General features: G+C 41.3%; 1 protein-coding gene across 2 annotated transcripts; it reads right to left on the bottom strand.

Annotated features, from left to right (window-relative positions):
* Positions 1-31118: 31118 nt before the first annotated feature.
* LOC126418034 (nuclear factor NF-kappa-B p110 subunit) lies at positions 31119-130264 on the bottom strand. Of its 2 annotated transcripts, none has more exons than XM_050085163.1 (20): positions 130227-130264; positions 129841-129945; positions 119064-119224; positions 111075-111244; positions 103454-103595; positions 94147-94288; positions 78721-78825; positions 78386-78622; positions 76418-76648; positions 76191-76298; positions 72832-72899; positions 63838-63959; positions 62940-63054; positions 59855-60065; positions 47951-48117; positions 34160-34273; positions 33024-33257; positions 32727-32847; positions 32453-32613; positions 31119-31409 (listed from the first exon to the last, which is right to left on the bottom strand). In XM_050085163.1, exons 2-20 carry the CDS (start codon positions 129929-129931, stop codon positions 31302-31304), a joined length of 2808 nt encoding a protein of 935 aa, XP_049941120.1. In that variant the 5' UTR covers positions 129932-129945; positions 130227-130264; the 3' UTR covers positions 31119-31301. The 2 variants fall into 2 exon arrangements, with proteins under 2 accessions (XP_049941120.1, XP_049941119.1); XM_050085162.1 differs by lacking the exon at positions 130227-130264 and adding an exon at positions 130039-130214.
* Between the last annotated feature and the right edge of the window lie 13915 nt (positions 130265-144179).

Here is a 144179-nt window from a genome sequence, read left to right as displayed (position 1 = left end):
GTTTCAGTTAGTTCCTAATGTCACCAGTGACACGTACGAAGCCCTTCAATGATTTTACTGATGTGCGTATAAGGAAGATAATGTCAAAAAATGTGGTCAATGAAATGTGAAATATACGAACGACCAGTCACATAGGGCACTTGTTCTTATGTTCTATATAATAGCGTGATCTCAGGTAAACCATATTAATTTATAAAAAAAGGTCTCTAACGTAACAATGATGCATCAGCCATGTAATTATAGATGTTGTTGTTGTTGTGGTCTTCAGTCCAGAGACGGGTTTGATGCAGCACTCCATCCTACTGTATCCTGTGCAAGCTTCTTCATCTCCCAGTACCTACTGCAACCTACATCCTTCTGAATCTGTTTAGTGTATTCATCTCTTGGTCTCCCTCTACGATTTTTACCCTCCACGCTGCCCTCCAATACTAAATTGGTGATCCTTTGATGCCTCAGAACATGTCCTACCAAACAATCCTTTCTTCTAGTCAAGCTGTGCCACAAATTTCTCTTCTCCCTAATTCTGTTCAATACCTCCTCATTAATTATATGATCTACCCATCAAATTATCAACATTCTTCTGTAGCACCACATTTCGAAAGCTTCTATTCTCTTCTTGTCTAAACTATTTCTCGTCCACGTTTCACTTCCATACATGGCTACATTCCATACAAATACTTTCAGAAACGACTTCCTGACACTTAAATCTATACCCAATGTTAACAAAGTTCTCTTCTCCAGAAACGCTTTCCTTGTCATTGCTAGTCTACATTTTATATCCTCTACTTCGACCAGAATCTGCTATTTTGCTCCCCAAATAGCAAAACTCATTTATTACTTTAAGCGTCTCATCTCCTAATATAAGTCCGTCGGCATCACCCGATTTAATTCGACTACATTCCATTCTCCTTGTTTTGATTTTGTTGATGTTCATCTTATATCCTCCTTTCAAGACACTGTCTATTCCGTTTAACTGCTCTTCCAGGTCCATTGCTGCCTCCGACAGAATTAATGTCATCGATAAAGCTCAAAGTTTTTATTTCTTCTCCATGGATTTTAATTCCTACTCCGAATTTTTCTTTTGTTTCCTTCACTGCTTGCTCAATATGCAGATTGAATAACATCGGGGACAGGCTACAACCCTGCCTCACTCCCTTCCCAACCACTGCTTCCCTTTCATGCTCCTCGACTCATATAACTGTCATCTGGTTTCTGTACAAATTGTAAATAGTCTTTCGCTCCCTGTATTTTACCCCTGCCATCTACAGAATTTGAAAGAGAGTATTCCAGTCAACATTCTCAAAAGCTTTCTCTAAATCTACAAGTGCTAGAAACGTAGGTTTACCTTTCCGTAATCTATTTTCTAAGATAAGCCGTAGGGTCAGTACTGTCTGACGAGTTCCAACATTTCTATGGAATCCAAACTGCACTTCCCCGAGGTCGGCTTCTACCAGTTTTTCCATTCGTCTGTAAAGAATTCGCGTTAGTATTTTGCAGCCGTGGCTTATAGTTCGGTAATTTTCACATCTGCCAACACCTGCTTTCTTTGGGATTGGAGTTATTATATTCCTCTTGAAGTCTGAGGGTAATTCGCATGTCTCATACATCTTGCTCACCAGATGGTAGAGTTTTGTCAGGGCTGGCTCTTCCAAGGCTATCAATAGTTCTAATGGAATGTTGTCTCCTCCCAGGGCCTTGTTTCGACTTAATGTCTTTCAGTGCTCTGTCAAACTCTTCACGCAATATCATATCTCCAATTTCATCTTCATCTACCTCCTCTTCCGTCGCCCTTGTATGGTCCGTCTATATGCTCCTTCCACGTTTCTGCTTTCCCTTCTTTGCTTAGAACTGGGTTTCCATCTGAGCTCTTGATATTCATGCAAGTGGTTCTCTTTTCTCCAAAGGTCTCTTTAATTTTCCTGTAGGCAGTATCTATCTTACCCCTAGTGATATACGCCTCTATATCCTTACATTTGCCCGCTAGCCATCCGTGCTTAGTCATTTTGCACCTACTGTCGATCTCGTTTTTGAGACGTTTGTATTCCTGTTTGCCTGCTTCATTTACTGCATTTTTGTATTTTCTCGTTTCATCAATTAAATTCAATATCTCTTCTGTTACCCAAGGATTTCTATTGGCCCTCGACTTTTTACCTACTTGATCCTATGCTGCTTTCACTATTTCATCTCTCAAAGCAACCTATTTTTCTTCTCCTGTATTTCTTTCCCCCATTCTTGTCAATCGTTCCCTAATGCTCTCCCTGAAACTCTCTACAGCCTCTGGTTCTTTCAGTTTATCCAGGTCCCATCTCCTTAAATTCCCACCTTTTTGCAGTTTCTTCAGTTTTAATCTACAACTATAACCTATAGATTGTGGTCAGAGTCCACATGTGCCCCTGAAAATGTCTTACAATTTAAAATCTAGTTCCTAAATCTCTGTCTTACCATAACATATTGAAACCTTCCAGTATCTCCAAACTTCCTCCATGTATACAACCTTCTTTGGTGATTCTTGAACCAAGTGTTTAACTATGAGTAAGTTATGCTCTGTGCAAAATTCTACCAGGCGGCTTCCTCTTTCATTCCTTTCCCCCATTCCATATTCACCGACTACGTTTCCTTCTCTTCCTCGAATTCCAGTCACCCATGACTATTAAATTTTCGTCTCCCTTCACTATACCAATAATTTCTTTTATCTCATCATATATTTCCATCAATCTCTTCGTCATCTGCGGAGCTAGTTGGCATATAAACTTGTACTACTGTGGTAGGCGTGCTTTGTATCTATCTTGGCTACAATAATGCGTTCACTATGCTGTTTGTAGTAGCTTACCCACATTCCTATTTTTTTTATTCATTATTAAGCCTACTCCTGCATTACCCCTATCTGATTTTGTATTTATAACCCGGTATTCACCTGACCAAAAGTCTTCTTCCTCCTGCCACCGAACTTCACTGATTCCCAGTATATCCAACTTTAACCTATCCATTTCCCTTTTTAAATTTTCTAGCCTACTTGCCCGATTAAGGGATCTGACATTACACGCTCCGATCCGTAGAACGCCAGTTTTCTTTCTCCTGATAACGGCGTCCTCCTGAGTAGTCCTCGCCCGGAGATCCGAATTGGATACTATTTTACCTCCGGAATATTTTACCCAAGAGGACGCCATCATCATTTACCCATACAGTAAAGCTGCATGCCCTCATCCAGACTGTTCCCCTGCAAATGCTCAAAAGGCTGCTGCCCCTCTTCAGGAACCACACGTTTGTCTGGCCTCCCAACAGATATCCCTCCGTTGTGGTTGCACCTACGGTACGGCTGTCTGTATCGCTGAAGCACGCAAGCCTCCCCACCAACAGCAAGGTCCATGCATGGTTCATGTGGGGGGTGGGGGTAATTATAGATGCCATGAACATAAGCAACGAGAATCATCGGATCTTTTGCATATTTTTAATTTTCAGCAGTAAAAGATAAAACGTCGACTAGGGCATATACTGTGTCGGAATTGTCTGCAACGAAGAATTATAGAGGGGAAAGTGGGAGGAATGAGAGGAAGAGGCAGAAAGAGAATTGGAATGATGGATGACATTAGAGGAGGACTAGCGTACAAATAGATGAAAGAAGATGCTCAGAACAGAACACGATTGAGAACCTCCAGTTGAAACCTATCCTAAGACACATACACATTACGAAATTTATTATACTTTTCCTATTTAATTTCAAGAATTACATAGCTTGTGCGCATTCACTCCGCTCTCACCTGATGCATCCATCAAATGACTTGATGTCTTTCTCACGTCCTCATTAGGATCTTTGAGTGCTTCAGAAACTTTCTGCGTACCATACTTATTTTTTTCAGTATTTGTGCTGTTGATCTCTTGGACCCCCGAAGCGCATATGATATCTAAATTCCATCAGCAACAGTACACTCTCTTCGGACCACTCCGTCGCTGATGCAATTCATGATAACAACAACAAAAGTAGAGAAGAGTGATACCGCCGGTGTGAAGTGGACGCGAATTTCCTTCGATGGTTTGCTACAGGAACGACCACAAGCGTACAAGAGCGAACACAAGCGAATGCGCACTGAACACGACCAAATGCCGTTTTTCTGATGCGCACCTGGAATTTACAGCAGAGAGTGGTTGCTGATACCGTCGCCGACATCCGCATCAGTGCATACGCTTAGCGGATACCTGCATCCTCGCAGACCACCTACAGCTGCACTCGGGGAGGATGGGCTTTAGTTAGACTCAGATGTACGGTGGTGACGCTAACGTCGTTCTCAAGCGGAACATGTTCCTCATCATTAAGCACAACAGACGCGGTCTACGTTCTGGTTGCTACACGCAATTAGAGGTACAGTCTTATAGCCGTTAAATCTGGCCGCCGTCGCAGAGAGCAAGTCTGTGTCGTTTAGTTAAGAAGCCAGTAAAACTGGCTGCCCCAACTCTATACGTCCCGCCATCTGCACAGTATGGCAATGCTGTAGCACGCGGAAATGTCTGGAGGAAATGTTGTTCCACTAGAGGTGTTCCAGTACTGTATGTCTGGAGGAAATGTTGTTCCACTAGAGGTGTTCCAGTACTGTGTTTGCTAATGGTCTATGTGAAGTAGTTAGTTCGTGTTCACTCATCTATTTACTTATTTTTAACGACATTTCAGCTGCCCACTAAAGGATGGAACCTCAAAGATAAATTGATTCACATTCTGAGCCACCAGTAATAGCAAAACTATCAGTGAAAAGAGCTCATGGATGCCTCGTCGGAACAGTTATGCCCAGGAGTTCCACACCGTACAGCGGCCATTGCACACTCGCTACCGGGTGCTTTGACGCCAGCCGCCGAACCACGATGTGATCATGACGCAGCGCGTTTCAAGACGTTTCTCCTCTCAATTGTTCTATGATTTTTCGTGCGAAGTAATTTCGATGAACCGAGTTAACACCATCACTGCATGCTCAAGACAGGAAGCGTATAGGCTCTGCAATTTTAGTGAAAGCTCATTGCATATAAAATTACACTACTGGTCATTAAATTGATACACCAAGAAGAAATGCAGATGATAGGCGGGTATTCATTGGACAAATATATTATGCTAGAACTGACATGTGATTACATTTTCATGCTATTTGGGTGCATAAATCCTGAGAAATCAGTACCTAGAACAACCACCTCTGGCCGTAATAACGGCCTTGATACGCCTAGGCATTGAGTCAAATAGAGCTTGGATGGCGTGTACAGGTACAGCTGCCAATGCAGCTTCAACACGATACCACAGTTTATCAAGAGTAGTGACTGGCGTATTGTGACGAGCCAGTTGCTCGGCCATCATTGACCGGACGTTTTCAGTTGGTGAGAGATCTGGAGAATGCGCTGGCCAGGGCAGCAGTCGAACATTTTCTGTATCCAGAAAGGCCCGTACAGGACCTGCAACATGCGTTCGTGCATTATTCTGTTGAAATGTAGGGTTTCGCAGGGATCGAATGAAGGGTAGAGCCACGGGTCGTAACACATCTGAAATGTAACGTCCACTGTTCAGAGTGCCGTCAATGCGAATAAGACGTGACCGAGACGTGTAACCAATGGCACCCCATACCATCTCGCCGGGTAATACGCCATTATGGCAATGACGGATACACGCTTCCAATGTGCGTTCACCGCGATGTCGCCAAACACGGATACGACCATCACGATGCTGTAAACAGAACGTGGATTCATCCGAAAAAATGACGTTTTGCCATTCGTGTACCCAGGTTCGTCGTTGAGTACACCATCGCAGGCGCTCCTGCCTGTGACGCAGCGTCAAGGGTAACCGCAGCCATGGTCTGCGAGCTGATAGTGCATGCTGCTGCAAACGTCGTCGAACTGTTCGTGCAGGTGGTAGTTGTCTTGCAAACGTCCCCATCTGTTGACTCAGGGATCGAGACGTGGTTGCACGATCCGTTACAGCCAGGCGGATAAGATGCCTGTCATCTCGACTGCTAGTGTTACGAGGCCGTTGGGATCCAGCACGGCGTTCCGTATTACCCTCCTTAACCCACCGATTCCATATTCTGCTAACAGTCATTGGATCTCGACCAAGGCGAGTAGCACTGTCGCGATACGATAAACCGCAATCGCGATAGGCTACAATCTGACCTGTATCAAAGTCGGAAACGTGATGGTACGCATTTCTCCTCCTTACACGAGCCATCACAACAACGTTATACCAGGCAACGCCGGTCAACTGCTGTTCGTGTATGAGAAATCGGTTGGAAACTTTCCTCATGTCAGCACGTTGTAGGTGTCGCCACCGGCGCCAACCTTGTGTGAATGCTCTGAAAAGCTAATCATTTGCATATCACAGCATCTTCTTCCTGTCGGTTAAATTTCGCGTCTGTAGCACGTCATCTTCATGGTGTAGCAATTTTAATGGCCAGTAGTGTAGATGAGGAACAGCAGAGGGCCTGTGACACTACCTTGGGGAACGCCAGAAATCACTTATGTTTTACTCGATGACCTTCTGTCAATTACTACGAACTGTGACCTCTCTGATGGAAGTCACGAATCCAGACACATAACTGAGACGATATTCCATAAGCATGCAATTTCACTACAAGCTGCTTGTGGGCTACAGTCTCAAAAGTCTTTTTGGAAATCTAGAAATACGGTATCAGTTTGGAATCTATTGTCAATAGCACTGAACACTTCATGCAAATAAAGAGCTAGTTGTATTGTTTTCTAAAGCCCATGTTGACCGTGTGTCAACAGACCGTTTTCTTCGAGGTGACTCATAATGTTCGAACACAATATAAGTTCCAAAATCCTGCTGCATGTCTGCGTTAATGATGTGGGCCTGTAATTAAGTGGATTACTCCTACCACCTTTCTTGAATATTGGTGTGACCTGTGCAACTTTCCAGTCTTTGGGTACGGATCTTTCGTCGAACGAACGGTTGTATACGATTGTTAAGTATGGAGCTAATGCATCAGCATACTCTGACAGGAACCTATTTGTTATACAGTCTGGATCAGAAGACTTGCTTTTATTAAGTGACTTAAGTTGCTTCACTACTCCGAGGATATTTACTTCTATGTTACTCATGTTGGCAGCTGTTCTTGATTCGAATTCTGGAATATCTGCTTCTTCTTCTTTTTTGAAGGCATTTCGGAAGGCTGTTTTTAGTAACTCTGCTTTGGCAATACATTCTTCGATAGTATCTCCATTGCTATTGCGCGGAGAAGGCAGTGATTGTTTCTTGCCGCTAACATTTTTCACCTAAGACCATAATCCCTTTGGAATTTCTGCTAGGTTTCAAAACAAAGTTTCGTTGTGGAAACTATTTTAAGCATCTCGCATAGAAGTTGAGCAATCGGTCCTGTCGACTATGCTGCAAATGGTCAGCTCTGCTTTCATCTTGCAAGCAAGACTGGCAGCCTTTACCACTTCTGTTAGCCGCTCGAAACCAGAGAGAATCTCTTCTGATTCAAAGTGACACACATCATTGGTACCGACGTGAGCAACTACCTGTAGTTGGCTGCACCCTGTGCTCTTCATGGCATCCGGGAGGACCCTTTCCACATCTGGAATGACTCCACCTGGTATGCACACGGAATGCCCATTGGTTTTCTCACCCATCTTGTCAGCCAAGTCCCTAAGGGGCCCCATAACGCGCCTAACGTGGAGCTCCCAACTACCAATAATCCCACCCTGTGTGTTTGCCTACATCTTGCAGGCTGAGTGGTTTCCTCTGAAACAGGTCAGGCGACAGTATCTGGCTCAGCGAGTGTCAGCAACAGACAGCTCATAGAACCTGTTTGTCGGACAAACAGGGGAGACATTACGTGCGGCTGCCTGGGAAGTCTTTCGCCGCCTGCTTCGCTCGGGGGCGACCTCCCACTCGACCACAGGTGAGGGGTCAGCCTCAGTGCGAGCAGTAACTGGGTTGACCACCAGCGAGGACCGATCGGAGGAGTCGGACGTGCTGGACGTCCTTTGGATCCCCACGGTCGGCCCACAACAGTGGTGCCCGTCCAGTGCAGCCTCAAGCTGTGTAACCGAAGCCGTCACAGCATGAAGCTGAGAGCGAAGTGTCACCAACTCGGCTCACGCCCGCACACAACAATCGCAGTCCCTGTCCATACTAAAGACCGTAGAAAACTAAACTAGGCAGATAAACGGACTATTGGCATGTACTGCGCAACTCTACTGAAGACCCTGACGAAAGCACAGGAACTGTGTTCAAAAAATGGTTCAAATGACTCTGAGCACTATGGGACTCAATACCTCAGGTCATCAGTCCCCTAGAACTTAGAACTACTTAAACCTAACTAACCTAAGGACATCACACACATCCATGCTCGAGGCAGGATTCGAACCTGCGACCGTAGCAGTCACGCGGTTCCGGACTGAAGTGCCTAGAACCGCACGGCCACTGTGGCCGGCAGGAACTGTGTCTAATAAGTTATATTAATAGGCAGAGATTCAAAAACCTAACTACCGAAGCACTCGGGTGAAACTAAATAATTCGCCCTCATTAGGAACTTGTAATATTGTCACAAAATCGGTTTACTTCCCTGCGCAAACGAAAACGCGAGAACTGTGGCTATTAGATATTAAATAAACACGCAGAAACTCAAGAAACTAAACTATTAAAGCACACAGATGATGATATAAAATTCGCTTCTGGTTAGGAACTCGTAAAAGTCACAAAATCGGTTACTTCCCTGTTGCTGCTTGTGCCTCAGCCGGCTACTGCTGCCTGACTGACTGGATCAAATTCACTGGACTGTTAATGCCCAACAAGTTAATCCACTCAAAGGATCTGTCAGTCCTAGTGATCACTTTAGTTCAGCATGGTCTGTTATAACTTTGAATTTTCTACCATACAGGTAACAGTGGAAATAGGTAATACCATATATAACTCTCAACATATATTTACTAAGATGGTATCTGTTCTTTCAGACATGTCTGAAAGGACAGATACCATCGGTGACCAAGCAGCTCATTAGAATGAAATTACAATGAAATGAACACCCTTAGCTGCTTACAGGCGTTGACATATGTCAACGGGGACAGATGAAAATGTGTGCCCCGACCAGGACTCGAACCCGGGATCTCCTGCTTACATGGCAGACGCTCTATCCATCTGAGCCACCGAGGACACAGAGGATAGCGCGACTGCAGGGATTAATCTCTGGCACGCCTCCCGCGAATCTCACGTTCTCAACGTATTGTCCCGCATTACATTCGTAGTGCCCCTGCCCATTATACTCATTACTCGTGGCGCGTTGCCGATTCCCGTAAGAGTTAGGGCACTGTTTGTGCATTCGCACAGAAGAAGAAGATGGTTAAGTGGCCGGTGAGCCTTTCGGACATGTCTGACATGTCCAAGCAGCTCGTTAGAATGAAATTACAATGAAATGAACACCCTTAGCTGCTTACAGGCGTTGACATAGGTCAACGGGGACAGATGAAAATGTGTGCCCTGACTGGGACTCAAACCCGGCATCTCCTGCTTACATGTAGTGTGGGCCAATATGTTGAGAATGTGGGTTTTGCGGGAGGCGTGCCAGAGATAAATCCCTGCAATCACACTATCCTCTGTGTTCTCGGTGGCTCAGATGGATAGAGCGTCTGCCATGTAAGCAGGAGATCCCGGGTTCAAGTCCCGGTCAGGGCACACATTTTCATCTGTCCCCGTTGACGTATGTCAATGCCTGTAAGCAGCTAGGGGTGTTCATTTCATTGTAATTTCATTCTAACGAGCTGCTTGGTCACCGATGGTATCTGTTCTTTCGGACATGTCCGAAAGAACAGATACCATGTTAGCAAATATATAGTTAAGGCTGCTCACTGGCCACTTGACCATCTTCTTATTCTGTGTGAGTGCACAAACAGTGCCCGAACTCTTACAGGAATCAGCAATGTGCCGCGAGTAATGAGTATAATGGGCGGGGGCCCTACGAATGTAATGCGGGACAATACGTTGAGAATGTGGGTTTCGCAGGAGGCGTGCCAGAGATAAATCACTGCAGTCGCGCTATCCTCTGTGTCCTTGGTGGCTCAGATGGATAGAGCATCTGCCATGTAAGCAGGAGATCCCGGGTTCGAGTCCCGGTTGGGGCACACATTTTCATCTGTCCCCATTGACGTATGTCAACGCCTGTAAGCAGCTAAGGGTGTTCAGTTCATTGTAACTCTCAACATCTCGTTCTTCGTGGGCGAGAAATTCTGGTCATCTTTATTCACCTGTTCATTGCCATCTACGCCCGAACTCAGAATATGCACAATCGCCCAATGTCATGCGTCATGCGATAAGATAAATTCCTTCTTGCAGTGTGGAAATATTAATACTATGCTAGTTGTTAAAGCCTCTTTCAACTTCTCAAATGCAGTCTGACACTCCAGTGACCTGAAAACTGAACACCTTCTTTCAACAAATGAGTTAACAGCCTAGGAGTTTCAGCAAACCCTTTGATAAATTTTCTATAATAACTACACACTTCTAAAAATGATTGAAGTTCTTTTGTTGTTTGTGGGCGTAAGAAATCAAGACAGCACATATCAACCCTGGGTCAGTCTTCATACCATCATGGCTAATCCCATGACCTAAATAGTTCACCTCTGTCGATGCCAAGTGACACTTTTCAATACTTGATATTAAATGTGCAGAGCGCAACCTCTTGGCAATTCCTCCGGTAATTCTGCATCCTCTAGATCTTTAGAAACACAGTCATATTATCTAAATAGACCATACACAGCCATGATTTTGATCCCATTGACACTTCATCCAATAACCTCTGGAATGTAACTGGCGTAACTTAAGCCCAATTGGCATCCGTTGATATTGATAGTGATCCCACAGAATGATAAACTTGGACTTCATCCAGTCTTCTGGAACTATTGCCAATTTGTGGTATCCACTCTTCAAATCCATTGAGGAGAAATATTTACATTCACCTAGGTTGCCCAAACTCTCTTGCGTTTAAGTACTGGTAATCACAAACAAGACCTACATTTCTTCGTTCTATCTTAGGGTTTCTGTGGACCAGTGATGATGGCTGCTCCCCATGGACTATCACTTTCCTCTGTAATGCCACCAGCTAACTGCTGATAGATGAATTCTTCCATTTGCAAGTGCCTGGGTATTCGGTACTGCTCTTTCTGTTTATTCCCCGTTGGGATTCTGTGGTGAGTCACAGGTGTCACTGGTAATAATCAGCTTGGATTGAACAAATCTGTTAATCAGATTAATGAAGTTTCCATACCTGACTTATTTTCCCCTTCTGAATGCTTCACCTTCTAGCAAAATGCAGATGCAGTTGCAGTTTGCGTGTGGCACAGGTCTCCATTCAGCCTGTCCAGATGCTCTCATCTAGGACATCCTAGTTGGCAATCAATAATCTTTTAATCATTTTGCAGATCTACTACATCATAGCCAAAATAATCTACACTCACTGGAACTAAGTAACTTCCTTCTATTTTCTGCACATGTGCAACTCTTCTATGCACGAAACAATGCTTAGTATCCAGTTTGTCAGTGTGTTCCAACGGCACCATAACACACTAAACATCAGTCAGTAGGTCAGTACCCACACTTAGGGTACTGTGTCTTTTTTTTATCATGCAAATTGAGCTTTAATGAATATGTAAGCAGTTTACGCAGTTCCACCTTCACAATTGGGAAACTTTACAACAATGTATCACTTACAGCTGTCATGTCTGCCAGAAACAATGTCCCACTGAGTCGAATAGTGTGCTGCAAAACATCAATTTTTGCATGATGTTCATTCAGAAAATCCAGCTCTAGAATAGTGCAGCACATTCCGCTGACATGGAGCAACACCTCCATATACTCCTGGAAATCCCATACTCCAGTACAGTAACTAGCAATGCTGACACCAGTAACGCCATATCATTGCCCTTGCTCTATCTAGCCCATATCGTGGGACTTTAATCTCCTTGTATCCAGGAGATCCAGACTAGGTACTGGCACATAAGTGCATGTGTCCCCTAAGAAGCTAAGTTCTGTTCCGTTTACCATGTCCACCAAGCAGCACTCCGCTTTTGCCTGCACATTCGCAGCATGCTGTTTTACTGGGAAGGCCATCCAGCAGTTGAGGAATGAACTCTTGTCTTCGTGCTGCTCGCTTTGCTTTCTATCTTGATGGTCTCACTTCCGAAGCCCCACCACCTCGGATTCATAACACTACAGTTGGCAGCACTGTTTCTGAATGTGGCCCGTAAGCCCGCACGTGTAGCATTTTAGCTCTGAAATAAAAATACTCTGCTTGTCCTGCATCCAAACTGCAACAACCTCCTCCTCAAACTGTGTAGCAACCATGATGACATTTGCCAAACCCTTTGGATTTTTCCATCCATACTCTCCTCTACATATTGAGTCCCCTCAAAAATACATCTAACTCTCTGTGTTCTACCTCTTGCAGATAATTTTATTCGCCTCTTTATTCTGTGTCAACTCAGTAATCTGTGACGGTAACAGTGATCCCTTCTTATGTTATTGAAATGCAGATTTGACAATTTCAGGCAAACATAGACACACAATAAATTTCTTAATGAAGAATAAGGATGGTACTTATCTGTCCAACAGCTTTAGCAACAAGCAGTAATACAATGGTAGGAGGCATAGATTGCTTTGATAAACTTAGATAATGTTATGCAGAAGGCTGATGTTCTCACAAGTGGATTTTCTTACTTCCTATTAGGCGTGGCAATTGTAAATGCATTTTTATTGTACAAAATGAATAAAGGACAACAGGGATACCAATATCAGTTGGAGTTTAAATTACAACTCATAAAACAACATCAAAAGGCTGTCCAGAACCATTCTAACCAAGAAGAACTCTGTACAAGATCACTGTTAGTTGGCAAAAGTTGGAGATCGTATGCCTATTTTGGAAAAGAACTTATCGTCAATGCTGAAAGTATTGTGGGAGAACAAAATACATATGCCACTACTGCAGACTGCCCTTGTGTATCAAACCATACTTCCACCACTTTCGTGGAAAATTTAAAAATCTGTGACAATCATTGGAACATTTGTTTGGGAAAGAAGTATTATTTGTTTATAGGCACTAAATTGGTAATGTTGAATGTAAACCACTTGTAAAAGTGAAATGTAAATATTTTTGAAATACAATAAAATGAAAATGCAAAACAATGGTTTTTATTTTTTTACATGCAAGGGCAGCATATAATGGCTCTCAATAAGGAAGTACAAGATCCATTTACCACCATAGTTTAACAGTTCACAAACGTGGCATGGTGGTATATGTACCACTATAGTTTTTAGTCCTAAATCACAAAAATAAAAAACACAATAATAAAAAAAATCACAGTTCTAATAAGACGTCAAAGAAATTAGCTTTGTTGAAACGTGCCTGCGAAAGTATTAAATTGTGACAAGTCCGAAGCTTTCTCTGGTTTCATTAGTTGCACCTTCATATTTCTGAGTACATCCTGTCTATTTACCATGACCTTTAACAAAAGAAAATGAAAAGGCCACTGTTGAACTGCACTCCGTGGCTGTAGGCATCCTGGATGCTGTTACAGAATTCAGTTATTACTACTGTCACCACTTACAGAGGCTGTGGCAGTGCGCCTCTACGGTGGGTGGTGGAAGGGTTAGTTGGAGGTCAGAATGTTGACAGTCCACCACCCTCAGTGGGGTAGCAGCTGGGTGGATACCTGGTAGTCATCTAATGTGTTGTCATAGCAACTACAACTTTCCTTGCGATGATACTCAGAGAAGTCAAACCCCCTCCTAGGATTTAAGCTGTGTACAGCCTGCAAGGAGTCAGCCTCCGAGGAGGTGTCTGGCAGCACAGCTGGCAACTGTTTAAGATAGTAACAGTTCTGGGAAGCCACTTACCGCAGCAGCGTGGCTCGTAATACAGACTGGAGACTGCCCGGAAGTCTATGGGACACAGTGGTCAGAGGCATGCAGAATCACACTGTGGCCCTGAGGCAGACGAGATGGCTCCCAGCGGCAGTGGTGGCTGTCCACATGAGAAGAGGCAGGCATCAGCAAGTTTGTCTGCACAGGCAATGGCAGGCAAACGAGGCTCAAACTGTAGTCCCCTGGGGTAGAAGATCGGCAGCAGCTGAAGTAGGCCCCCAGGTGGCCCGCTTTTGGAGGTCCGTAAATCCACAGCATCCGACTTGGCACTAACAGCAGGGAGGTCACAGTCTGTAGAGGCTGACCAGTCGAGCTATGCAATTGCGTAGACCAACCTAGGTCCCTCCTCGGGTCTACCTGCTGACCGAGCACAATACCTTTCACTAAAAATGACGAGTATTTACAGTCCTAGCCTGTTCTTGTATTGCTACGGCATCCATTCCGATCATGTACGCCACAACTCCATGGCTCGGATCTACAGTACCTGGGCCACTAATCCCACCATATTGCTGAGTTCGTGACATTTCAATCGCAGATCCACGTGAGCAAGCAAACCCTGATGTAATAATACTCAATCAACTCTGCTCTGATGCACTTGTGCTGGCTGTTGCATAAGCTGTGGCAGATGTCTTAATTTTACTCATCACTCTGTTATTTGTAATGCAACACCTTGGAAATGTTGAGATGCATATGCATTCACTGACAGCAGCAATTCCTGTCCTTGTTGAAATAGATTGTTGTTGACATGGCGTGGCACTGTTGAAATAAATTGTTGTTGACATGGCGTGACACCTGTCTGCAGTCATTGTTGGGCACCAACGAGGCCATTGTGTAAGTGAGGGAATCTCGCCGGAGAATCTTGAAAATGTCCAGTGTCGGTGTGCACTTTACATTTCAGGCATTGAATATGCATGCAAGCCCACGTGTGAGTGTCTTTCTCAAATGAAGGCCACACGAAGTAATCAATTAGTAATAGCATAATACCACCACTTACTAAACTGATACATCAGTAATTTTCACACCTGTCAGCAAATGCTTTCTTTGGAATTATTACATTCTTCTTGAAGTCTGAGTATGTTTCACCTGCCTCATACGTCTTGCACACCAGATGAAGAGATTTAGTGCTCTGTCAAATTATTCCTGTAGTATTGTCTCTCTCATGTCATCATCTCCTTCCATATTTCAACTTTCCCTTCTCTGCTTAGGACTGGTTTTCTGTCTGAGCTCTTTATTTTCATACAGGTGCTTCTCTTTCTCCAATGGTCCCTTTAATTTTCCTGTAGGCAGTATCTCTCTTTCCCCTAGTGAAATATGCTCCTAATACTTAAGTTTCTCCTTTAGCCATTCCAGCTTAGCTATTCTGCACTTGCTGTCAATCTCATTTTTCTGACATTTATATTCCCTTTCATCGGCTTCATTTTTAAATTTTCTCCTTGCGTCAATCAAATTTCATTATCCTGTATTATCCGAGGATTTCTATTAGGCCTTCTCTTTTTATCTATTTGATCCTCTACTTCCTTCACTATTTCATGTCTTAAAGCTATCCATTCCTCTTCTACTATATTCCTTTCCCCTGTTCTAGTCAACTGTTGCCTAATGCTCCCTCTGAATCTCTTGACAACCTCTGGTTATTTCAAATTATCCAGGACCCATCTCCTTCAATTTCTACCTTTTTGCAATTTCTTCAGTTTTACTCTATAGTTCTTAACCCACAGATAGCAGTCTGAGTCAACATCTGCACCTGGAAATGTCTTACATTGTAAAATCTAGTTCCGACATCTCTGTCTTACCATCATATAATCAACCTATAACTGTCTGGTGTTTCCATGTCTCTTCCAGGTACACAACCTTCTTTCACGATTCCTAACCCAAATGTTAGCAATGATTAAATCATGTTCTGTGCAAAATTCTACCAGGCAGCTTCCTCTTTCAGTTCTTTCCCTAGTCACAATTGAATTTTCATTTCCCTTAACTTTCTGCATAATTTCCTTTAACTCATCATACATTTCTTCAATCGCATCATCATTTGCAGAGCTCATTGGCATGTAAACTTGTACTATTGTGGTAGGTATGGGGTTCATGGCTATCATGGCTACAATAAAATGCTTGTTACGCTGTTCATATTAGTTTACCCGCATTCCTATTTTCTTATCCATTATTAAACCCACTCTTGCATTACCCCTGTTTGACTTTGTATTTTTAGCCCTCTGTTCACGTGACAAGAAGTCCTGTTCCTCCTGCCACTAAACTTCACTAAAAAATATATATATATATATATATATATATATCCATTTCCCTTTTCAAATTTTCTAATCTACCAGCCAGATTAAGGAATGTAACATTCCGAGTTCCGATATGTAATATGCCAGTTTTGTTTCTCCTGATGAAGCACCCTCCTGAGTAGTCCCCGCCTGAAGATCCAAATGGGGGACTATTTTATCTTCGGAATATTTTACACAAGAGGGCACCATCATCATTTAACCACACAGTAGAGCTGCATATCTTCAGGAAAAATTACAGCTGTAGTTTCGCCCTTGCTTTCATCAGTTACAGTACCAGCGCAGCAAGGCCGTTTTGGTTGATGGTACAAGGCCAGACCAGTCAGTCATCCAGACTGTTGCCGTTGCTACTACTGGAAAGGCTGCTGTCCCTCTTCAAGAACCACAAATCATCTGGCCTCTCAAAAGATACCCCTCTGTTGTGGTTGCACCTACGGTACGGCTATCTGTATCGCTGAGGCATGCAGTCCAGTCCACCAATGGGTAGGACCATGGTTCATGGGGAGGGGGCAGATGTTTCATACATTTAAGAAATGAGGATTGCTGAGCTATCGGCAACCTAGTTTCAACTACGTTACGAAGTCATGCAGCTACCCGCTTTTGGCTACTTTTGCAAGGTCACCATTCGAAAGACATGCAAAAGAAAATTCTTTTAGGATTTCTGATAAGAGTTAATGAATCGAAAACAAATATTCTGGTACAGAATCTTTATTAGGGTATGCATATACATTTATGCACAGAAAAAACTCTTTCTTTAGTTTGTTTGGTGTAGTTTCAATAACTTGGCCCCTATAATTTAAAACTACACCAAGATCATGTAATTCTTTTTAAAACGTGCCAAAATCAGTCAATTTTGCGCAGAAATAATTGATTTTTACCAAAAGCAACCAATTTTATGTCAAAAATCTGTCAATTTTGGGTTGAAATCAGCAAATTTTGTGTCAAAACCATTGACTTTTGCATCAAAGTCTATTCGTATAAAAGATTTTTCAGAATTTTAGAAGCGGTATCAAATAGGTGTTTGAAAGTCCAGGAAAAATAAACCCTAGACTGTAGGGAAAGATGGATAGTAAAGACATATAGAAGAACCTCCGGGAACCACAGATGCGTAAGTCCAAGAGAGGGAAGTGCTCTGATTGAAAAGGGGGCTGGTTTTAAACTCTGCAAATGACACCTAACGACAACAACAACAACAACATCACAGAACGTTTGCATCTAATGGTTGTTGCATCACCGAGTGTTTTGCATTATACACGTCACTGGTTCTTGCAGAAATGTATGTGATTGGGGTTGCCAAATTGAATATTGCATAATCACTCTGTAACCTGTCACAAGACGCCAAAGACCAAGGCTTGACTACACAAAGCAGGTTTAATAGGTTGTAGGTTGTGGCATTTATGCAGAGATGAAGAGAAACTTGTGCAGAATAGTCTAGTGGGGAGAACTGCACTAGTTCAGCTTTAGTGCATTGTCACAATGAGGGTGGCTACTCAGACTTGGAAAAAAAATTCCCTGAGAACTCCAGATGCAAAAAGCTCCTGATAATGGTGAGAAGAGGGGAGGGGCATACCACAATAATGACTTTTGTTTCCTCTAAGGTGAGCTATATTCCAGCCAAAGCAGTAGTTTAACCACAGTTTTTAAACATTGGCACTTTATATGTAATAATATTAATGTAATTAACACACTCTTAATATTAAGTATTTTAAAATTTGTGATTTGTAAAACTCAATAAAATTCAACTTCAAAGCCTGATTAAAAACACAGAATTCCCTCAGATTTGCTGAAATTCCTAAAATTCCTTTATTTTTTTTCCAGGTAAAATATAATCCTCTGAGAATTCCAAGTTTTCCAGTGGAATCGCCACCCTGACACTTAGCTACGTATAATGTATACGTTATAGCCTGTGTTATCGATTTTCATATAGTTTACAAGTGAAGTTTACCACTTTTAACAAACGAAAGATCATTAAATGTCGTTTACTCAGTCAGTTTTGAACTCTGCAATGTCTTTAAAATTTCTGGATGCACAATGTCGTGTTCATATGGTCGCAGCAGACAAATTATAGAACACTGTTAAAACACAGCACCACAACTGTTCTGTTGTTTGCAGCACATAAAAGTGATTGGCACATTGCAAATACTGTCTGTCAGCAATTCACACATCTCCATTTTGTGAAAAATACCAGTAAAAGCTTGCATTATATCCAGTCCTTAAGATAAGTCTTCTACATGGAGCTGCAACAATATTCCAGGTAGTTGGTCTGTCAGATACGGTATAGCTTCCGAGGTAGGAGAAATGATATTTTTGCTGTGACATTATGTCATGCTGAGATGAATAGGAGAATTTACCACAAAGATAACTGTTAAATGCACACGTTCCTTTCTTTAACATTACTGACAGTCCACTTGATCATAGATTTTAACCACCATAATGTTGTTACAAAATGGTTCTGTAATGGCCATAAGCACATTTAAGATATTCTTGCATGAGTGTAGCATTTTCAAGGTAACTTATGTCACCAATGTCAGTAACAAGACTGTCTTAAGTTCACCAACAGTAACCACAAACGAAAGCTTTAGTCAGGTTGCCTCGTTTTCCTCTCTAGAACTTGAGGGATGCTACGCACTTTTGGGCAGCGCATGTTGATACTTGCAACGTCCACAAAGTTATTGTTCAAATGCATTGGCTCCTGTGATGATCTGACTTACTCTTTTGAAGGAAATTACTCACTTGTATCACAGTAACTACAATTTTCATTCTCATATTTTTCTGTTAGCTTTTATTTAAGATGCTGGCCAGTGCAGGTGTGTGGTCTTCTGGTGGGATTCAGTGTAAAAGTATCAAAGCATTATCAGTTTGTCAGTGTTTCCTTCCGATTATTTCATTCTTTTTTTAGTTCAAATTCATTTTTTTAAGGAGTTATGCTAGACAAATACATCCAAAGAGCACTGTAACAAAACTTTTCCCAATACTCGTGTTCCTAGAAGATAAGTAAGAACTTTGTCTTAATGTGCAAGGTATTTCAAATGTAATGAAACTACATAAATCTAATAAGTTATTTAGTGTTTATTAACTGCTTGATTTACTGCTCCTTAGTAGCATGTTCAATAATCCTTTCATTTGTGTTTTGTCTGTTGTATAAATGGAATTTGCATTATATATATTTATATTGTAAGGTAAACATTTGCTTAAGAATCGTAATTGTTAAGCAAGTTTTAAGTTTCAGGTTAAGGTGATTATTTTGGGAGAAAACAAGAAACACAAAGGCATAAGCACATACCGGAACCACGCGTTTGTGCTGCACAACAAACAGTGGTATGAATCCAAACAATTGTTCAATCTTTTTAATTTTCTCCTCTCAGAAATAGCTATAAAAACAGATTCAGGACAAATTGACTACATTTCCACCATGCTAACCCTGTCACTTTTGCAACCTATGTGAAAACAGATTTCACTGTGAAAACTATTAATGAGTCTGCCTTGCTGATATTCTCTCATTTCTTTCCTGTAAGCTTTAGCAAACACCAAAATCTGATAATTTTTGTTGGTAGTAAAACAAATTCATTTTGTGAGAAATACCTGACATTATCAAGAATGGGGTGATCTTAAGTACTTTCAAAACATTAAAAAATTATACAAAAGCATTAATTGGCTAGATTGCAATCAATGTACAACAGTAAATTTTGACAACTAATTTCAGTTGTTCACACAACCATCCTCAGATCCGATATAACAAACTAAAACAGAACATTGCTTTAGATAAAATTACTTAAATGATTTTCAGCAATATACATATTTCAAGGTAAAGTAATGTACAAAAGTAACGACATATCAGTCATGGTAAAAACATTTTGACAATGTATACTGTGAGGTTAGGCAGATTCATCAGTGTATCTTGATAGTATGTAAGAAAGAAAAAGCAGCTGTCAGATGAACGTAAAACAGATTCAATTTTATGCTGTTACAAAAATAGGGACACAATAAACATGAAAGCATCAAAGATATACCATTCTGACATAAGAGGCAACTTCAATAAATGTTTATCTCATTATTTATTATTATGTGCGATTGGACCCATACGGATCACGCAAAGCTTTTCCGATTCAATTTTTTAACTCTCCAAACTTCTCTCATTCTTTCCCCATGAATTCTCTTTCTTTCCTCCGTCCATTTTGTCCCCTGTCTCTTGCAAACTTCATTCTCTGGTTGTACTTTCCAACTATTGATTTTTTGCCTGTATACATTTCTGTTTACAACTTCTGAAGAATTTATTTGTGCATTTGCTAGATCTGTTTTGGTTTCTTGTATCCAGGGTATGGTTTTCAATTTTTCCATGTATTTTAAAATTTTGTGGGAGAGTCTGGGTGTTGGGAGTCTGTGGATATGGCCGTAAAATTTTAGTCTTCTTTTCCGGATATCTGCGGCGAGGTTAGATAATTTTTCTGTAGTTTTCCGAGACTGTAACCTGTATCCATCTTCCGTTCTTTTTGGGCCCAGAATCTTTCTGATAATTTTGCGTTCCTCTTTCAGGATGCCTTCCAGGTCGCCTTTTCTATAGAGTGTGAGTGTTTTGCTGGCATATAGTGCTTCGGGCTTGATTACTGTATTGTAGTGTCGTATTTTTGAGTGAATGGAGAGACACTTTTTATTGTAGATGTTGTGGGTTTTCCAGTATGCTCTTTTCAATTTTTGCAGTCGATCTTTTTGTGCAGTTTTCGCTCCCCCTGTGGGTTCTAGGACCTCGCCTAAGTATTTAAAGAATGGAACTCTCTCAATTTGTCCATATTTTGTGGTCAGTTTTTGAGTTTCAAATTTTGAGCAGATGAATTTGGTTTTTTGGAAGGAAATTTGTAGCCCAACTTTTTCGGCGCATTCTTTGAGAATGTCTATCTGTTTAATTGCTGTGGTCTCGTTTTCTGCTAGAATGGCCACGTCATCTGCAAATGCCAAGCATGAAATTTTAATACCATCTTTAGATCTTCCTAGTTGTATAGGCTTCCAGTAATTTTGATTCTTCAGTTCTTTTTCCCATTCTCGGATGACTTTGTCTAAGACAAGGTTGAAGAGGAGTAGAGACAAGCCGTCACCTTGTCTGACGCCGGTTTTGATCAGGAAGGGCTCTGATATGTCACCCAGGAATTTTATCTTAGAAGTTGTGTTTGTGAGCGTTTCTTTGATAAGGTTTAGGGTTTTCGGATCGAGTCCTAGCTCCTCAAGGATAATAAAGAGAGATTGCCTATCGATTGAATCATAAGCCTTTGCGAAATCAACAAAGGAACAAATGATCGGACTGTTTCTGACTGCTTTGTATTTTAGTGTTGTCTTCAAATTGAAAATTTGTTCTGCACAGGATCGGTGAGGGCGAAAGCCAGCTTGGTATTCACCAATACTGTGTTCGAGTTGTTCTTGTGTTCGTTGAAGAAGACAAGCTGAGAGGATTTTATAAATGACTTGGAGAAGGGAGATTCCTCGATAGTTGTTTATATTTGCCATGTCTCCCTTTTTATGCAGTGGATGAATTAGGGCGCATTTCCAATCTTCTGGTAGTTTTTCTGTCTGCCAAATGTCTGTGATGATTTGAGTGAGTTCTTTGAGGGAATTTGGTCCAAGATTTTTAAGTAGTTCTGCAGTGATATTATCTTCTCCAGATGCCTTGTTGTTTTTCAATCTATGAATATGTCTTTGGATCTCCTCTAGTGTAGGTGGTGGGGATTCTGGATTTGTGTAGATAGCAGTTTCTTGAGGGAATCTTGAAGAAGGTTCAGGGCAATTGAGGAGTCCGGAAAAGTATCTTGCCAGCTCCTCACAATTTTCCCGATTTGTGAGCGCTAGTTTTCCATCTGGTTTTCTGAAACATAGATTTCGTGAGCCGTATCCATTGATTCTCCCAGCAAAGGTCTTATAGAAGTCTCGTACATTATAGTTACGGAAATTTTCTTCAATAGACTCCCACTGTTCCTTGAGGTACTTCCTCTTGACTTGTCTGATTGTTTTTGCCACTTGTCTTCTGGTGTTGTGGAACTGATCTAGATTTTCTGGGGATGTTTTACTGTTATACTTCAGGAAGGCTTTCTTTCTTTCTTGCAGCGCTTTTTCACATCCAGAGTCCCACCAGGGGTGTTTTGTGTTCTTTTTCAATGGGATCAGTTCTTTTGCCTTCTTTGTAATTTTTGTTCGAAATTTTTCCCAAGAGTCAGCTGGTTCCTTTTCCCACTCCTCCTTCAGATTGGTTTCTTTGATTGTTCGTGTGTCAAATTTCATCATGTGTGTTTTCTTCGGATAGAATTTTTTTGGGGTGAATTTCACTTTAGTGCGTGTTAAGTAGTGGTCTGAGTCAATGTTCGCCCCCTCTGCGGACTTGGACATCATGGATCTCTTTCTGTACGAAATAGGAGATGGCAATGTGGTCAATCTGATATTCGCCGATCTCTTGTATGGGGGACCTCCAGGTCTTTTGTTTTCTAGGTTTTTTTCTCAAAGATGTAGACATTATTTTCAGATTATTTTGTTGGCATAGTTCAATAAATCTCAGTCCGTTTCTGTTGGTGAATCTGTGTGCTGGATATTTTCCAACAGTTTTTTGGTGTTCTTTCTCTCTGCCAATTTGTGCATTGAAATCTCCCATTAAGATTTTGATATCATCCCGGGAAATTTTGGCCATGACATCTTCAAGTTTAGTCCAGAATTTTTCAGTTTGTAGTTGGCGTTTTTTTGTTGTCTATGTTTGTGGGTGCATGAACATTTATCAATGTGTATTTCTTGTTGGCGCACTGGATACGCATGGTCATGAGGCGATTATTTATGGAAGAGACCTCTCTAATTGAGCCTAATATATTTCTGTGCACCGCAAATGCCATGCCCAGGAGTGGTGTACCATTGGCAATTCGTTTGTCAGTCTTGCTCTTGAAGATGCGATAGTTTCCATAGTCTATTGTATTTTCATCCGTGAATCTAGTGTCTTGTAACGCTAAGATCTTAATTTTTTGTTGTTCTATCTCTGTTACTAAGTTGTGTAATTTTCCAGGTTGAATTAGGGTCTGAATGTTAAAGGTACCAATGTACATGGGAACCTTGGGACGAAGTTTGCTTGAGAACTCTGATCGTGATGGCCCGGGTTCCCCAGAATCCGAAAACCCAGTTGTCGTCTGTCGACGAGTGGATTGGTTACCACCTGGGGTAATTCTGTCATTACTCTCACGAATCATGATAGCTTGTAAGTTTTGGTCCAGTGTTTCCACTGGGTGTTTAGAACCAGGGATTGTCAGTTCCTGGAGCATATAATACAGCCGCACCTACTAGATGGACAGACGCTGACCTCGCTGCCGCTCGACTCAAGTACAGACGCATTGAGGATTTGGAATGTGAGATTTTTTTTCAAGGTTTTCTCCTATAGATCCGCCGTGTTCTGCGTTAACAGGGTCACCTCGTGTAGGATGTGGCTCTTCACCACGCACGGACAGTCTTGGACGTAGCTTCCTCAGAGGCAAAGGTCTTGCATACCTCCTCAGCTCATCCCTGGGGTGGTGAGGACCAGTACTGAGTCAACCCCAAGCAAAGGTGCTACCTCTACCAACCACCTTATCTCATTTGTATATAGCCAGCACTGTACTGAAGCTGTCACTTATAACAGAATGATGTGACTGCAGGAAGGACAGTATTCTCATGTTGCATGCTGTACGAGATGTGAAGCCTTTACGGAGTTTTTCTTTCTTCCTGGATGATGGTAGAGGACCAAAACCTCACCTGTGAGGGGCATTCTTTTGGATCTTACACTTATACTTCCAAGTCTCCTACAGCTGTCGCCATCTGTACTGGATGGAGAGTCACCTTACATAATAAACCCTTGTGTGGACCCTCTTTTTACCTGGATGGCAGCTACTGACATGTAGCACACACATGACCTGTTTATGTGGCCCTGCAGTTCTCAACCCTACAGCGCATGTCTAGGAAGTTATAGCTAGAGGTCTGCACGGATGCGGATATCCGCGGTATTTGTTACTTGGCGGATAAAATCGCGACCGGCGTGGATATCCGCAGGTCATCTGCGGATAATGAGCAAGGCATCTGCCCAGTGCGTATGTTGCATGTTAGTTGAAAACTTCAAGTCTGTTGACATTCTTGGAATCTTGCAGGGCCCGGGTAGAGCGGGTGTCTGTTGTCCTCAGCCCCTGGCTACGACCGACGTAGCTGTACCCAAGAGAACAGCGCCTAATCCGTTTCCGCGACCGTGTCTTTTGTGTGGCCTGTGAAGTGCTCTCTGGGTGGCAAACCTGACCACTGTCTGCCAGACAGGTGCGCGTTGCAATTTTCCGCTGCCTTCAGTTAGCGCTTTGTAATGACCGAGTGACAACGTGCATCGTAGCAAATATCAGTAAGAGTTCTTTCTTCAAATGAACACCATATCGATGGATACAATTTCGTGTAAGGTGAAAAAAGTTGATTTTACATTAGCAAAGGAAAACAAATTGAAATCGCCAATTTGGAAAAAATTCGGATACATATTTGATGGCAACGAAAAGATAAAAGATATAGTGGCTTGTTTTGCATGTAAAAAAGTATATTCCTACACTGGACACAAAAGTGGAACTTCAAATTTGCTAAAACGTTCGTGTGAGGCTGGACAAAGTAGCATAATTACTTATTTAAATACCAAGAGACACGTGAAATTCCCTGATGTTCCGCCAAATTTGAAGACAGCCGCGACAGAAAAACTTATCAATATTGTCAGCAAAGACATTTTACCATTCGAAGTTGTGTGTGGATCTGGGTTTCTCGAGACGGCATGGCTTCAAAATTTGACACATCCAAGCAGTGAGTACAAAAAAACTGTCAGTAAATGATGCAATGTGCTAGTAACAGTTTAAAACCATTGTCATTTTCAGCTGCCTTGGCACAAGAGCAGCGAAATATAATTGTTTTTATACTTGTATTTTCATCATTTAATACTGTTACATTGAATTTTATTTTTTTAAATAGCGTTTCCAATCTCACGAGATCCGAGCCGTTACTGTGTGTGCTCCAGAGCGCCAATGCTTTCCTGTTTGGAATGGTCTGTTTTAGAGTAGGTATAGAGCATTTCCTGTGATTTAAGAAGTCGAAAGTAGTTAAGTTGTCGCAGAAATGGCACCCTAACAATAACTATGTCATTACATATCATAATTCTAAGTACTACTGTCTATTACTATTAATTGCTCATTCAAAACTTAAATATATGCGGATGCGGATAAGGAACTTGCGGATGCGGATTAATTGCTGTGGATGCAGATTAGTACCTTGCGGATGTGGATTGCACTTTTCTTATCTGTGCAGACCTCTACTTATAGTCTAGCTCATCAAAGAATCAAGTCTCTGGCCCAAGCCTTCCACTTGACTCAGAACCAGGTGGTCACGATCTGTTCTGGGGACAATGCTGCAGATTGTGAGTTTTGTTGAAGCTTTGTGAGCAAGGCTGGTATTCTCAACCTTCTCTAGCAGTTGCTGGAATGATCCAAGCTTGACCTCAGAGTCCATATGACAGACATCACTTGTTCCAACATGCACCACAATCTGCAATTGTTTGCATTGTGTTCCATCAGTGGCTGCTAGAACAGCCTCTTCAACACGCTGTATGAGAGGCCTCTAGGCATACATGCACCTGGTGAACATCCACAGGAGAAATTATAGCTCAAGTGTAAAAGAATAGTTGACCATGCACTGGATAGGTATCTACTCAGTAGAACAATCCATAATTGGAGGTACCTTCCATGATACACTGTCACTGTCAAGAAACTTCTAATGAAACAGACCGTACTCTTTTAACATATATAATAACAAAAACAATCAATTTTTGACAAAGTAATTTAATTGGACAGAGAAAAACCTACTCACCAAGTGGCAGCATAACACACACATAAATTATTACCTTCTGTAACAGATATGAAACCAAATATAAGACCACAGATGGAGAGATGTTAAATGAAACCCATTTGGCTGTCTGTCAAGACAATGTGTGATGCCTTCATGACCATTGTAGCAGAATATTGTTAAGTGATCATTCACCAAACCCATAGCAGTACGTAAAGGCTGTTAGTTGTACCAAAGTTAGTCAACAGTCAGTCACCAACGAGACAAGTAGAGTAGCAAAACAAAAGCTGAAATGCTCAATTCCATTCTGAAAAGTTCCTCTACAAAGGAAAACCCAGGAGAAATGTCCAGATTACTCCTTATACCAACGAAAAGATGAGTGAAGTAAGTGATACTGTAGGTGATGTTGGGAAACCGCTGAAATTATTAAAACTGAACAAACCTCTAGGACATGATGGAATCCCCTCAGAGACTGTACTGAATTTGCAGTTGAGTTAGCCTTTCTTCTAACTATAGTCTATCACAAATCCCTTAAACAAAAAGCTGTGCCCAGTAGTTGGAAGAAAGCACAGGTCACATCCTTTTATAAGAAGCTTAGTAGAACTAATCCATAAAACTACCGCCCAATGTTCTTGACGTCAGTTTGTTGTAGGATCTGTTCACATATTCTGAGCTCAAACACAATCAGGCATCTCAAACACAGTGACCTTCTCCATACTTACCAGCAAAGATTCCAAAAATATCAATTGAAACCCAACTCACATGTTTCTAACATGAAGTACTGAAAGCTTTGGATCAACGCAGTCAGGTAGATGCAGTATTTCCAGATTTCCGAAAAGCATTCAACTCGGTACAACATCTACGATTACTGTCAAAAGTACGATCATATGGAACTTCAGGTGTGCTCCAGGGAAATGTGTTGGAACCCTTGCTGTTCACATTGTATATTAATAGTAACAACAGACTTTTTGCAGATGATGAAGTTCTCAGTCTGAAAGAAGCTACACAGATGTTCAGACAGGTATTGTTAAGGTTTCAAAGTGGTGGAAAGACTGGCAGTTTGCTTTAAATGTTCAGAAATGTAAAACTGTGCACATCACAAAAGGATAAAAAGTAGTGTCTTATGACTATAGTATCAGAGTCACAGTTGGAACCAGCCAACTCCTACAAACACCTGTGTGCAACACTTTGTGCAGATACGAAATGGAATAATTATATGCTGTCCGTCTACAAAGGAGAGGCAAGTGGGTGGGACAAATACCAAATAGGACAAACAGGGGATATTGAGTGCATACAGAGAAAGGCAGCACAAATAGTCAAAGGTTTGTTTGACCCTTGGAAGAGTGTCACAGAGATGCTGAAGAAACTGATCGGGCAGACTCTTGAATATAGATGTAAAGTATCCTGAGAAAGCTTGCTTACAACGTTTCTGGAACCAGCTCATCAATTATGACGACTCTAGGAATATATCAAAAACCCCTATGTATTGCTCACCTAGGGACTGTAAGGATCATTCTTCCCATGCTCCATACATGAATCAAATGGAAAGAAACCCTAACTGGTACAGTGACACGTACCCTCTGCTGTGCGCATCACAGTGGTTTGCAGAGTGTAAATGTAGATGTAATATCACTTGAGGTACTTTGGTATCTCTGGTACATGATACTCAGCAGCCCTCCCTAGCCATTTCACGGCAGTTTGCAGTTCTTGACAGCAATCCGGCGATTTCCACCTGTTTATGAACAGCAACTAAGAGCAGTGTATCCCATGCCTGATAACAGCACGCACAGTAGGGCTACTCTGCAGCCGATGCAGTATTTTACAGAACAATAAAGAGATAATTTTAAATTAAGTTTGCTGTTTCTCTTTTAATTTATGGGTTTGATATTTCACAGATACTACTAGTAGTCATTTAGAACAGAAAACTTGGTAAAAAAAAATTAGTTTCTCTTAAACATTTTTCACATTACGGACACTTCACTAATTTTACAATAGTGTTAATTTACAGTGAATGCACAAAAAGTACACTGCTGTTAAAAGGTAAGACTAATGTGACACTATATGTTAATTATTTACAGTAACTGTAAATTACAAATGCCAGTTCACTATGGAATAGGTTTGTACAACAGCTGTAACTAATGAATATTCTCCGAAATGTACATCTGCCAGTGTCCAAAAACGACACTCGTGACTTCAGAAAATTCCCAAAAATGTACTTTTTTTCACATTGGTATACGGTGAAATTTTGTGTGAACAATTTTTTGAATGAGGATACTACTACTGGAATTGTATAAAGCACTAATGTTGATTACAAAATAAGTTTTTCCATGGAACATTGTAAAAAAATACACAATATATCACAACTCATACACAAGTTTTAAGACAGTCACCTTAGTAGTGACATTTCATGCCATGTTTTTGGACCTGCATTTCTGAGGCACTTTCATCTGATATAAACAAATTCATTAGGTCACCAGCAAATTCCAGTCACTAATATACAGTATCAACACACACTATACTTGCCTCCATAGCTAAGGTCAAAAACACGGGTCCGTGCAGTGCTGGTCGACTCTGAGGTAAGCTGGTTTGAACTGAGTTACACACTTCACTTCATAATAGGTCGGAGAAGCCAACAGCAAACCACCTCCACTAGCACATTGCCAAAGTGGTGGTGCAAGATTCCTACCTCTGCTCCCCCACACTTTCACCGACTACAGGATTGTTCAGTATACATATTATAAATTAATGTCCCATTGTGTTTTTCGTGTCTGTGTGTTAGGCTAATATCAGGAATAATTGTAGGGATTTTGATACGTGTTTCACTAACACATTAATAATTGTAGGGATTTTGATATGGGTTTCACTAACAGATTCTCAAGCAGAATTGTGTATATAATTTATTATCTAAAACATATGTATTGTTATCTGTTCCATATGCAATTAGCATCTGGAGTGACATCTTGTGGCAGTGATGAGAGATACAAACTGCTCAACTGAAGAGGAGGTGGTATCTGGTGCGAAAAGCATTAACAGCAGCCGCAGCTGCAGAGAGCGGCAAAGCTCGGCCAGGACGTGCCACTTTTTGTGGTCGGAATGTGGAGCCCTACTGTCAGGAACGTCTGACGAAATTTTGATACTGTCTCCATTAAAAGACTGATCAGTGAGGAAGGTTTGTGTATCAACAAATAATATATGAACAGGTTGCTAGTACTTATAATGTACATTTGGTTGTCCAGCAATATTGTCACTATTTTTAAACTTAAACTATAATTGTACTGTTACCAAATGTCGCCAAGACATCATTGCTATCCAACCCAAAGATGCCAGTCATTTAACTAACAACATCAATGACTTCCTTCTGCTGCTATTGTGCTGTTTAGTTTTTGGGTGAGGTTTCTGACTACAAGTATACAAGATGAATGGTTGGTACTGACAGTTCACATGGACAGATGGCAATGTTGTCAGAATTGACTTATGGCACATCATTCGCCATCACTGCTACTCCCATTCTCATGTGGCACAAACAGAAACCGCGAGAACATGCAAGTGGTATTTGTATGCGTAATATATGTTGGAAATTGTAGTTTCTTTTGTGTCACAATTCTGAGCAATTCAGCCTTCTTTGAATCTAATCCGAGATCCACATATTACCTTTTCTGCCACAGAAGCCATTGGGCTTCAATCACTCCATCTTTTACATAAATAATGACCGACTTCACCCCTTTCGCTGCTACAGACATGCTCTTTGCATTGCGTGCTGAGGGCAGCTTTAAGTTTGTGCTGAGAGATGGAGTTCTGGCCAAAATGAAATACTTATCATCCGATTTTTCAAAAACTTATTAGATGAAAATATTAAACCAAACAATGGAAAATCCAGAATGGAATCTAATACTATTATGAAAAGGAAAATTGCTACTCTTTACCACTATCCCCTTCCCCAACCTCCCCCTGCCCATTGTCTAACCTCCCAACTTCACATAGCTGCTCTGCCCTCTCTCCAGCTCGTCCCTGCGTACTCCACAGCAGCACTTAACTGTCCCCTACACCTACCCTACTATCCATCCTCCTTACCCTCACCCAGTTGCCACTCCCATCATGCACTGGTGCTGCTGCTCACAGTTTGGCTTCAGTTGCTTGAGAGTGCAGTCATGTGTGTGTGTGTGAGTTGCATTTGCGTTTGTGTAATATCTTCACTCGATAGAGAACAGAGTTTCTTCTTGTTATCCATCATTATTGAACAGCAGCAAATTAAATAAAACACTGTACAAAATTTGAAAGAGTCTGCCGAGATGATAATGCATTGCGTAAATTTTGCCTATGATTGATTTTTGCTCATACATTGTAGTGAATGAAATGTAGGTATCGAAATTTTATTTAAATTGAGAGCAGAATGATATTTTCTTTTCAAATTATTGGGTTTTACAACCAATAAATGGTTGGACGCAATGCGCCCAGTTCCAGCCATGCAGATTGCCGGCTACGATATGGTCGTCTCAGTCATGCAGCTGGATTCGTGATTTCCTGTCAGTGTAGAAGACAAGGGGTTATTTTTAGGAAATATGGGGCGAAATTGTGATTTAGTGTGTTTCAGTGCGCGATGCAGCAGCCTCATGGCAGACAGCGGACTGTGTGTGTGTGTGTGTGTGTGTGTGTGTGTGTGTGTGTGTGTGTGTGTGGGGGGGGGGGGGGGGGGGGGGGGGGGGGGAGAGCACGAGCAATGCTTATCGCTCTTTTCCCTTCACCTCTTTTTCATGTTTACTCCATTTCATCAAAAATAACTGCTGCCGCCCCCCCCCGGTTAAATTTTTCGTTGTGTGGTCAAGTTCTTGTTTATATGCTTAACCATAAGGTGCCTTTGCCAGAAAGCTCTACATGAAACCATAATGATACACATATGGCAACAAATTAAAGCTGGAATAATTTGAGCTTTTAAAGTTACAACTGCAAATTAATACTGAAGAACTTGCCTCGAAGCTCATTAGATAAATTTCACCCATTAAGAGAAAATGTTTAGTACATCTTTTGAATTCACTGAACTTGATATGCAGGAAAAAGGAATGGTCAAACTGCATCTTGTGAAATAAAGACATAACTTACATAAATTCATCAGTTCTATTTTACATATAAAACTGTCATAAAATCAACCACAAACAAAATATATTTACATATGGTAGGTATTGTATTAAAACATACAATAACATTTTTTTGTAAAACTAAGACTAAAAACAATGGCACACTTATGGTGGAATAACAGCTTATACAAAAAAACAGTGATCTCAAGATTCCTGGCTGGCAAGCATGAGATCAACCAGCTCCACTGCCTTGTGTTCATCCAAGACATCCAAAAAATTTCGAATCTCCCTCACTGTCGCATTCCCATCAACCTAGAAAAATAGTTAAACTGGTAAGAATTATTTATAATAAATTACTATTGTACATTGCAGAATAAGTTATCGATCTTGGTAGTTTGCATGTGATCCGAGATTAAGAAGAAGTGAAGCATTTAAGAGGACTGATGTTAACTAATGGAAATTCTTGTTTTTATTCACATGGAATAAGCAAGCCTAAAATGCACTAGAACTTCTATCCTAATATACCTTGTGTACTTGAACATGTATCCAATTTGAGAAATTGTCTCATTTTGAGAACATAGAACTACCAAAAAACTGTCAAACTGATTTAGTCTAATGGTGATTCCTTATATGAGCATACTACAAAATCATTGTAACAACAGAAATATTACACTGTACAATACAAGTGAATAAACAGAAGAGCAAGAAGAAAGTGGTGGAGGTCGGTAGTGAGAGAATGTCTCTCCAGGGCATCTAGAGTATAAATTCATGGTAACAGTTGTACCTATTTCTGAACAGCTGGTCAGTATTTTTAATCCAAAACAGAACAAAACTAGAAAATGAAAGCACAGAACAAATACTCCAAAGACAATTATTTTCAGTTGGCATAATTGATCAAAGCCACTTTAACGGATGGTCAAAAGATAAATTAAAATAATTCTATAGAACAGAAGCAATTTGTAGTTAGTTATTACTTAAAATGTTACACTTGAGAGTGCAATTACAAAAACAATGTGAAGGTAAAGGCATAATATTCCCATCACACATGTAACAGTGTCAATGCCATTGTAAGAATACTTGATCAGTTAGTCATCCCATAGGACATATTTCAGTGTATGTCTCCTGATCTCAATCTTTCTTGCACTGTCAACAGCCATGAAATGTAAGATACTGCCAAAGACAACTTTACCAAGAGCTTCATCTCCAAAGAACATATTATGCTGTATTCATTTCCCTCTTTGTGTCCTCATTTGATTGCCAATTTTTCCCCCCAACTTTCCAAAGACTAAGATGATAAAGAAGATGACAATATAGCTACTGAAACTATATATAATAAATGTAGTTGATTTCCTTACATCAGCGTAGTTGAATAGTAGTCTTGATGGGCTTGTGTTGTCCTTAATACTAGCAATCAGGAATGTATAACCCAAGAGCTCGGCCAGATCTTGCCAACTTCCTGATGAATCCAGGATGTCACATAGCTGAGATAAAGTTTCGGCATTGAAGAGCCCATTTTCTGTAGCAAGAAAAGATTTTTATCTTAAAGTGATTAATTTGAACCAAGCCAGAAATGAATAATTAATTTCTTTAACAGGAAACTGTAGGCAGGAGTCTTAACACCATACATACCATCTGGAATTGTACATTCGGATACTGGGCTCGGAAACATCTCCTCCTTAACTTCAGTAATTTCAGGAGACTGTGTACGTCTTTCTGGTGACTTAGCCACTCCTTGCAGGAGAGACATAATCTGAAAAAAATTAACATGTTTTATTTCTGTATCACATCGGAAATTAACTTCATAAAGTGCTCCCTTGTCTATAAAAAAAGGTGAAGGAGTGTAGCTGGAAAACTGGCATTTTATTTGATAGCATATTCATCCCTAAATTACACACTTCATGTACACATTTATGACATCATACTAACATGTTTATTTTCAACTTCGTCTGGCACAGGGCTTTTCATTTCAGTACTGTTGCTTTCCTTATCTGTGTTGTCGTCGTCGTCGTCCTCTTCCTCCTCATCGTCATCTTCATCATCATCCTCATCAATGTGAAGCTCGTCATCACTATCCTCTGGCTCTTCCTTTACTCTTGATAAATCTAACCCGATGTTACAGTCGCCTTCCATCTGTCCTTCCACACTTTCCAAATTTGCCCACTGTAACATACAATTAAGGCCAGATACGTGGTCAATTGCATTTTCACTTTTCCATGTGCTCTCTCTCTCTCTCTCTCTCTCTCTCTCTCTCACACACACACACACACACACACACACACACACGTATAAATTGTTTTATTTATACAATTAACTAAGGCAGGCAAGGTAGTGTACGGCCCTCTGTATGTGCCAAAAACTCTGCTACCCAAAATTAGGTAGGTATAAGCTTCACAGCTTTATATACATAGGGAATTATTATCAAATTACTTATCATTATAAATAACAGAAATTTTATTAAAGATTCAGAATGAGCGATCAGTGATGGTATATCTTACAATCTACTTTAACGCAAAAACTACTGGCTAATTTGCCAACTGAGACACTTCACAGTGAGATAGTGATAATTTGCAGATGTGTGAAAAATACCAACAAGTGGAAGTTGTACTTTCTCAGGAAAGTGTCGTATGTGACAATTAAAATCGAAAGTTCTGCTATTACCCATTCCTTTACTTAAAGGGATGTTTCACAGCCAACAGTGGGAATAGCATGTTTTGTTACATGAAAAACAATCTAAACTATGCTAGCTTATGGATTTTCATTGTTTGCAAGCACCTATGTGACATTTCAAACTGTAAAACAGTTCCACCAAAAGGATCTTTCTCTTTATGGAAGGAAACTGCAATTGAAGATGCACCTTTTCTTATTTGTCAGTACAAAAATATGGCTGCAATGGAATTGTATGAATCTCTGACATCTGTACAAGTAAACGAAATGATCATTTATCTTCCACATTTACTTTAAAAAAAGACAAATGTAAGGAAGAATCACACACAGAAAACTATTTCATGCCTTAATATCTGTCAAAACTATTTTTAAGGTGGAGAACAATGACTTAACTGTACCTTGGTATGATCCAAAATCTGACACAGTACTTTAGCAGCGCGTCCTCCTCTTGCACGCGCTCGGTCAAATGCTGTGTATCCCACCTTATCCTTTTTATTTACATCAATGTTTGTCTGAAATGAATTAAAAGAACATTTTGTAAGAACAGAAACTACAGTAGTAGCAAATGTAAATGAAAGATTGCAAGGCAAGGATAATAGCAACTAGAATTAGAATTAAGGTTTTGACAGTATACAGGCAGCTGGTAATATCAATACATTCATCTGAGCACTCAAGAGTCAGACAAAGGAAATGAAACATACGAATTCTGATTTACTGATAGCATGAGACCACCCCAATGGCAGATAATTATGACTGGTTAAAACAAATGTAATATGGATTCATGTGTGACAGCAGTTAACTATATAAATAGGTAAGTAATGGTTTTCCCTAGACACAAATTTTCTACAAGAGCTGTCCTAGAGAGAATGCAGGAGCATATGGCACTAACAGAACTTATGTACATAAAGTAAGGGAAACATATGTATTGGATCTGCCTCTGCGGAACTATAAAACTAAGAAATACTGTTTATGTTACTGGCATATTTCATAATAAATGGTTCTTGCAGTCAATAACTCTGAATAAAGTATTTTTAGCCAGATCACCTTCTATCAATAACCTAAATAGACCATTAAATTTTTGGCCTAAGGCTGAGTCAAATTAGGTGCATGTGCTTGGCTCCTCCTGGTTTGGCTAATAAAATATTTTATGATACTATCTTCAATAAACTCTGTCATTAGAAGTAATACATACTACTAATGAGAGAGACTGATCAAGGAAGTAGAATGGACATCAAGCTGTGATTCTTAGTGTTTCAAGTTCACTGAGAATAGACAATTTTATACAGAATGGTGTCTGTCACTTGAGTGTATCCAGCGAGACTTTTGCATTGAGCACAAAGAAATGTATCACGTAACAAGCCATGAAAACTTGATAATTTCAAATGTCTGACTACCAGCAACCATGAATTTCCTGAACTTCCATCTACTCCCACTCACCTTCCCAATTTGAGTATTACTATGTTCTCTAAGGAATTTGCTGGTAGATCCTACACCTCTGAGCATCTTTGTTTCACTTCTTGTATTTCCTTGAATAACCCCATATCAAAGTGTAACATCTTCACAATGAAGAATGGTGTGAGAATTTGTAGACCTATAAGCACATCACTATTTGGCTAGCAGTGTTCTATGTATCTTAATGCATCCTGATTTATAATCATGCATCCTGATTTATAATCATGTTCAGGTGCTGTAAGAAGTTGGGAAAGGTTGTTTCTATTCCCATTAAGTTTATGTAACCTGTTCTTTATGTGTATAAGCCAAGCACAGTGTGTTACCTACAACTAGGGATAATGAACTGAAAATCTTCAGCACCATTTTGAATTATTCTGTCAGCTGACCACAGACCTGCAAATAAGGATGCAGTCCTAAAAATAAAATGGCTATCACTGAAATCTGTCATTACCAAACTGTTAGAATTCAAATTTTTACACAAATTTATGTTTCCTTAGTGTAAGTAAGGGAAGAAAGATGTTTTCATAGCAAAATGTAATAACATTTCTACTGTGCAATTTGCTGTCCGAAGTATTTCAAGCTTGCAAAGTATGAGGAATAAAATGTCTGTGTTACTTTAGAAGTCTAAACCAATTATGATAAATGAAGACCACAATGGTTTACCTATCATTTGAACCATGACCTTGGTTGACATGCAAAACATTTGGCACAATCCTCCTCTAGTAAATGATTGTCTTAAGATCAAAGATTAACAATGCAGCAAAAACAGCAAATGTCTACCAAACTGAAATCACCATTGTCTTTTCCTACACGATGGCATATGGGCAACAATCACCAGTCTTTAGCACTGAGGATGCCTCAGATACACCCCCCCCCCCCCCCCCACACACACACACACACACGCACGCACAAACTTTGTAAGCTGAATGAAGACAAAGAATAACCTAAGGGAATGTGTGTACACTTAAAGCCACAATACAGCAAAAGCAGTAGAGAATAATTTGTTTATATTGGAATAACAACAACAAAACTCTTTTAATGCAATGTTCTCCCAGTAAAAAAGAACAGGATGATAATAGTTGAAAGTTGAGTATATGCCTTAACCTTAGTAATAATTAAGAAACGAAAGTATGAACTTTTACAAGTGCAGGATGTAAAGTAGGATTACCACTGTTTTTCAACTTTTGCATCAATGAAATTCGACTTGTGCACCAAAGAAACAACAAAATAAGTGAAAGAAAATGATGGGAGGTGCTCAGCATACAAGAACCAGTGCTAATGTTCTTGAATGACTTGATGGATTTATGCACACATCACCATTTAATCATAACAAAACAACTTGTTTAATGATGATGAAGGAAGGTTGTATGCATGGATAAAGAATCCTAGACACAGCACAAGCTATTTTTACATTGTGTAACAATAAAGCAGAGATACAGAAACCAGATTTAGAACTGTGAAACACTTTCACAGATTTGGATTGTTAACCATGACTTGTTCATTATAGTTTACCAGTTAAAGCTGAGAAATTGCAGAAAGGTAGGGAACTATGGCGATGTGACCTGATTACACTGTCAAAAAGGACCATTAGTTAAAAACTGACTGAAACAGTCAAATAGATACCTTTACAATATGTAATACTGAAGTCAACAGAGGATAAAATTTGAAAAAAGACAAATGTACAAGTAAGAATCCTTGGATAACACATTTACATCTCCATTCTGCAAGTCACCGTGAAGTGCATGCCAGAGGGTACATTCCATAGTCCCAGTTACAAGTGTTTCTCGACATTTCATTCACATATCAAGTGCGGGAAGAATGATTGTTTGAATGCCTCTGTGTCTGTGTGCTATAATTATTCTTATCTATCCTCATGATCCCTATGTGAACAATACATATGGGGGTTTTAGTATATTCCTTGAGTAACCATTTAAAGCTGGTTCTTGAAACTTTCTCAGGATAGTTTACTACCTTCAAGGGTCTGCAAGTTCAGTTCTTTCAGCATCTCAGTGACATGTTTTCACAGGTCAAACAAAATCTGTGACCATTTGTGCTGCCCTTCTCTGTATACGTTCCAATATCCCCCGTTAGTCCTATTTGGTACAGGTCCCACAGGCTTGAGCAATATTCTAGAACTGGCTGAATGAGTGACTCGTAAGCAATCTCCTTTGTAGACTGATTGCACTTCCCTAGTATTCTACCAATAAACCGAAGTCTACCACCACAACAGAGGCTAAGTGATCAGGGAAAGCTGCTGCTCACCATATAGCCGATGTGCTGAGTTGCAGGTAGGCAAAACAAAATGAGTCACAAATAAGCTTTTGGGCAGGGCGGCCTTCTTCAAAAATAGACACCCTCCCCCCACCTCTGCAGTGTCTGGCAACTGAGATACACAAAACAAAAAGACAGTCGCAAATAAGCTTTCGGCCAGGGCAGACTTCTTCAAAAATAGACACCCCACCACACACGACTGCAGTGTCTGGCAACTGAAGCCACACTGCACAAAGCAGCACCAGTGCATGATGGGAGTGGTGACTGGATGGGGATAAGGAAGAGGCTGGGGCAGGGAGGGGGAGGGATAGTAGGGTAGGGGTGGCAGAGAGTGAAATGCTGCTGGGGAGCAATCGAGAAGTTAAGACAGAGGGGAGTGTAGGGAGGGGGGGGGGGGGGGATGGTTTGTGGAAAAAGAGAAGACTGGGTGTGATGGTGGAATGAGAGCTGTGTAGTGCTGCAGCTGGAACAGAGAAGGAGCTGGATGGGTGAGGATGACGACTAATGAAGGTTGAGGCCAAGAGGTTTACAGGAAGATTGGATATAATGCAGGGAAAGTTCCTACCTGCGCAATTCAGGAAAGCTGGTCAGTGGCAAGGCTCCATATAGCACAGGCTATAGTAGGTAGTCATTGAAAAGAAGGATGTCAAGTTTGGCAGCGTGCTCAGCAACAGGGTGATCCACTTGTTTCTTGCCCACAGTTTGTCAGTGGCCATTCATACGGACAGGCAGTTTGTTGGTTGTCATGCCCACATAGAATGCAGCACAGTGGTTGCAGGTTAATATTGTATATTGTAAATCACATGACAGGTTTCACAGGCAGCCTTGCCTTCGATGGGATGGCCGATGTTTGTGACTGGACTGGAACAGGTGGTGGTGGTGGTGGTGGGAGGATGTATGGGACAGGTCTTAATATATTATGTTTATTACCAGGATTTGAGTCATGAGGTAAAGGGTTGGAAGCAAGGGCTGTGTAAGGATATATATTATTTAGATTCGGTGGACAGCGAAATACCACTGTGGGAGGGGTGGGAAGGTTAGTGAGCTCATTTCAGCACACGACGAGAGGTAGTCTAAACTCTGGCGGAGAATGCAATTCAGATGCTCCCTTCCTAGGTGCTACTGACAAGGGAACCTCCCCATCGCACCCCCCTCAGATTTAGTTATAAGTTGACACGGTGGATAGGCCTTGAAAAACTGAACACACAAAACAGGAAGAAGTCGTGTGTGCGTGTGTGTGTGTGTGTGTGTGTGTGTGTGTGTGTGTGTGGGGGGGGGGGGATTAGACAAACTGAGTAGTCCATATCCAAGATAGGCAACATCAAGGATGATATGCACTCAGGAGTGCCGTGGTTAGCATGAGCAGCTACGGAACGAGAGGTCCTTGGTTCAAGTCTTCCCCCCGAGTGTAAATTTTATTTTCACAAAGATATGACCTGTCGTTCGTTCATTGACGTCTCTGTTCACTGTAATAAGTTTAGTGTCTGTGTTTTGCGACCGTACCGCAAAACCGTGCGATTAGTAAACGAAAGGACGTGCCTCTCCAATGGGAACCAAAAACATTTGATTGCAAGGTCATAGGTCAAACGATTCCTCCACAGGAAAACATGTCTGATATATTCTATATGACACTGGTGACGGCACGTGCGTCACATGACAGGAATATGTTGTCGACCCACCTAACTTGTACACTTGGCGAATGGGTAAAAAGATTCTTCTACGGACTTAGGAAGCATGTAGAAGGTAGGAGTGTAGGGAGTGGTATGGGCGAGGAGAGAGGTGGACTCTTGGAGAGGTTTTGGGATGGGCCTAAGGGTATGAGGAGAGGAGGTCCTGCTAGATTTCTGGAATGGGGTCACTGTGGCAAGGTTTGTAGGTGGATGTGTCACACAGTTGGTGAAGTCCTTGTGCCAGGTAATCCTTGCGGTTCAAAACAACAGTAGTGGATCCTTCGTCTGCAAGTAGGATTATAGGTAGGTATAATCTTATCTTTGGACAAAGGCTCTACTACTTTTGTTTTGAACCACAAGGATTACCTGGCAGAAGGACTCCGCAGCTGTCAAATACATCCACCTACAAACCTTGCCACAATGACCCCACTCCAGAAATCCAGTAGGATCTCCAGTCACTCCTCAAATCCTTAGGCCCATCCCAGAACCTCTCTCAGAGTTCATCTCTCTTCTCACCCACACCACTCCCTACACTCTTACCTCCTACATGCTTCCTAAGTCCACAAACCCAACCACCCAGGACACCCCATTGTGGCCGGTTACTGTGCTCCCACTGAGAGAATCTCTGCTGTTGTAGACAAACACCTTCAGCCTATTACCTGGAACCTACCCTCCTACATAAGAGATACAAATCACTTCCTCCACCGACTCTCCACAGTTCCTGTTCCTTTACTACACAGTGTCCTGCTCATCATTGTTGATGCTACTACCCTTTACATTAAACACCCCTAATGCCCATGACCTTGCCACTGGTGAACATTACCTTTCCCAATGACCAACAGATTGCAAATCAACAACGTCCTTTCTAGTCGCTACGATCAATCATACCCTCACCCACTCACTTCTCCTCTGAAGGCATCACCTACAAACCAATCCGGGGTATGGGCATGGTACCAACCTACTTATGGACCATCTTGTGGAATCCTTCATAAACAACCAGAATCCTAAACCCCTCACCTGTTTCAGATTCATTGATGACATATCTGTAATATGTTTTGACAGTGAGGACACCCTATCCACATTCCTCCAGAACCTCAACAGCTTCTTCCCCATTTGCTTCACCTGGTCCTACTCAACCCAACAAGCACCCTTCCTCGATGTTGACCTCCACCTTTAAGATGGCTACAACAGTACCTCTGTCCATATCAAACCTACTAACCACCAGTAATACCTCCACTTCGACAGCTGCTGCCCATTCCATACCAAGAAGTCCCGTCCACACAGCCTAGCCACCCACGGTCATCACATCTGCAGTGACGAGCTGTCCCTCTCGAAATGCACTGAGGGTCTCACTGAAGCCTTCACAGACTGTAATTAACCTCCCTACCTTGTACAAAAACAAATCTCCCATACCTTAGCTTTCCAGTCTCCCACCATCTCAGTAAGTCCCACTGTCCAGCCACAGAGGAGCATTCCCCTTATAACTCAGTCCCACCAAGGAGCAGAGCATCTGAATTGCATTCTCCGCCAGAGTTTCGACTACCTCTCATCGTGCGCTGAAATGAGAAATGTTCTGCTCACTATCCTTCCCACCCCTCCCAAAGTGGTATTTCGTTGTCCACCAAACCTAAATAATATATATCAGTCTTTTGACTCTTCCTTTTCCTCTACCCTCCCCCTCCCCCCACCTCTCCTGTCCTGTACTGCTTCCAACCCCTTACCTCATGGCTCATATCCTTGTAATAAACATAAGATGTCAAAACCTTTCCCATACATCCTCCCACCACCACCTATTCCTGTCCGGTCACAAACATCAGCCATCCCATCGAAGGCAAGGCTACCTGTGAAACCAGTTGTGCGATCTAAAATCTTAAGCTGCAACAACTGTGCTGCATTCTATGTGGGCATGACAACCAACAAGCTGCATGAATGGCCAGTGACAAACTGTGGCTAAGAAACAAGTGGACCGCCCTGTTGCAGAGCACAGTGCCCAACACAACTTCTTCATTTTAACGACTGCTTCACTGCCTACGCCACACGGATCCTTCCCACCACAACAAGCTTTTCTGACCTGTGCAGGTGGGAACTCACCCTGCAATATATCCTATATTCACATAACATACCTGGCCTCAACCTCTGTTAGTCATTTTTCTCACCCATTCAGCACTAAACAGCCCTCATTCCACTATTACACCCAGTCTTTTGACTCTTCCTTTTCCTCTACCCCCCCCCCTTCCTGTCCTGTCCTCCGTCTAACCTCCCGACAGCACGAGCTGCCCTACCCTCTTTCCGCATCGTCCCTGCATGCTCCCCAGCAGCACTTCACTGCCTCCACTCCTATCATACTATCTCTGCCCCTCCCCTCCCTGCCCCAGCCTCCTCCTTACGCCCAACTAGTCGCCACTAGAATAAGTGTGCTGCTGCTCATAGTGTTGCTACACTGCAGTCGTGTGTGAGCTGCGTTTCTGTTGTCTCTGTCATCTATTTTTGACGAAGGCCTTACTGGCAGAAAGCTTATTTGTGACAGGTTTTTTGTTAAGCCTATCTGCAACTCAGCATCTCTGCTGTATGTTGAGTAGCAACTTTCATTTTTATAATATTGTTACAATCCATCCGGGTTTTTCCATCGTTCAATATCTCATAAAAGATCAGTTTTGGTTCTAGAGTTGCATATGAACATGCTAGGCACACTACTGACTCTGTGGCTTGTCTGAAATATTGAAGAAAGACAAACCTACATTTATAGAAATATAGATAACAGATAGCTACTGTGTTAACTGGAATACTTGAGCTTTTGAAAATATCAGGGATAAAGCACAGGAAATGAAAAGTTACTTGCAACTTGTACAGAAACCAGACAACAGGTATAGGAGGGAAGGACATGAATGAGAGGTGTATTATTCGCCCTGGAGAGTGACCAAGCAGTGAAGGAAAGGTAGGAGATATTTGGAAAAAGTTCATAGAAGTCTATAATAATACAAAATTCAATGTTTGCAAATGACAATGTAATTAGTATGACCACAGAAAGTACAATCAGAATGGATAGCGTCTCAAAAAGACATAAGATGAATATTGACAAAAGAAAAACGAGAGCAATGGAGTGTAGTGTAATTAAATTGGGTAATGTTGAGGGAACCAAGAGTAGAACATGAGAGGCTAAAAACAGTAGAAGGCATCTGCTGTGTGCCCAGTATAATAACTGACAATGGCTGAAGTAGTGATATTATTATGAAGATCATAGACCGCTAATCACCGTATACCGGAGATGCTGAGTCGCAGATAGGAACAACAAAAAGACTGTCACAAAGTAAGCTTTCAGCAAAAAATGCATTCATCTCAATGACTGACACACACACACACACACACACACACACACACACACACAATCACAGTCTAGCTTCTGAGGCGAGACTGTGAGCAGCAGTGCATTATGGGAGAAGCAATCTTGGTTGTGGGGGTAAGGAGTAGGTTGAGGCAAGGAGTACTGCTCGTGGAAGCATACAGGGACGAGGTGGAGAGATGGTAGCATAGCTATGTGCAGCCAGCAGATTAGACAGAGGGTGGCGGTGAGGGCAGCGGAAAAGGAGACAAGGAGAAAGATGATTTGGTGGAACAGAGGATTGTGTACTGCTGAAATGAGAACAGGGAAAGGGTAACTGGGTGTAGACCGACGACTAACAACAACTGAGGTCAGTAGGGTTATGGAAACATAGGTTGTACTGCAGGGAGCGTTCTCCCACCTGCGCAATACAGAAAACTGGTGTTGGTTGCAAGGATCCGGATGGCACAGGCTGTGAAGCAGTCATTAAAATGAAGCTTGTTGTGTTGGGCAGTGTGCTCAGCTACTGGGTGGTCCAGCTGCTTCTTGGCCACAGATTGGCAGTGACCATTCGTGCAGACGGACAGCTTGTTAGTTGTCGTGCCCATGCAGAATGCAGCACAGTGGTTGCAGCTTAGCATGTAGATCACATGGTTGGTTTGACAGGTAGCTCTGCCTTTGATGGGATAGGTGATGTTTGTGACCGGACTGGTGTAGATGGTGGTGGGAGAGTGTATGGGACAGGTCTTGCATCAAAGTGTGTTACAGGGGTATGAGCCATGAGGCAACCCCCGCACCAATCCCTTGCATCATGGCCCATATCCCTGTAATAGACCTACAGATGCAAGACCTGTCCCATACATCCTCCCACCCCATCAGTCCAGTCACAAGCATCACCTATCCCATCAAAGGCAGGACTACCTGTCAAACCAGTTGTGATGTGCAAGCTAAGCTAACCACTGTGCTGCATTCTACATGGGCATGACAACCAACAAGCTGTGTGTCCGCTTGAATAGCCACCGACAAACTGCTGCCAAGGAACAGCTGAAGCACCCAGTTGCTGAGCGCACTGCTGACACAACGTTTTTCATTTTAATGACTGCTTCACAGCCTGTGCCATCTGGATCCTTACAACCAACACGAGCTTTTCTGAACTGCGCAGGTGGGAACTCTCCCTGAAGCATATTCTACATTCCCGTAACCCTCCTCACCTCAACCTTCGTTAGTCACTGTTCTACACTCACCTATCCCCCTTCCCTGTTCCCACGTCAGTGCTACACAGTCTTTTTACTTCTCTGCTTTTCGTTGCCCCCTTTCTACCACGTTCCGTCTAACTTACCCGACTCTAGCTGATCTACCCTCTCTACATTGTCCCCGTATGCTCCCACGAAAAGCACTTTGCCATCCCCTACCCCTACCTTGCTCTCTCCCCTTCCCTGCCCCAGCCTCCTCCTTATCCCCAACACTCAAGATTGCTTCTTCCATCATGTGCTGATGCTCGCAGTCCGACACCTTTTTCTTATTTAATTGGATAGATAAAAATCTACCCACCAACGGGTGGCAGAACACACACATAAAAAGACTTGTGATTGGCAAGCTTTTGGAGCCAGTGGTTTCTTCTTCAGACAGAAGGGTGAAGGAAAAGGACTGCAGAGGTTTAGGAAAAGGGATAGAATTTGGTTAAGTCACCCAGAACCACAGGTTAGGGGAGACTTACCGTAAGAGAAAGGACTCTTCCTTCTCATCCTGTACGGTCTCCCCTGACTCATGGTTCTGGGTGACTTTCCCAAAATCTATCCCTTTTCCTAAACCTCTGCAGTCCTTTTCCTTCACTCTTCTTCCTTCCCCCTCAACCCTTCTGTCTGAAGAAGAGCCACTGGTTCCAAAAGCTTGCCAATCACAACAGTGTTTTATGTGTGTGTTCTACCGCCCTTTGGTGAGTAGATTTTTTTTTATCTAGCCAATTAAATATTTTTATCAATAACTGATTGTTTTTGTTGTTATAGGTCTATCTTTTTCATAATATTGTCATTTCATCCTGGATTTTCCATTGTTTAAAGGCTGAAGTACTGGAGATATAAAATGCAGACTTGCACTAGTAAGAAATATGTTCCTGTATACAACAAAGTTGTTAACATCAAATATAAAGTGTTAGGAATTCTTTTCAGAAGGTATTTGGAACACAGCTCTAAATGGAAGCAAAACAAGGATGATTGGCCTCTCAGGCAGGAGCACAATATAAGCTTTTGAAATACGGTGCTACAAGGGAATGCTGAAGTACTGATGATCAGGCCGAATAACTAATGAGGTGGTGCTGAACTGGACTGGGGGAAAAGGTATTTCTGGCATGATTTGGCTAAAGAAGGGACTGATCAGGAGAACAAGGCATCAAGGAATACACACCACTTGTTTGATAATGGAGGGTAGTGGTGTGGGGAGTCCAATAGCTCTAGAAGGCGTGATTACAGTAAGCAGGATCAAATGGATGTAGGTTCCTGCAGAGATGAAGAGGCTAGCACAGTATAGATTAGCACGGAGAGAGCGGTATCAAATTACTCTTCAGATTTTAGGTGATCCCAACATCATGGAGGAAGGGGATAAAAGTGACTGGATGCACTTAAAAACTTCTCGGTCTAAATCAGCTATGGCATGGATGTGCCTTAAATCCCCCCCGTATTTGGAAATTATGATTCTTCAAGTATTACGAGGACTGCCCCAGGGATGTGTGACAGGACCACCTTTGTTCTCTATACACATAAATGATTTGATGGACAGGCTGAGCAGCAATCTGCAGCCTTCTCCTGATGATACTATGGCATACAGGAAGAGCTCTTTAAATGACTGTAAGATGACGAAGAATATCTAGTTGGTGTGAAATATGGTAGCTTGCCCTAAAAACAGAAAAATGTACGTTAATGCACAGTAGGAAAAGCAATCCTGTAATATTCAAGTATGGCATTAGTAGTATGCTATAATATATAGGCATAAAGTTCCAAAGAGACATGAACTGGAACAAGCAGAGAGGGACGGTAGTAGAGAAGGCAACGGGCCAACTTCGGTTTATTAGGAGAATTTTAGGAAAGTGTAGCTCACCTATAAAAAGATGCTGCTTATGGAGACTATTGCAATCCATTCTCGAGTATTGAGTTTTTGGGATCCTCACCAGGTCAGATTGAAGGAAGACATTAAGCAATTCAGAGGTGTGCTGCTCAATTTGTTAAACAGTAGGTTCAATCAGTATATGAGCATTAGAGAAGTTTTCTGAACTCAAATTTGAATCCTTGGAGAGAAGATGACATTCTTTTCAAACTATTGAGAAAATTTAGAGAGAACTGGCACTTGAAGCTCTGATCGTAGAACAATTCTACTGCTGCTAAAGTATGTTTTGTGTAACGACCATGAAGATCAGAGAAACTTGGCTTGCACAGAGGGATATACACTGTTGTTTTTCCCTTGCTTCATTTGTGAGTGGAGCAGGAAAGGAAATTACTGGTAGGTGTACAAGGCACCATATGCATCATACAGTGGCCTTGTGTAGTATGCATGTAGATGTTCTTTACGATGCATTACTCCTGCAGCAATTAAGAGAGACTATGTTATATAAAAATCTACACAGATAAAAAGTTTTTTTCTTATCAGGGTAATGTTTGCCTTCCTGTACTCCTCATACTGTAGGTGCAAAATTGAAAGAGATTCACTTCAAAAAGCTAGAGAATCACTTCAAAAAGCTTTCACCTCTGCAATTAGCTCTGGTGATTAAGTTTGTCCTCAAATATAAAGTATTGTTGAAGCTTGAACAATTTATTTTTCACAGGTGCCCAGTCTCCCAATATGGAGCTTAGTAAAATGTTGGACAATGACTGGACTAAATGTATTGATTAGGTGACTAGACAATCACACCAGACCCTTAGTATTTGTCAGAATGGGAACTATTTAACCTCCCACGCAGAAAATGATACACTAAAAAACTGACAGAGTTCTGATCTTCATGTAACACCATCCCTGACGTGCTATGTAGAAGATGTTTATTCTGCCTAATGTAATGCATTTATTAATAAATAATGCTGTTTGTTCAACACATTTATTATTAAAGAAAATAAGTCGTCTGTCACTAAAATTGACAATTTAAATATGAATGAAGGCTGTGTCAAAACTGTTCATGATGTTTAATTTATGCTCAAGTTGTAAGCTTCTTAGGTGAATAAAACTGGCTGTTTACCACAATACCACAATACTGACCCTTGAAAACTAAAGTGTATTAGCTCACAAGAGGTGTACAAAACTGATGATGGCTGACCACTATGGAAGCTATCCTTTATGCTGCTTTGGTAAATGAGACTTTACTAAAACATCAACCTGTTCTCTCCTATGATCATCAGAACAATACGACGTGTTTCATTTTTTTACCAATTCTACACTAATTTCAATGATGTTACAATTAGAAATACATATTACAACACTTTTTGTGTTTTTGTGCTCACTTATCCTCATATGGGTGTTGGAGTGACCAAACTGTGGAATTTACTTTGCAAGAAAATTGGAAAAATATTACCTATTTGTAGTGGGACAAAGGAGGTTGTGGTCACAGTTTATATCAAGAACAATCAATGGGAAAGTGCTTTAAGGCAGTATCTCCTATGCAAGTAGAAAATTACCCACATTGCTGTATCATTTGCAAATGGTGACCTGAAATTGTTCCCAAGTAATATTGACATCCTTTGTTGATTGTGAAAGAAAATGTTGCTGCAATATGGACCCAACATAGGGAGAAAGCTTAGTTTTGTTCTGTCAGACAGGTAAGCTTGTTTCTCTGCACACGCAATTCTTGCAACTAAACAAGATGACATGAAAGCAAAGATTTGTATCTTATGGGCACTACACTCTTTGAAAGAGGAATAGCGGAGGAATGATATATGTGGTGAAATGTCATCATCATCAAAATAATATTATTAAAAAAAGGGGAGGGGGGGGGGAGGGAGTTGGTGTGCACTTGTTGCTGCCTGGAAAATATATAATTATGATGTGTCAAAAGAAGAGAATGATGGCAGTAGTCTTCTTCATTGTAAAAGGAGTTGTGAAACAGACACATTTATCAAGGAGGGATAAAGCCACAACACATAGGAGAAAAAATTACAATGAGTAACTTGGCTGATTCAAGAGTACCAAATGATGCAAAATAGTCAGTGAAAAGTTGATGACTGGTTTCTTAGGATGGATAAATGCTCCAAATGCTGTTTTCTCAAAAAGTAAAAGAAATGGAGTATTTATTCCATAGCTTTCGTAGTGCTGTATTTGAACTCTTGCTCATCTACTACCATCTGAGTATTGAGTGGATCCTTGTAACTCTGCCACTTGATGATGACAATACTGCCAAAATACAGTGGCAATCTATTGATTAGGTATGTTGCTAATCTGAAAATAGTTCAAGAATTCAGCTAGCAAAAACAAAAAACACAACTTCAAGTTCCACAACATACATGTTTAACTAAATATTCTGCAATTTTTTCATCGTCTCCATCTGCAGCAAAGTGCAGCACTGTTCGACCATTTGTATCTTCTTCATTTACATCCGCACCAGCAGTGATGAGTCTCTCTATTGCACCAAGATTTTTGTGGAGGACTCCAACATGAAGTGGTGTCCAACCTACAAAGAAAAGAAACACAAGTGGTTAATTGTCACATTAGTGTTCAACTGCGAAGCACAGAATGAACATATAGTACTATAAGTTACCATTAAATCCCCAATTTTTTAAAGAATCAACTCCCATGTATGTTTTATACGTGCTTCAAACTTCTGATTACTTTACAAAAGATTTAATGTTTGACCTATTTGATGTTAAACAAGTAAGTGAAAGAAAGTTTGGATTAATTAAATTTGAAGTTTTTGTTGGGTCACTAAATTATCATTATCAAACTATAAGCGAATGCTAGTTTTTTCAAGCATCTCAATGTTTATGACACCGTATCTCCTGAACTACTTATCATACAATGATACAATTTTGTAGGTATGTTCAGTGGTCTATGTGGATCCTGTCTGTAAAATATGTTGCAAATAATGCAGTAAGTGATACATTTTTTCCTTTCTTTTTGCAATGAATGTCAGAGAAAAACTGTAAGCATTCACTTCCACAAACATATCTCCAGTCTTGTTTTGCTGCTATCTGTGTTTACACAAAAAACACAGGGTCCAGAAGTATTTCTTTTGGACTTACAATTACTGATGACATACTTGAGCATTAAGTTGATGAGTACTATGACATCCGTTTGTTTATGTGGTTACTCAAAAGGTTGCCTGGCCCAAAATAGAGGAATAGCGATGAGTAAAAGACATTAAACATATGACATAAAAACATACCCGCAGAAGAACCTGGACAGTTTCACAATAAAGTGCACCAGTAATATTAGATGGAAAATATCCTGCAAGAAAGGCCATTTTACATTTGGTGGAGGAGAAGCTGTGTGTTGGTCACCGTATTTACATGATCAATCATTGCGTTAGCTTTGTGATAGCTGTAACCCTATCAAATTTGACAACACATTGCGCTGGAGCACAAATGTGTATAAGGAGGAACATCCATAAAGTTGTATCTGCAGAACTGGGGGGAAAAAAACACAATTTCTCAGTATTAACATGGTGTGATGACCGAAAAATGGGACAAATGAGAAATTAGTTGCATCTTCACAAAGTTTCATCATACAACAGTAGAATTCACGCCATCAAGTAATCTCAAAAGCATTGCCAATTCTCCAATACAGTATCACACATGCTTTCTTATTACTGTGAAAAGAAGGCTGACCACTGGCATCAATACTATTTTTCCACATAATGGGAAGTCCATGGTTTCTATTTCCGAAAACGGAATTTGCCTGAGAGCTTCAATGTTTTGGCAGTATTTTTCATTGTGCCTGTCTGTGACTTGATGCCTCCTCCTTCATGTGATGAGTAGCTATCTACCCTCTCCATATCGTTATACTCCAGATAATTTACATGCTGCTTTGCAATGTACTGTATCTCCAATGGAAATTCCAAGAAATATAAAAAAGAAAGCTCTTACGAAAACTTGATTTGTGTGCAAGTGGGAACCAACTGAAGGGAAAAAGCAAGTCATGAGGAAGAGAGACAAAAATTAAGCTGAACAAGGGAAAGCATACTGATACAAGGTATGAGTACAGACACTGTCCAAACAATCCTGCGTTCTGTACAATTACACATGGTTACTAAGCAAATTTGTTTTGTAACGGATGTTCTTAGTATTCCCAGCGAGGCCTTTTTTTTGTAGTATAAAGTCTGAATTTAAGCAGTTCATGCTTCGTAGCTAATTTGTTGTTTTCCGAACCTTTTCTTTTCCTTGTCAAAAATGATGATTTGTTCATCATCTGAATAGTGGCTTCTTTGCTTTGGGAATAGATCAGATGTATTATTGAGACTGCTTATAGTAAGAAGGCCTGACCTCACTCATAACTGAATTTATGTTGATTTTCAAAAGCAGAGATTACCCTCTCGAACGTTAAACAGAAAATATATGAGAAGTTAATAAATATGGGAAATTTCTGTCTGTTAATACATTATCAAGTAACCATATGCCCCAATACAAGCTATTAGTTCTTTTCTGTTATCCACTGATACATCCAAGTATTTTCACACTAGGATCAGTTGGAAAATCTTCATGGGCAACCCCGACAGTTCTCCATCATAATGGGGCTGGTGGAATATGATGTTTGAATGAATTACTCGGCAACAGATAGTCCACCAAATGCATCTCATGTCATTTCACTAAAAAGCAAACAGGTCATGATAAGTTTGAATGACGAGCACTTCAACAGTGAACGTACTGGAAACGAGCAGAAACGAAAAACTGAAGATACATGGACAAGCTACAGTAGGGCAATAGCAAAACACATTGAAATTTCGCAAGTGCTGTGCATTTTATTCATCGGACCTGCCCACAAAAATAAAGACCTTTCTCAAGGCGGTACATTGTGGCTGCAGAGATATACTTGGCCTAAAGTGGAATACGTCTACAGCCCAAATGTTTCAGAATATAAGCAGCAACATAATACTGATTACTTTTAACGCAGACAGACTGGCAGTTTGCAGGTAGGAGTTGTGACAGTATACAATTATGGGCAATAGTTACAGTTTGTTTTCCATAGTAATGCATGTTAGTTTTGGCCAGCATTCTAGGTCCTGTACACAGCAGTACAAAGTCGAGCAAACTTTGTTTCTAGACAGTGTCTAGAGGCAACCAAGCGATTTTGTACATAGGCAATCGAGAGAAATTTCTTGCCTATAGATATGCTTATGCTTCTGCAACAAAATTGCGGCACTTTTGACTCTTATTTGAAATTAGTGACGTGAGACAATTCTAACGACAATGTTGCATGACATTTTTTAGTGTGGATGTATATGTTGGTCTTTATTATTTTTGTATTTCTTATTGTTGAACAACACTTAACACAATGTGGCCAATGCAGAAAGTGTCGCTGCAGATTGGAGATTTTTCATGTAGTATCATGTTTGTGGGAAGACAGTAATTCTGAATATTAATATCATAACAAGAAGTCCTCAAGTACATCGCCCTTGTATAGACCCTCTACATACTCTTTCCACCTTTCTGCTTTCACTTCTTTGCTTAGAACTGGGTTTCCATCTGAGCTCTTGATATTCATACAAGTGGCTCTCTTTTCTCCAAAGGTCTCTCTAATTTTCCTGTAGGCAGTATCTATCTTACCCCTAGTGAGATAAACCTCAACATCCTTACATTTGTCCTCTAGCCATCCCTGCTTAGCCATTTTGCACTTCCTGTTGATCTCATTTTTGAGACGTTTGTATTCCTTTTTGCCTGCTTCATTTACTGCCTTTTTATATTTTCCCCTTTCATCAATTAAATTCAATATTTCTCCTGTTACCCAAGGATTTCTACTAGCCCTCACATTTTTACCTACTTGATCCTCTGCTGCCTTCACTACTTCATCTCTCACAGCTACCCATTCTTCTTCTACTGTATTTCTTTCCCCCATTCCTGTTAATTGTTCCCTTATGCTCTCCCTGAAACTCTGTACAACCTCTGGTTTAGTCAGTTTATCCAGGTCCCATCTCCTTAAATTCCCACCTTTTTGCAGTTTCTTCAGTTTTAATCTACAGTTCATAATCAATAGATTGTGGTCAGAGACCACATCTGCCCCTGGAAATGTCTTACAATTTAAAACCTGGTTCCTAAATCTCTGTCTTACCATTATATAATCTATCTGATACCTTCAAAGAAGGGAAAACAGAAAGGTGGAAAGAGTATATAGAGGGTCTATACAAGGGGGATGTACTTGAGGACAGTATTATGGAAATGGAAGATGAAATGGTAGATACGATACTGCGTGAAGAGTTTGACAGAGCACTCAAAGACCTGAGTCGAAACAAGGCCCTGGGAGTAGACAACATTCCATTGGAACTACTGACGGCCTTGGGAGAACCAGTCCTGACAAAACTCTACCATCTGGTGAGCAAGATGTATGAGACAGGCGAAATACCCTCAGACTTCAAGAAGAATATAATAATTCTAATCCCAAAGAAAGCAGGTGTTGACAGATGTGAAAATTACCGAACTATCAGTTTAATAAGTCATAGCTGCAAAATACTAATGCGAATTCTTTACAGACGAATGGAAAAACTGGTAGAAACCGACCTCGACGTAGATCAGTTTGGATTCCGCAGACATGTTGGAACACGTGAGGCAATACTGACCCTACGACTTATCTTAGAAAATAGATTAAGGAAAGGCAAGCCTACATTTCTAGCATTTGTAGACTTAGAGAAAGCTTTTGACAATGTTGACTGTAATACTCTCTTTCAAATTCTAAAGTTGGCAGGGGTAAAATACAGGGAGCAAAAGGCTATTTACAATTTGTACAGAAACCAGATGGCAGTTATAAGAGTCGAGGGGCATGAAAGGGAAGCAGCGGTTGGGAAGGGAGTTGTAGCCTGTCCCCGATGTTATTCAATCTGTATATTGAGCAAGCGGTAAAGGAAACAAAAGAAAAATTCGGAGTAGGTATTAAAATCCATGGAGAAGAAATAAAAACGTTGAGATTCACCGATGACATTGTAATTCTGTCAGAGACAACAAAGGCCTTGGAAAAGCAGTTGAACGGAACGGACAGTGCCTTGAAAGGAGGATATAAGATGAACATCAACAAAAGCAAAACGAGGATAATGGAATGTAGTCGAATTAAGTCGGGTGATGCTGAGGGAATTAGATTAGGAAATGAGACAATTAAAGTAGTAAAGGAGTTTTGCTATTTGGGGAGCAAAATAACTGATGATGGTAGAAGTAGAGAGGATATAAAATGTAGACTGGCAATGGCAAGGAAAGTGTTTATGAAGAAGAGAAATTTGTTAACATCGAGTATAGATTTAATAGTCAGGAAGTTGTTTCTGAAAGTATTTGTATGGAATGTAGCCATGTATGGAAGTGAAACATGGACGATAAATACACTCCTGGAAATGGAAAAAAGAACACATTGACACCGGTGTGTCAGACCCACCATACTTGCTCCGGACACTGCGAGAGGGCTGTACAAGCAATGATCACACGCACGGCACAGCGGACACACCAGGAACCGCGGTGTTGGCCGTCGAATGGTGCTAGCTGCGCAGCATTTGTGCACCGCCGCCGTCAGTGTCAGCCAGTTTGCCGTGGCATACGGAGCTCCATCGCAGTCTTTAACACTGGTAGCATGCCGCGACAGCGTGGACGTGAACCGTATGTGCAGTTGACGGACTTTGAGCGAGGGCGTATAGTGGGCATGCGGGAGGCCGGGTGGACGTACCGCCGAATTGCTCAACACGTGGGGTGTGAGGTCTCCACAGTACATCGATGTTGTCGCCAGTGGTCGGCGGAAGGTGCACGTGCCCGTCGACCTGGGACCGGACCGCAGCGACGCACGGATGCACGCCAAGGCCGTAGGATCCTACGCAGTGCCGTAGGGGACAACACCGCCACTTCCCAGCAAATTAGGGACACTGTTGCTCCTGGGGTATCGGCGAGGACCATTCGCAACCGTCTCCATGAAGCTGGGCTACGGTCCCGCACACCGTTACGCCGTCTTCCGCTCACGCCCAACATCGTGCAGCCCGCCTCCAGTGGTGTCGCGACAGGCGTGAATGGAGGGACGAATGGAGACGTGTAGTCTTCAGCGATGAGAGTCGCTTCTGCCTTGGTGCCAATGATGGTCGTATGCGTGTTTGGCGCCGTGCAGGTGAGCGCCACAATCAGGACTGCATACGACCGAGGCACAGAGGGCCAACACCCGGAATCATGGTGTGGGGAGCGATCTCCTACACTGGCCGTACACCACTGGTGATCGTCGAGGGGACACTGAATAGTGCACGGTACATCCAAACTGTCATCGAACCCATCGTTCTACCATTCCTAGACCGGAAAGGGAACTTGCTGTTCCAACAGGACAATGCACGTCCGCATGTATCCCGTGCCACCCAACGTGCTCTAGAAGGCGTAAGTCAACTACCCTGGCCAGCAAGATCTCCGGATCTGTCCCCCATTGATCATGTTTGGGACTGGATGAAGCGGCGTCTCACGCGGTCTGCACGTCCAGCACGAACGCTGGTCCAACTGTGGCGCCAGGTGGAAATGGCATGGCAAGCCGTTCCACAGGACTACATCCAGCATCTCTACGATCGTCTCCATGGGAGAATAGCAGCCTGCATTGCTGCGAAAGGTGGATATACACTGTACTAGTGCCGACATTGTGCATGCTCTGTTGCCTGTGTCTATGTGCCTGTGGTTCTGTCAGTGTGATCATGTGATGTATCTGACCCCAGGAATGTGTCAATAAAGTTTCCCCTTCCTGGGACAATGAATTCACGGTGTTCTTATTTCAATTTCCAGGAGTGTAGTTTGGACAAGAAGAGAATAGAAGCTTTCGAAATGTGGTGCTACAGAAGAATGCTGAAGATTAGATGGGTAGACCACATAACTAATGAGGAGGTATTGAATAGAATTGGGGAGAACAGGAGTTTGTGGCACAACTTGACAGGAAGAAGGGACCAGTTGGTAGGACATGTTCTGAGGCATCAAGGGATCACAAATTTAGCATTGGAGGGCAGCGTGGAGGGTAAAAATCGTAGAGGGAGACCAAGAGATGAATACACTAAGCAGATTCAGAAGGATGTAGGTTGCAGTAAGTACTGGGAGATGAAGACGCTTGCACAAGATAGAGTAGCATGGAGAGCTGCATCAAACCAGTCTCAGGACTGAAGACAACAACAACAACATGTCGCGTACCGAAGAGCTCTTTCGATTTCTTTCACTATCCATTGTCATCACTGCACAAGCTGCGGTCGTAACAATGTCAGCCATATTTATCAAACAATGGAAAATACAGGACGGAATGTAACACTACTATGAAAAGGATAGTTGCTACTCACCATATAGTGAAGATGCCAAGTCGCAGATAGCCACAACAAAAAGACTGTCACAAAATAAGCTTTCAGTCAACAAGGCCTTTGTCAAAAGGCTGTGAGAGACTATGGTCATGTGTGTGTGTGAGATGCACTTCTCCCTCCCTCTGTGTGTGTGTGTGTGTGTGTGTGTGTGTGTGTGTGCGCGCGGGGGGGGGGGGGGGGGTTAATTATGACAAAGGCCTTGTTGGCCAAAAGCTTATTTTGTCACAGTCTTTTTGTCGTACCTTTCTGTGACTAACACTTCCACTGTATGATGAACAGTAACTATCCTTTTCATAATATCAGCCACATTTATCAAATGCTGAGGAACAAGTCATTCAAATATGTACACATGACAAAGTCTACACTCTCTTCTCTTTCGCAACTTTTGGCACTCGACATTCTTGTGAGGGTTTAACTGCTTGGTCAGTGAGTGTAGGAACTGAAGAAGAGCAGGCAGCCTGGGATCCTCAGTCTGTGGTCCCTTCAGCCACTGGCTAGTGTTGGGCATCTGATCTCTAGATTTCCGGGGACAGGGTTTCCGAGATGGTGACCTGTCTGCAAGTGAGGTGGTTGGTTCCCGAAGATAATGCTGTAGGAACAACGAGGCGGGGAGGAGGGGGCTATCACTCCCCACGGTCAAGTTTAATTGCACTGACTACTGGAAGTAGACATCCAGGCCATAAACACATCATATACTGCTGACGACCTTGCCAAAGTAAACGCAAAGTACCCACTGGGACTCGGTACAAATCGTCTTTTTTTTCTGAGTTTCAAAGAGTTCCTGATTTTGCATTCCTTGAGTAGGTTGACACACTTCTGGGATCAAAGAGGGTGGTCGCTCACACAATTGACTCCAGACCAGTGGTAGCACAAGTGTTGAATTTTCATGAAGTGGCCAGCAACAGTCGCCACCTATGGGGTCATGTATACACTGGGAAGACATATCCCAAAGCAGTGGCATTTAAACCACCACACTGGATGTAAAAAAAAAAGGCTTCACATTGTAGTGTTCAACACAATTTTGACCTTTCCTGGAAGTAAATCTGCCTAAAAATCGAGGCCAGTGTTTACCTTGTTGTCTGACACGCCTCTCAACGTACACAATGTATGAAGATCATCCCTCACCTCTTCACATGTTCACACAAATCTTCGTTCATTTACAGCATAAGTGAAAATTTAATTGCTATAACTTGCTGAGGTACTTCTGGAATGTGAAGGTACACCATCAAGGCGTTTAAAAGAGAGTAATGCCTGGGACTAGAAAGAATTTGCCACCGTGATTAAGACGGAATCGTTTTTGCAATATGCTAAGGGAAGAGAAATTGTTGAATACATAAAAAAATTGGTTTTAAGACACAAACGAACTAATGACATCAACTAATAGTGGGCAACTGATTAAATAAATGGGGAAAGCTGAGTTTATGCTGGACCAGGATTCGAACCCAGTCTCCTGCTTAGTAGGCAGATGCTTTGACCACTGATCCATCAGGATAATGGGCACGAGGGCCTACACTTGTAATGTCTGGATATGTTGGGAATTTGGTCCTTTGGGAGGCGTGTTAGGGTAGTCCACGCAATTGTGATGAGCACTTTGTCCAGATGGCACAGTGGACAGTGCATCTGCCTAGTAAGCAGAAGGCTCATGTTCAAATCCCGGTCTGTCACAAATTTTCAGCTTTTCCCATTGATTTAATCAATGTCTATTGGAAGCTAACATCAATTCCTGTGTGTCTTGATTCACAGTTGCTGCAGGATCAAAATGTTACCTGTTCTTTCAGACATGTTCGAATACATATTTGACCGGGGGGGGGGGATCAATTATAAATGGGATTTTTGTTCCTGAACATCAACAGTTGGTTGAACTGGCCCCACACTTCTGCTCTGCTTAGACGGGACCATTAGAAGTGAGGACAGCATGCTGCTAGATATTTCCCGCCGTTTTGTAACATCACGATGCCTGAGCAATAGGTGCACCCCTACACTGCGAAAACCATAATCATCAAATTTCTTGGTCGTGGAGGAATTACTGCAGCGGAAATTTGCCAAAGATTGACTACACAGTTCGGTGATTAATCATTATCAAGGACGCGTATGTTTGCCTGGCATACGAAGTTCAAGGAAGGACAAGAACATGTGGAAAATCAGAAACATGATTGCCTTCCTTGGACATGCATTACAGACAAAAACATTCATGCGGTTAAAGAGATTATTGACGATGATCGACTGGCAATAGTATCAGATATTGTACAATAAGTTTGAATCAGTTATGGGAGCTGTCAAGCAATCATTACAGACGACCTACAGTTAAGAAAAATGTGTTCCAGATGGGTCCCTAAACTTTTGACTGAAAATCTGAAGTTGAGACATTTGGAGGCCTGAAAGAGGCTTACAGCAAGGTTTGCAGAAGAAGGTAATGCATTTTTGAGTCAGATTGTCACCTGGGACGAAACATGGGTTCACAAACACACTCCAGAATCGAAACAAGCCAGCAAGGAGTGGCAGAGGAAAGATCACTGAGGCATTTTGCTTATTGATTTTTTGAATGAGCGATGCACAATCAATTCTGCTTACAACTGCGAACTGTTGAACAAGGCCAGAGTTACATATCACCACAAAAGACGACCAATCGATCCTCCACGACAATGCATGAGCCCCATACTTCAGTTAGTTTCCAGGCTACAGGAAAAGCACTGGACTACACTTTATCATCCTCCTGACAGTCCGGGCTTATCGTCCTGCCCTGTGATTTCCATTTATTCGGACTGCTTAACGAAGCTGCAGGAGGGCGACGATTAGAATATGATGATAGTGTGGAAGACTTCGTGCGCAACTGGCTGCGGATACAACCCAGTTCTTTTTATGATGAGGGCATCAAAAAGCTGCCTATACACTGGGACAAATGCTATTCCAAAGCAGGAGTCTATGTGGAAGAACAAATTATAATTGCCTAAGTTTTTCAGTAAATGAATTTAAATAAAAAATAAATTCCTGCTTATATTTGATCCGCCTTTGTATACCATCAGTTTCACTTCGAGAAAGGACTTCCACCTTTTCGGATGCGAACAAGGAACTCTCAGTAACCGTCGAGAAGTTTGTTGGTTTCTTTTCCTTCGATGGCATAGCAAAAGAGGGAAAGTTTCTGCAGTCACAAAGATTCACACTGAACTGTGGCCTGTCTGACTGAAGACTGATGGGTCCTCCATGCCACTAGATGATAACTCTGGACATTCCATAATGCCACCTACTCAGAACGAGGGCTCTCACCATGGGTGTAACCCAGCTGGAACAAAGGCTACCTGGTGAGATGGCCAGTGCCTGGAGACTCCAGATGGCCACCTACTCCACAGCATGCATTACAGCTTGAGAACCAATAGTGAGACCCTGTGTGGTCAGGGAGTTACCACCATACGGGTACCAGACGATGCCTCTCACAGGCTGGCTACTTTGCTGGGTAGAGGGCGAGCTTGCCTACACAATCTAAAACTTTATTAATAGGGTAGAGGCTGAGTGGGGGGTAGTAAACCAATATACGTAGTGCAAAATAAAGGAACAAAGTAGGAGTATATAGAATCGACATTCTATGAGTGAGCTTGGTTGTCAGCAGGCAGTCTGTTCTAGAAAGAGTAAGTTGCAGACAAGATATAGTTGGAATGTAAAACTGCAGCAGGAAAAGAGAAATTTGAGCTCCAGGGAGAGGGGGTCAGAGCCACCTAGGTTTGATGCTTTGTAGAATACTATTATTTTACACCAACAGATGGTGCTGGCTGTATGAACTTTATACTAGTCTATGTTACTTGACAAATCATAGTGAACACATTCCATTACGTTGTTATCTGCTGCTGCCAAATGGTTGTGTTGTGGTGCAATATTTCTAAGCAGACAAATTTCATAAATTTAACACACCTTTACTTGGTAAGTTAATGCCATTCATTTTTTTTTTCACTTAATGAAAGAAAACAATGTTATCCCTAAATTACATTTAAGGAGATAAAAAAGGACCATATTCTAAAAGCTTAATTTATTTCAATTTAATATATTTACACATTCCTCACTTAAATTAACTTTAAACTTTTTCTGTAAACTGCTCTGTGGTTATATGTGTTTTTCGTAATTTGTATAGGTGCCGTACAAAATGGGAGCTGAATGTGAAATGTTCACTGGCAGGTTCAATGCCTCCATGGTGTGAAATGTCTCAACACCAAAATTGCTCAAATTGACTGGCCTGGAAACAGTTTAACCTAAACGCTTTACAGCACTTGTGGATAGGGCTATAACATGCAGTTTTCGAAGAGCCTCATCCATGCGACACACACCAGCTTATTGCACACGTTCAGGATGATGATGACGATTGGTTTGGTTCGTGGGGTGCTCAACTGTGCGGTTATCAGTGCCCGTACAAATTCCCAACCTTTGTTCAGTCCAATATCGCCACTTACATGAATGGTGATGAAATGATGAGGACAACACAAACACACAGCCATCTCGAGGCCACATGTTCAGGAGGCATCAAACTCAAGCCACCCCTGAAGAGACAGCAATGCTTGCACAGACTTTTTGCGCATGGTTGAAGAAAGTTTTCCCAATCGTGGACACCATGTAAAATACTTAAAAGAGAACAGATAACTGTCCAAGCATTCTATCAAATGTAGGTTTTTTTTCCAGCAGGGGAGGGGGAGCTAACAAAAATATTCTAACACTTCTAACCCTGTGTTTTCTTTCTTGTCGTGTGAGAAGGGAATCCAAGAAGTCAAAGTATTTCTGATACACGCCGTAAATAAATTTTCTCTTGCATTGGAAAGCACAGTGGAGTTATATGTAAACTTATTCTGCTGCGTTTTGACGACAAAATATTGTAGCTCTCAATATTAAACACTCCCTTATGTCTTACTGAATGAAGATAACAACAGAACCAATAACATACCTGTTGAGTTTTTCTTGTTTACATCAGGTTTCATTTCCGATTTATAATTTGACGGTGTCAGCAGCTCCTCAACACACAAATTGGCATGATGTTTCACCGCAACATGAAGTGGTGTATCGCCATTTTCATCTTGCCTGTCAGGATCCGCACCTGCGTTTAGCAGCCATTTCACTGATACAGGATTCCCAGCTGCAGCCGTGTGCAGAGGTGTCTAGAGAAGAGACAACATTGGCATTACTCTGTTGAAGCACTATAAGAAAAAAGGCATATTTACATATGGAAACAAATAACTTCTTCTCATGGGTATCACATAGCTTCACAATACTTTTATCAATGACCAGTGTTTGTCCTAAATTTTTCGCATTTTAGTATTGTGACACCAGTCTTCGAAGTTCTCATCAAATAACACAAAAACTTAAGAAATTGCAGATACCTTTTCATATCTAAAGTCTAGTACCGAACGCCGCGCAATTTCAATTGGTGCCAGACGATATGGACGTCAAAGACCCCTAGAGGTCTCTGCACCATCACGCCGTAAGCCGTGGCGGCAGGCGCTTCCTGGCATGCATTTAGTGTGAGAGTCCACAGTGGGACACATGGTCCCAGTGGCCAATAGCGGCGTCCGCGATCATGGATTTAAGTGCCTGCCTTTTGCTCAGCCAGTCAGTCTAACCTTGCGTACATCTTTGGACATATCGCCTCGCCTTAAGACAATAAACTTACTTTCGTGTTCTGTTTACGAGTGGACATGGTTGTCTGGTTAGGTTTTCTTGTGACTCAGTTGTTTCGTTCTTGATGTTGTCCTAAGGTCCTTCATCGGTAGTGTATGTCTTCTCCCGTATGAGTTGTTCGCGGACCACGCCGTGCTTTCCGTCACGTCGACCCCGTGACCGTTCCGGTCGCAGTTACAACATTTTGGCGACGAGGTGGTCATTGTTGGCATGGAGGCGAAGTTGGTCTGTCTGCTGGAGCAACAGCAGCAGCTCATGCAGCGGCAGCAGCTCCAGTTAGATATCTTGCAGTGGCTGCTGTGATTGCAAACGAACAAAGTCGGTGCCCGGGGCGCATTACCAAAACAGCTCCCGAGTCCTCGGGATGTCAGATGCGTTCCCACGTCCGACGTCGTTCCCACCACTTAATGACGCTAAAGAAGACTGGAAGACGTACTTACATTGACTGAAACAACATTTCACAGCTTTTCAAGTCACAGACAACTCCTTGCAGCAGTCGTTGTTTATGTCTTGGGCCTCCCCAGACACGTTCTTTCTTCTCTGCAAGTTGGCACTGTTGTTCGATCCTGTGGCTCTCTCTTTCCAGGAGATATGCCTTTTGCTGACAAACTATTATTCCCAATGCTACAATGTGGTCGCCTCTCGGCTGGAGTTCCACCAGTACCATAAACAGCCTGGTCAATCCTATCTTTCCTGGGTCATGGACTTATACAGGGTCTCAGCCATCAATGGCGATATTGACCGCCTGATCCTTGGGTGCACCATGTGTGTGTGTGTGCGCGCGTCACCAGGCAAGCCGCCTCCCTCAGTCCTTTGCACCCTGGCCTGTGCCTCGCTGGCCCTGGGATCGCATCCGTATTGATTTTGCGGGCCCGTTTTTGGGGTCCATGTGGTTACTTATCGCTGATGCCTACTCAAAACACCCATATGTTGTTCGCATGGCGTCCACCAGCACGGAGGCTACACTCACAACCCAGGCCCAGGTTCTCGCCATTGAGAGACCGCCACTCACTTGGTCTCCAATAATGGCCCCCAACTCACGGCGTCATCCTCTCACAACTTCTGTCAGGCCAACGGTATCAAACATATTCGTAGCCCCCTTTCCGCCCTTCATCCAATGGCGTGGCGGAGAGGCTTGTCCGAACTTTGAAACAAGTTGACAAAGGCGGTCGACACATCTCCAACCACGGTGGGCCTCACCAGCCCTTGCAGCGTTACGCCCCCGGCACGGCCCTGTGGGCCCACGAGTATGGGCACAAGGCAGGTTGGACGCCTGCCACAGTCGTCGTGACCAATGAGCGACATGTGACGTCGGTGCAGACGTCAAAAGGATTGGAGCGCAGTCATCATAATCAGCTCCACCCGCATGCCCCTGCGGAACTCTAGCCTCATCCCCTACCTCCTTTGGGTACAGACATGGTCCTCGAGTCGCCGCCCCTGCCCCCGGTTGCCATCTCCCCGCGGGCCTGCCGTTGGCCCTCCCAGCCTCCAGAGTGATTGGCAGCTCCCTACCCTGCCCTGGACTCTGGGTCGGCCATCAGTGATACAGCGGGCATCCTTTCCTCATCGCCAACAGCGGCCGACGAGCCTGGCTCTTCTTCCCACTGCCACCCACCTCAGCATCGTCTGGGGCGTTCTGCCCCTATGCGCAAGTTTCAGGGGGGGAGGGATCTGGTACAGCGGGCCATGGAATTTGAATCTGCGCCAGACGATATGGACATCGAAGACCCCTAGAGGTCTCTGCACCATTGCGCTATAAGCCGTGGCGGCGCGCGTCTCCTGGCACATATTTAGTGTGAGGGCGCCACAGTGCGACATGTGGTCCCAGTGAGCAATAGCCCCCAATCATGGATTTAAGCGCTTGCCTTTCATTCAGCCAGTCAGTCTAATCATGCATATGTCTCAGTACATATCGCCTCACCTTAGACAGTGTATTTACTTTCATGTTCTGTTCACGAGTGGATATGGTTGTCTAGTTAGGTTTTCTTGTGACTCGGTTGTTTCATTCTTCTTGTTGTTGCCGTCATAAGGTCCTTCGTCGGTCGTGTCCATCTTCTCCTGTTTGTGTTGTTCGTGGGTACCGCCGCATTTTCCGTCACGTCATCCCCACGACCGTTCCGGTCGCAGTTACAAGATAAAGCAAAACGATTTTTTGAATATGTCGGACTTTGAAGGAAATTGCAATGGCGTCTTATATGGATGTATATTATGAATGCTGGTATCTAACTAAATCCTGGCACATCCTAGATCTAGTGCTAGTAAATTGCTGTAGGGACCTGTGTAACACATATCCAATAATAAAAATTAAATAGAATACTTGATAACTGAAGTTTCAATAAATAAAAATAGCTTACCTGCTGGCTATCATTTGGGCAATTTAGCAAATAATGCTGTGGTTCCCTGGCCAATACATCCAACATGTGTCTTAGTAAGACTTCTTGCTTATGGAGTATTGCAGCATGAAGTGCACTGAAAATCCAATATTGAAAGATTATTTTTCCAAAAAATTCCGTAGCACAAATAAAAATAATAGTAGTAATGTCTTCTCAATCATATCATGCACTGTGCATACATTATTTACAAGGAGATGATAAACCAAATATGTAGTAGCTCTCAAAATCTGAATATCTGGGTAACAATCAACATAAAGAAAATATATAAAAAATGATTAGTCCAATCCTAAATGGTTTTTACACGGTTCATGAGACCTAAAGCTCTGACCAACTCTGAAGTTTTCCTCTTTTGTTCTCCGAGTTAAGTGGGGCAGTTAGCACTCTGGACTCCCCAACGGGAGAACAGAGTTCATGTACCCACCCAGCTATTACCATTTCCTCCCTAAATATCTGAAGGCAATGCATGGGATGATTCCTAGTCTTCCAGCTATCCTAGATGGTGTTCATGACATGTGTGACCCAACACTAACATTAGTCAGAAGACAAATTATACTGGATATTTCTTACATAATGTAATGGAAATATTGTCACACAGCACAATAAAACTGTTTCTTAAGATACAGACTATGCAATAAATATAAATGCAGCCATCCCATAAGGGGCATACCTGGCAGTAAAGCAATAGTTTCTCAAATAATTTGTGGCTGGTTGTGGTCTGTTAACTTTCTTTCTATTTGCATTACTTTTCTGCTGATGACTTTACATTTTATTTCAGTTCATCAACACCAATCAAATTAAGAGTCAATGCTTCAATTTACCAGATTTAGAAAACTAAGGAACAAAAAGCTACTGTACTTACGTATTGCCATCATGCGATTTCTGACTGAACATTTTAAGAACCCTTTCTGTAAATACAGGCTTTCTCAATGAAGCATTTCGCTTCATTTCATCCACTATTTGTCGAGCAAGCAGGGGTTCGTCCTGAAAATTTAAATTCATTTGTTAGGTAGTGCTGAACACTTAGTGCATGTAAGAATAATTATTCAGAACAACAAAAAACAGAAACAAAAGAAATTATATTTTCTGAAGGAGATTTTTGCTTTCCCCTTGTCCTTACAAGAGTATAGTCCCCCCTCAATGTAGGGTAAAAAAAAAAAAAAAAAAACACCTCTTCCTTTACAAAGCTGACATCTTTCCTCCTCAAGGAAGAATGAACAATTCAGAATGCTAAGTAATAGTTTCCTCTACTTTTAAATACATGTAATAGCAGTACTTGAAATTTCAACTCCTGAAGGTAAGCAAGCATTGTCATTATGTAACTTTACAAACTGCAAAGTTATTCTGTCACAAGGAATTTGTGATGGAAACACTACCAGTTTGTTTCTTTATCGGCTCAGAAACAGTCTGGAAAGCTTGTAAGGGTGTTGCATATTAGGATGCCCGAGAAATAATTGTTAAGAAAAAAATTGGATACATTGTACCATTTCTAATTTAATTTGCACTGAAGTTAGCCAATCAGGTCATTGCACACACGAATTCAAGCAGCCTACCAGAGATGATGTTGCCAAACATGTTCCTCGTTTAGTTTCCTCAAACTGAAAAAGATGGTGACACAAAAACTGCACTCAGTTTCAGCTAGCCGAATGAGGAACACACACGGCAACAATGCCTCTGGCAGGCTGGTTGGATTTGCACACATCACCACCTTATGGGCTAATTTCAACCATTGATTATTTCTCCACACAAACTACCCTGCAACAGCATTAAAAGCTTTTCAAACTGTTACTGGCCATCCTGTACTAATGACAGAGGCTATCCAATCCAAGACTACAGTTTATAAATTAATTTCCAGGCATTAGAAACCATAAACGACAGATAATGTCTGGTATATCTAACTTTTGGCTTTGAACAATTTCAAAATGTAAGCACAGTTACCTGTAATTGTTGAATGCAGCATTTTCGTATGTAATAATACTGACAGAAGACTTCGCCAATCCACCACTGTTCATCGTAAACACAAGCCACTATGTCTTTATTTTGAACAACCAGTTGTACAAGTTTTCCACACTGATGAAGTTCACTATCAGGTGAAGTTGGTGTGATCTTACACTGTGAATGGGCTACAAAACAATGAAAAGATTGAGTGCCTTTAACCTTCTGGAAAGTGTTGTACCTTTCCTTCAAGACACTGTCATAGACTTCTTGCATTTCCTCACATTGTACGAAAACATAGGTAATTGCTTTGATATGTTTTTTACAGATTTCAAACATTTCTTGAGGTGTTAAGATTGTCATCGGTCCCCTGCAGACTTGCTTTCGTGACGGCATGCTTTGTTGTATCCCCGACACCATCACAAGCATTCTTCCCATGGCATGAAGCGAAAAAGTGCCATTCTACATCAAACCCAAAATCATCTTTATGAAAGGACATGTTTCTAATTTCTTGTTTCTGTTTTTATACTGACTTGCTACCCTATCCAAAAAGTAAATCAGCTTTTTAAGGAAGGGTAGTGCTGTTTAACGCAGTTTGTTAATTTTAGTTGAAAAATGTGCACTACTGTAGTGTTGTGTTCAAGGCAGTCACTTTTGACACAAAAGCTGTGGCTCATTAGTTTATCTTTATTTTTATAATAGAATACAATTGAATGAACTGTGGCCTGTTTATTTACCCAATGGTGCCCTTGTACTTCATCTTGAACAACAAAGGAAAAATTTTCCGAAAAGTCAGCAAGAACTAAGCATTCATCAGCTGCCAAGGTTTGCTTTTTGTCTTTCAAACATTTACTTTGAGCTTTTGCAATAAAATGATGCATTTTCAGATTTTCAAGGTTAGCCACCAACACTTCAAGAAACTCTTCTCGTGATTTTATGACTGTCACCATTTCAGTTCTGTCTTGTGTCACCCATTGTTTGTATTTTATATTGTCAGGCATCAAATTGTCTTCCTCGGATTCTTCAAACGTCAAGTAAGCCTTGTTTGCCTGGACAATCTTCACGTTTTCCCCTGATCATACAATTGTAACTGTCAACACTGCATACCATAACTTCCAAAAGGTCAACTCAATTGGCCCCCATCTATCATCAACTTTACGTTCTGATGATACAAACAAACAAACACAAACATTATGGGTGCAAGATGCCCCTGCAACGATACACCATCTTGGCCTCAACTCGCAAAACTTCGATCTACCAATTTTAATGCCGGGATTTTTTTTTTTTTTTTAAATTCAGTGAATAGTTCCTTTAAATTACACAATATCAGACTTTTTTGTCTTTGAATCTTAGAACCATTTTCTCTCACAGAAGCAAGTCTTATTTTGGCAGACATCAAACAGCTGTTATTGTCATCGTCATAATACTTAATAACTTTATTGATTGTGTTTTCACTACCAAATTAGATGCACTTTTCTTTTGTAATCCTGGTAAAATTCCCTGTTCTTTTACTAATTGCCATGATAACTTAAGAAGATGTTCTGACACATTAAATTCATCACTAACTTTTGCTCGATTCCAAGAATTTGGCAGTAAACAGATATCTTAATTTTATTCTCTTTGTTTGAAGTACTGCATTTAGTTTTTAGTTTTTCTATCAAATCATCAAATTCAGTTGGTGAAGTTTTAGAGCTTCCATCTGTTTTAGTGCAAATTTGATTTTGAGATGAATCTTCCAAATTCTTTTTGACTGTAGCTGTCACTTTCTCACTTTTTGTATTCAAGGCACTTGGTCTTGTATCTTGACTTAGTTTTCTAATTTTACTAGCAGGCAATATACCCAGGATTTCATAAGCTGTATCTACTTTTTTAATGGTTGCTGATAAATCACAAAATGCTGTATCTGAGGTTTCACTATCCTCTCTCTTGTGAATTACAAATATCTTAGAATAACATGTTGGACACAATGATTTTCCTGGTAAGAGATTCGCAAAAGGGCTTTTATTTTTAGAATAATGATCAAATGTCATTTCTTGCAGACCTTTTGTTATAGGTTTCTTATGTATCTCAGAAGGATCCATGCAAGACTGACCAAAAAGGTGACAAAATTTTTTTAAGTATTTCATTTCATGGTACTTGCATGTTGATTTGACCTCTGGGCCGATTCTTAAGTAAAGCAACAATTTGTTTCTTCACTGTAATATTCAATTAAAGTAATTTCTTTCGGATACACTCCATACACATTTTTATGACAAGTTTCATTAATAACAACACCAACAGAACCCTGAGACACCAGTTATCAACTGCACACTTCAAGAACTTCTAGCTAAATAAGTGTGAGTAGACAATTGTTGGTGTAAGGAGGAGGACAACAATCAGACTTGTATAGGCTTGCAGATGCAATTGTTAGCCTGCTGAAACAATTGCCACAGCACTGTTTCACCAAATAATTATTAGCTAGTGTAATGTGGTGTGTTGCATTATGCAATTGGTATACTTTATTTGATTAGCCTACCAGGTATCATAGGTATTTTTGATTTGTGTTAGTAATCTTTTTTCCATAACTTCCAATTGAATCTCAACATTGAAATTTATACTGAAGTTTGATATCATAAAGGTCTATCAACTGTGAAATTTTCAGATTCTTATTTGGTCCCCTAACAAAGACCCCCCCCCCCCCCCCCCATCACATGGACCTTGCTGTTGGTGGGGAGGCTTGCGTGCCTCAACAATGCAGATAGCCGTACCGTAGGTGCAACCACAACGGAGGAGTATCTGTTGAGAGGCCAGACAAACGTGTGGTTCCTGAAGAGGGGCAGCAGCCTTTTCAGTAGTTGCAGGGGCAACAGTCTGGATGATTGACTGATCTGGCCTTGTAACACTAGCCAAAATGGCCTTGCTGTTCTGGTATTGCGAACGGCTGAAAGCAAGGGGAAACTACAGTCGTAATTTTTCCCGAGGGCATGCAGCTTTACTGTATAATTAAATGATGATGATGTCCTCTTGGGTACAATATTCCGGAGGTAAAATAGTCCCCCATTCGGATCTCCGGGTGGGGACTACTCAGGAGGACGTCGTTATCAGGAGAAAGAATACTGGCGTTCTACGGATCGGAGTGTGGAATGTCAGATCCCTTAATCGGGCAGGTAGGTTAGAAAATTTAAAATGGGAAATGGATAGGTTAAAGTTAAATATAGTGGGAATTAGTGAAGTTCGGTGGCAGAACGAACAAGACTTTTGGTCAGGTGAATACAGGGTTATAAATACCAAATCAAATAGGGGTAATGCAGGAGTAGGTTTAATAATGAATAAAAAAATAGGAGTGCAGGTAAGCTACTACAAACAGCATAGTGAAAGCATTATTGTGGACAAGATAGACACGAAGCCCACGCTTACCACAGCAGTACAAGTTTATATGCCTACTACCTCTGCAGATGACGAAGAAATTGATGAAATGTATGATGAGATAAAAGAAATTATTCAGATAGTGAAGGGAGACGTAAATTTAATAGTCATGGGACACTGGAATTCGAGACTAGGAAAAGGGAGAGAAGGAAAAATAGTAGGTGAATATGGACTGAGGCTAAGAAATGAAAGAGGAAGCTGCCTGGTAGAATTTTGCGCAGAGCATAACTTAATCATAGCCAACACTTGGTTCAATAATCATGAAAGAAGGTTGTATACATGGAAGAACACTGGAGATACTAAAAGGTATCAGACAGATTATGTAATGGTAAGACAGAGATTTAGGAACCAGGTTTTATTTTGTAGACATTTCCAGGGGGCAACAAACAACCTATTGGTTATGAACTGTAGATTAAAACTGAAGAAACTGCAAAAAGGTGGGAATTTAAGGAGATGAGACCTGAATAGACTGAAAGAACCAGAGGTTGTACAGAGTTTCAGGGAGAGCATAAAGGCACAATAGACAGGAATGGGGAAAGAAATACAGTAGAAGAAGAATGGGTAGCTTTGAGGGATGAAATAGTGAAGGCAGCAGAGGATCAAATAGGTACAAAGACGAGGGCTAGTAGAAACCCTTGGGTAACAGAAGAAATACTGAATATAATTGATGAAAGGAGAATATGCAAAAATGCAGTAAATGAAGCAGGCAGAAAGGAATACAAACGTCTCAAAAATGAGATCGACAGGAAGTGCAAAATGGCTAAGCAGGGATGGTTAGAGGACAAATGTAAGAATGTAGAGGCATATATCAATAGTGGTACGATAGACACTGCCTACAGGAAAATTAAAGAGACCTTTGGAAAAAAGAGAACTACTTGCAAGAATATAAAGAGCTTTGATGGAAACCCAGTTCTAAGCAAAGAAGGGAAAACAGAAAGGTGAAAGGAGTATATAGAGATGTTATACAAGGGCGATGTTCTTGAGGACAATATTATGGAAATGGAAGAGGATTTAGATGAAGATGAAATGGGAGATATGATACTGCGTGAAGAATTTGACAGAGCACTCAAAGACCCAAGTCGAAAAAAGGCCCCCGGAGTAGACACCATTCCATTAGAACTACTGACAGCCTTGGGAGAGTCAGTCCTGACAAAACTCTACCACCTGGTGAGCAAGATGTATGAGACAGGTGAAGTACCCTCAGACTTCAAGAAGAATATAATAATTCCAATCCCAAAGAAAGCAGGTGTTGACAGATGTGAAAATTACTGAACTATCAGTTTAGTAAGTCACAGCTGCAAAATACTAACGCGAATTCTTTACGAACGAATGGAAAAACTGATAGAAGCCGACCTCGGGGAAGATCATTTTGGATTCCGTAGAAATGTTGGAACACATGAGGCAATACTGACCCTACGACTTATCTTAGAAGCTAGTTTAAGGAAAGGCAAACCTACGTTTCTAGCATTTGTAGACTTAGAGAAAGCTTTTGACAATGTGGATTGGAATACTCTCTTTCAAATTCTAAAGGTGGCAGGGGTAAAATACAGGGAGCGAAAAGCTATTTACAATTTGTACAGAAACCAGATGACAGTTATATGAGTCGAGGGGTATGAAAGGGAAGCAGCGGTTGGGAAGGGAATGAGACAGGGTTGTAGCCTGTCACCAATGTTATTCAATCTGTATATTGAGCAAGCAGTAATTCTGTCAGAGACAGCAAAGGACTTGAAAGAGCGTTTGAACGGAATGGACAGTGTCTTGAAAGGAGGGTATAAGATGAACATCAACAAAAGCAAAACAAGGATAATGGAATGTAGTCGAATTAAGTTGAGTGATGCTGAGGGAATTAGATTAGGAAATGAGACACTTAAAGTAGTAAAGGAGTTCTGCTATTTGGGGAGCAAAATAACTGATGATGGTCGAAGTAGAGAGGATATAAAATGTAGACTGGCAATGGCAAGGAAAGCGTTTCTGAAGAAGAGAAATTTGTTAACGTCCGAGTATAGATTTAAATGTCAGGAAGTCGTTTCTGAAAGTATTTGTATGGAGTGTAGCCATGTATGGAAGTTAAACGTGGACGATAAATAGTTTAGACAAGAAGAGAATAGAAGCTTTCGAAATGTGGTGCTACAGAAGAACGGTGAAGATTCGATGGGTAGATCACATAACTAATGAGGAGGTATTGAATAGAATTGGGGAGAAGAGGAGCTTGTGGCACAACTTTACTAGAAGAAGGGATCGGTTGGTAGGATATGTTCTGAGACATCGAGGGATCACCAATTTAGTATTGGAGGGCAGCGTGGAAGGTAAAAATCGTAGAGGGAGACCAAGAGATGAATACACTAAGCAGATTCAGAAGGATGTAGGCTGCAGTAGGTACTGGGAGATGAAGAAGCTTTCACAGGATAGAGTAGCATGGAGAGCTGCATCAAACCAGACTCAGGACTTAAGACCACCACAACAACAACAACGTAACAAAGATATTGCAGGCCACAAAATGGAAAAATTAAAAAATCTCCATTTTTTAAAACAGTGTATTATTTAAGTGTATGCTGCTCACCATTGATACTCTACAAAAAGGAAGTACACCATAGAGTGTAACAGCAGAAAAGAAAGCTGAGAAATTAACCTTTCTTTGGAAAACTACTATTCAAAAATTGATTTTTAATTTGTGGCTGATAACTTTGAACTATGAAAAATATACTAAAGAATACATTCAGCTAAGTAATAATGATGTTAATTTGTAGCCCAGAGAGTGTTGAACTAAATACATTTTATCTGAAAGGCTTAGGACAATCCACTACTGAATAATTGTAAAAAATGTAGATGCTTGTAAATACGAAAAAACGCATGCAGCCTGGAACAAATATGGATGCCATTTCAAAAAAAAAAATTTGTGGCTACTAAAAATTGGGAAATTCACCCAGGAAGTATAATTTTTGAGATGGTCAAGCAACCAGTGCTGGACCACTTGGTATGGATTGACCCAACATTAAAATATCATATCACTAAAGTAGATCCTCAAAAGCATTAAAAAACCTCAGTCTAAGTTAACTTGTTGTGCAATGCTTATATTCAGCAATGTGTGTACCAAAGGCTTTTTATTCTCGGAATATGTATGCTCTTTAAAATGTGTTTCAAATGAAAATACTGTCTAACCTATGTAATACTCATCACATCCACTGCAATTCATCAAATACACACAAGTTCAGGAACATCTCGTTTAGCACATGCTTCCTCCCAAAGTGTCAACAGTATGTGGGCTGAAGCATGCGTAACACCCAGAATGAGTGGCGAGTGGGCGTTTAGTTGGAGGCACAGGCTGTGGTGATGGAAGATTAGCTGCGTCTTGTGTCCCCATATAATCAGACTAAGGTAATGTTTTGGCACTAGCTAACTGTGTTTCCTGCCAGCATGCTAAGATGAAGGGGTAGCTCGGATCGTCTGTAGTTGCGGAGTTCTTCAGTGCAGAGCAACCGATCAAATTGTTCGACTTCAGACTGCGACAAGCATGTGCTTGATAGGTGTGTATTTTTCGGTGGTGTGGGGTGAAGATAGGATGTCTTCTACTTCCGTACCCATTGCTCCTCATGTGCAGTCACTACGTAACTACATTTAATGTTGTCCAAGTTGATGAACTACATTGCTGAAATATCTCACTGGAATGATGTGAGTTTCATCACAAGCAGACTGAGGGTCACGTCTGACCCGGGAAGTCAATGCTTTCAGGATTCCATAAGCTTGTCAGAGTAAGCACTGATTTAGTTGTTTATGAGCAGATCTACACGGCACAGTTGATGCAAAACTTACGTAAGATGCATTTTATCATTTAAGAGTTTCCAATGCAATGCATTTATCTCAGTGCATACTTTGGAAACACAGGGTTATCAAATGCCATGGGAAAATATTAATTTTTTCAACACAATGTAAATCATTAATTAAATCATGTATTCATAAAATGCAAAGAACATATATGTATACTAATCTTTTGTTTTAAGTAATGAGACAACAGGATAATCAATATGTTTACACTGCACGTAATATCCAGCAGAACATTTACTGTCCACAAAATAAAGTTGCCCATTACATAAATGTTTGTTAAACACTACTGTGTTTTACTAGGTACGGTACTTTGGAATTACCATGCACTTGGGCTTTGTCTTGCTTTAGGACCAAGTTTTACAGCCAATTGTAAGGAGACTTATGTTTAATGTGTTCTCCAAACCATGGTGTAACTTTGTGTATTCCACATAAAAAATCATTGCCAGTTGTGGAAGAAGGTGTCAATGGGTACACACAATTGGAAAGATACAATGTATGTTTAGATCATGCGACATTTATGAAGAAATTCTGAGATACTACGAAACTGGACACTGTGGTTGGAAAATGGGTCACTAGCCACTTGTATTTATGCTACTCTAGGAAGTAAAGGCATGATTTGTAGGACTTTCAGTTTCTTTTATATGCACCTGTCTACATGTATATCTTTATATGTGTGATTAATTTTAGTACTTACTGGACAGTCCTTTACATTTACCGAGTCTGTTGTATGGTAAAATTTTGAAGGACCAACAGGTGTTTTGCCTGAAATAATAAAAAATGTAATCAACATCTAGTCACTGTATAATCACCCAAACCCAACAATGCCTCAAAATAACTATATCAACAGCAGAATAATCACATAAATTAAAGAAAATTCATTCTTGAAAATATAAAGGTAGATGCACTAAGGACAATCGCTGCACAGTAATGAAGCATAAGTGATCAAAACAGATAGCACAAGAAACAAAGCAAATGCAAGAAGACAGAAACTGAAAATACGTACAAAACGTGATTCTCACAATAATTGTTTCAGTGAATTTCCACTGTATTACATTTACCATAACTGAGCAGTGTTCAGATACAGTATTAGTAGTGTCCTGCCTGACACAGTCACATTGTTTAAATATCTGGGCAAAACGCTGCTAAGCGATTTGAAGTGGAACGAGCATGTGAGGACTGTGGTAGGGAAGCAAACTTATCAACTTCCGTTTACTGGGAGAATTTTAGGTAAATGTGGTTCATCTGTAAACAAGACTGCATATAGGATGCTAGTGTGACCTATTCTTGAATACTGCTGGAGTGTTTAGTGTCTGTACCAGGTTGGATTAAAGAAAGACACTGAAGCAATTCAGAAGTGGGCTGCTACATTTGTTACTGGTAGGTTTGAACAACACATTAGTGTTACAGACATGCTTCAGAATATGACATGGGAATCCCTGGAGGGAGGGCGACATTCTTTTCGAGGAACACTACTGAGAAAATTTAAGAGAACCGGCATTTGAAGCTGACTGCAGAACGATTCTACTGCCTCCAACATCCAATGTGCATACGGACCACAAAGATATGAAAAATTAGGGGTCACATGGAGGCATATAGACAGTCACTCTATTTGCTAGTGGAACAGGAGAGGAAATGCTTTTTAGTTGTACAGAGTACCCTCTGCCATGCACCATACAGTGGATTGTCGAGTATCGATGTTGATGCAGATACAGATGTAGGTAACAAGCACACAACACTGACATCAAATAACTAATACAGTCTCAGACAACACAATTCATACAAGAAAACACTACACCATCAATATACAGTCTATATATTGACCCACAATCAGTCCTTAGATATTTTGGAAACATACAAAACATTTCCCTTCCTGGGCAGTCATCCTTGATTTAATACAAAGACTGCCCTTTAGCTGTTCAGAAAGCAATGCCACCTCTTTCCCCCACTCCGCATATACAGGGTGTTTCAAAATGAATATACACGTTTTAAGGCTTTGTAGCACATATTACATACACCTACAATTATAAATAATACACCAAATGAAAGAGAAACACAAACAGTTTTTCTTACAATTATTCAGTGTGAACACCGATCACACATCGAGTCGATAGGCGAGTTGCTCCAAAACAATGTGTCAGGAGTAACTGTTGCAATAACACTGTTTCTAAAGTCCGATAGATCAGCTGGTATCGGTGGTGCACACACACATGATCGCGTAAGATTGTATGTGAACGTGGAGGTCATGCATAAAATGCAGTGTCAACCAGCCCGTTGCTCCCAATCCACAGGTTGGGTACAATGTCGTTTAACCAGTCGCAAGGCGGCGCACCATCTTGCTCCCAAATAAAGATGTGTAATTCAGCTTCTTCCCATTGAGGCACGGGCCATAGCTGTAGCACATCAAGATAAGAAAAATGAGTTACAGTTGATTCACTGAAATAGAAAGGCCCATAAACTTTCCGTGGGGATATTTCTTGGGGCTAAGGGACGAAACGTAAAAGACTCGCACTCGTTCAACACATTTTTCAGTCACTCTTCGTCATTCCGTACTCTTCCCATTGCACACAGGTAGACAAACAAAACTGAGTTGCTCTTTCATTTGGTGTAATCAAGGAAAAAAATTTTTCCCGAATCTAAGCCGCACTTGAAATTTGAGACTCGAAATTCAAGAGGAGAGAAAAGCTTAATGCCACACCTCCAAATCGAAACAAAGTTGATCCATTATAATATGAGACACAATTTAGGTCGAATGAATGATGATACAGCTACAGTAGTTTGGTTCGAGTCATAAGCTTAGCAGTTAAGCTTTACCAGGTAGCCATTGCTATGTGTCAGGCGCTCCATCCGTATTTATACGGGTACCCTTCCTTTTTCACGTGCTCCGTCTCGTTTGAATTGATTGCTTATTTTTCTTTGATCTGATAAGTGCCGTTCTCTTTGTTATAGGTGTTTACATCACTCTAAGCTGAAAATGCATTACTGTACTGTGTCATGCATTGTTTGTCACATTCTCATAATGAGTGTTTACGGCCTGTCACCGCTCGCAGCATGGCTTGCTTTTTGTGCGCGCTACCCTGCTATTTGTTGTTATTTACACTGCTGCTTTCTTTGATAATGATCTTTGAAAATCTTTGCAGGCGCCTCTTTAGTACATTACATTCTGCACAGAAATTAGAGTTATCTCAGATTTAAAAATCTAGGCAATTGCCGTGCTTCATTTCCGACTGTATCACTATTAGGCATAAGAATAATACGAATATAAACGTGACATGATATGTATATTCTTCCGCGTTTGCCTTTGTCTCACTCTAGTTTCGTAGTTTATTAGGCAGACAGGATTTAAATGAGATAGCAACAAACACGAAACAATACATGACAAAATGTTTATATTCATATTATTCTTATGGTTAAGAGAATACTGCAAGTGATTCACAATTCATAAAAGTTTCTTTTAGCAACAATCTCTTCTAACAGGTAGGAAAAAATTCAGAACGTAGAGTTGGCCATATTGACAAACATCCCAAACAGTCTTGCCAGTCGGATTTTCGTAGTACATTGAAACGCTGCTACATTCGAAGATGAACAATACGGACTTTGTATTTACTTCGTTGGATAATGAATGAAAATGCAGTGGTCGAAACTCGAGGCGGAGGAAAAAGCTCGTCTTCCATTTTTTTTTTTTTACATTTACTTACTGACGCAGAGGTTTTGGCACCAGTATTTATCTTTGTGCCTGCAAAGCATGCCTGTGTAGCGCTACATATATTTGACGGCAGAAGTTAGTTGTGGCGGCACCTACCAACATTTTTCAGAACTTCTGTTTGCTTTGCACTCAATTCTAAGCCGCAGGCGGTTTTTTGGATTACAAAAACCGGGAAAAAAGTGCGGCTTAGATTCGAGTAAATACGGTAATAAATGCTACAACGCCTTAAAACCGATATGTTCATTTTGAAACATCCTGGATTATGGTATTCTGATTTCTCTTCATAAAATTAATAATGTAGCAAAGCCAAGAACTTTACACAAGAAATACATGAACACAGAATTTCTTACCAGTGGACTGCTGGGTCCTGTTACTTGCAGAATCCGTAACAAGGTCTCCTCCGTAGGCCTGCCTGACTGTCAGATTCTGCGGTCCTTGGGGCAACGCGCCGAGATATTCTGTAAACATTGCAAATATTTAAGTAAGAAACAGATTGCTAAATATACTTCCCTCACAAAAAATGAAGAAATGATTTTTTTCTATTACAACAGGCGATATGCCAATAAATGTAACTCACCTTGAAGAATATCACTACCTGACAGTCTACCGAAGAACTCTTGAAATTCGGCTGAATTGCTGCGAGGGTCACACAAATACGCATCCAGGCTAGTTGACGTGGTTGCTATACCACTAAAAGATGGATTGTTGCCTGATACTTCCAGGTTCAACAAATTCCGAGCCAGTTCATTCTCCTGTGAAATGTGTCTGTTGTAGGAGTCATTTACTGACATCCTTTGTCTTTTCCTGCCTAAAGAAGATAAAAAAAAAGTTATGTGAGAGATCACAGATCTTCATTTAGAAACAGGCAATTTCGGAGCATGGTAAAAGCACAGAGAAAGAATAGACTGTCACTTGCCAGTAAAAATCAATGAACAGACCCAAATTTTGATTGGCAATTAAGTTCAATTCCATGTAAACCCATCACTATCGATGACTTACATCCACCTGACATAAAGAAATGCTTACCAACATGTTAGTTACTTATTATCTCACCGTTTTATTTCCAATCATTGTGTTTACCACCCCTACCCCCTGTATCCGCGATTGATTTAACTACTGTTTTATCTTAAGCACTACCTAAAGCGCTATGAAAGCTAAACTTCTTTACAAGAACATTTACAAAATAGTTTGTTTAATGAGAACAGCCTATTCATTTATTCTACTGCTCTGGCTTTCATTAACAAACCCTACTTTCTCTTTTATGAGCACCTGCAACTGCATATGTGCACATGCACAGCTTTTATCTACCTTGATGCAGAAAAGGCACAGTAAAAATTTTCTAAATATTATGTAGCAAGGAATAAAGTAACAATAAAGCACTGCCACCACTGAAAGGGGAGTGCTACAGCACTGTAACAATGTAACTCTGTTGGGTCTGTGTGTTTTGAAACAAACAAACAAACACACAAACACACACACACACACACACACACACACACACACACACACAGAGAGAGAGAGAGAGAGAGAGAGAGAGAGAGAGAGAGAGAGAGACAACAGGATGGGTGGGCAGAAGAAATTAAAAACAGTTGATGATTTGCCCCATAAAAGCAACTTTTCTTTTATCACAGCTGGGATAATTTGTGGTAACTTTTCCATGCAACTGGATCAGAAATAATGTACTAGCGCCCACATAACAAATCAGTCACTCATTATCTGTGTAAATATTTTGTTATAATAATAATAATAATAATAATAATAATAATAATGGGAGACACTTGAGAGCTTCAGCTGAAACTTTATATGACAAGAGTTCTCCCCTATTTTCACTCATTGCTTTCATATGGCATCATATTTTGGGGTAATTCATCACTGAGGAATAAAGTATTTATTGCACAAAAGCGTGTAATCAGAATAATAGCTGGAGTCCACCCAAGATCTTCCTGCAGACATTTATTTAAGGATCTAGGGATATTCACAGTAGCTTCTCAGTATATATACTCTCTTATGAAATTTGTTATTAACAACCAAACCCAATTCAAAAGTAATAGCAGTGTGCATAACTACAATACTAGGAGAAAGGACGATCTTCACTATTCAAGATTAAATCTAACTTTGGCACAGAAAGGGGTGAATTATACTGGCACTAAAGTCTTTGGTCACTTACCAAATAGTATCAAAAGTCTGACAGATAACCAACAAGTATTTAAGAAGAAATTAAAAGAATTTCTGAATGACAACTCCTTCTACTACATAGAGGAATTTTTAGATATAAATTAAGAAAAAAAATATTAAAAAAATAAAAAATAAAATAAAAAAATAAAAATAAAAAATAAAGAAAAACAAAAAACACAAAAAAAATAAAGTTGTTATATTAACTTAAGTATGTTGTTAAATTAACCTAATTATGTCATGCATTGGAAAATTCGACTCGTTCCACATCATTACGAAATATCGTATTCATGATCCATGGAACTAGTATTAATCTAATCTAATCTAATCTAGGTGGCCCAATTAATTTTTTCCCCTATGCTACAAAACTCACCTATTCTATCCGATGGCTTGTACGAGAACTGTATTGGTTCACTACAATCGCCATCTGTCGGACGATACAATTGCAAATACACATTAACATTATCCGTAATTTCTGTATCCCTATATGGTGGGGTACGAAACACGATTGCATACTGGTGATGCACATCCAATTCTGAGAACTTTCCAAAGTCACACCAAATTTCATTATCTTCTTCATCAAGTTCAAAGAACTTTATTTTAATGTTTTCTGTGGAAACAAATGGATAATGCCAATCAAATTTATGTCTACATTCAAAGTATAACATTAAATATTTGTAAATCATTAAAATGGTTAGCACGACTCACTTTTCCCAACTTTTTCAACAAGAATAAACACTTCTTCTCCTCCTAAACAACTGCTGGAGTTCTTATCAATGCGACATATTTTTAGCTCTCCAGTTAGGGCACTCTCTGTAACACAGAATATCAGTTTTATCAGTAATTCCAAAGTGCAAATGTGAATTCACCTTTGCTTACTACTGAAACTGCAACATGACTGAACATATGTAATACTATAAACAAGATTCTTACATAAAGGGGATGGACTGCAACATAAAATAAGCTAACAGTCCTTGTATAAAAAGTTCAACTTTTATTTAAAACAATGGAAAGTTGCTACGCACCATATAGCGGAGATGCCGAGTCGCGACAGGCGCAACAAGAAGTGTGGCAGTGTGGTTTCAGCTCTCTGAGACTGCAGACGTGTGTGCAAGTTGCGTTTGTGTGTGTGTGTGTGTGTGTGTGTGTGTGTGTGTGTGTGTGTGTGTGTGTGTGTGTGTCTACTGCTGACAAAGGCCTTAATGGCCGAAAGTTACAATTGTGTGAATCTTTTTGTTGTGCCTATTGCGACTCAGCATCTCTGCTATATGGTGAGTAGCAACTTTCCTTCTCTGGCATTGTGCAGTTTTAACTGATTGCAATACAGGGTGTATACGTGGACAAGGAAAAAAAAAATTCCCAGATTTCCCGGTTAAAAATACACTTTCTCCCGGATAAAAATACACTTTTTCCATGTTAAGTGCCAGTATACTCTTCCTTGGCACTGTAAAACTCATCAATTCTTTGAATGTTTATGGTTTTATATACTGATGTACAATTTCCCAGCACTTTAGAAAACGAAACTCAGGGGGGAAAAAAACGTTTTGAAAGGCCTTTCATGTGCAGCAACAAGTACGCTGCATATTTCCGTATTACGAAGGTATAAATTTGAATTCCACCCTACACCGCATGTCACTTTCCGAAGCACTGAAATCGAGATTGCAAAGCGCTTTTGCAAGGCAATCGTAGCTCATGTCACGTGATCTCACCAGCTGATGACAGGACACATGATGTAGTCACCCAATAGCAAGATCACTCTTCAGTAGCGCAAACACACAAATAAGAAAAGTAGAAAAGTTAAATGGTTTAAATTACTATACATAGCATTCACATATAATATTGGTGTCTAAGATTAATAAGCTGGAAGAGAAGCTAAGCTTCCACATATAAATTTTTTTTTTTTTTGCGCGTGTTACATTTCAAGATACATCACACAAATGTGCCAATAAAATTTTTAATAATGACGTAAATGTCTGATTTTCTGGGCTCGAAATTCTTCTAAATGGTTGTCCTCAAAGAGTTGATTTTTAAATGAGAGTCGAACACTTTGTGATTTAAGAAATTCATAGTACATTCTTGCACATAGTTCATCTTGCGTAAAAGGAAATTTGTTTTGAATGTAACGCTTTTCAAACCATCATTCACAATATTTTCCTGCGACCTCTTAGAAATAAGTTCGTTTCAGCAGTTGGAAGAGAGCGCCAGATAATAGGCGTCAACGCGCTTGCGTAGCTACGATGACGCAGGAAACCCATACGTTCATACGTGTAAATCATTAAAAGATCTTACACTGTGTCATAAAAGAAACAAGACAAGAGAGCATACTTCAAGAGCATAGGAATTTCGTGAACACACTAAAATGCATAATTCGGCTTAAAATGCACTTCGTATGTCCAGATTCGTATGTAAATTTTCTAGGACTACCAGTACTGTATTATATCATGTTTGGTTCTTTATTAAGGTATAATGACATAAGTGCACTTGAAATGCAGCGAACAGTTGAAACTAGGCAACAGTGTGAAATTAAACATTTTGTTTCAAATAAAGCAGGAAAGATTAATGAAAGCCAAATCTCTTTAGCAAATCAACAAAAATAACTTCATTGTTCTGTAAGGCAATTAATGCTCGACTGTCAGGAAGGTGGAAATAAAATCTAAAACTAATAACATATTTTAGCCTTCCGTAATTATGTGAATGTATTTTAATTCATTTGATAACTCCTGTCATCCATTTGTCATCATTTAACGTGAGAACAATAAATGATGAGGAAACAACAAAATCACTGAACGTAAACACAGGTCACATGGAGGCGACCCATCTCCCCACCACAACTCAGACTGCTCTGGGCATCAGCGCCAGATTTACTATATTTCCGAACTGGTGCACTATTAAGTAGTGGCGCCCAGCCATACTTCCGTAACCAGAAGCGAAAGAAGGTACTACTGATACGAAACTCAACTGTGCAAGAGCCCGCCCACAACTGCTCAAACAAATCTAATTTAAACAGTTACCACATCACCCTCATTGGAGGCAATTTGTTGTTATGAAGCATTGCATAGTCTTCCTAAAGGCTTTGACACACTTTGCTGTTGGCAGACGCTTGTATGAGCACTGTGTTTTATTGTTGTATACGGCGCATTTCCTTTTCAACTTGTTTTATTTTCGTTGTTTTTCCCCCTCTTGTTCATGTTTTGTTGCTGCAGTATTTTTCTGCAATAGCGGGATACAGTAGTATCCTTTGTTAGAGTATTTGTTCTTACCAGTCAAAATCACAAAACTTTAACTGAAAACTAAAACAATGAAAAAAATCCCGGAATTCACAACAATTCCCGGGTTTTTCCCGGTTTTCTACTGGATGAAAAAATTCCCGGCTTTCTCCCGGATCATGTACACCCTGTAATAGTGAAGTCACTTGGTGCTTATGCTTTAAGGCACATTCTACTTTACAAATTGTGTATAGTGAAAGTTTTATGAGGAACCAACCCTATTTCCTTATTCGTCCTTCCAAGTGAAATGTGAAGGTTCAATCCTACCATATACTGCCTACTTACAACAGCTGAACTATTATCATTATGCTCAGGTGTGACGTGGAAAAAGGACACACTTCCAATTAATCGTATCAACTGCTTCACTCAGCAGTTTCAATGTCTATTATTTTATTTTCATGTCAGTTAATGAGAGTGATACAATTAGTTTTCTTCTGGCAGGACATACACAGACACACAACTGCTTGTGACACGTTAGAATGAGGCGGACAGAGATGCAAAACCACACAGGTGCCTTTGGTACAAAGATCCCTATCAATTATGCCATCTGGATACACAGATCTACACATTGTTTCAACTTTTACTTGCCTCAAATTCCATAACTGCCATTCCGTGATGCAGCGGCACTAGCATCTCTCAGAATGGATTCAGTGGCGAATGTGACTTACCCATGACCTGAACATCCTATGACATCACAATAAATTTTCTCACACAGCAAAAGAATTGAATGATTCCAATAACAGTACAAAATAACATACACTAACATATGGTAAGAACTGGGAAATGTACAATGATATGATATTTTGTAATTATACATAACTACAAAAAGAGGAAGTGTTTTAGAACATCAAATATTGTAAGAGAAAACTAGAAATTCCACTGACGATTAAATACAGCAGTTAACAACTCAAAGACATCACCAGTCTTTTACAGCAGTATTCAATACATTATCACGTTTAAACACAGCAGTCTCTCCTATTTTGACAGTGGTTCATTTCTCTCTCATTACCTAGTTTCACAGTTCATTCAACTAGCATTGTGAACCTCCAGCAACACAGCTGACAAACTGTGTGTTAGCTTATCACACTTCTGAGATATCAGAATGGTAATCAAAGCTGAAATGAAGAAATTATCTTCTAGACTATGCTGACACCTATAAATATGAAATATTTAACTGTTCAACCAAACAATAACTTCTCATTTTCAATTATGTGCACAAATGAATGAAATTAAGAATTAAATCACCCTAAAGAAGCCAAACTAATGATCATTTTATCACATCATGACATCATCACGTGCACAGAAGAATTGACACTGTCTCTGGCCATCAAAGCCTATGCTCATAAATTGAGAATGTCTCATAACAACTGCCAAAAATACCTGCAATTACCTGCATTGAGCTGTTTATGAATCATTTTTTAATTCCAGGAGTGAAAAATGAAAGTTACACCTCCAATAATAGAGTCAACAATGATTTTTATCACAGCATACTTATTTCATTGCTAGCTACGATTACTGAGGTGGCTTTGTGCATTTCATTGCAGAGAACTTTACAAGGTTTATGTGGTGTCACCGCCAGACACCACACTTGCTAGATGGTAGCTTAAATCGGCCGCGGTCCATTTAGTACATGTCGGACCCGCGTGTCGCCACTGTGTGATCGCAGACCGAGCGCCACCACAAGCCAGGTCTCGAGATACGGACTAGCACTCGAGCCCAGTTGTACGGACGACATTGCTAGCAACAATACGGACGAAGCCTTCCTCTCATTTGCCGAGAGACAGTTAGAATAGCCTTCTGCTAAGTCCATGGCTACGACCTAGCAAGGCGCCATTAGCCTTACCTAGTTTGAGAGTTATCGTATAAATGTCTCAAGAAGAACGTTGTAAACCAACAAAGAATAAAGTTAAGTATATTCCAATTTCTTGATAGCTACGTATTTTCTTGATAGCAGTCATAACGTATCCTGTTCCAGACTTGACGCCAGTCGGCGTGTGTGTACGCGTGCCTTTCGGCTCCCTTCTCAGTGTGGCGTAGCTAGCTTGTTACGCCACAACAGATTGGCGACGAAGGAAAAGTGTTCTTTCTGATTGCTTACATTTACTTGTGTCATGGCTTCGCCAGATGTACTGTCCGAATTTTATCGCTTGCAGAATCAGCAGACGCAGGCGTTATTGGATGCCCTTGGACAGCTCGTCCAGGGTCAACGTGCCATTCACACCGATGCGGCAGCCGCCGCTTCACCGCTACCGCAGCCACAACTCGCAGTTGCACCGCCTTTTAAGCACTATGATCCTAGCGCAAGAATCTTGGACTGAATGGTCCTGACAGTTTGGCTTTCATCTAGCCGCCTACAGAATTCAAGGTAATGAGCGGCAGCCGTTTTTGCTTTCGTGTGTAGGTGTGTCCACCTACCGTGTGATAGTGAAATTGTTTCCCCGACGCGACGTAGCAACTCTGTCCTACGATGAAATTTTGTCCACTTTAGATGCCTATTTCAAAGAAACAGTTAATGTGGTTGCAAAACGGTATACGTTTTTTCGTACAAAACGTACGGCCGGTCAAACTAATAGGGAGTGGGTAGCAACATTGCAAGGACTTACTAGGGACTGTGCCTTTGACTGTGACTATGGCCTTTCTTATTCAGATACAATGGTACGTGATGCAATTGCACAGAACGTTTCTGATGTTCGCATACGGGAGCAAATTTTGAAACTAGTTAATCCCTCCCTTCAACAAGTGATAGACATATTGGATAGGGAAGACACACTTGACTGTGCTCAGGAATCTTTTGAAACTTCGCCAGCCGTGTGGAACTGGCCCGCTGGACGCGCTGCGCGGCCCGGTAACCTGCCCTCGCGCACTTCGACGCAGCTGCCGCCGCGCTCTAAACCAGGTGTGCCGCGCCAGCACACAAATGCAGTGAAATCATGCCCGCGGTGTGCAACTAGACATTCGCGTGAACATTGCCCATCACACCAAGCTATTTGCTTTTTCTGCAATAGGAAAAGACATGTTCAAAGTGTTTGCCAGAAAAAGCTCAGATCAGACAATCACAACCATTCCAGGCCCTTTGCTTCGCGCCGGAATCGAACCAAGGACACTCAGGCTCGTGGACCTTCGCCCATGGACATTCATGTCGTTAATTCCACTTCGTCCAGTGCCACTTTCTCTAGCAGTGACTGTGTTCGTCCCACAAGAACTGTGCGTCGACGTTGCCGGAAATCATGTCAATTAGCAAGTGATGCTGTACCTGTATCAGTTCAAATTGCACGAGACAGTCGCTCTTGTCGTCAGCATGACAATAAACTTTTTGTAGATTTGGACTTTCATGGCAAGGTCATACCATTCCAGCTCGATACCGGAGCTGCAGTTTCATTGCTCAATCACAACACGTACAAACAACTGGGCGCACCTCCGTTGCGTGCCGCAAATGTTAAGTTACATAGTTATTCAGGACAGAATATACCTGTGTTAGGACAGTGCAGCCTTCTTGCCACATACAAGGGACAAACAAAACTTGTGTCATTTTACGTTCTTCGTTCTTCTTCTGCAGTGAACTTGTTTGGTTTAGATTTATTTCAGTTGTTTAACATGTCTATTGTAAATCAGGTCCTATCAGTGAATCAGACTGTGCCTTCAGACAGAGTTTCTCGGCTATGTGATGAATTTGCAGACATTTTTGCACCGGGCCTTGGTTGTGCTAAGAACTATGAAGCACACTTGGAACTGAAAGTAAACGCGCAACCGAAATTTTTCAGAGCACGCAATGTTCCCCACGCATTGCGTGATGTGGTTGCAAGAACATTAAACGATCTAGAATCACAGGGTGTAATTGAATGTGCGCAATGCCTCTTCTCTTTCAGCTCCGCTTCATCGCATACGCCGTACAGGTGTTCCGTTCGTCTGGACGACGGAATGCGAATGCGCCTTTCGCCAGTTGAAATCGGCGTTGCTTTCTCATACATGCCTTACGCCATTTGATCCCCGGAAACCCCTTTTGTTGATGGTAGATGCATCGGATTTCGGGATCAGTGCTGTGCTTGCGCACAAAGTTGGCTCGCATGATCGCCCTATTGCCTTTGTGTCAAACTTGCTCTCGTCTGCGCAACGAAATTATTCACAGATAGAGAAAGAAGCTTTGGCTCTCGTGTTTGGTGTTACTAAGTTCCATGATTTCTTGTATGGTCGTCACTTTACCATCATCACAGACCACAAACCTTTGACGTCGCTTTTTCATCCGAACAAGCCTGTACCTCCACGTACAGCGCAGAAATTCATTCGCTGGTCTATTTTCCTCTCGCAGTACCGCTACGATATCTTGTATCAGTCCACTGCTAAGCACGGAAACGCCGATGCGTTGTCACGTTTGCCTGTTGCTGAGGATAAAGCATTCAATTCTTCCGAACTTGCTTGCCTGTTCATTGATTCGGAAACCGATGAAGTGGCCGAATCGTTTCCGATTGATTTTCGTCGTGTCGCTACAGCCACAGCTGCTGACCCGGTCCTTGCTACCGTTTTGCGTTTTGTTGCTACGCAATGGCCTTTGTCAAAGTCTCGGATCGAGGATCCGTTGGTTCGCCGATTTTTTGCTCACAAGGAGAGACTTTTTGTTCGACATGGTGTTTTGTTGTTGCGTTCTGATAATGATCAGTCCAGAGTCGTGGTCCCACGTTCGTTACAGTCCTCTGTTTTACGGCTTCTTCACCAAGGACATTGGGGTATAGTGCGAACGAAACAACTTGCTCGTCAGCACTGTACTTGGTTCGGAATCGATGCTGCGATTACGACTATGTGTTCTACTTGCATGGCGTGTGCCGAACAACAATCCGCACCGCCGCGGAAAGTCTTTGCATGGCCAAAAGCCACTTCCCCTTGGCAACGCTTGCACATTGATTTTGCTGGTCCGTTCTGGAATGCTCGATGGTTGGTTCTGGTAGATACCTTCAGTAATTTTCCTTTTGTTGTCCGGATGTCTTCCACGACGTCATCTGCCACCATCCAAGCGTTGCCTGCTATCTTTTGCATTGAAGGTCTTCCGCAGACTATTGTTTCCGACAATGGCCCACAATTCATGTCCGCAGAATTTGAGTCATTCTGCAAGGCCAATGGTATTCAACATCTGACATCCGTGCCGTTTTCGCCTCAGTCAAACGGTGCCGCTGAACGATTGGTCCGGACTTTCAAGTCCCAGATGTTGAAGCTGAAAGAGTTGCATTCTCGGGAGGACGCGTTGTTGCTCTTTTTGTCATCGTATCGCTCTCAGCCCCGAGATGGTCGCTCGCCGGCTGAGTTGCTCCACGGTCGTCCTCATCGAACCTTGATGTCTTTGCTGCGCCACCACAAGGCAGGCCTCGAGATACGGACTAGCACTCGATCCCAGTTGTACGGACGACATTGCTAGCGACAATACGGACGAAGCCTTCCTCTCATTTGCCGAGAGACAGTTAGAATAGCCTTCTGCTAAGTCCATGGCTACGACCTAGCAAGGCGCCATTAGCCTTACCTAGTTTGAGAGTTATCGTATAAATGTCTCAAGAAGAACGTTGTAAACCAACAAAGAACAAAGTTAAGTATATTCCAAAGCTACGTATTTTCTTGATAGCAGTCATAACGTATCCTGTTCCAGACTTGACGCCAGTCGGCGTGTGTGTACGCGTGCCTTTCGGCTCCCTTCTCAGTGTGGCGTAGCTAGCTTGTTACGCCACAACAGTTTATGTGCAAGATACACTGCATGTCTATTAATGGGTACTTCAACACAAATCATCACCTGCACACATACAAAATCAATCCACATGGATATCAGTCAACTACTCAAAAAAACTTTTTTGAAATCTGCAAAGGAAAGAATAACCCACAGCATAACTTCAGTCAAATTAAGATGTAAAAGTGAACATAGACACATGGATGACACCAACAAGCAAAAAAACAAAGAATGATGACTGAATTTCAGTCTTCCACAGCAAAGACAGAGGGTGTACAAAAGAAAAGGCGAAATTTTGGGAAATTGAGGCAGACAGTGCTTAGTACAAAGCTTTGTTTCTATCACGTTGATACACGTTAAACAACACTGCGTGCCATCCAAACTGAGTACTTTGCAGTCATGAATAGAATTATGTTTTGGGTGGTTGATATTGGTTGGTTCAGCAGGTGGAGGCAGTGGTAAATGGACTGAGCAGTGAGGTCATCAGTCTTCATTAATAGGGCAGTCCACCTGGAGTTAAAGTGACTTAGCCAGAAATTTGATGAAATTGTGGTAGTACGTAGGACACAAAATATTGATGCTTACCACACGAAATAATTTAAAGAGAAAGTATAGGGGTAGGGCCAATCTGAAGGTCACATTGCAACCCCCCCCCCCCCCCCCCCGTGCCTATCTGCAGCAAGAGAAACTTCATCACATCTGCCCCCCCCCCCCCCCAACCCAATGTGAAGCTGAGAGAGTAATAGAATAAATAATTTATTCTAACCAGGAGGTATGTAACAGTAAAAGTGAGAAGGTTAAAAATGTAATGGACACTAGTAGATTCGACAATACAGGTGGGAATAGCACAGACTCTCAGAAGAAGCGTAAAAATATGTTCACATAATCTCTGTCGTCACCTTGTGTCAAGGATAAAGGATCTTGAATATCTTGTCCCCTTCAGAGTACTGTGTGAAGGGGCACTTCTAAAAAAGAAAACCAGGACGTAGCAGGAACACAACAGTTGATGGCACCTATCAGTTAATAATAATAATAATAATAAAAAGAGAAAGAGTACAAGAGTGGTGGACAGGCCTGACACCATAAATCCAACTGCAACCCCAACCATTCTGCCCCTGCCCAGATTTCACAATAAAAATAACTTTCTTGGAGGAAACAATGAACCAGTTAACTGACTGTTACATTATCCCCCAACATCAGAAGCAAAAAATCTGGAAGACAACACTTGTCGTGGAAGAGAAGGCGGGCAACCCCCCAGAATTTCAGCCACAGTCTACAAGGCTTCGCAGCCACAAATGGTAGGTGGTTCATTACATAAGGTTATGAGTTAATCCGGTATGATCAATGAGGCCATGACAAGGGGCAGTGGGTTTCTTCCAGGAGAGGAATGGTATGAGGACCGCCACACAGCCAATATAGCGCATTTAAAATTAGTTGCAACTTTTGACATTTGGCTCAACAGATGGGACATGACGCTATTGCCCAGTTAACACAACAGCGAGCCAGCTTTCCCCTACAATGCTGCCAGCAGTTTGGTTGGTAAACCAACCCTGTTGCCGTGCCAGACATTAAAATACCATGTGCTGTCGTGCTTAATGTGCTTCTGCATTAGTTAGCTCTCTTTGTGAAGTGTTATTTTGTGTCACTGAAGTGTTCTTCAGTGCTCAAGTGTTGTGCATGAGTGTTTTTGTGTCGGCGTTGCGTTGATAGTAGCAGTGCAGCATGTCTGAACATAAGATTAGCAGTAAAAGAGGTCATCCGAGAACACGTTCACCAGCTGTGAAGATAAAGAGCTGTGGAAAGGGAATTCCAATCCGTGGCCGAGGTTACAAATTTGTGTGCTCTACGCACAGTTATTCTGAACTGGAGTGCAATGCAGCAGCACATTTTAGATGTTATGAGAGGGATGGACAGAACAGCTGCTGCATTGAACATCCAGCGATCTACAGTGCTGAGAATTGGCAAGAGGGAGGAAAGAAAGGAAGGCGTGATTGAAGGAGCAACACCAGCTCATTCTTTATTAGAAACTCCAGGCACAAAAATATGGTATGACATACCTGTAACTAAGATTGACGCATTCCAGCAGGATGCAATTCGAGACATGTATGCCTATTATCAGTGCAAGGCATATCCTACTTTAAACAAACTTCTTTTCAGCCTCAAAGAAGCAGAGACGTTTGAGGGGAGTAGGTCCATCACTTCTAAACTATTTGCACGAGCTTGGTTTCCAGCACGAAAAGTTTTCATCTCTGATATTTATTATCGAGAGAAGTGGCATAGTGAGACTTGAAACTTTTCCATGGTATTACACACACACACACACACACACACACACACACACACACACACACGTCTCAGTGACTACATCGTTGAGCCCTTACAAAGGAAATGTACCTAATTATTCAATTCATAATTATGATGATGATGGCGATAAGGGTCAATATCTCTTCAGAACAGCATGTTGCAAGGCATCCCAGATATGCTCAATAATGTTTGTGTCTGGGGAGTTTGGTGGCCCGTGGCAGTATTCCTGTAGCCACTCTGTAGCAATTGTGGGTGTGTGGGGTGTTGCATCATCCTGCTGGAAATGCCCAAGTCCGCCGGAATGCACAATGGACATGAATGGAAGCAGGTCATCACACGGTATTCTTATATACGTGTCACCTGTGAGTCATATCTAGACCTATCAGGGGATCCATATCACTCCAACTGCACACACTCCTCACTATTACAGAGCCTCCACCAGCTTGAACAGTTCCCTGCTGACACGGAGGGTTCATGGATTCATGAGCTTCTCTCCATATCCATACATGTCCATCTGCTTGAAACTAGACTTATCTAACCAGGCAACATGTTTCCAGTGATCAACGCAGGCGTAAAGCTTTGTGTCGTGCAGTCATCATGGGTACACGAGTGGGCCTTCAGCTCCGAAAGCCCATATTGATGATGTTTCGATGAATGGTTCGCACACTCACACTTGTTGATGGCCCAGCTTTGGAATCTGCAGAAATTTGCGGAAGGGCTGCACTTCTGTAACATTGGAACGATTCTCTTCAGTCGTTGTCGGTCCTGTTCTTGCAGGATCTTTTTCCAGCTGTTGGAGATTTGATGTTTTACCAGATTCCTGATATTCGTGAATTTGTCAAACAGTAAATTCCCACTACAACTCAGACACTGCATCCCATCCCTCGTAAACTGACTATCACACCACATTCAAACTCACTTAAATCTTGATAACCTGCCATTACAGAAGCAGTAAATGATCTAACAACTCCACCAGACAACTCTTGTCGTATATAGGTGTTGGCAACCACAGCTCTGTATTCTGACCGTTTACGTATCTCTGTATTTGAATACACGCGCCTATACCAGTTTCTTTGGCACTTCAGTTTTAATAATAATAATAATAATAATAATAATAATAATAATAATATTTCCAATCACACACTCTTGGAGAAGGGAAAATTATAGATCTGATGGCCACTATCATAGGTAGATTGCGTGAATATTTAATAAGTTGGTTACTTTATACACAAAATTTCTAATAAAATATTAATTTCTGTCAGTATTCAAGACTTGTCAATGTGTTGCCGAGATACAGGACCACTGGATGGTGATGTCAAAATAAATTCAACAGGCAGCAATCATACCGATTAAGGGAGTCACACAATGGTGTATATCGTTAGGAAAAAAGTCCCCCCCCCCCCCTCCTCCACTATCAGCCACCCCAAGTGGTACCCGACTGGTAGCACAGTGGAGTAGCTAACCTAGGTGCCGGGGGAGCTTCCTATGCCGCTCTGCCTAAATATCCACATGACAGGTCGGCACAGGCACAACCTCCCCTCTTACGATGCCTTCAGGAACTTTTTTTACTTGTGAGGACATCCCACTGTGTATCTACCAAGGCAATAAAGCCATGGAGACTCGCTCTCTGGACCTAATTTTGCTCCCCGTTCTCTGTGAACAGACTGCATGCCTCTCACTGATGCTGCACATAGGAGTCGCCGTGCTCACTGCCCTCTGATCTCTCATTATCAACTATACTCTCACCTTCCTCTCAAGATGGTTTCCCACGTTTTACTAGTTAGGATTCTCTGAAGGCACATGTTCACTAGCAAGTAACTTTCACAAGGAACTTCTGCAAGCACTTGCTGAAGTGTTTACATTAGAAAAAAAAAAAAAAGGTTGGGCAAGGTAACTTCTGCTAGTCGCTTGGGCAAGTTAATTTCTGGAACTTTCTGCAAGCTCCCTCAGAAGTGTTTGCGCTAGTCTCTCGAGGTGAGATAGGGAAGTGGTTGTTACACTGTTGTAGTTAAAACCCAGAGCAGCCCCCATCGTTGTTGCATTATTTGTAATGAAGAAAAAAACCTGAGCAACAAAACAGAGCTGCCCCCATTGTTGTATTATTATTATTATTATTATTATTATTATTTGTACTGAAGAAAAAAATCTGAGCAACAGAAAAATGTGAGTGAAGAAATGGGAAAACAGGCATATCTATTTCAGTTATTGCGAAACACTTTTCAATGAACAAAAATCAGAGAACTCCAGTCAGATTAAAAACTTCACGAGAATTTTGTATGAAAGTTTCAAAAATCTCGTCTATTGTATAATAAAATATTCGAAAACAGGACCAAAAAGAGCTGCAAGCTGTGTCACCATGAGATAGCCTTTTAATAACTCTTAATTTTCGCAAATGTTTATTACTTTTATTAAATTTCTGTCCAACCATCTTTACGCCATTCTAATTACTGACACTGACATTTTCGTATCGGCATTCAACACACGAAACTCCCAGAAGATTGCAAGTGCCTGCAGCAAGATGCTAGGAAATGTTTCCACTAACTTGCGGAAGCTGCTTCTGCAAGCTGACAAACCTTATGGTCGTCAACCTGCTGGGGGCGTTTCCACTTTAAAGAACTTGCAGTAGCAGCTTCTCCAAGTGACTTGCAGAAGTTTACTTGTAAGTGGACACACACCTAAAGGGCTGCACCAACATTTATTTCTTGTTTCATAATTTATCCCTTATCTTCTGACTGCTGTGGAGGACTGGATAAACAACAATCTTACATAGTAGACAGTTGTCATCCTGTGCTGTGAAGACAATCTTCTATTTTCCTTTGGTTAAATGGTCAATACATTAATACTAAATTGCCTTTCTGTCATGCGTTTGTGGTTTCGTCCCTTAGTCTACAAGCTGATATGACAAACACCTGCTGTAGGTTCGATCTTCAATGCACCACAGTCTAGTACTGCATGCTGTAAAACAAAATCGCAAAAATTAGCGGATGGCCATATGTGCAATCTCTGCTTGCTCATCATCAATTGGCTCATGAACACCACCGACCACCATTATTCTGTATCTTTACTGGTGATGAAAAATGGTGTCTTTATGTGAACATAAGCTAAAGAAAGGGACAGTTGAGTCCCAACAAAGGAGCAACTCCCTGTACAAAGACCTGTGCACATCCACAAAAGATAATGTTATGCATCTGGCGAAACAGCGAGTTTTTTGTACCACAAATTGCTTCCCAAAGGTATAACCGTCACTTCTGACGTTTACTGCCAACAACTGAGACATCTCACAGACGCAGTCCAAGAACGACAACCAGAAAGACTGCGTGAAGCAATGCTACTCCACAATAATGCTCGAGCGCATTCTGCTGCACTGATAAGAAACACTACACAGGAGTTGGGTTGGGAAGTCATTCCGCAGCCACCTTATTCACCTTACATTGCGCCCTCAGATTTTCACCTCACCTGCTCTCTATCGAACAACATTTAAGGAACTTCCTTTCCATATGAAAATGTGCTCTGAACATGGGTCAATGAATTCTTCACTTCAAAGCCAAGTATTTCTACAGTCATGGAATCGAAAAGTTACCTCAGCATGGGCAGACTGTGAAACAGTGAAGGAGAATATATTATTGATGACTCAAGTCTCTGTCATATGTGTCTGTTGTGTTTATTAAACCAAACAGAAAAATCCTACAAACTTAAGCACCGACTCAACAGATAGAAAGGACCTTTCATCAGTCGAGTACAAACCAGTATCGGAGGGGATAAGTTTCCACAGTTGGCCCTATTTTGCTTTCCTCCCACAGCATGCCCAGACAGAGAAAGCTGCTAGGGTCATAACAATCTGCATTTAAGAATTTCAGCGAGTCTGAAGAGACTGCCAGAAGCTCGCAGCCACCAGGTGGCAACCCAGGTTTTTTAGCTGCACCAAGAATATCTGCCACCATGTTGCCTACTCTGAATTAGGGCTCTCCCCAGGGGTGCCACCTAGCCACACAGCAGTGGCCACCTGGCTTCACAGTCACTGCCCGATGTCCCAGTGGCCCCAAACAGGTAGCCACCCATTTCCTGGCACAAGCAAACAGGTAACAGCATTTATCATTGACAGAGTATTCCTTTCTCTGCCTCGGGGGCTATCACCGTATGGTTATCTGACAACCTTCCACAGGGACTGGGTTCAACACTGGGCACCGGGCGACCCTCCCCATATGGCCTACACTTTTGTAGGCAATTTGAAAAGGGAGGGGTCAATCCTGGAAGTGGGGCATTACACGAGTCAACTGAAATAAATGGTGTAATTGGGCAGATAAAAAATCTACTCACCAAGCAGAGGCAGAACACACGTGTGTGTGTGTGTGTGTGTGTGTGTGTGTGTGTGTGTGTGTGTTTTCTGCCGCCACTTGACGAGTACATTTATTATCTATCCAATTAAATAATTGATTCTTTTCACTGAAGTAACTGGTGTGAAATAAATAAAATTTGGAAAGTCGTAATTGACATCCTACAAACGAGCTAAGTTAGGTTGTCAATAGGGAATTTGTCCTAGAGACCAAGTCGGAGAAAAGATATAGCTGGAGAGTGGTTTATTCCCAAAGGAAATCAGGCACTGTTTTCATAAATATCAAACAGACATGTCCCTGCATACAGTTTAAATTGTTACAATTGCTCCATTCATTAGCCTATTTCCATTTCCTCACACTCTTCACCCCAGTTTCTTATAGAAATAATTCTGCCTGTGGCTTTATTAGTGTTTTTGCTTTTGATGCAACTGCTATGTATCTTTTGATATCATACAAATGCTTAATTAAACCTGTTGTAAACAGAAAACAATATAAAAAAATCATAGGAGTACTGAATGATACTCACTCATGTTATTTATAGGTGTCGAGAAAACTGGTTGGCATATAGGTTTTATGACCCCACCAGGACCTTCTATAAATGCTTCAAAGCATAATGTCACACTGTTGAGATTCATTCTTTTGGCTTCGGACTCTGCCTCAGCTCTTATCTGAAAGCAAATAAGCAAAATGTTTATAGAAAAAAAAAATATGTTCAAGAGGAGTGAATTATTCACATATTAGGGGGTTAGCATAAAAACAGTGTCACTAAACTGTTTCAACATAAAAATGACTACTTAGGAAAGGTCAATGGTATCTGTTATAAGATAACTGTGTCATATTTAACACACCCTTTATTGCAACTCCTTACTTAAGAAATGTAAAGACTCTTTTATTGAATCATATGCTTGCAAATTAAATTCTCAGTAAAAATAGTAACTTTAAGAACTTGTTTAAAATTTACAAACATACAGAGAACATTTACACAGGATGCAAAAAAAGAAGGATGTCATTCTTCAGACATTTGGCTAGAGTTCATGATGACGGCCTGACAAAACAAATATTTAGTAAAACTATGAAGATGAAAGGACAACCAGCATGGTTTACACAGACACTAAATGACCTCAAAGAAGCAATATCAACATATTGAAAACATCAACATAAGGATAATTAACAATCATTTATTCAGAAACAAAATCCAGAAACTGACCTTCCAGGATGGGGGGCAGCCTCACAATGTTTAACAGTTCCAAAATCAGAGATCAGAACGTATGAAATGAATGTGGGCGAAGAGTGAGAAGAATGTCTGCAGCAAGAATTTAAATATTCATTTAAGACAGGGTGTATACACCTCATGACAACTGGGAAATCCAGGAAAAAAACCCAGAATTTTTTCATCCCAGAGAAAACCGGGAAAAATCTGGGAATTTTTTTATTGTTTTAGTTTTCAGTTAAATTTTTGTAATTTTGACTGATAGAAACTGATACTATAACAAAGAGTAACTTTAGCCTGCTACTGCAGACTAAAACTGCAGAAATAGAACGTAAATGAGAGAAAAACACAAAAATGAAATTTAAATTACAAAGAAACTGCACTATTTACAACAGAAGACAGTGCACAAACAAGCGTCTACTGACAACTAAAGGCTTTAGGATGAAAACTATGCAATACTTCATAACAAAAGATTGCTTTTGATGAGCATGACATCACAACTGTTTACATGAGTTTCATTTGAGCAGCTGCCACGGGCACACGCTCATGTGCAGAGCTCAAGTCGCGTGATGCTGGCAGGAAAATTTTTTCTATCGTGCCACAGTTGCTGGATACACACAGAGCAGTTCAAGTCAGAGGGGGGAAGGAGGTGGAGCAGCCTCTAAGTGACCTGTGTTTTTGTTTTGTGCTTTTTGCCGTTTTTTCTTCATTTACAGCACTTGTATCAAACAAAAACAAAACAAATTTCTCTGACCGGGAGCTATTAAGTGAATTGAAACATAAACAAAGTAGGCTAAAATATGTTATTAGTTTCAGTTTTCTGATTTTATTTGCACAATACTGACAACCAAGGATTAATTGTCTTGCTGGTTGAAGCAGTTATTTTCATCTTCTGGCACCTACGACGTAATGCCAGAATAACAAAACAAACACGAGATAATACATACTTGTACTCCAAGAAAATTCGCATCCCAGAAACCATGCTAAAAAGCTTAATACCAGGTAGGGGACTACTTTAGTATGAATGTGGACATACAAATGTGCACTTTAAGCCGAATTATGCATTTTAGTACGGTTTACAAAATTCTTCATCTGCATGGCGACACTCTGCAAATCACATTTTAGTGCCTCGCAGAGGTTCCTCAAACCACCTTCACAATACTCTATTATTCCAATCTCTCATAATGTGCAGAAAGAACGACTTCCTGTATCTTTCCGTAAGAGCTCTAATTTCCCTTCTTTTATCGTGGTGATTATTTCTCCCTATGTAGGTTGGTGTCAACAAAATATTTTCGCATTTAGACGAGAAAGTTGGTGATTGGAATTTCGTGAGAAGATTCTGTTGCAACAAAAAACACCTTTTAATGATGTCCAGCCCAAATTCTATATCTCTCTCTCATATTTCGAAATAATAAAAAACATGCTGCCCTTCGTTGAACTTTTTCGATGTACTCCGTCAACTGTATCTGGTAAGGATCCCACACCGCACAGCAGTATTCTGAAAGAGTATGGACAAGTGTAGTGTAGGCAGTCTCCTTAGTAGATCTCTGTCTTAAAGGGTGACTCAGGTAAAAAAGAACAAATATTACATTTGAAAGCTTGGCTTTGCTTGTAACTATAATATATGTACATTAATCATTTCCTTTGCCTATTTGTGTGTTCGCATTACATAAAGTGGTGTTGCTGTTGGCTGATTACATCACTTGTCCTATGCTCCGAGTATCTACTGTCACTGGTTGGCGAGATCATGTGACAACGGCTAAGACCGGCCATAAAAGCGCATCGCTATCACAATTTCAGTGCTTCGGAACTGGCATGCTGTATTTGGTGGAATTCGTATTTATACTTATGTAACAAGAAAATACGCTATGTATATTCTGCTGTGCATGGAAGATCTTTGCAAAATACATTGCTTTTTCAGTGTGTTTCCTTTCCTAAATTGCTGTGAAATTCTACGCTGGTGTATAAAACCTTTACCATTCAATGGACTAATAAGTTTTACAGCTCTGAAAGAAAGTATATTGTCAATTAACACTGAAGACATGTATTTTCTCCCTGGAAAAAGTGTTATTTTCACTGGGAAATCCAGGGAAAACCTGTGAATTTCTTTTCCTTATTGTATGTACACCCTGTTGCTCTGCAAATCAAATATATAAATAATAAAATGCAAGACAATATCCATACTGAACTAAGGAACTGGTATGCACAAAGTTAAACATTTATTAAATGTATAAATTCACTGATAGCACTAAAAACTAAAGGATAATCCCAATTATAAAATGATATTTTGACTATCATAATAAAATGAACAATTATGTTTATCAAGATAAGAACATTTCTTCCCTCCTATGCAGAAACCACAAATGTGCAAAAATGACAATGCTGACTTACATGCAGCAATGAGTTTCACTCTTTGTGTTCTTTGTTGTGGCAAAACCTTGTATCAGCTGCCCCTTCGGTGTAGGAAAAAAATGCAAGGTCCACTGCCATGAACAGTGTAAAATGTGTGTAATTTGTAATGGCTCAATGTCAAATGCACCTCATTTGTGATTTTGGTGTTCCATTAAGAACTTTTAATGCATTGTGCAAACATGAATGTGCTACATCCACTGATTAAATTCTTATGTGCGATAACAATCACATATATTTCATTATTTACTTTGCCTTGTTCTTACCAATGTGACTGATAACACTTCAGCTGTTTGTTCTAAAAGTGCAGTTCATGATACACACCGTTCCTGCTGAACAAAAATGTATTTCAACACTGTAGCCGAGAAAACGACCCAAATACTGATCCACAAGCCATTCTGAACACTCCAAAGGGACATATGACCCAACTATTCTGAGAAAACCAGCTGTGTATAATTTGACACCACAGTCCCAGAAATCAAGACCGCACTTGGGAATGAATATATATGGTAAAAGAGGACTGAAAATTGCAACACATGCCTATAGGTACATCACAGCACAATCGAAAATTACACACAGGAGGATGATGAGAGATGGATGAGCGAGTCAATACAAGGATTCTGTTTTCATGTCTGTTTGTGTCTGTGTGTACTGGTCCACCATGCAAGAGCCATCTAAACTTACAGTCAACTGATCACACATTGTTTAACAGTTTCATAACAAAATTTAGGAAAATGCTTAGGAGATAGACTGTTCCACTCTCAGATCGAAAAGCAATGCAGAAATACCAACAGGGAAAAGGTGAAATTCATATATCTACAAACAGATCAATGCATGAAACATACAACTTCCACTGCCATACCTCAGCAAAAGATCTTGCTGAGAAACGAGAAAATTCTGGTACTACTTAAAATCGCTAAGTGGGTCAAAGGCTTCTGTAGATTCACTTGTCAACTAGTCTCGGAGGTGGCAATAGAAGACAGCAAAAGTAAAGCTGCAGTTTAAAATTTCACATTTAAGAAATCATTAACACAGGCGAATCGTACAAACATGCCGCCATCTGACTGTCGCACAGACTCGAGCATGGAGGACAGAGAAATAGGCATCCCTGGCATAGACAAGCCACTGGAAAATTTGAATACAAGTAAGCTGCCAGGTCGAGATGGAACCTCAGTTTCGTTTTTAGAAGGAGTACTCTGCAATGCTGGTCCCTTACTTAGGTTTCATTTATCACGAAGCTATAGTCCCACGAGTCCCAAGCAACTGGAAAAAAAGTGCAGGTGACTATTGCATACAAGAAGGGTAAAAGAACGGAACTGCAAAGTTGCAGACCAATAACCTTAACATTGGTTTGCTGCAAAACTCTAGCACTTATTGTGAGTTCAAATACAATAAATTTCTACAAGACAGGACAGCAATTGTGCACAAATTAGCATTGTTTTAGATAGTGTTACATGTTCAAAACTTGGCTCGCCCTTTCCTCAGATGAGGAAAGAACAAAGGACAACATGCAGATTCAGCATTCCCAGAATTTTATATATATATATATATATATATAAAAACAAAGATGATGTGACTTACCAAATGAAAGTGCTGGCAGGTCGACAGACACACAAACAAACACAAACATACACACAAAATTCAAGCTTTCGCAACAAACTGTTGCCTCATCAGGAAAGAGGGAAGGAGAGGGGAAGACGAAAGGAAGTGGGTTTTAAAGGAGAGGGTAAGGAGTCATTCCAATCCCGGGAGCGGAAAGACTTACCTTAGGGGGAAAAAAGGACAGGTATACACTCGCACACACGCACATATCCATCCACACATACAGACACAAGCAGACATATTTAAAGACAAATATGTCTGCTTGTGTCTGTATGTGTGGATGGATATGTGCGTGTGTGCGAGTGTATACCTGTCCTTTTTTCCCCCTAAGGTAAGTCTTTCCGCTCCCGGGATTGGAATGACTCCTTACCCTCTCCTTTAAAACCCACTTCCTTTCGTCTTCCCCTCTCCTTCCCTCTTTCCTGATGAGGCAACAGTTTGTTGCGAAAGCTTGAATTTTGTGTGTTTGTTTGTGTGTCTGTCGACCTGCCAGCACTTTCATTTGGTAAGTCACATCATCTTTGTTTTTAGATATATATTTCCTACGTGGAATGTTTCCCTCTATTTTTATATATATATATATATATATATATATATATATATATATATATATATATATATATATATATATATATATATATATATATATATATATATATATATATATATATATATATATATATATATAGAGGGAAACATTCCACGTGGGAAAAATATATCTAAAAAGAAAGATGATGAAACTTACCAAACAAAAGCGCTGGCAGGTCGATAGACACACAAACAAACACAAACATACACACAAAATTCTAGCTTTCGCAACCAATGGTTGCCTCGTCAGGAAAGAGGGAAGGAGAAGGAAAGACAAAAGGATATGGGTTTTAAGGGAGAGGGTAAGGAGTTATTCCAATCCCGGGAGCGGAAAGACTTACCTTAGGGGGAAAAAAGGACAGGTATACACTTGCACACACACACATATCCATCCATACATACACAGACACAAGCAGACATTTGTAAAGGCAAAGAGTTTGGGCATTTTTTGGGCAGAGATGTCAGTCGGGGCGGATGTACAGAGGCAAAGATGAAGTTGAAAGACAGGTGAGGTATGAGCGGCGGCAAATTGAAATTAGAAATTAGCGGAGATTGAGGCCTGGCGGATAGCGAGAAGAAAGGATATGCTGAAGGGCAAGTTCCCATCTCCGGAGTTCTGACAGGTTGGTGTTAGTGGGAAGTATCCAGATAACCCGGACGGTGTAACACTGTGCCAAGATGTGCTGGCCGTGCACCAAGGCATGTTTAGCCACAGGGTGATCCTCATTACCAACGAACACTGTCTGCCTGTGTCCATTCATGCGAATGGACAGTTTGTTGCTGGTCATTCCCACATAGAACGCTTCACAGTGTAGGCAGGTCAGTTGGTAAATCACGTGGGTGCTTTCACACGTGGCTCTGCCTTTGATCGTGTACACCTTCCGGGTTACAGGACTGGAATAGGTGGTGGTGGGAGGGTGCATGGGACAGGTTTTACACCGGGGGCGGTTACAGGGGTAGGAGCCAGAGGGTAGGGAAGGTGGTTTGGGGATTTCATAGGGATGAACTAAGAGGTTGCGAAGGTTAGGTGGACGGCGGAAAGACACTCTTGGTGGAGTGGGGAGGATTTCATGAAGGATGGATCTCATTTCAGGGCAGGATTTGAGGAAGTCGTATCCCTGCTGGAGAGCCACATTCAGAATCTGATCCAGTCCCGGAAAGTATCCTGTCACAAGTGGGGCACTTTTGGGGTTCTTCTGTGGAAGGTTCCGGGTTTGAGGAGATGAGGATGTGGCTCTGGTTATTTGCTTCTGTACCAGGTCGGGAGGGTAGTTACGGGATGCAAAAGCTGTTTTCAGGTTGTTGGTGTAATGGTTCAAGGATTCCGGACTGGAGCAGATTCGTTTGCCACGAAGACCTAGGCTGTAGGGAAGGGACCGTTTGATGTGGAATGGGTGGCAGCTGTCATAATGGAGGTACTGTTGCTTGTTGGTGGGTTTAATGTGGACGGACGTGTGAAGCTGGCCATTGGACAGGTGGAGGTCAACGTCAAGGAAAGTGGCATGGGATTTGGAGTAGGACCAGGTGAATCTGATGGAACCGTCACCTGGTCCTACTCCAAATCCCATGCCACTTTCCTTGACGTTGACCTCCACCTGTCCAATGGCCAGCTTCACACGTCCGTCCACATTAAACCCACCAACAAGCAACAGTACCTCCATTATGACAGCTGCCACCCATTCCACATCAAACGGTCCCTTCCCTACAGCCTAGGTCTTCGTGGCAAACGAATCTGCTCCAGTCCGGAATCCTTGAACCATTACACCAACAACCTGAAAACAGCTTTTGCATCCCGTAACTACCCTCCCGACCTGGTACAGAAGCAAATAACCAGAGCCACATCCTCATCTCCTCAAACCCGGAACCTTCCACAGAAGAACCCCAAAAGTGCCCCACTTGTGACAGGATACTTTCCGGGACTGGATCAGATTCTGAATGTGGCTCTCCAGCAGGGATACGACTTCCTCAAATCCTGCCCTGAAATGAGATCCATCCTTCATGAAATCCTCCCCACTCCACCAAGAGTGTCTTTCCGCCGTCCACCTAACCTTCGCAACCTCTTAGTTCATCCCTATGAAATCCCCAAACCACCTTCCCTACCCTCTGGCTCCTACCCCTGTAACCGCCCCCGGTGTAAAACCTGTCCCATGCACCCTCCCACCACCACCTATTCCAGTCCTGTAACCCGGAAGGTGTACACGATCAAAGGCAGAGCCACGTGTGAAAGCACCCACGTGATTTACCAACTGACCTGCCTACACTGTGAAGCGTTCTATGTGGGAATGACCAGCAACAAACTGTCCATTCGCATGAATGGACACAGGCAGACAGTGTTTGTTGGTAATGAGGATCACCCTGTGGCTAAACATGCCTTGGTGCACGGCCAGCACATCTTGGCACAGTGTTACACCGTCCGGGTTATCTGGATACTTCCCACTAACACCAACCTGTCAGAACTCCGGAGATGGGAACTTGCCCTTCAGCATATCCTTTCTTCTCGCTATCCGCCAGGCCTCAATCTCCGCTAATTTCTAATTTCAATTTGCCGCCGCTCATACCTCACCTGTCTTTCAACTTCATCTTTGCCTCTGTACATCCGCCCCGACTGACATCTCTGCCCAAAAAATGCCCAAACTCTTTGCCTTTACAAATGTCTGCTTGTGTCTGTGTATGTGTGGATGGATATGTGTGTGTGTGCGCGAGTGTATACCTGTCCTTTTTTCCCCCTAAGGTAAGTCTTTCCGCTCCCGGGATTGGAATGACTCCTTACCCTCTCCCTTAAAACCCATATCCTTTTGTCTTTCCTTCTCCTTCCCTCTTTCCTGACGAGGCAACCATTGGTTGCGAAAGCTAGAATTTTGTGTGTATGTTTGTGTGTCTATCGACCTGCCAGCGCTTTTGTTTGGTAAGTTTCATCATCTTTCTTTATATATATATATAATATATATATATATATATATATATATATATATATATATATATATATCTCCCACTGCAGACTGTAAGCAAAGGTCTGAGGATATAGAAAAGTTTACAAACTAAGTAAGAGAATCCACTATGCTGCTCTCGATAGGATGTGTTAAGCAAAGACAAGGGTATCATCAGGAGTGCTCTACGGAAGTGTGACAGGAAAATAAATGACTGGCGGACATGGTGAGCAGCTACCTATGACTGTTTCCTGATGATGGTGTAAGTATCTTCATCAAGTGACTCTAGAAGGATACAGGATATCTTGGACACAATTATTATTTGGCTTGATGAATGTCCACTTGCCATAAATACTGAATAATGTTAGTTGACACAGATGAATAGGAAAAAACAATCCTGTAATGTTCGAATACAGTGTTTGTGGCGTGCTGTTTGACAGAGTCACATCAAGTATCTATGCATAATAATAGGGTAGTAGACTAGGTAAAGTGAATGGTAGACAGGCTTTGAGGGAAAATTTTAGGAAAGTGTAGCTCATCTATAAATGAGACCATATACAGAACACCAGCGTGACCCATTCTTAAGTATTGTTATTCACAGGTTTGCAACTAGATTTGTCACTGTTGGGTTCGATCAACACATGATTATTACAGCGATGCTTTGTGATCTCAAATGGCAATCCCTGGAGGGAAAACAAACATTCTTTTTGCGGAACACTTCTGAGAAAATTTAGAGAATTCACATTTGCTGCTGATTGCTGAATGATTCTGCTGGCACCAATTTACATTTGCATAAGTAGACAACAGATGCACAGAATGAGGGAGGAAGATTATTATTATTATTATTATTATTATTATTATTTTACTTCAAGTTATACCATTACAATTAATAAAATAAGAACAGTATGCAACAGTATCATTCTAATACTCCTTTACTCTGTGATCGGAGACAGATTTTAATTATCTTTCTTTAGATTAAATCATTAAATTTAATAAACTGTGTATCACACATAAGCTTTCAAGACTCTGTTACTCTGTCATCAATGATTAAAAGTGTACAAAAGAACACCTATTTAGCTATTAATAATAATACTTACTTCTGTTTCATCCTTTGTTGGCAAGGATGAAATATTCATGTTATGCTGCCGTAACTGCTCCAATTTTAATGTTCGTTTCTTTTTTAGCAGTTCTTCTGCAATGTGCTTTTTAGCTGTGTGTATGATGCCCATACCTTGGAATCTGAAAAAAATTTTTGCACTATTAATTATCAGTTATTATACTTGTCCTTCTTTATACACTCTGAGGCATGAAGAAGACGACAAAAGTGTATGTGTGTACGCATGTGTGTGAGAGAGAGAGGGAGGGGGAGAGGGGAGGCAGTACCAAGAAGCAAAAAAACTGTAGCACTGTCAAGACACACATGTAGAACCTAAAAATGACACTCTTCCCAGCTTTCCAAACAAAGGTCTTTGTCGACTTCCAATAGTTCTGCTTCACAACTTTGACAGCCATATTTCTCTACACAAACATCTCCGACGATCATTGTCTTGGCATCACTGTACATCACCTTTCCCAACATCCCAGGCAACTAAACCCATGACCTCATTCCTGGTAGTAACAACTAACTTACTTACTATATTCTAACACACAATTACTTCCCCTTACCATCCGCAAACAATATTGTGCACTGTCCTGGAACACTAATGGCATGATGTTCAAGGAGTTTTCTACCCATTCAGAATACCGAACCTCTAGCCTGGTACAAGCTCACTGATGTCCATCTGTTTCTTATCAGTTTACATCAATGATCCACTTTCCTGCATGTGGACCTTCATTCCACTGATGGCTCTACACAAAATGCTGTTCACATCAAACCTACCAGTAACAACTCTATATTGACATCTGCCACACTTTCCACCCTAAAAGTCTCTCCAAGAGGGGCCAGTCACCCGTGGTCACAGCCTATGCAGCGATAAACAGTCCCTCCATCAGTAAGCTTAGGATCCTTTTAAACATCTTATTTTATTCCTCATCTTCAGTGTTTGGCAACCAAGCAGCTCTTAAGAGAACAACTGTCAACATAAATAACTTAGAAGCAAATATCCTCAGTGTAGTGACGCAGCTTCTCACTTAAGAAAAGCAAGACTTCCACCCCAGATTGTACACCAGTCAGATTCCTTTCACAAAATTCTGATACAATGGCTCCATACTTAGCAATCCCATACAATCCCTTGCTCATATAAAGGTAAGTATGCAAAGACTCTAAAATTGCACAAGTCACACAAATACTCTAGAACGGAAATAGGAGCCATCTGCTGAATTACAGACCCATATCTTAACATCTATTTGCAGTAGTATTTTGGAACACACAATGTGCTCTAATATTGTGAATCACCTCGAAGAGAACGATTTATTGACAAATAAGACAACACACATTCATAAAATATCATTCTTGTGGAAATACAACTAGCTCTTTATTCCCACAAGATAATAAGTGCTACTGACGTAATTCATGGAAGGTCATCAAATAAAACAGAAGTAATATCTGGCATCGCACAATGAGATGTTATAGGCCCTCTGTTGTTCTTTGATCTACATAAATGATTTAGGAGACAATCTCAGCACCCCTCCCTGATTGTTTGCAGATGATGCTGTCATTTACTATCATGTTATGTCATCGGATGACCAAATCGAGTAGAAAATGATTTACACAAGATTTCTGTACAGTGCAAAAAGTGGCTAAATAATGAAAACTGTGAACTCATCCACATAATCACTAAAAAGAATCTGCTAATTTCAGTTACATTATAAATCACACAAACCTAAAGCCTGGAAACTCAACTAAAAATTTATGGATTACTATCACACACAACTTAAATGGAAGGATCACATCTACAATGTTGTGGGGAAAGCAAAACAAAGACTGATTTATTATCAGAACACATAGAAAATGTAAAAGCTCTACTAAACAGACTGCTTAAACCACACTTATTCTCCCTCCTTCTGGAGTATTGCTGTGCAGTATGGGATCCACTTCCGATAGGATTCACAAAGTACATTGAAAAAGTTGAAAAAAGGCCAGTTGATTTTGGATTATTGTAAAATAAGGGAGAGAATACCATAAAAAAATAAAATAGAAAGTTGTTTTCGCTGCAGCAAGGCCCTCTCGTGGAATTTCAGTCACAAACTTTCTCCTCACAGTGTCAAAATATTTTGTTGGTGCAACCTACATAAGGAGAACTGATCATTGTAATACAATAAGAAAAATCAGAGTTTGCATGGAAAGATATTTAAGTGTTCGTTTTTCCTGCACACTGTTTGAGAATGGAACTGTAGAGAAGTAGGTTGAAAGTGGTTCGATGTACCCACTGCCAGGCACTTAATTGTGAGCTGAAGAAGAACATGTAGATACAAATTATAGATGAGTCTAGCTATTGGAAAGCAACTGCTGATTGGGTTATTTCTTAGATTATAGATTTTGCATTTGCATCTTGTTGACCACTCCCATAGCAGTGGCCAGTCTTCTCCTTTGCATCTTGTTGATTCCTCCCATTATTGATGCCAGTATTCTATCATATTCCTTAACAGGTCATGTCTGTAATATGTACTTGGGCTTTCACACCAAATTATGCTCACACTGAAATACTACATCTCTGGTAAGCTTGTTTTGTTTTGCTTTAGGGCGCAACAAACAGCTGGGGTCATATGAGCCCAAGTCAAAACTAGAGAACACGAACACAGAATGGAGTTAAAACGACTATGCATCAGTCCCAATGGACAGAATAGGAGACAGCTAAAAACAACCAGGTGGAAAAAGGGCTAAAAAAACATCATATAGTAATGGAGGCCCAAAAATAAAAAATAAAACTGCCTTCGCCATATTGCTGCGGCAGATAAAAAGAAACGCAGTCGACAGCCCGAGCATCATACGCTAAAAGGCTGATAAATCAGGTGGCAAACCCAAGCTGAATGTTAATGGTTAGAGAGGGGGGGAAAAAAAAAAAAAAAAAAAAAAAAAAAAAAAAAAAAAAAAGGGGGGGGGGGGGGGCATTCCAGCAGGAAGTGTTGAACAGTTAAAATTTGTGCCCAATGTGGAGAAAGGGATGGGGTATGCCACTGAGCAAATGACGACGGCTAAAAAAACAGTGCCCAATATGCAGCAGAGTTAAAATATCTCCTCCCAGTGGGAGGGCCAAGAGGACGTCGTCCAAGGCGGTGGGAGAGGCTAAATAAGCCGAAGCTTACTCCCGCGAAGGGAGGACCATTGGCAATGCCAAAGGGACACCACCTCCTGACACAGCAACGCTGAGATCATCGGAGGGAATCTAGGTACTCGTGGGCTGTTGTACGAGGACTGCAGCCTTGGCAGCAGTGCCAGCAGCCTCATTTCCTGGCAGGCCGCCATGACCAGGGACCCACAGAAACATGACACTGGCTCCATCAACAGTGAGCAAGTGACAATTCTCCTGGATCCGCTGCACTAAGGGAGGGGCTGTGTACAGCACACAGACTTTAAAGGGAGTGTGCCGGAAGCAGATATCGACAGACACGGGTGATAATATGAAGGCACACCCGACCCCATGGTCAGTCCAAGAGCCATCCGTGTATACAAAGATGATGATGATGATGTTTGGTTTGTGGGGCGCTCAACTGCATGGTTATCAGCGCCCGTACAAGTATCCAATCTTTGCTCAGTCCAATTTCGCCACTTTCCTGGATGATGATGAAATGATGAGGACAACACAAACACCCAGTCATCTCGAGGCAGGTGAAAATCCCTGACCCCGCCGGGAATCGAACCCGGGACCCCGTGCTCGGGAAGCGAGAACGCTACCGCAAGACCACGAGCGGCGGACCCGTGTATACAAAGGTACTATCGCAAAGTTCCATGCGAAGATTGTGAAACTGGAGGAGATAGACCGAGGCTGGAGTAGTGTCCTTAGAAAGCAAATGAAGGCCAAGGTTAACATGGGCTGCTTCACGAAGCTAAGGTGGTGAGGGTTCACACCAAGTGGGAAAGTTGCAGGTAGTGTGAAGTTAAGCCACCACAGTAAGAGGAAAAAGTGGACTCCGGGAGGTAACAGAGAAGAGAGAGGAGCACCATACTGATGATCAAAGGAGGCGGCATGGCAGACAAATGGCATGCATACCTGCTGAGGAGAAAGTCACGGCAGTAGGACAGTGGTAGTTCAGCAGCTTCAGCATACAGACTCTCAACCCGGCTGGTGTAAAAGGCGCTTGGGGCCAAATGGATGCCATGATGGCAAATAGTGTTGAGACAGTGTAAAAGGGATGGGCATGCAGACGCATAAGCAAAGCACCCATAGTCGAATTTCGAACATACAAGGGACCGGTACAAATGAAGGAGGGTGGTTTGATCGGCACCCCAGGAGGGACCACGTATAGCGGGCTGCCAGGTAACACACATGGGAGGACCAAAAGAGTTTCCTATCCAGCACGAGCCCCAGAAAAGTCATAGTTTCAACGAATGGAAGGGCGACAGGCCCAAGATGTAGAGATGGTGGGAATAACCATTTGCACTGCAGAAATTCATACAGACGGTTTTGACAGTGGAAAAGCGAAAGCCATTGTCGATGCTTCAGGAGTAAAGATGATCACGATAGCGCTGAAGACACTGCTCAGTGAGACAGGTCCATGGAGAACTGCAATAGATGGTAAAATCATTAATAAAAAGTGAGCCAGAGATGCCTGGCGGGAGACAGGTCATTATATGGTTAAGGGTGGTAGGAAATAGGACGACCCTGGGACACACCATTTCCTGGATAAAGGTGTCTGACAAGGCAGAACCCATACACACCCTGGAAACTCGGTCTTGTAAAACAGCCTGAAGAAAATGGGGCAGGCACCCATGGAAGCCCCATGTGTAAAGAGTACAGAAGATACCAGTTCTCCAGCAGTTGTCGTAGACCTTCTCTAAATCAAAAAACATAGCCACAGTCTGGGATTTCCGCAGAAAACCATTCATCAAATGGGTGGACAAAGTAACGAGATGGTAAACTGCAGAACGCCACGCATGAAAGCCACACTGTGATTCATTAGTAAATGGGGAGACTAGAGCCACCACATCAGCCGGGCATGAATTATACGATCCTTCACCTTGCAAACACAGCTGATAAGAGAGATGGGCCGGTAGCTAGAAGGAGGGTTTTTGTCCTTACCGGGTTTAGGTATGGGTATGACGGTGGCTTCACGCCAGCATCGAGGAAATGTGCCCTCCATCCAGATGCGGTTGTACGTGATGAGCAGAAAGTGCTTACCAGCATGAGAAAGAACTGCAACATCTGAACGTGGATGGCGTCTGGTCCTGGGGAGGAGGATGAGGATGAACTGAGAGCATGATCTACCTCCTTCATAGTAAAGGCGGCATTGTCACACTCGTGATGCGGACAAGAGAAGGGTATCGCCCGAGCCTCCTCCGCTCGTTTCAAATACAGGAAAGCAGGGTGATAGTGGCGGCCCAAGGTGTTGGAGATAGCAAGCAATGGCATTGTCAGCGACTGTCAGGCTGGAAATTGGAAAATGGATCTTGGTGCCAGAAATCCGTCAGAGGTTGGCCCACAACACAGAGGAAGGTGTGGAACTGTTAAAATAACTAGTGAATGAAAGCCAGCTATCTGTTTTGCTATTCCGAAAAATGCGACAACACTTTGGACACTTTCTGTTTATAATGAATGCAGTTGGCCAGCGTAGCGTGGCGGTTAAAATTGAGGAGAGCTCGTCGACGTAAGTGAATTGCATTGCAGCATGGCTCAGTCCGTCAAGGGGCTGGGACACGATGTGGCAAAGAGGAAGTGTGAGGAATGGAACGTTATGCAGCAGTAAGGATAACGGTGAGATAGTCCACTTGGTCATCACAACTGGGGAAATCTTGTTCTTTGAAGGTCGTCAGGGAGGAGTAAAGCTGCCAGTCAGCCTTAGTAAGCTGCTATTTGGGTGTGCACGCATGTAAGTTAGGAGTTAACAAATGGATAGCACATGGGAAATGGTCGCTTGAGTAGGTGTCAAAAAGAACGGACCACTCAAGACGATGAGAAAGCTGGGCAGTGCAAAAGGATACATCCAAATGGGAATACGTGTGCGAGGAGTCTGAAAAGATGTCAGCCAAGAGGGCATCTCTCTAACAGGTCCTGGGAGAACCCCAAAGGGGATTATGTGCATTAATGTCACATTGAAGTCTCCGAGTAGCAAAAATGGGGGAGGTAGCTGCCAATAAGTTGAAGGAAGCCTGCTCTGATGACATCGAATGACAGAGGTACATAAATGGTACAGAGGGGAAAAAGTCAGGTGGGGTAGGTAAAAGTGAACTGCAACAGCTTGAAGAGGGGTAGTCACGGAAATGTGTTGACTATGAAGGTGATCCCGTACGAGCAGCATGACGCACCACTAGATGGAATGCCAACCTCAGGGGGTAAGGTCAAAACGAATCGGTAAGTAATGTGAAAGCTCAAAGTGGTCCAGAGGGCGCAATTTCGTTTCCTGAAGGCAGCGTACAAAGCGATGCAGCGATGCTAAAAGCAGCCGTAAATCCTCTTAGTGGCACCAAAGACCGAGAATGTTCCATTGGAGGACACTCATGAGGATGAAGAGATGTAGGGGTGTTAACTCGGTGGCCACTGAGTGACAGCCGGTGTGGAGTTGCTACTACAAGGGCACACAAGCAGGAGGATTCTGCTCCATGTGGTCCACAGCAGCATCGGCTTACTCGTGCAGTTGGTCCGTGGAGTCCAACACTGAAAAACAGTTGGTGGTGCACACTGGTGAGAAAAGAGGCTGGCCGGGCTAAGGTACCACGCGGCGACGCCGTCAAACAGGATCTTTAAGTTGCCTTTAGCGGACTTCTTTGAGCCCCCGTCTTAGGCGATTGGTCACACCTCCCGAACATCTGACAGAGCGACCAATCGGCAATTTGGGAAGGTTGTAGCTCAGGAAATCACCCCTCCCTGTGCCTGGCCTGTACCAGGAGGTACGTGCGAACCCCACCTGACGACCCAGGGCTGGAAATTACACGTTACCCAGTTGTTATGCGTCAGATGCATGGGCCAGACTTCAGGAGCGCACAGGGTGGAAGAAGAGGAAACTCAAACACCGAAATGGAGGAACGAGAGGAGAAGGGAAACAAAGAAAGGAAAAGGGAGCCAAAAACAAAGGTGAGACTGTTTGTGCGTCAGCGATTTGCAGTGGCAAATATTTTATCAAAGCTGAGAACTCTCTCTTCAGTTCAATGGTTGAGTTGGCTGACAATTGTCAGGGCCTGGATCCTCTGTGTGTGGAGAATGTTTGACTGTGGGTGGTGTCCATTTTTCCAGCACATGTTACGTAACATAAACCATAAGTAAAGTGTAATATTAACAAAATCCAAGTGTCTCGTATAATCTCCACTTTCTCGTCTACACATGGCATTGTAGTAACTCTAGTTAAGGAATTACAGAATTTCTCCGATTCAAACTCAGGGTAACTGGCATTACAAATAGTTCATAAATACAGCGCAATAGTTTGGAATAATGGCATAATTAGATCAGCCAATTTCTCTAATAGAGAGAGAGAGAGTCACACTTTTAAACTGTCAGTAGAAGTGTCCCAGTCTGCTTTCTGTTGACCATCCATTTATGTACTGATTAGATTCAGAATGAACCAGGAAAAGAGTAAGAAATTCCTACGTCACTGAAATCCATTAACATACAATTTTTGTATACTTACACTGCTGTATATTTATTTGCAGCATTAACTTTCAGTTCATGCGGATCATCCTTGTCATCATTTCCAACACGCACAACAAGCCTGTGCGTATGTGGAGTGCGCATATATTCAGTAGGGTGCGCAGTGTACAACGAGCATCGAACAATTGCCTCCCCACTGTAGTTCTGCAACTGAAAATAATGACGTACATATTTACTACTAACCGTATTAATTGATAGAGCTTTTTTGTAAGTAATTTTCTACAGCTGTTAAATAATATGAAGAAAGCACATTTGGGCCATCGGTTGTACAATTTTATGTTTATCCTCTAAAGGCATCCAGAAGCAAACTGCAGTAAATCCACTTTTTCTAAAAAATGATGTTGCCACCACTTTATTCTCCATGCTACTGACCATTAATAACTTTTTTAAAATACAAGCAAAACAACTTGTGAAACTGCAAAAACTGGTGTTTCCACTTCTGGTTGGGAACCGTGCTGCTGCTAGGGTCGCAGGTTCGAATCCTGCCTCAGGTATTAATGTGTGTGATGTCCTTAGGTTAGTTAGGTTCAAGTAGTTCAAAGTCTAGGGGACTGATGACCTCAGATGTTAAGTCCCATAGTGCTTAGAGCCATTACAAACTTCTGGTTGCAAAGCGAAACTGAGTGAATCCACTGCATGAAGAAGTAGCAGAACTTTGTGTAACCTTAGCAAATGTCATTGTCCAAGCAAAAAAACTGCTCTGAATTAATTCTGTATTTTGCCAAATTAGTGCTGCTTTTGTAGCTTACTACTCCACTAACATTAGTTTTGAGTTTGTGTGTGCCAGTTTTGCCAAGTTGTCCCTACTGCACTCTACAGTGAAACAAAAGACAGTACCACACTGTTATCTAGTCATATTGGTGTATCTACCTTGGCTGGGTTATCTCATGACAGCATGGAGAATGTTTGTGGTGTTTCTGTTGGATAGAATATTGAGAATGCTTTATAATTTCCTCCATAATCAAGGACGTTGATGATGGAATATGTGTACAATGAGTTCCAAAAGATAAAGGCCATAAAAGATCAGCCTATTCTTCTGACTGGAAGATGAACAAAGCAATGTGCATGAGGTAAGATTCAATCATCATGTCTTTTTATGCTTTTTTTCTGGATGGAAATAACAAGAACTTCAATATCAGTAAAATTGTAAACAGTAATTAATGCTATATGTGACTGTAGGCTTTCCCGGCGTAAACTATTGATGAAGGTTTCTTGGATCATCAGTAATTAATGCTGTTAACATGTAAGGTTCTTCATGAGTCAGTTGGCCTGGGCGGTGTCTGTGCACAGTTGTCCGATGGGAATGTCAGCATTCTTTTTGAGTGGGACTAGGCGCTGCAGGGCTACCGTGACCTTAAATACTTCAAGGTCACGGTAGCTCACAATGCGCAGGTTAATGGAATTTTTGCACTTGGGAGGACGCTTCACGGGTTACAAGCCCATTATGCATGCGTGTACACCCGCACTTTTCACGCATGTCTTGGGAGGGTACAATGGCGTGGCATATGTCCCACCCCACAGCAGCAGAAGCACGGTAGGGCTGAGCCTTTCGTGTTCTGTAGATGTTCAACAGTGACCCGAGTGTCGGCTACCCTCTTTACCGAAAAGAGCTTCTTGTTCCCCTGGTTTCTGTTGGATCACCACAAATGAAGGTGGCTCTCTATCACTCTCTCTGATTGGATTTGATATGCGTCACTGTGTGCACACCACACCCTATGGCCTCCAGGGCTTCTTTTAGGTGGTCAGTGTCTGTGCACTTTGAGAAACCCTTCAAGAACTACTCAATGCAATTGTCTGGCAAACAGCGTATGTGTACAAAGGAAACGAGAGCTCTAACTTCTTGCTTGTGACCTTCCTTAAGTCTTTGAATATCTGAGATTTGGACTTTCACATTGTCATCGCCTGCAGCCCTTACAGTCAAGACTGCTGTCATCAATCGTTTGGGGTGCTGCAATAATCCTTTGTAGTCCTCCTCTACCTCCACGATGAAGGGTGGAAGCCAATGTTCCGACTGCCTGGGAGGGAGTGCTGGACAGGAGCTGGCTTCATCTGCATTCTGCTGGTTCTCATCATCTGCACAGCCGACTATATTTGTAGGTCCTGCTCCCACCACCCACAGTGTGTGCCAGACTTGAGCTGGACACACCTTCTGTGGGTTAATTTTTGGCCATTCATAAGGCCTGCCTCTGTTTCGTCGGCAGTGGCTGATGCCAGCTGGCGAATGGCGTGACAGCTGCTGCTTCTGTGGCCAGAATTTTTGGTCAAATAGAAAAGGTTCTCATGTCTACGCCCACAATTACCTCATCAAGCAAGTAAAATGAAGTGTTCAAGGATCATAGAACAGTTTTCCAATTAGGAATAGCTGTCTACAATCTATGTTGGGCACTTCAGATTTGCCCCATGTGATCACCAGACGTTAACAGGGAAACGCACTGGAACATGTGAAGTGGCCTACAGAATGAATACTGGTTAAGGAAGAGGAATGTGCAGACAAGGCAGAGCCTACTTGATCTGGAAGCCAAGTGTTACCAGAATTGAAATGGCCTTAAAGGAATCAGAAGTGAGGGACACTGATTTCCTGCTCGAAACGCATTTCGGGCAGACTTGGAAACAAAACAAAACTCCAGCTTTCTACAATAATATTAAGTTATTGTTGTGAACAACGCACGAGAGGACACAGGCTCTAAAATTCACCTGGAGGATAATAAGTTGTCAGTGTACTTTCGAAGGGACGGGACAGGAAAGGAAAGGACTCTTAAGCCTCGGACACTTTAACAGCTTTCAAACTTTTGTTTAATGTTACATACTTTGTTATTACAGTCTACTGTAGTCATCAAAATGTTTTCTTTTCTCCTTTGTACCAGTACTAATGTGTCTTTTTATTGTAGTAAATAGTCTTAACGGGTTATAAGAAGTACCTAGCCACCAGCAAGGTTGAACCATATGAAAATGTCAAGACAGCTGTCACGGAAAACTATCACAGAATTTGCACGTCAACCGGTGCCAAACCTGTGAAGATTAATTACAAATCTTCTGCCGGGTAAGCTTGAAGTGCGTTTTTATTGTTACATCATGATAAACAGATGTATATCCACCTCTAAAGAAGCAAAACTCTGTAGATCCATAGAAACGGAGGAAAACTCGGCAAATCCAAATTATCATAAGTTACAACTAGTGAAAGAAAAGCCAAATATTTCAGGGAAGAAAAGGAATTTCTAGAATCTGTCATACGAAGGAGGTAAGAAGTTTTTGGAATTCCCTGGGGAAAAAAAATGTTCTAATTCACTCACTGCATTTTTCTTCTGGACACCTCAAATAAGCTTTTTCCGACATATTAACTGACAATGCAAGAAAATAAAAAATAAAATATCCTGGAATTAAACTAGCTCTCCATATTTTAACAAGGTTATATCATATTGGACATAAATTTTTCATTCATTTTAAAGACTATTCAACAGAAAAGAGCTGTAAAGTCATTAATCGGTTATTAAGCTGATTTTGTAATTTACTAACGTACATAAGCTTTGTCCAAAAATGAACGCTCACAGGGCAAGCATGCTTAGGTCTACTTATTAATTTATGAAAGTCACTACTATGAAAAAACAAATAACAAACCACTTCTGTAGCAGAGAGCACTGATGCAAGTTCCATAAGACCAAATTGAAGAGCAAATCTCCGAGGTCATGGAACATGTCTGTACATGATATTACAACAGAAGAGTATTAACAGATAAAATAAAATGTTTACAAACACAAAAAAAGACAAGCCACAACTTGATGTAACTACAATCAACAATAAAACATAAGGAAACTCTTCAGCTTCGATTTGAAAACACTTTGATTACTGCTAAGATTTTTTAATTCTTGTGGTAGCTTATTGAAAATGGTGTTATGACTTCAAGTTGAACAAATATATTTCAAGGGCGACGCAATACCTGAAAGTCACAGATCAAGTTAACAGAGTAAGACATGTGTCACTTTAACAGTCAGATCACAACTGAGTCCGAGTCTAGCGGCCGCTGGCTGGCTGGCTGCTGCTACATGGCTGGCAGACAGCGCCGCATGTAGAGGATGCGCGTAACAGCGCAGCAGCATTTTGAAAAATCGGCGCGTCACAACACTTTTCCCCCCTTTGAAGTTTTTGCACAGGTCTTGATGGAGGTGGCCTGTAGATTGCTAATGTCCATAGGTGTTGTTTGACTGGCCGTAAAGTCTTGAGGAGGAAGTTTCCCATACGGACGGGAGTGTCCCCGATGATAACAGGTCGAGATGACAGCAGACGTGGGGGTCGAATCTTCTGGGGCCCCGTACACCAATCCGCACGTTGCGGCAAGTCAGGTTGTTATAACAGGAGACATGGGCGATGAGTCCGCGTCCGTAGGAGAAGGAGGCAAGTAGAGTTGCTTCGACAGATGATGGTCAACTGGTTCCTGCATGGGCAAGTCCCCTGTTGGCGTCAGTTCTTGTGCTGGCACCGATATGATGGGGAGAGGATTGCGTTGTGAGTAATGAGAGATTTGAGGATCGTGAGCGTCAGGGAGCGCCGAAGGTGGGGTAGCGGCATCCGGAACAGGCATTCCCACCACACAAGGCCATAGCTGGTCCGAATGACGCACTGCAACACCCGTGTCCGTCTGGATTTCATACAGGCGTCGGCCACGGTGTCGTAAGATGCGGCCAGGACTCCATTTTGGCCACCTGCCATATCCCCTGACCCATAGAAGGTCACCGGTGGTGAATCGGCCAAGTGAAGGCACCTGCGGCCCTGAGGTGGAAGGTTGCAGAAGATGAAGTAGCGTGCGGGGCTGTCAGCCATGTAAGAGCTCAGCCGGGCTGTGGTCGCCCATGGGGGTGAAACGGTAAGAAGCCAGAAATTGGAGAATCGCATCATCAGCAGCAGAAGTAGACAGGAGTTTTCTCATCTGAGCCTTAAATGTGCAGCCCAGTCGTTCAGCCTCACCGTTTGACTTTGGATGGAACGGAGGGGCCGTGACATGTATGACACCGTGACGGGCACAAAAATCCGCAAAATTGGAAGAGGCAAATTGCAGACCATTACCAGTAACAAGAGTAGAGGGAAGGCCTTCCAAAGAGAAAATGCGAGCTAGAGCATTGGTGGTTGCCGCGGTGGTAGGCGACGTGCAACGGACAATGAAAGGAAAGTTAGAGTAGGCGTCAATAACGAGAAGCCAATAAGTACCTAAAAAAGGTCCTGCAAAGTCAGCATGAATACGCTCCCAGGGCTTCTCAGGCAAAGGCCACGGCGACAAAGATGACTTTGGGGTGGCGGCCTGTGACGCACAATCTCTCAATTGCTGTCGATACTATCTCTTTGAAAACATTCCACAACTTTTCTACACTTACATCATCAGATTGGAAGGAGTGAAGACTGCCTCTTAAAAAGGCGTTAAGAGCATTTTTTATCAGCTTTTTTAAACAGATATACTTTGTGTTTCTTTCTGATGGTTGTAGGTGTTACGGTATTCAGCCTAGCAGCAACTGCCTTGTGGTCGCTAATCCCTGTATTCGTCACAACACTCACTATTTGTCCACGATTATTTGTTGCTAAAAGGTCAAGTACGCTTTAGCAATCATTTACACTTTGAGTGAGCTCATGAACTAATTGTTCAAAATAATTTCCTGAGAAAGCATTCAGTACAATTTCGGATGATGTTTTATGCCTGCCACCGGCCTTAAATGTAGAATGTTTCCAGCAGATCGAGGGTAGATTGAAGTCACCACCGACTATAACTGTATGAGCGGGGTACTTATTTGAAATGAGAGTCAGGTTTTCTTTGAACTCTTCAGCGACTATGTCTTCTGGGTCGGGGGGTCGGTAAAAAGATCCAATTAATAGTTTACTCCAATTGTCAGGTATAACCTCTACCCACACTATTTCATATGAACTATCTACTTCAATTTCGCTACAAGGCAAACTACCTCTGACAGCAATAAATACTCCTCCACCAACTGTATTTAATCTATCCTTTCTGAACACTGTTAGATCGTTTGAAAAAATTTCGGCTGAACTTATTTCCGGCTTTAGCCAGCTCTCTGTACTTACAACTATTTCAGCTTCAGTGCTTTCTATTAGGACTTGGAGCTCTGGTTCTTTCCCAACACAGCTACGACAATTTACGACGACAATACCAATCGTTTCTACAACTACCTTACTGTGTTTTACCTGCCCACTTTCTGATGGACGCCCCTTCTGTGGTTCCCTGAGACCCTCTAACCTAAAAAAACCGCCCAGTCCCTTCCACACAGGCCCCGCTACCCGTGTAGCCACCTCCTGTGTATAGTGGACTCCTGACCTATTAAGCAGAACCCAGAAACCCACCACCCCATGGCGCAAGTGAAGGAATCTGCAGCCTACACGGTCACAGAACCACCTGAGCCTCTGATTCAGACCCTACATGAATGGGTGCAGGTCATTAGACAGGATGCTTACTTACTGCCCACACCCCACACCATCACAGAGCCTCCACCAGCTTGAACAGTCCCCTGCTGGCATGCAGGGTCCATGGATTCTGAGGTTGTCTCCACATCCACTCAACAATGTCCATCTGCTCAAAAGAATTTGAAATGAGACTTGTCCGACCAGGCAACATGTTTCCAGTCGTCAACAGTACAATGTCAGTGTCAACAGGCCAGGCGATGTGTGAAGCTTTGTGTTGTGCAGCCATCATGGGCACACAAGTGGGACTTCGGTTCAGAAAGCAATTGTCAATAATGTTTTGTTGAATGGTTCACATGCTGACACTTATTGATGGCCCAGCATTGAAATCTGCAGCAATTTGCAGAAGGGTTGCACTTATGTATTCTCTTCAGTCATCGTTGGTCCCGTTCTTGCAGGATTTTTTTTGTCCACAGCGATATTGGAGCTTTCATGCTTTACCAGATTCCTGATATTCACGGCACACTTGTGAAATGGTCATTCGGGAAAATCTCCACTTCATCGCTACCTGAGAGATGCTGTGTCCTATTGCTTGTGCATGCACCAACTATTAACACCACATTCAAACTCACTTAAATCTGCCATTGTAGCAGCAGTAACTGATCTAAGAACTGCAACAGACATTTGTTGTCTTATACAGGTGTTGCCAACCGCAGTGCCACACTCTGCCTGTTTACATATCTCTGTATTTGAATATTCATGCCTATACCAGTTTCTTTGGTGCTTCAATGTATATTCAAAGTACTAATATAAAATTAAATGTTTTATATATACTAATGAAATATGCTTAGCAATAAGTATAAAAAAATCTTGATCCTCCTGTGCTACTGCACTTTTTCATGCCATAGAACACACAAACTCTTGGAAAACCACGAGTTCATGTAGCTGATCCATTGACTTTCTTCACTGACACTTGATGTATGTACATTCATCATGCATTCAGCAACGGTTAAAGTTTGGTACTGGAGTGGCCCCCTCCCCAAAGTTTGGTACTGGAGGCGACCCCCCCCCCCCCCTCTCTGCCCCACATCTTTGTTGTGGTGATGCACTCATCTTTGTTGTGGTGATACACTGATCTGTATCGCAGCCTGAGATCTTAGTCAGGCTTAAAGTTGACAATCCGGTTGTGAGCTGGCAAAGCCAAAAATATGAAAGCCAATAAAGGTTGTGGTAACCAACTGATCGGTAGTGGGCGCTAATGACCATAGAAGTTTTGCGCCCTAAAACCACAAACAAAAACTGATCGGTAGTGAAGCCTACTGTCTATGTCCACATTATACTGTAAAGTGCCAGTGGGGTCCAATATATACCATTTACCCTAAACTGGATATAGTCACAGATTTGGACCGATGTTGCTGTATCAGAAAACCAAAGATATACAAACTGTCAGAGGGGAACAAACAGAAATACGAACTTCAGTTTCTGTAAGACACCAAGCTGAAAAAAATATTTCAATTATGAGATTTCCAAAAGCACAATTTCACTGATGTTAAATTAAATACTACTCACTTACCCGAACAGTAGGATAAACTCTTTTCCTGGATTTGTCGGAGCTTTTCGCTAAGATGCTCCCGTGAGTTCCCATCATTTCTGACTTATATCGAAATCTGAATTTATCAACCGGTTGTTCCACTATTTCCAAATGAGGTTGGCCCAGACATGGCAAATTAAAACCTGCAAATAGATAAAACATCAGTGTGAGAGGCATGCTTCAACATAGCGACAGACAGAGCAGAAGTATTACCAAAATTTGCTGTACAATTAAAAATCTCGCAAAACTGATACAATCACTGATGTTCATCACAGGTAGAAGACACTTTCAGGTAGTATGTTGTTCTTTAGTGAGTGAAAGGAAAAGGGAGCAAGTAAATACACCACTGAGAACAATTTATTTCATTTTTGCACCACTGGACATCAGTGATCAGCGAAGGTGCAACAATAAAACCAAGATAATCACACAATGCAGGTTTACACCATCAGTATTTATATTCTTGATAATTTATTTATTTTATGGAAATAGACTGTGGTCCAAGGCATATTTCTCTAACAGCTCATACAGGCTTAGCATTCAAACTGTTTACAAACATTAAAAACTATTTATAAACAGTTGCAAATAGATTCTTTATCTATCCAATTTTATTTTTAAAAATTTATTATTTTTGTTGCTATATATGCTGTTTAAGATGCTGGACAAATACATGGACACACAATTTGAAGTGAGCTGACACATAATTCTGAATGCAGCAGCAAACTCACCTGAAAGCCCTTGATTACTCACTTCAGTAAACATTTCTTTCGAATGTTATTTATAATGAAAGTTCTTGTCTTCTATATTCTTCCGTCTGTAACTAGAGCTTATTTCCAAATTCAGTTAGGCCTACGAAGGCTAATTCTTCTTATCACAAAAATACGCACTTGCACTACACAAAAATGCTTGTCTGCTGATCATTCTGTCTACAAAATTACATATATTAGTCATTTTTGGTGGGAACTGGGTATCCTTGTGGTGGTATAGAAAATTATTTACAATACAGTGAATACACAAGAAAATCTCCATATTAAAAGTCCGTCAGAGATTAATTTTCTGTCCTTCACCATGTAGTGAACAGTTCAACAATTTTTTTTAATGTTGTGTAGACATTAGAACCATGCAGAAAAAATTTTGACCACTATCAAGTACGGTGTAGTTTTGAACTATCATTTGGTGAATTACCTGTATAAATTATCCTTGACAAACTGATCATCATAATACTATCTGCCCCAATAAATAAGGAAAAGTGTCAAGCTGATACAGCACTGCGTCAATCATTTCCAATTTGTCATCAATCCAAATTATAACAAGATATTAGACATCAATAGCACAGCTTCTGTGAAACGTCAATCACAGGGGACCCACACGACACATTTCCAGCATTGGATGATGAGACACCAAGTGAAGATACATGCCTCGGCCGAAGGCCTAATGATCATAAAGCAAAAGTCATCAAAAGCATATCCAAGATAGTTTATAAGCAGGATATATGATAAGTTTCTCATGACAAAAAGAGAGGCTGGTAACTGATATGTTTGTACTTCTAAGAGGGAAAAATAGCTAGCAGAAATGATGAGAATGCGGTAGGCAGCTTGGCTGAGAAACATGCTTCAAAGAAACTGTCTGCAATAAAGAGTTGCAAATATTGCATGTAATAGAGGGAAAGGAAGAGGGTGACTTCAAATGCTGGATAACATCAAAAGAACAAAGTTAACAGCTGATTACTCATCATATGTGACAGTAAATTTAGGAGATCCTCAATAAAGCTAAATACATCCAGTCTTATTATCTATGTTCTGGCAGATAATGTCAAAAACTGAGTGACAATGTTTGTGCAAGATAATACATTATATTGGATAGTTGCAACACAAGAAAATATAGCAAAATGCATAGAGATCTTCAGAGGATACAAACTTGGTGAAGAGTTTACCAGTTAACCCTCAACAGAAACAAGCATTAACACATTGAGCATAAATGTGTACAAAAACTCATTAATGTTCAATGAAACTACAGCCAACAAAACACTGTAAACAATCACAACTCTGGAATAGGCCTACCTGAAAGTAGAAGTACTGTACCTGTCCAAAGATAACTGATGTAGCTCAGCCACACAAGTAATTCACAAAAACCAGGCAGTGTGCATCAATGAGAAGCTTACTGGTAAAATTCAGTGTGTATACATTACAAAAGGAGACAGAGAACATATTATTTCCTCTGATACTTGCATAGCTGGTGACTGGCTCCATTTATGGAAGTACTGCAATATCAGGTTGTCTATACATGGAGTGCATAGGGGCCTGAATATGGCATTACTGAGATGACAGAACTGGCTATCTATATAAAATACTTCTCAAAACATACGGATGTTTGGTGATTTTCCTTGGCAAACATTTGCCCAGCTACTGTCCCTTATCCACAATGGATCAACAGAAATATCCCAAGTCAAGTCTGGCTTCAAATGGTGAACCTAGGAATATACTACACCCTCCAATGTATGGTACTCACATAAGGGTCATGAGGGGTCCCACAGCCGCCAGCAATTTAAACTGACATTCCTTCCGTAACAATTTTCGAATGAAAGTGAAGATGGGAGCAACTTTACTAGAATTGCTTGGAAGTCGCTCCCCCCAGTCACCGCGCAAGTGTCAGTTTACACTGTGCGTCCATGTTTTTTCCAGGCATGGAACTACAGTAAGTGGTGTAGTTATAGAACATTGTTAAACATTTAACACTGTGTAAGAACCAGGACAAGGAATCCTTCTAAGGGACATTAAGTGTTCTTAATAAGTAAAGTGCAACAGCCTCAGTGCACGTTTTATACTCCAGGAGTTGTTGTAAGATTTACAGTAGTGTTGATTTCATTACAGGTCATATTTGATGAAAGTACAATTGAAATGATCTGTGTTCTGTAGGATGCAACAAAAACACAAATGCACTCACAAACCTGCTGGTGGATGGCGTAACAGTAGCCACATTAGAACAGATTTGTCTCCCCCACGCCCCAACAACATCTTAAAAGGGGGAAAACTTAAAACTAGGAGTGCCAAGATTTAATCAAGTGGAGATACTGTTACCTTACTGGTAAGTTTATTAAGAGTGGAACTGTTAAGATAACCATCACCAAACATATTTGAAACCCACAAAGCTACTCTTGATGCTGGTGTCTAAATTAATTACTAATTTTTGACTGAACGGTATATATATGTTCGTACAAGTTGAGCAGAGCAGGAAAATATGGCATACACTTTTACACTAATGTATTCAAGAGTAGCTTAACATACACTATTTGTAAAAATGTGCTAACAAAATGTAAATTTGGTTTTCAGAAAGGCTCTTCAACAAAAAAAATGCTATATATGCTTTCACTGATTAAATATTAAATGCCCTGAGTAACCGAACGTCACCCGTTGGGATATTTTGCGAGCTCTCAATGGCTTTTGACTGTGTGTGTCATAAAATTCTTTTAGACAACCTTAAGTGTTGTGGTATGGGTGGGACAATGCACAAATGGTTTACTTCATGTTAACTGGAAGAATGTAGTAGGTTGTAATTAATGGTACAGACAGACTGCAAAAATCAGCAGGCCTCTAACTGGGGAGGTATCATGAATGGTGTCCCACATTGTTCTCAATATATATGTTAATGACCTGCCATTCTAAATTCATAAAAATGCAACGGTAGTTCTTTTTGCTGACAACAGAAGTAAAGTAATGACACTCCATAAACAAGAATTAGCTGATGAATTTGTAAATAATCTCTTTCAGAAAATTAACATGCGGTTCTCTGCAAATGGACTCTCACTAAATTTTGAGAAAACACAGTATACACAACTCTGCACAGTGAATGGTGGAACACCATTAACGCAGAGTATTCAAAATCTCTGGGCGTGTACATTGATGAGAAATTGAATTGGAAGACACACATTGAGGATCTGCTAAAATGGTTAGATTCAGTTACTTATGCTATCAGGATTGTTGCAAATTTCAGTGATAAACTTATCACTAAATTAGCCTACTATTCCTGTTTTCATTTACTGCTTTAATATGGCATCATATTGCGGGGTAATTCATCATTAAGAGAGAAAATGTTCGTTGCACAAAAACAAGTAATCAGAATAATAGCTGCAGCCAACCCAAAATCACCTTGCAGATATTCATTTAAGGAACTCGGGATCCTCGCAGTACCTTCGCAATACGTATTTTCGCTTAAGAAATTCTTCATCAATAGCCCATCCTGATTCAAAAATAAAACTAACAAAAAAGGATGATCTTCACTATTCAGGGTTAAATCTGACTTTGGCACAGAAAGGGGTGGATTATGCTACCACACAAATCATTGGTCATTTGTCAAACTGCATTAAAAGTCCAACAGATAGCCAACCAACATTTAAAAACAAAGTAAAAGGATTTCTGTATGACAACTACTCCTACTCAATAATTTTTAGATGTTAAGTTGTGCAATGATAACTTACGTTAAGCTGACACTTTCCACATCATTATGGAATGTTGTATTATTAATGTATGTAACAAGTATTAATGTAATGTAACAGATCCTGCAGAATCCACCAGCCCAAGTTCAACAACTTTACTTGAGACGGAAGATACTGCATTCCATAATGTGTCGTGGTATCAAAAAGATATATCGAAAAACCAAACTTGAATAAACTTTCTGCTCATTACATACACTGATCATTGCTACTAATCAAATATTACTGATGTTACACAGGTTAAGTACATCAAGGTATGCAACTGCCTACAGTAGCCTGGCTGTATTTTGGGGCAGGGCTGCTGGTTATCTTATGGTATGAAATACTGCCTCATTTGTAAACATTACAATTTTAATCTTGTGTATGGAATGTAATATGGAGGAAAACGTTACTACTTACACAGGCATTCAAACAAAGACATCTACTCAAATACCTGACGAAGGCTACATTTATACTGTCTCATATGTTTGGAGTTTTCTGCAGCTTATACATTACAAAATATCTTAATCAAATCTAGGTAGGCTATACGCGGGCAACGTGAAAAGTGCTTCCTATATTATGGTGTTATAGTGAATTTCTGTTTTCCTCCAACTGTAGAGCAAGATGGCGGCGATTGAGAAGTTTAGTGAATTTGTGCCTCCAGTTATTTCGAATTTTCAAATGTTATCTGGCATCAACAGCAAGAAGATGATCAACAAAAGTGCTTCGCAAAGTTTCAAGTCTAGTGCCACGCAAAAAACCTGCAGTGAAAAATCATCCAAATCAAAATGTAAGTGTGTAACATGTGAAGTCCATCCTGACAAAGCAAAACTAGTTGAAACTATTAATTCGTTGCAAGAAATTGTGCGCAGATCCTTGGCAGAAAACAGAGTGTTAGCTGATAGACTCAAATGTCTTGAAAATGATCATGGAAAACTAAAAATCGCTGAGCAGGGCGTAAGTGAATTCGACAGAAATAAAGTGTACACAGTAACCGGTGATTCCGTCGCCATTTCAAGTTTTCCAACACATTCTGGGTGTACCGGTAACGCAAACCATAGCGCAATCATTTCGTCGTCTTTAGTAATAAATTCTCCTGCCGTGCTCCAAAAAACGGTAGGCCTATCTACAAAAGATCAAATCGTGCACCATCTGAAAGAAAAGCCTGTTATTAAGCAAAATGTGCAACCTACACAACAGCGTCCGTGTAAAATACAGTGTGCAGATATCATAAATAGTGTTTCTTCGTCAGTAATAGCTCAAAAAAACAAATTCGATATCCTACTACAAAACGGTGGTCATTGTGAAAAACAAACTTCTGCTGTATACAATAAATTTGCTCCCAAGACCGCAAAATTAACACAGGTTCATAGTTATCAAAAAAGGTTACCGAATGTGCAAAAACAGACTATATCTACACAGCAAAAACACGTTTCAAAACCTTCTAGCCCCAAAACTGTGATAAACAAAAAAATTTGTGTGCTTGGTGACAGTCATGGACGTGGAATTTCAGCACTATTGAAAGATAAATGTAATTTAATGGTAACAGGTTTTGTGAAGCCAGGAGCGCAGATTTGTGAGGTAAATAAACTAACAAACTCTACTGATGTATCTCACTTAAGTAATTGTGATTTTGTCGTGCTTCTAGGTGGTTCAAACGATATATATAGGAATGAAACAAAAGGGTTTGCAAAAGAAATGAAGGAATGCTTAAACAACCTATTACATACAAATGTACTCGTTGTTAACATTCCTCTTCGTTATGATTTGCCTTCCTGGTTCTGTGTCAACCAAGAAATTTACATTGCAAACAAACTGATATCAGAAATATGTTTTACATTTCATAACATAGAGATAATTGATACATACAATTTAGGAAGAAGATTTCATACAGCTCATGGACTACATTTAAATATGTTAGGAAAAGACCAAATAGTAGAAAAACTCCGAAATCATATCCTGAAGAAATCAGCCCCAAGTATCAAGATTGCCAAACAACCACAAATTACAAAATGGTTTAGGCCAAAAACAGAAGCTTTGATAGAAACAGAACTGTGTCAACCACTCAAAACCATCTCTGCTACTGAAAATTGCGTGCAAGAAGCCACACACAAAAATAAAATCTCGGCCAATTTTTTAGGGCAAGTGCTGTGTCAGAAATAATTTTAGAAAAGAAATTAATTAAACCCTTAACTGAAAAGTCACAAAGTCCATCATTTCTTGTATTACACCATAATGTCCAGTCATTCAGAAATAAGATTCAAATGCTGGAAGTGTTACTTCAGTCTCAAATAAATCCAGATGTAATATGTATTACCGAACACTGGCTGTCTAAAGAAGAAATTCAGTCAACCTCTATTCCAAGGTACTCATTAATAAGCTTTTATTGTAGGAATTTCTCCACACATGGCGGTACTGCTATATTTGTAAAGGACCAGATAAAATTCAGTGAGGTAGGCCTAAATGAACAGATTGCATTATCTGAAGATAAGGAATTTGAGCTTTCTATGGTTAAGCTGCCTGAACTAAACTATATAATTATAAATGTATACAGAGCACCAAGTAGTAATATTCCAAATTTTATGACCAAATTAGAAGTTCTGCTGAATAGTGTCAGCTCAATAAATATGAGAATAATACTTTGTGGCGATTTAAACATTGATTTATCAAAAAACAGTAATACTGAACTTGATTTGTTAAACATGACCAAATCCTTTAATATGATCCCCACAATACACTCTCCAACAAGATCAACAGAGCATACTGATTGATCAAATCTTCATAACTGATATTGGTTACAAATTCACTGGCGAAGTACTGAGCATCGGATACAGTGACCATGATGCTCAGCTACTAAGCGTTGACATGGAAAATAGTAAAATCAGCCCCAAAAAAGCATTTCAAAGAAGAAACTTTTCAGATGACAATATTAGGATTTTTAACTTCCTATTAGCTAAGGAAAATTGCGACAGTGCTTACATGCAAACAACTGTTGATAATATGTTCTTAAGCTTCCATAACACCTTCCTTTATTACTTTAATACAGCATTTCCTTTTGAAACAAAAACTTCAAGCAATCAAAAGAGAAAGTCGTGGGTCACAAAAGGAATCAAAATTTCTAGTGAGAGAAACAGATTTCTCCAATATTGCTCCAAAAAATACATAGTCACTGAAGAATTTTCTGACTATTGTAAAGCCTGCAAAAAAAACTTATCTTAGAGTGATTAGACAGGCAAAACTTTTATGGAATGACAATTTCAGAAGAAACTCTTCAAACAAAATGAAAGCTATGTGGAAAGTTATTAAAAAAGAAACTTGTAGTTCAACACCTAAAAAGGAAAACATTTCTCTAACACTTAATGACTCTAAGGTCACAGATCCATACACAGTTGTAAACAAGTTCAATGAATATTTCACCTCACTAGCAGAAGATCTCATTCAGGCAAACTGCACGGTATCGTTCTTCAATTCCACCAATACGTCAAACGGCACTAATGTTTGTTTATGAAACAAACCCTGATGAAATTAGGAACATAATAAAATTGTTATCCAATAAAATCTCTAGTGGCTATGATGAAGTACCTGACCTCATATTAAAGGTGTGTGCTTCCCATATAGTAAAGCCATTATTAACCATCTCCAACCAATCATTAAAAACTGACATTTTTCCAGATGCTCTCAAAATAGCTAAAGTCTGACCATTACTAAAGAAAGGTTCCCCTGATTTAGTATCAAATTATAGACCATTATCCATATTAAGCATCTTTTCAAAAATCCTGGAAAAACTTTTTTATGACGGGCTTATAAATTTCATAAAAAACCATGCACCAATCAGCATTCAACAACATGGTTTTAGTAAATCTTTATCCACCCAGACAGCAATTTTTGAACTGTTGGACCATATACTGAAATCAATTGACCAACATAATATAGCTGCAGGTATCTTCTTAGATCTCTCTAAAGCCTTTGACGTACTAGATCATAAAATACTGCTTGCTAAATTGGAAAGAAGAGGAGTAAGAGGTGTGGCTCACAACTGGCTATGCCCTTACCTACAAAACCGCAGACAGAAGGTATCACTTCAATACGATATTAATGTACAGAATAAAATAAACAACACAGTATTCCTCTCGGAGGAAAGAACAATAAGATATGGTGTTCCCCAGGGTTCTGTTCTAGGGCCATTACTTTTCCTCATTTACATAGATGATCTTGTTGAACGAATGAGCCCACAAAAAACTATCCTGTTTGCTGATGATACAAGCATAGTGTTGACTGGATCTAGCCCTGAATCCCTTCAGACAATATCTGATAACTGTATGAAAAATCTTTCTGAGTGGTTTAACAAAAATGGCCTAATTGTTAATAGTGGGAAAACTGTATGTATCAACTTCCATCTAATTCCCACATCCAATCAAAAAACTATCCAAGTAAAGTTAAATAATGATAAAATTGAAAACGTAAATGCAACAAAATTTTTGGGTCTATGGGTCAAACAAAATTTAAAATGCGACACACATATAAACAACTTATCAAAGAAACTCTCATCATTGTGCTATGAACTAAGAATACTAAAATCTACTACAAGTAAATCCACACTAATGCAAGCATACCATGCACAGTTCCACTCATTGCTCCGCTATGGAATCATCTTTTGGGGAAATTCAACTCACAGCACAAATATATTTAAACTACAAAAAAGAGCACTGGGGATAATCTGTGGCCTCAAAAAGCTGGAATCCTGTAAATATCAATTTATAAAACTTTATGTTCTAAGCATCCCATCCCTATTCATTCAAGAAACAATCCTATTCACCAGAGAATACCTCTCAAGAACAGGCAAATTAATCCAAAACAATGATATACACGCTCATTATACCAGAGGGCAATCTAATATCCATCAAATTTTTTAAAGGACATCATCATACCAAAAATATATAACTCATCTGGGTGTCATATTACACAATAAAATTCCAGAACAAATAAAAACTGCTCCAGATCCAATATTTAAAAATAAACTAAAGGCATTTCTGACAAAGCACTGTTTCTATTCAGTAAAAGAATTCCTGGAAATGAAAAATTATAAAGTTCCTTTGTAAAATACTGTGATTAGAGTAAAACATTCTGTAGGCAAAATAATAACCTAATTTCTACTATACACAACTATGTTTCAGTTTCACTTCCCCAAATTTTTTAACTCGCTTTTTGAATGTACAAGTACACATTCTATTAGTATTAAAACTTAATTGTCTGTTAAATCTCAATGTTAATTTCATGTTTAATGTAGTTTTTAAATGACATTGTCCTTCTGTTGTGTTTCCAGTTGACATTTTCACTATTCTGTAATCTCAGTGATTATTTGTGTAAATTTAAAGTAGCACTACATTGCCTACATGTTTCTGTTGTGTTTCCAGTTGACATTTTCACTATTCTGTAATCTCAGTGATTATTTGTGTAAATTTAAAGTAGCACTGCATTGCCTACATGTTTCTTAGTTCCCCATGTAAATTGTTTGTTTCATCAACGAACAATTTTATGTACATTTTTTTAAATGGCAGTCCATTGCCTATTTTTTCCTCCAAACTACATACTTGTTAAGAAAAATGACTTGTCCTATATCATGTGTACTTTGTACAATATGTGATTCACAGGATAAATAAATAAATACAAATACACCTTATGCGTAATTAACACTTTCTATGCTAGATCATGAAAATAAAACAGCCTTTAGCAGGTGTTTGCATGATTCAAACACGTTAAATAATCCGGGTAAGCATAAAGAAATTTAGGGGAAAAAATTAATTTCGAGTAACAATCACAAAGTGTTAGGAAGTACCACAACAAAGCCACGGGGAGAGGCGTTAAATCGAGTCTTCAAAATGTCTCACCTATTCCTTCGTATTCTAGTCATCTCAAATAGAGAGAACAAATAAGACTTCCACGTACTTTTAAGACACTTCATAAAAGAAATACTACCACTTCTACACAACACATTTCTATTTGAATATGACAGACGCTTCCTACACTTAAACGTTTCGCATCTAGATGCAGTAGTTGTTGTGAAATTTGTCTGGTAGAAGAGATCTGCTGCTATTTACTGTCTATCTCGAATATAGCTGTTTTCGACAGCAGAATATCAAACAGAGGATACACAATAAATCCGCTAACCTAAGACACAGATCAGCTGTGACACATAACCTATTCACAGTTTTATAAAATAGAAGGCTACATACTTAATACCCAAGTGTCAGTCAAATATAATTAGTTCTAATATTTAATAGCACAGTTACTCACCAAGGTCTTCCTGATTTATAGTGAAAATGGGTGACAAAAATGATTCAGGAGTATCTGGTGAACTGGCAGAAAACATGTTCGGGCTCGACATTGAGCTCGTTGTGGCTACAAAAAATAAATAAATACCAAATTACTAAACACATCAAGCATCAATATGCTGCAACTAGCGCACACGATAACAAATCCTAAGATGCGTACCCGAAGACTCGTAATCACTAACATTTAATGTTGTTGAAATGTTCACAAAGTTATCAATCATTGGTAGTGCTGTATAAGCCACCTGCGACATTATAGTTACAATTACTTAATCGCAACAAACCCTGCACCACTGACAAAGCTCGCTGCTCAACTAAGCTTCGAATGCAACATACACACTGACTACTTACCAGCTCTCCGTCAGCCTTCCCACTCCTGCAGTTGCACAACGAATGGTTCTTCCCCGGCTGCGCTGTTGCCATACATTAGCACTCCGCCGGTACTCGAAGGGGAAAAATGCAGCGACAGCCGCAATTGTTGTAGCTTTAAACACACAACAACTCAGCAGCAGGTCACTGGATTAGTAGGATGTTAAAATATACATCTTGCACTTAAACAGACCAAACCATATAATTGGATGAAAAATAAAGTGAAACCTGTTATCTTCGGCAATAAATCTCGCAACGCAACTGATAACTCTCATCTGACATTACTTGTTTGCCGATTATAATATTTCTGTTATTATTTCCCGACGCGTTTGTAATTCTTTTGATGATCTATAATAATGTCTTCTACTTAAATACGACGCAGTGAACTACAGGATCCTATTCCGGCCACTAAAGTTTGCAAAAAAATGGTTCAAATCGCTCTGAGCACTATGGGACTCAACTGCTGAGGTCATTAGTCCCCTAGAACTTAGAACTAGTTAAACCTAACTAACCGACGGACATCACAAACATCCATGCCCGAGGCAGGATTCGAACCTGCGACCGTAGCGGTCTTGCGGTTCCAGACTGCAGTGCCTTTAACCGCACGGCCACTTCGGCCGGCGAAAGTTTGCAGAACTAATTATCTTACAATGTGAAACGCCCCAGATAAAACAAAAACCTACCTACTGCTGAAGTGGAAAGGGATCAGCAGTACTAGAAAAAGTGGGTAAGAAAGGATATGAGTATCATTTTCTAGTCAACTGTAAAGAACCATGTTAGAAAGTTTGATTTCAACTTGTTGCTAAATAGCTCTGGCGGCACTGAGCGTCAATTACTTCATGATACGACGTGCCAGCTTTAATGGGATATCGGTACTTGCAATGTCAGCTGGAATCCGTGCCTCCTGGTTAAGAAGAAGAGACGACTGGAAAACACGAGCTACGGAAAGCTTCCGTCAAATTCTGGAGAATAAATCCGAAATCAGAAGAATTCAAAACAAGTACGACATTCTCGAGAACAGATAAACTGGAAATAAACTGCTAAAATGGTAGTCAGTAAACGTATGACTTCTGGCGAAGCATCTTAGACTGAGAAAGCGGCCGCAAACCTTCACACGGGGTCCTTTTCGAGACCAGCCCGAAACTGTACACCCCTGCCATTTCCTCTGTTGGTCATTCTAATGTTCGAGGTTTCACATACCTTGTCGGCAGTTGATTTCTTTTCTGTATTCCTATGGCTTCGGACTCTCGTTATACATCTACATCTATACTCTGTAAGCTACCGTGAGGTGCAAGGCAGAGGGTACATCTTATTGCACTAGTTACTAGGGTTCCTTCGTGTTCCATTCACATATGGGGCGCGGGAAGCATGATTTTTAATAACTTTTCTTATGCCTTGGCCACACTTTTATTTTTCCAACAACACCTTAGGCGTCTCGACTTTCCGTCATTTTCAAAGACTACAAAATATAACACAAAACTGGTATCAGAAGATATGAAAATATGATAGATTTCACTACTGATAACAGACATAATACAACGACTAGAATATGGCTTCCTAGCTTACCAGTGTTACCTCAGTCATATAAAATTGTTTATTACTATGTCTTCTCGAAGTTCGGGGCTTTATTGTGAAAATTATGATTCATACTGTTGCCATGGTTGGCCACTACATTCTCCCATCTTTCGTACAGCATACGAATCCCGTGGTGGAAGGACTGGGCGTCTTTTGTGGGGATCCATGAATCGATTCAATTTTGCACTTTTCCATATGATCGGAAGTGCTGGTCAGCCATACTGTATGCCACTGATCGAAAAAGGTGGTAGTCAGAGAGAGCAACGTATGGAGAATACAGCGGGAGGGATAGGACTTCTCATTTCAACGTTCCCATGTATATTTTGACGGGTTTGCTACATTGGGTCGAGCACTGACCTGCTACAAAATTACCTTTACCTATCGCTGTATTGTGGCCGTTTGTGTTTCAGTGCTGGGCTCGAACGCATCAGTTGCTTTCGATAATGATGTCCTGTGACTTTCTTCACCTGTTTCAGTAGCTACGAAAACGTTCTGTCTTCCACCGCCATGTCGGTCTTCGAGACTAAAATCACCGTTTAAGGCGTTGAAAACATTCTCTGCACGTTGTTCCATTAATAGTTCCCTCACCATTGGTCTTACCCAGCATTTTAAGAGCAACAGCCGCAGATTTCTTCACGTTAAAGCATAAAATTAAAACTTCCCGCAAATGGCGAGAAATGGGTACATGATGTACTTAATCGAGAATAACCTTATGATGCAATCTCAAATCGACTAACATTTTTATGGCATTATGTTTACAGTTGCCTAAGGAGGAGTAGGAGATTAGTGTTTAACGTCCCGTCGACAACGAGGTCATTAGAGACGGAGCGCAAGCTCGGGTGAGGGAAGGATGGGGAAGGAAATCGGCCGTGCCCTTTCAAAGGAACCATCCCGGCATTTGCCTGAAGCGATTTAGGGAAATCACGGAAAACCTAAATCAGGATGGCCGGAGACGGGATTGAACCGTCGTCCTCCCGAATGCGAGTCCAGTGTGCTAACCACTGCGCCACCTCGCTCGGTACAGTTGCCTAAGCTTCTTGTATTACGCCTATGACCAACCACCCGAACCCCACTTGCCGCTACTGCCGTCTATTGCAAAACGGCGGAAGCGAAGTTGTAGACCTAATAGATACACTGTATCACGTCAACATTCTCAATCACGGGACAAGTGGAAACTGCTACCAAGTGAAAATTTTGGAAGCCAAGTGTGTTGGAAAAATAAAAGTGTGAAATTTCCTGGCAGATTAAAACTGTGTGCCGGACCGAAACTCGAACTCGGGACCTTTGCCTTTCGCGGTCAAGTGCTCCACGAGCTGAGCTACCCAAACACGACTCACGACCCGTCCTCACAGCTTTAAATCCGCCAGTACCTCGTCTCCTTCCAAACTTCGCAGAAGCTCTCCTCCATAGCTTCATTCTGGGAATAAAAGTTTGGTCAAGACGTAAGAACTGTTATTATAAGTGCAAACAAATGCACGCGTCGCCTCACAGCATTTTCGTGCAAGTTGCAGAAGGATGGTTGTTTGCCTCTGTGCGTGCAGTAATTATTTTAATCTTATCATCGCGTTCCCTATGTGAGCGATTCCTAGAGGGTTGTACTACACTCCTGGAAATGGAAAAAAGAACACATTGACACCGGTGTGTCAGACCCACCATACTTGCTCCGGACACTGCGAGAGGGCTGTACAAGCAATGATCACACGCACGGCACAGCGGACACACCAGGAACCGCGGTGTTGGCCGTCGAATGGCGCTAGCTGCGCAGCATTTGTGCACCGCCGCCGTCAGTGTCAGCCAGTTTGCCGTGGCATACGGAGCTCCATCGCAGTCTTTAACACTGGTAGCATGCCGCGACAGCGTGGACGTGAACCGTATGTGCAGTTGACGGACTTTGAGCGAGGGCGTATAGTGGGCATGCGGGAGGCCGGGTGGACGTACCGCCGAATTGCTCAACACGTGGGGCGTGAGGTCTCCACAGTACATCGATGTTGTCGCCAGTGGTCGGTGGAAGGTGCACGTGCCCGTCGACCTGGGACCGGACCGCAGCGACGCACGGATGCACGCCAAGACCGTAGGATCCTACGCAGTGCCGTAGGGGACCGCACCGCCACTTCCCAGCAAATTAGGGACACTGTTGCTCCTGGGGTATCGGCGAGGACCATTCGCAACCGTCTCCATGAAGCTGGGCTACGGTCCCGCACACCGTTAGGCCGTCTTCCGCTCACGCCCCAACATCGTGCAGCCCGCCTCCAGTGGTGTCGCGACAGGCGTGAATGGAGGGACGAATTGAGACGTGTCGTCTTCAGCGATGAGAGTCGCTTCTGCCTTGGTGCCAATGATGGTCGTATGCGTGTTTGGCGCCGTGCAGGTGAGCGCCACAATCAGAACTGCATACGACCGAGGCACACAGGGCCAACACCGGGCATCATGGTGTGGGGAGCGATCTCCTACACTGGCCGTACACCACTGGTGATCGTCGAGGGGACACTGAATAGTGCACGGTACATCCAAACCGTCATCGAACCCATCGTTCTACCATTCCTAGACCGGCAAGGGAACTTGCTGTTCCAACAGGACAATGCACGTCCGCATGTATCCCGTGCCACCCAACGTGCTCTAGAAGGTGTAAGTCAACTACCCTGGCCAGCAAGATCTCCGGATCTGTCCCCCATTGAGCATGTTTGGGACTGGATGAAGCGTCGTCTCACGCGGTCTGCACGTCCAGCACGAACGCTGGTCCAACTGAGGCGCCAGGTGGAAATGGCATGGCAAGCCGTTCCACAGGACTACATCCAGCATCTCTACGATCGTCTCCATGGGAGAATAGCAGCCTGCATTGCTGCGAAAGGTGGATATACACTGTACTAGTGCCGACATTGTGCATGCTCTGTTGCCTGTGTCTATGTGCCTGTGGTGTGTCAGTGTGATCATGTGATGTATCTGACCCCAGGAATGTGTCAATAAAGTTTCCCCTTCCTGGGACAATGAATTCACGGTGTTCTTATTTCAATTTCCAGGAGTGTATATCCCTAGAGTAATCACTTAAAGCCGGTTCTTGACACTTTGTTAATAGACTTTCTCGGGACAGTTCACTTCCTTCAGTATCTCTGTGACTTACTCTTAAGGATTAAACAAACCTGTAACCATTCGTGCTGCCCTTCTCTCTATACGTTCAATATCCCCCGTTAGTCCTATTAGGTATAGGTCCCATACACTTGAGCAATATGCTAGAACCGGTCGCACGGGTGATTTGTAAGCAGTCACTTTTGTAGATTGATTGAACTTCCTCAGTATCCTACCAATAAACCAAAGTCTATCGGCTGCTTTACACACGACTGAACCTATGTGATCGTTCCAATTCATATCTCTACGACGTGTTACATCCAGGTATCTGTATGAGTTGGCCGATTGCAACAGTGACTCACTGACTTTACAGTCATAGGATACTAGGTTTTTTTCGTTTTGTGAAACGCAAAATTTTACATTTCTGAACATTTAGAGCTAGTTGCCATTCTTTGTACTACGCTGAAGTCTTATTAAGATCTGACTGAATATTTATGCAGCTTCCTTCAGATAGTACTTCATTACAGATAACTACATCATCTTCAAACAGTGTGCTTTTACTATTTATCTTGTCTGCATGGTCATTAATATACAACGTGGGTCCCAAAACACTTCCCTGGGGCACACCCGAATCTCGAATCTACTTCTACATCTGAAGATGATTCTCCATCTAACATAACATGTCGTGTCCTTCCTACCAAAAAGTCCTCAATCTAGTCACAGATTTCACTTGATACCCCATATGATCGTACTTTTGACAATAAGCGTAGCAGGTGCAGTATAGAGTCAACTGCTTTTCGGAAATCAAGAAACACTGCATCTACAGGGTCGCCTTGATCCAAAACTTTCAATACATCATGTGAGAAAAGTGTGAACTGGGTTTCACTTAATCGATGTTTTCGAAATCCATGCTAGTTGGCACTGACGAAGTCATTCTATTCAAGATACCTTATTATGTTTGAGCTCAGAATACAATCTAAGATTCTACAACAAATCGATGTCAAGGATATTCGAAGGTAGTTTCGTGGATCACTTCTACTACCCTTCTTGTAGACGGGTATGACCTTTTCCTTTTTCCAAAAACTGGGCACGGGTTTTTGTTCGAGGGATATACGATAGATTATAGTCAGAAGAGGGGCTAACTCAGCCTCAAATTCAGTATAGAATCTGACAGGGATTCCATCGGGCACTGGAGCTTTATTCAATTTTAACAATTTCATCTGTTTCTCAACACCACTGACACTAGTATTTGCTTCATTCATCTTTTCAGCGGCAGGGGGATTAAATTGGGGCACTTCGCCTGGGTTTTCTTTGTAAAGAAACGTGTGAAAACGGAGTTAAGCATTTCAGCTTTTGCTTTGCTACCCTCAATCTCAGTTACTGTCTCATTCGCTAGAGATAGAACACTAACTTTGGTGCCACTAACAGTCTTTATATACGACGTGAATTTCTTTGGGTTCTGTGAAAGATCACTTGACAATATTCTGCCACGGTAGTCACTGAAGCATAACGCAATATTCCCTTGACAGCCAAACGCGTTGCATCCAACGTCTCTCTATCTTTGTTTTACACCTAATATGTAATCTCTGTTTCTTTAGAAGTTTCTTTACAGTGACTATGTACCAAAGAGGTTCCCTCCCTTTATGAAGTGTTCTACTGGGTACATATCTATCTAGAGCGTGGTCAACTATTCTTTTAAACTTCAGCCAGAGTTCCTCTACATGTTTTTGACCTGTGCTGAAAGTTTCAGGTTCCTCACTGAGATATGACACTACCGATTTTGTATCTATTTTACTGAACATATATATCTTTCCGCTTGTTTTAGTTGTCCTTTGTACTTTGGTGATTACTGTTGCCACAACTGCGTCATGGTCACTGATTGCAGTTTCTGGCCGGCCGTTGTGGCCGAGCGGTTCTAGGCGCTTCAGTCCGGAACCGCGCTGCTGCTATGGTCGCAGGTTCGAATCCTGCCTCGGGCATGGATGTGTGGGATGTCTTTAGATTAGTTAGGTTTAAGTAGTTCTAGGGGACTGATGACCTCAGATGTTAAGTCCCATAGTGCTTAGAGCCATTTGAACCATTTTTGAGCAGTTTCTGTGTGGACATCCTCAAAGACGTCAGATCTATTTGTTGCCATTAGATCCAACATATTTTCATTATGAGTGTGGCTCCTAACTATCTCTTCTAGACTGTTTTCAGAGAAGGCATTTAGTAAAGTTTCACAGGATATCTTATCACACCCATCACAAACAAAACTGTAATTTCCCAATTAACTGTTGGATAATTAAAGTCTCCACCGACGATTATAGTATGATTGGGGAACTTATGTACAAGTGAACTGAGATTTTCTCTGAAGTTTTTGTGGGCAATTGAAACGCCCAGTTATCATTTTATGCCCACCCCTGATACTGTGTCTTGTCCAAACAATCTCACACGCAGCTCCAATTGCTGTTTCGGTTGATTTGAGATTCTTGTCTACTGCGATAAATACACCACCTCCATTTCCCATTTGCCTATCCTTTCGATATCCACTTAAATTTTTTCCCAAAAATCTCACTGCTGACAGTTTCAGGTTTCTAACAGCTTTCTGTACCTAGTGTTGTGTGAGCTTCACTGCATTTCATGAGCGCTTCAAACTCTGGCATTTTGTTGCGAATGCTTCAGCAGTTTACCATTACGATTGTGATACTCTCACCTGTGGGAGGCATTTCTTTCGACCTTACACTGATGCTTCTGTGTTTCCTACAGCTATCGTTATCTAGATTGGATGGAGAGTCACCTAATCTAAGAAAAACCTTGTGTGTACCCCACACACAGTCAGATATCTGAGTAGTCTCTGATGTGTAGTGTGCACCTGACCTGTTTAGGAGGAAACTACAATTCCTCTGGCGCAAGTCCAGTAAGTCGCAGCCTAGCGTGTCACAGAAACTTCGAAGTCTCTGGTTCAGTCCTTCCACTCGACTCGGAACGAAAGTGCCACGATCAGTTCTGAGGACAGTGCTGTAAATTGTGAGCTTCGTTGGACCTCCACTAGCAAGGCTCGCCTTCTCAACCTTCTCTGACAGTCGCTAGAATGACCTAAGAATGATCTCAGGAGTCCAGACGACAGGCATCATTTGTTGCAACGTCCGCCACAATCTGCTATTCGTTGGCTCTGTTCCCTCAATGGCTGCCACAATAGCCTCTTGAACATGTTGAATGAGGCCCTGCACACGCCGAGTGCACTTGGTATCCTTTACAGTCCCTTGCTGACATTTCCCAAAGGGGTACCATCATTCGCCGTACGTCTGAACTGCCGACGACTACTAGACCGCTACCCGTCATGCATGTCAGTGCTTGATGCAAATTTTCTGGACTTTATGAGGTAGACGTAAGAAGAAGATGAAGATAGCGATGGAAAATATGATCTCGAAGATGAAAATGACCCTTCTTACAGTAGTGAACATGAAACTGCTTCAGAGCAAAGCTGTGACTCAGACAACGAAGAGCGAAATGAACAGAGAGAAGAGGATCAGTGATGTATAAGGAGTGTGGAGAGGAGAGCTTGAATACTGAACATTTGTGAAAAATTTTATATCAGTTCATAAGTGAAGTTCATTATACAGGGTGGTCCATTGATAGTGACCGGGCCAAATATCTCACGAAATAAGCATCAAACGAAAAAACTACAAAGAATGAAACTCGTCTAGCTTGAAGGGGGAAGCCAGATGGCGCTATGGTCGGCCCGCTAGATGGCGCTGCCATAGATCAAACGGATATCAACTGCGTTTTCTTAAATAGGAACCCCCATTTTTTATTACATATTCCTGCAGTATGAAAAGAAATATGAATGTTTTAGTTGGACCACTTTTTTCGCTTTGTGATAGATGGCGCTGTAATAGTCACCATCGTATAAGTACGTGGTATCACGTAACATTCCGTTAGTGCGGACGGTATTTGCTTCGTGATACATTACCCGCGTTAAAATGGACCGTTTATCAATTGCGGAAAAGGTCTATATCGTGTTGATGTATGGCTATTGTGATCAAAATGCCCAACGTGCGTGCGTTGTGTATGTTGCTCGGTATCCTGGACCACATCATCCAAGTGACCGGACCGTTCGCCGGATAGTTACGTTATTTAAGGAAACAGGAAGTGTTCAGCCACATGTGAAACGTCAACCACGACCTGCAACAAATGATGATGCCCAAGTAGGTGTTTTAGCTGCTGTCGCGGCTAATCCGCACATCAGTAGCAGACAAATTGCGCGAGAAACGGGAATCTCAAAAACGTCGGTTTTGAGAATGCCACATCGACATCGATTGCACCCGTACCATATTTCTATGCACCAGGAACTGCATGGCGACGACTTTGAACGTCGTGTACAGTTCTGCCTGTACAGTTCTGCCACTGGCCACAAGAGAAATTACGGGACGACAGATTTTCTGCACGCGTTCTATTTAGCGACGAAGCGCCATTCAGCAACAGCGGTAACGTAAACCGGCATAATATGCACTACTGGGCAACGGAAAATCCGCGATGGCTGCGACAAGTGGAACATCAGCGACTTGGCGGGTTAATGTATGGTGCGGCATTACGGGAGAAAAGATAATTGGCCCCCATTTTATCGATGTCAATCTAAATGGTGTAATGTATTCTGATTTCCTACGTAATGTTCTACTGATGTTACTACAAGATGTTTCACTGCATGACAGATTGGCCATGTACTTCCAGCATGATGGATGTCCGGTGCATAGCTGGCGTGCGGTTGAAGCGGTACTGAATAGCATGTTTCACGACAGGTGGATTGGTCGTCGAAGCACCGTACCAAGGTGATCCACCGACAACGCCTGACAACATGTGTCAGCGCATTGTCAATGCATGTGCGAACATTACTCGCTGTTGAGAGGAATGTCATTACACGTATTGCCAAATGCATTGAGGTTGACGGACATCATTTTGAGCATTTATTACATTAATGTGGTATTTACAGGTAATCACGCGGTAATAGCATGCGTTCTCAGAAATGATAAGTTCACAAAGGTACATGTATCACATTGTAACAACCGAAATAAAATGTTCAAACGTACCTACATTCTGTATTTTAATTTAAAAAAACCTACCTGTTACCAACTGTTCGTCTAAAATTGTGATCCATATGTTTGTGATTATTACAGCGCCATCTATCACAAAGCGAAAAAAGTGGTCCAACTAAAACATTCATAATTCTTTACGTACTACACGAATATGCAATAAAAATGGGGGTTCCTATTTTAAAAAACGCAGTTGATATCCGTTTGACCTGTGGCAGCGCCATCTAGCGGGCCAACCATGGCGCCATCTGGTTTCCTCCTTCAAGCTATACAAGTTTCGTTCTTTGTAGTTTTTTCGTTTGACGCTTATTTCGTGAGATATTTGTCCCGGTCACGCACGATCAATGGACCACCCTGTATACTACTAATTTTTCACACCGTGTATGTTCGTCTTACAGCCATGTATTACTGTTTCACGTTACTCCTAAAACGTAAACTAGTTAGAATTTTTATGGTTCATTTCACTTCGCTGTTAGGCACAGTTACATAAACTTGTTTTCCTTTTGTGATTTATTTTGAGTTTTTTTGTTAAACTGACGCTTTGTATTATAATATAGGCAAATATGAAATTAATGAATAAATGTTTATGATGAAAACAAAATAAATTATTGTTCATGGCAAAAACAAAAGCAGTATCCTTTTCGATCCCACAACACCACTTATGATACAAAGGAATCACAACTCCGTTTGTGGGTTAACATAATAACTTATAAGTATCAGAATGAAAGACATACCGTCTACGAGGCCAGTGATTCAAGCGGAACCAACAAATGAAATTGTGAATTAGGAGCAAACAATAAAAATGTCCAATTGTTTATAGTGAAAAATTTGTATCAGTTCATATGTGAAGTCTGTTATGTATCGCTAATTTTTCACGATGTAAATGTGGGTCTTATAGCCATTTATTTCTATTTCATGTTACTCTTAACACAATTAACTAGTTTGAATTTTTAAGTTAGATGAAGCCTAAAACGTTGGCATTAAAAATTTTACAGGACAGAAAAAATGCTGAAACGAATATAGAAGAACATTATTTTAATGGGACGTAACTTAATAGCACTGACGTACAGAACAAGTGATGGAGAACGATAATAAATACATTTGAGGAAAAGAGTACCGATGCAACGAAACAAAATTGTTTCTTAGTTGCAGGTATTAAACGGAGATTTGGAAAAAAAAGTGGCTTAGTAGCATCGCTACAAAACCTTCAGAAATCTCGAGTGAAGTTCTGAAGAGTTAGCTGCAAGTTGCAGGAAACAGATTGTTGACAAGATTAAATAACTAAGCCGGCCGCTGTGGCCGAGCGGTTCTAGGCGCTTCAGTCCGGAACCACGCGACTGCTACGGTCGCAGATTCGAATCCTGCCTCGGGCGTGGATGTGTGTGATGTCCTTAGGTTAGTTAGGTTTAAGTAGTTCTAAGTTTAGGGGACTGATGACCTCAGATGTTAAGTCCCATGATGTTTAGAACCATAAATAACTACAGAAGAATAGTTGAACGAAACAGAAAACTGCTGATGTCGCTAGACATCGCTACCTGCCATTGCCATTCTACTTTGATATACGTAAAACTCTCGAGATCTCATTTATGCAGAAGTTCGGTCACTGTCACGCCACCCCCATCCCTGGTCACGCACGAGAAATTAGTTAAGAACTCGGTACGGGGGTGTCTTCTAAGACGGATTCTGTGCAGTAACAACCTGTGCCTATTATTAGTTTTTGCCCGTATAGGTTGGTTAGATTTGGTTGGTTTGGGGGAAGGGGCCAAACAGCAAGGTCATCGGTCACATCGGATTAGGTAAGGATGTGGAGGGAAATCGGCCCTGCCCTTTCAAAGGAAACATCCCGGCATTTTTTTGAAGTGATCTGGGGAAATCGCGGAAAACCTAAATCAGGATGGCCGCACGCGGTTTTGAACCGTCGTCCTCCCGAATGCGATCCCACTGCGCCACCTCGCTCGGTTCTGCCCGTGTAGAGACGCTTGCAAAAGTGGTGTTTATTTTTTGACCATAAGTAAGTATATGAAGAAACGTGGCAATGTGAAGCCCGTTGAACTGTGCCATGCATGAACTAAGGCTTACAAGTATGTTCATAACGTCCTACTACCCAAAACTAATATTTTGTTATTTTTTGTTCATTAGATTAAATTAGTTCTTGCCCAGCATGTAAGTCTGACTACCTCCCCACCCCTACCCCTCCCAAATAAACTGTAAAATTTATGTGTCTGGAATTCACGCTGTTATTAAATGTTATTATCATAAACAGAAAAATGAGACGCAAAATTGGCTGCTTGTTGAGTTGTGTTCAAAATTTTATTCTTTGAAGATTGTGTTACGTGTTGCAGGTATGACAACGACCAATCCGCTGTAAAAATATCTTAATTATCACTCCTCCTACAGTACCCACATGAGAAACAATGTTATGTATTATCCAGTTTGTGTACGTTTGTTCATGATAACGACAGATAAATACATCACAATAAATATTCTCGCTGTTTGCTCCCTCCCCCATAACCAACCAAATCAAACCAACCTGTTGTTGTTGTTGTGGTCTTCAGTCCTGAGACTGGTTTGATGCAGCTCTCCATGCTGCCCTATCCTGTGCAAGCTGCTTCATCTCCCAGCACGTACTGCAGCCTACATCCTTCCGAATCTGCTTAGTGTATTCATGCCTTGGTCTCCCTCTACGATTTTTACCCTCCACGCTGCCCTCCAATACTAAATTGGTGATCCCTCGATGCCTCAGAACATGTCCTACCAACCGATCCCTTCTTCTAGTCAAGTTGTGCGACCAACTCCTCCCCAATTCTCTTCAATACCTCCTCATTAGTTATGTGATCTACCCATCTAATCTTCAGCATTCTTCTGTAGCACCACATTTCGAAAGCTTCTATTCTCTTCTTGTACAAACTATTTACTGTCCATGTTTCACTTCCATACATGGCTACACTCCATACAAATACTTTCAGAAATGACTTCCTGACATTTAAATCTATACTCGATGTTAACAAGTTTCTCTTCTTCAGAAACGCTTTCCTTGCCATTGCCAGTCTACATTTTATATCCTCTCTACTTCGACCATCATCAGTTATTTTACTCCCGAAATAGCAAAACTCATATACTACTTTAAGTGTCTCATTTCCTAATCTAATTCCCTCAGCATCACCCGATTTAATTCGACTACATTCCATTATCCTCGTTTTGCTTTTGTTGATGTTCATCTTATATCCTCCTTTCAAGACACTGTCCATTCCATTCAATTGCTCTTCCAAGTCCTTTGCTGTCTCTGACAGAATTACAATGTCATCGGCGAACCCCAAAGTTTTTATTTCTTCTCCATGGATTTTAATTCCTACTCCGAATTTTTCTTTTGTTTCCTTTACTGTCTGCTCAATATACAGATTGAATGGCATCGGGGAGAGGCTACAACCCTGTCTCACTCCCTTCCCAACCACTGCTTCCCTTTCATGCTCCTCGACTCTTATAACTGTCATCTGGTTTCTGTACAAATTGTAAATAGCCTTTCGCTCCCTGTATTTTACCCCAACCTATACGGGCAAAAACTAATAACAAGCACAGGTTGTTACTGCACAGGACCTGTCTTTGAAGACACCCCCATAACGAGTTCTTACGTAATTAAATTTAATGTTCACAAATTACCATCAAAGTTCTGGGCCCACACTTCTATATCCGTGTAATATTAGATTTTAATTTTTCTGTTATATGAAAAGGGCATACTAAACATCTCTATGCACATTAATTGCTGTCCGGTACACTTCATACATGCAAAGTCAAATATTTTATAAGAAATTCTGGAAAAAGTTGCTTGAGTAGGTTAACCACCCGCAAAGTAAACATTGCCGAATCCTCAGAGAAAACATGGCTGACGATTCGAACTCCAACATTCACTTCACGATGGCGCGACGTACGGTTCGCTCGGAAGCGCCATGCAGCTTTCGAATGTCACTACATCACAATTACAGACAGATTCCGTTCTAAAGTACCGTGCATTTTGTGTCTGCCTCTTCTTGGCATCTCAGCAATTTGCATTCGACGTCTGGAATGAACTGGGCTTAAAGCTTTGAAGAGATAAACCCAAGGGCATTTCGCTGGTTTTGTGTCACTACTCAGATTTTGTTAGTTCTTTCTTTCCTGTTACAGGAAAAAAAAAGGACTGGCCATCTCTATTTTTCTAGGTTCTGTACTGGACTTCATCGTATTGCAAAAC

Source organism: Schistocerca serialis, chromosome 1, assembly GCF_023864345.2.
Source record: "Schistocerca serialis cubense isolate TAMUIC-IGC-003099 chromosome 1, iqSchSeri2.2, whole genome shotgun sequence".
In the NCBI taxonomy this organism is placed as follows: Eukaryota; Metazoa; Arthropoda; class Insecta; order Orthoptera; family Acrididae; genus Schistocerca; species Schistocerca serialis.
The sequence above is the reverse complement of the archived record's forward strand: the minus strand, read 5'-3'. Positions and strand labels throughout refer to the sequence as shown.

Coding starts and splice junctions, on each gene's coding strand:
- LOC126418034 (XM_050085162.1), bottom strand. CDS start 130,129: ATGTCGCAGGTGGCTTATACAGCACTACCAATGATTGATAACTTTGTG. Junction 129,946..130,038: donor TAGTGATTACGAGTCTTCGG/GTACGCATCTTA, acceptor TATTTTTTGTAG/CCACAACGAGCTCAATGTCG. Junction 76,649..78,385: donor CAAGCCATCGGATAGAATAG/GTGAGTTTTGTA, acceptor TATCTTCTTTAG/GCAGGAAAAGACAAAGGATG.